General features: G+C 45.3%; 2 protein-coding genes across 5 annotated transcripts; one reads left to right on the forward strand and one right to left on the reverse strand.

The window, feature by feature from the left end:
* Positions 1-15,823: 15,823 nt before the first annotated feature.
* On the reverse strand, positions 15,824-103,396 carry LOC147703629 (uncharacterized). Its single transcript, XM_086931968.1, has 2 exons — positions 103,293-103,396; positions 15,824-22,563 (listed from the first exon to the last, which is right to left on the reverse strand). Exon 2 carries the CDS (start codon positions 22,538-22,540, stop codon positions 20,567-20,569), a length of 1,974 nt encoding a protein of 657 aa, XP_086788094.1. The 5' UTR covers positions 22,541-22,563; positions 103,293-103,396; the 3' UTR covers positions 15,824-20,566.
* Positions 103,397-103,427: 31 nt separating this feature from the next.
* LOC147703630 (uncharacterized) lies at positions 103,428-115,906 on the forward strand. 4 transcript variants are annotated; one of them, XR_015297590.1, is made up of 4 exons: positions 103,449-103,552; positions 109,384-109,585; positions 110,071-110,621; positions 114,500-115,906. XR_015297590.1 is itself a non-coding variant. In XM_086931969.1 (3 exons), the coding sequence occupies exons 1-3, from the start codon at positions 103,486-103,488 to the stop codon at positions 110,511-110,513; spliced, it is 642 nt and encodes a 213-aa protein (XP_086788095.1). In that variant the 5' UTR covers positions 103,428-103,485; the 3' UTR covers positions 110,514-115,906. The 4 variants fall into 4 exon arrangements, 3 of the variants coding, with proteins under 3 accessions (XP_086788095.1, XP_086788096.1, XP_086788097.1); XM_086931969.1 differs by having other exon boundaries at positions 103,428-103,552; positions 109,454-109,585; positions 110,071-115,906; XM_086931970.1 differs by having other exon boundaries at positions 103,435-103,552; positions 110,071-115,906.
* The last annotated feature ends 28,273 nt before the right edge of the window (positions 115,907-144,179 follow it).

Genomic DNA, 144,179 nt, shown 5'->3' on the forward strand with positions numbered 1-144,179 from the left:
GGGATTGTAGGCAGGAGACAGGAGACCCGGTGTTCAGGAAAGCACTCTCCCCACTCAGCGGCCGCGGGATTTCGCAAGCGGCGGCGGGGGGAGAGTGAAGCAGGGAGTCGCGGTGGACAAGGCGCCTCTGGTGAGACCTGCCGTCAAACTTGCTCCCAAGCAGTTCTCTAAGTTTACTAATTAAAACTGAACTAATTGCTATAAGGTCTATGATTTTGCAATAGCTTTTGGATGAGAAAGAGGGGGAGGGGTCTGTCACATGCTGAAGCTAACTCACTTCTGTCCATATATCCCAGACAAGAGTAGGAAAATAGAGGAGTTTGCAGGAAATATATCAAATTTGAGACTAGAACTGCAAGAATTGGAAATACAGAGTCTATATGAAAATTTCGGGAAAGGTTTAAATAAATTGACAACTGGTTCTCAACAGCTGGGATGAAATAATAATACCAATATTAATGCCGGGAAATGGCCTTAACGACGAATCCATAACAACGAGTGTGCTAAACAACAAATCCTCAACAATGACCTTTACCTGAACCACAACCTCATTAACCACTACTGTACACGAACAACGACCACCTTAACCACTACAGTCCATGAACCACAACTTCCTAAATCAGAGGTAAGAGTCAATAATTAAACAAATTAACCTTAAATGCAAGTGTAATTATATTTAAAAAATAGCAATTAGGAACGGGATGTAAAGTATTTAATTTTAATCACGCTGTTGATATATTAGACTTTGTTTTTATTTACCGTGATAGGCCAGTAGATTGCACTGTTGGTTTGTTTTTCACAGATGCAAAATTGATCTGTGCTTGATGTGACTGTTCTCTCTGGTTGTCACAGTTAAAACGGTTACAAAATGGTGGGTGGCCGTTTTTTAACGGTTTTTTTTAAGTCAATTCTTTTTGCAAATTAAAATATGTTCTGCAATCCGTGAAAAAAATGTGAGAACTTTTTTACGATTGTTTTAATTAGTGCATGTTGTGTTATTTTTATATTATTTAGTTAGCATTCTAGTCAAAATTGAAAAAAAGATAGACTTATATTATATTGTTTTTTAGCGTTCATTGGTGTCTTTTTGTAAGGTTTTCTGTATTTGTGATAAACGATTATATGATTGACAATTTAAAGATTATTTACTTAGAACTGCTTTATTTAAAAGTCTTGTTTAATATAATTACATTTTTTCTACGTGTTTCAAACATGCGCTAATGAGAACATATTGGTAGATTCAGGTAAAATGTAAATTGATTATCTACTATATGTCCTCCATTAAACCTGGGAATATATACTATGTAAGAGACATGGGGCCAGATGTATCAACATTGAATTTTGTGAGTCCATAATAGCGAATTTTAATGATTCGCTATTATGGATTCACAAAATGCAATGTAAGTAGGTTTCGCAAAAAAAATTGTGATTCCTACATATTCCTTAATATCAAATCGCAAATTGCGATTCGCGATTAAGGAATGCCCATAGGAATGAATGGGAAGACATTCGCAATTTGCGATTACCAAAAAAAGATTAAAAAAATTGGGGACCCCTCGTGCTGAGGAACTCACCGGTTGCTGCCGCCCGGAACGCCACTCTGCTTCCGCTTCCCAGTTGGACTCCCCGTATCCCTGGAGGGATTGACCGCCCCGCCGTGTGGTAACAGCTTGCAGCACCCGCTTCGCGGGTGCCTCTGCGCGGCGTGAGGCGTGGGGTCGAGGCCACTGGAGTGCGATCAGCTGCGGTTGGAGAAAGGAGGAGGAGGGAACATCTGAGTCAACTGAAGGCGCGAGCTGCAGGGACTACCAAGACCAGAAGTCCCTGCGCTGCACAGGTGTGCATGGCCGCGCACCCAGCAAGACACGCCCCCCGGCCGACCAGGATTCAAAAGAGGGAAGCCTCACCACAGGAAGCGGGACCCCTCATGCTGAGGAACTCACCGGTTGCTGCCGCCCGGAACGCCACTCTGCTTCCGCTTCCCAGTTGGACTCCCCGTATCCCTGGAGGGATTGACCGCCCGCCGTGTGGTAACAGCTTGCAGCACCCGCTTCGCGGGTGCCGCTGCGCGGCGTGAGGCGTGGGGTCGAGGCCACTGGAGTGCGATCAGCTGCGGTTGGAGAAAGGAGGAGGAGGGAAAATCTGAGTCAACTGAAGGCGCGAGCTGCAGGGACTACCAAGACCAGAAGTCCCTGCGCTGCACAGGTGTGCACGGCCGAGCCCCCAGCAAGACACGCCCCCCAGCCGCAACGCTCGGCACAAAATCAACTGGTAACCACTCAGCGGGACGCGAGCGGGACGCCGAGCGAAGCCCGAGCAAAGGGCGGGCAGTCTGTGGCAGTCAGGGGCTGACAGAGGCTGGGCTGGGCCACCCCCTTACATCTATTGCCTCGGGTCCAAGACCCCGGAGTTCACCTGCGGGACCGGTAGCCATCATGTCAACTCGCTCCGGCAAAGCTTTGAGGGGCGGTGGAGAAAGTGCCTCAGGGGGCTCCACGATGATTGGCACTATGGACAAATTCATCACCAGGGTGGCCGCCGTCATTGAAAAGGAGATTGCAATGACGGAACGCCGCCTCTCACTTGACCTCCTTCCATCTAAACGCTCTTCCCTGGGAGCTGCGGCACATGTTTTGTCCCCAACTTCCTCTATCCACACTGCACCTCCGCCTGGGTCCCTTTCTGGGGAGCAACATATTGTAGCGTTAGAGGCAGGAATAGACAGGATAGAAAGCCTGATATCAGTTTCTCCCCCCAGCAGTCCTTGCACTGCGGTTGTAGATTCCGGCCCCGCTCATTCTATAGCTAGCTCTCCCGGTAGTAGGTCTCAATCTGGTTCTATTTATTGTTCCCTCACCCGATCCAAAACCATTGCCCCAGATTAGACCTACCCGGTCCACAGGAAAAGGAAAAGGGGGACCAATATTCGGAAGGGAAGCTACTCCACGCTCTACAAGCGCCCTAGGACACAGCTTCAAAGGGGTTCTCCACACTCAGTCTCCGGAGGGCCTGAATCTCTCGGGAATCCCAGCCCCCCCCCAGCTTGCAGCCGATTCCCCGCTACCTCCCCCCTTGGTCCCGGCAATACTTTCTCCGCCAAACGAGGGACCCTCACTCGAGCCCCTCGAGAAACTGGTAAAGTCCCTGCTGATTCCACTGTTTGACCAAGTTAAGAACCTGGGGGATAGGCTTGACAAGTTTGAACAGGTCACCAGGGACAATTTTTTCTCCCTGAAAACCTTGTTGAAACTACAGCCAAAGCCTAGTGTGGCCAATACAGACAGGAATGCTAGTAAAGGGGTTCCAGTGATCCAACCATCTGGAGACCAGTCGACACTGCCAGCCAAGACACTGGCTACCGGGAAAGCACCAACTTTAGCTTCCCAGGCCAGTGCGAAGCAGGCAAGGCCGAGTGTTTCCATTCATGCAGCTCAAGTGCACGGTACTCCCCCCCCCCCCCAGCAGCGATAATACCTGCGCCTAATCCTGCCCATAAGAAACAACAGAAGGGAGGGGCTGGTCCAAACTTGCAACCCGCGGCTGCGGCGCTGGCTAAAACCAGCGGAGTAGCGATAACTTCTCAGGCTAAACCTACCACCTCTTCGCCTAAAAATCCCTCCCCAGTGGCCATCCCGCAGAATCCGACACGTAAGTGCCCCCCGGTTAATCTCCCACCCGAATGCCACCCGTATGTTGTTGTCCTCACCAAAGTTCCCCCCCTAAAAGGATACACAGAAGGAAACTCACCAGGCGCTAAAGAATAAGGTCATCCACTGGCTGAAAACCAATAGACCCCTTCCATTGGGCGTGGATGGCCTAATTCTTGGGGTGCGCAGGGTGGGCTGGATTGGACACGGGAAAAAACCTTTTGAGGGAGACTGCGTGGTGGTCAATTTTCAAGACATAAGAGCTGCCCATTCAATATTCTCCCAAGGGCGAACCGTGGCCGGTCCGGGAGTCGATGCATTTGATCTATCCTTCTTCTACCCGCGGCCGGCCCCGATTACCCCTTTTATCCATCCCGGGCCCCCTTTCCAAAACAACGTCCATGGCCAATTTTTCCCAGGAATTACCCTAGCGCAGTCCCATCCAGTCCCACCACTACCGAACTGGGGTTTCTGGGGCTGTTGACTCCGTGACGCTCCTGAGGAGGCTTTGGTGGCTTGGAGTCCCGATGTCGAGTCCTCCCCTTCTGCTAAAATTCATAGCCCTCCGACCACACCACAAGACCAGGTCATTGCTGAGACTGTAAGGGGACCAGGGGAGGCGAGGGCACCACTTGACCCCCCAGTTGGCTTTCCAACTGAGGGTGTTGTGGACTCACTTGCTTCTCCCGAGACCTGTAGCATTGCGGCTGTGACGGACCCATCCCTTAGGGTTTTCAGCTGGAATGTAGCAGGCCTCGAGAGAAAGCTGACAGTGCCCGACTGGAATTCGCTCGTGGAGCAATACTCCATATGCCTGTTCCAGGAAACCTGGAGTAAGGAGCCCCTACACAAGGCAGGATACTCCACCCACTATTTACCAGCTGTTCACGCAGGAACTGGTAGGGGTCGCCCTTCAGGCGGCCTCCTCATCTGGGTGGCCTCTGAACTTAACTGCAGGGTGGTGGAGCGGGATACTAAATGCCCGGACCTCCTCAACATTTCCCTGAAAAACCCTCAGGGTCGAGTCATCTTAAACATCTTTAACATTTATGCCCGAGGTACGAAGGGTGGTAGAGAATCCCCAGTCATAACTTGCCTAGAAGCCCTGCTCCGTTCGTCACCTTACAAGTATTGCACTCTGGTGGCTGGCGATTTTAATTGCACCTTTGAGCCCCTGGATTCCGAAATTTTACAAGATCAAGAGGAACATGACATCAGGTGGGGGATACCGTCCTTAGAACTCAGCCCTATCAAAAAGTGGACAGAAGTGGCCCTTCAGATTAACTCCATAACTATGGAGTTTGGTCTGAGGGCTGCTAATGGCAGGACTGGTTCTGATAAAGCAGGGGCCCATACTTACAACAGGCCTGGACACACGTCAAGAATTGATTATTTTCTTCTTGACGTAAACTTGTGGAGCATGGTAAAGGACATGGTGATCATACCATCTGTAGAGAGTGATCACAATCTCCTCTCGCTCTCCTTGTCCCATAGGTGGCTATCTAGCACTACGAACCGAACCACTCGTAATCCCGCCCCGGACTTGACAGCAGTTTCCAACTGTGGACGTCGGTTAAAGTGGGCGAAGCTGTCCCTCTCAGAGGAGAAAACCTCTGTCATCAGGCAGCTTCTTACCTCAGCTCTAGATAACCTTGACCCCTGTGAGGATGGGTTGTTGGAGGTGACCATTAGGTTCTGCACCATAACCCAGGCCATCAGTGACCTTTTTGTAGTCCCAGCTAGTACTAACAGGAGGAAACCCCGTACACGGGCTAGACAGGGCTGTAGGGAGGCGAAGTCGCTTCTTATTGAAGCGGTTAAGTCTAAAATACCCTCCAGGACTAGGGTGGCCAGGAGGCACTATTCACTCTGCCAAAAAAATGCCAAGAAGGAGTGGGAGGATAATTACTGGCAGGACCTCTTGGCTGCCAGTCGTGGATAAGACGCCAAAGGCTTTTGGGACTTGGTGGGAAACAGGAACCGTCCCGATGACACACTGAGGACCTGTAGCATCAATGCTCAGACATGGTTTTCCCACTTTCAAACACTCTATTCCGCCATTGAAGGCCCACTTAATGATCCCTTCATCCTCCCGCCTTACACCTTAGACCGAGACCTGGACTTGTTTTCCGTACTGGATGTCACAAAGCAGATCAAAACTTTGGTGCCATTAAAAGCAGCTGGCCCGGACGGTCTCCCTGGAGACATCCTCCGAGCCTATCCTGAAGAATGGGGGGTATTGATCTCGGCCCTTCTTAACGCAATCATCGAGGGAGGATCTGTGCCAGACTCCTGGAAAGGAGCAGAGGTAGTCCCTATTTTCAAAAAGGGCTGCCGGGACTTACCTGGGAACTATAGGCCCATAAGCCTAATAGACTCGAGTCAGAAACTGGCGGGGAAAGCCATTTTGGGGAGGATTTTACAATGGGTGGACGACAATTACATTCTGTCTGATATGCAAGCCGGGTTCCGTTCAGGTACCGGAACTATCGAACAAGTGTTCAGGCTCCTGTTATTGTACTGGAAGGTGGTGGAGCTAGGCAAAGGCAGTCTCTACCTGGCCTTTATCGACCTGAAGACTGCCTTTGACCTGGTTCCTAGGGAGGAACTCTGGAGGGTGTTACATGGCCTAGGGATGCCTCCGTACATCCTAAACCTCCTCATCAAACTGCATAACAACACCTATGCCCAGGTTAGATGGGGCTTGAATGGGGAAAAGACCGATAAGATCAGGGTCGAGAGGGGAGTGCGGCAGGGTTGCGTCCTGGCTCCCACCCTATTCTCCCTCTACATTAATGGGGTGGTAGAGCACCTGCTCGGCAAACCAGCAGACGCTCCCACTTTGGGAGGCGTAAAAATCCCAACTTTGCTGTTCGCCGATGACACCCTCCTCATTTCGAAAACCCCCCAAGGTCTCCAGAAACTCCTGAACCACTTCCAGGACTTCTGCACTATCAGAGGACTAGTCATCAATGTGGACAAAACCAAGTATTTAGTCATGCACCCACCTCGTAAACTTGGCCGTCCCCCTATCTTGAACTCCACCCCCCTTGAAAGAGTGGCAGAATTCGATTACCTGGGAATCCGTTTAAGTGATGCGATGAGCTGGACCGCCCACATCAATAAAATGACAATTGGTCACAAAAGGGTGGGGGGGGGCCCTCCTCAAGGAGTACAATAATTCAACCAAGCAATGTGTTGCCCCTTTAATAGACATTTATAAAGTCCGAGCTGTATCTGCGTCACTTTACGGAGCTGAACTGTGGGGCCTAGGTAAAGTGGATTCACTGAGCAAGGCTGAGAACAAATTCATTAAAGACCTCCTTGCCATCCCGATGAGTAGCCCGACACTCCCAGTCCTAATGGATGTAGGCTGTAAAGCAATTGGGGACCAGGCACGCCTCCGACCTTCTTGCTTTGGGCTCGCCTGTGGAGGGTTCCGGAGCTAAAATCCTACGCTGACGGACTAGCAGAGGTGATGCGCTCCGACGGTTGGCACAAGATCAAATGGCTCCGGGAAATTAAACATCTTTTAGGGGATCTAGGTCTGGACTCCTGTTGGCTTAGCCACTCAGCCCCCCCAAAGAAGTCCCTAAAAAAACTCTACTGGGAATGGGTCTTCGCGAAGCGCATCAGCAATCAGCAGCACTGCAAAGCCACCGCAGCCTTCTTGCTAATAAAAGATGTTGTTGCCTTCGAGCCCTACATGGACTTAATTACCATCGCCATGGACCGGTCTTTGTACATTAAATTCCGGTTAGGAACCCTACCCCTTGCCGACCTATGCTCCAGGTGGAACAATTCCCAGCCCGCATCACGCCATTGTGCCCTTTGTCCTGACAAACCAGAGACGGTGCCACACTTTCTTTTTGAATGTCCGGACTATGGGCGCCCCAGATCACGATGGCTTAAACCAATTTGCAGAGAATTGGGCACTCGCCAGCATTCGGTCGCCCTCCGGATCCTTTTAACTAATACAGCCCCTCCCATTGTCTGTGCCGTTTCCAAGTTTTTAAAATGGGCTTGGTTGATTCGACTTAAAAGACTGTCCATATCAATTTAATTCTGTCTTAGTTAATTTATGCTGATCAAATGTGTTTTTATTCTTTTTATTCTCAATGTACAGTCACATTTTTCGACATGCTGCTTTTACTCTTTGTACTGCTTTTATGATATATGCATATCGAAATAAAGCAATCAACCAACCAACCAACCAAATTGGTAATTGCAAATTGCGAATGCAATTACAGGGGTGAGGCCAAAAGACCACCCTGATGCACCCCCAAAAAAAGGTAAGCGTGCACATGTGGCGCACATACATGCCCTAAGGGCATGTGTGTGCATGACATGGCACTTAGAAAAATGCAAAAATGTGCGTTTGTCTAAGAATTTGCAAATTACCATCAACTTGAAGTTGGTAGTAATTTGCGATTCCTTAAAGCAAGGTCGCAATTTTTACCTGTTTCCTGTACTGCATCTATGACATCGCAAATTGCAATTCCCTAAATGCATTCGCAAAATAGGTAATCACAAAAATTGCAATTCCCTAGTTTGCAAACGGGCCGATTCTGTGGATTGGCCCGTTTGCGACCAGTAAAAGGCTTGATACAACTGCCCCTGATGCTTACAGACATGGATCTAGTGGAAATAATGAATGACGACTACATGAACACACTATAACAACACACAAGAGGGGTGAAGAGAAAGAGATTGGATATATTGCAAGGCGAAACTACATTTTTCGTTTTGGTTGTGAGGGTGAAAACAACAATTATTGTGATGATATACATCATTAAAAAGGGGGGAGTTTGAGAGAAATGACCACATATTTAGAAGCGGACACATTTTAGCCTATTAGAAATGCAATTTAGAATGTTTAAATACAAATTAAATGGATGTTTTAGAAATGACTCACAAATTGTGGGAATACCTTTAGTAAAAAAAAATAAGTAAAAATGTAATATATTGTAGAGTGACATATGTAGACACAAAAAACATTCGAAATGTTTCATTTATAATTGCAAGTTTTCAAAAACTTTGCACCAAGTAACTATACTTTAGCCTGTGCAGCGACTAGGCTCGCAGCTTTCTCTTCGACCTTTGCTCATGATAAAGTATTCTGTACAACAGCCTAGCATTGATATCATCCTAGAGATGTGCTGACTTTAGTATTATGTCCATTTAGATTCTCTCGCCCCATGTTAGATCATTTCCACTAGGAATAATAGATTTATTGAAACTGTAAAAAAATAAATGGTGATGTACACTTATAAATGTTGCTTCACATTAACTTGATATGTTTTCATATTTGTTGACTAGCCTTTGTTTCTGTGCTGAAGCTCATAATGTGTCTTTAGCTTCGGTAAGAGGGTTTCCATGGGAACCTTCCCTAATGTAACCATCATGTTAGATACTGTATCAATCCAGATGACAAGAGTGCAGATTGTTGGAATCGGAAGAAGATGCATTGTATGACTGACAACACCACCTTACGCGCTGTTCTGATAGGACGTCGAGTGAAGGTGTCTTCAAAGATTTGATACATGTGATGAAAGGTTAAGTGTTTCTAGCTAGTTGGACACCACACCTCAACTGTGCTTTTGCCTGTCCAGTAGTCTTGCAGCTGGATTTCTCCTCTGCCCAAGACTTTTCTTCATGGAGAGTTGATGTCTTGTTAGATATATTCAGGTGATTCCTTTATTAATTTGGGGCCAATGCTATTGCATAGATCGCTATTATAAAACAGTTGCTACTGCAATTGTGGGAAACTTGGCAGAGTTTTCCTAGAACTCTTCCTGAGAAGTTCTATCATCATTTGCCATTCTTTTCCAACTGAACTCTTTATGGGTTCTTATTTAGAATAGGCCCCTTAGCTAGCTTATTGTGTTTCTTTATGGAACAAGGCTTGATTGCTGATTTCTTATCTTTCTTTTATTATTTCTGTAAATTATTAAACAGAATAAAGATATGAGATTCTTACCTTAAAGATAAAATAAAGCCTTTAAAACTATCTTAACCTCTCGTCGTTGCCACGTCGTAAAATAAAGGACCATGATATTTTGATGACTTTATTTTGCAGGAAACTCTAATCCTGAGAGCGTGGAAAAGGTCCATCGACCTATCCGGTGCCTGGAGTTCCCCACTGTGTCATTTTTAAGTGAGATTATGTAACGGTATGAACCATCGATGAGAGCCCTTTTGAGCCAAAGCTGCCTCATGCCCAGTTTCTCATGTAACCAGGAGGGTCTGTCTATCCCTGTTTATTTTTACCTAATTCCTCGCACATGCTGCAAGCCACCCTTGCCCCTAAACTCCTCTTGACTTTTCTGAACATTATGTAATATGATATCACTATACCACAGTCTTGCATCTCACTGCATCAAATCTATGCAATAGCAATAGATTGATTGGGCAAATCCCGCTGCCTGCTTTGCGATACTGCTCGGCAAACTATGCGCATTTGCACACATTAACGCTTAAGTCTGTATTTGGCGAATGTCTCTTGAACTATAATTTTTCCACCTTACCTCTCTCTATAGTGTCAAACGTGTGTGGATATCTGATCTTAAGTTTTTCATCAATGGCCTCATTTGTAAGAAGATTACTGAAGCTTATCGTATTTTCCCTTGCTTTGCTTAAAAGTCACATCTCAGCACTTTTCTCAATGTCAAGGCCATCAATGCTGTTCTTGCAAAACACTAGTCAAGGTGCTGAGAGACCAATGGGTATAAAGAACTGCGAACTGCCCACCATACCCCAAAGAGCCCCCCCTGCTAATTCCCAGCAAACAGGCAGACTTCTTGAGATACAACAGCAGGGAAGAAGGGATTAATGGAGACCACAGCCTATATGGGGCCAGTCTTAGCCTTCAAAATCAGCCATATACACTTCTTCCATGTGCTACTGAGCAGCAGAGGTAGTGTGTTTGCTGGGCACGGGATATAAAACATTTGATGTGGTGTTCCTCTGGACATTCCTCCAACACCTTGGCTTTAAATTCAGCACAATTCAACAGCCCAAACCTTAGGCAAATCAATTATTTTTATTTGGCAAGGACACACAGCAGCCAAAATACGAAACATACAATGCATCATATAATTGTAATACTTCAAAACGTTTTGTACAAATTAAAATGCAGCCATCTAAACATCCTATTAAAATGCAACCACATCTACTGCTTAACTAGATGTTTGCAAAAACATGCACTCGACCCCTAAGCACAAAGTGCAGAGGACAGAAAATGACATACTGCAAATGACACATCCACAGACATTGAAGAGTACAAGAGCTAATATGCTGAAATAACATGATTCTCTAAAATTGGAATAGGACAACACTTCCTTGAATCAGCTTAAAATAGACAAAATAACCCAAACAAAAAGTGTGGTCACTGAGGTAAACACAAAACTGTGGGGCGTAGGGATTCAACTAGGCTCCCTCCAAAACAGTCAGCAGATTAGATAATCTTTCCTAGCCTGTAGAAAAACAACTGAATACTGAAACAACAGATGTCAAATAAATATGTTTATGGGGCTAACCTCTTTTAGGAAAGCACTGAAGATATATTTATTTTAACTCTGTTTCAGCGATCATAGTGGTCAATGGGTTTTCTAGAGCTATGATGCGCCGGCGAGTGAGAAAATATAAAGGTATGCTCCAAAGACCATATACTATACTTTGACCAAAGAGCACATATCGACTGTCATAAATACAAATTATGGTTGGCGGTGCTGCTCAGTGTTACGCTATCTATCTCTCTCTTATGCTTGAAGAATCCCTGAAGGGTTTTCTTTAGGGATGGTGCAACCATCATAGCCTAGCTGTGTTCGTTTCCGAAAAATTCTCATTTGGTCCAATAAGCTTTAGGGCCTCATTACGAGTCTGGAGGTCCATGGACTACCAGACCCGCAGGGGCGTGGTGGTGGCAGTCTTCGGAATGTCTTAATACGACCATGGCGACTGGGCCACACTGGGACCGCTGCAACCGTCAGCGATCAGAGATCACTGGCGGTGGCGGGCGGTCTTCAGGACGCAATATGCATGGTGAGGCCCCTGCGGCCCTGCCAAGCATATTACAAGTTTCCTCACCACCACACTTTTCATGACGGTGCATATGCCATGGAAAGTGTGGCGATGAGGAAGCAAAATGCCCTGCAGGCCCCCCTTGTGCTTCTGCACCATGAGGTGCATGCAGGGGTCACATGTTGTGCCCTTCTATCCGCATGCACCCAAGTTCCTGCAGGGTATGGACTTGGCAGTCCATGACCTGCAGGAACTGCCTTTGACACTCCCATTGCGGTGTCTTTTTCAAAGGCACCGCCGTGAGACTGCCAATGAACCTGAGCCTGCCAGAGACCTTAAATGTCGTACTCTGGTGGGTGGTTTTGATGCCTTCAATGTCTCAAAGCGGGGAGCGGCGTGGTGGACTCGCTCCGAGACCGCCAAAGTCATAATAAGGCCCTTAGAATTGTTCAAAGGCTCTGCATACTACAAATCGATCACCATGCTGTACAATAACGTCTTTTTGTCCAAATAAATGACTCACGTACCTTCCATTAATTAATCAAAAAAGAAAAGGCTGCTTTCATTTTTTCTTTCTAAACAAGCTGGTCAAAGTTCATCATGCATAATTTTAAATGTGTTACTAAATACTCTTATCATCTTGATCGCTTCAATTTACAAACTGTTTGGGTATCTTTCAGCTAGAAGGCAGACTGCTTTACAAGATGCTGCTGCTTCATGAAGTATTTTTCAACCAGCTGCACTCATGCTTTGCAAGGTGTGCCAGGCTCAGGCCCCTATATAACCGTCACCTTCAACTCACACATTATACCTATTATTCTACTTGGTTGTGGACAAGGGCACTTACTGCCCCTAAAACTACTGACCTCTTTTTATAGGGAAAATCACTTTACGTTTTGACAGGTGAGAGGGAAGACGATCTTTCTACAAATAGTTACCTTTACATTGTTAAACCATATTCCCCTGCCCAAGCATACGTCATACTTCACAGGTGTTAAGTCATGGATCATATGTGGGAGACAATTCGCGACAGCTGTCCCAGACTAGATTTTTTACACCTACCTCCAAAACCCCAGTCTGTGGGCTCCTTTCTGTGGTGCCACAGCATTCATCGGCAGCCCCTCCATGTCAGTCTCTCAGACAATGATGAGCATTCCAGTACGCAATGAACCACCAACTACATCTCCAGCAGAAAAAATAATGCAGTTTATGCTAAGAGCTGTACTGCTCAGGGTGTGGGACCATCATTGGCGCAATATAATGATCTCAGTTTCATGGTTCCAACTACCTTCACAGGGCCACCAGCCACCAATTCATTAAGAAAAGCCTCTGGACTCAATTTACGTGAAAGTACTTCAAGGGATGCAAGGCTGATACTCCTTTATTACTAGAACTCATTTTCAATCAAGATGTGTTTCTTTCTCAACTAAGAGAGTATCGAAACGTGGATAACGCACACTAAAGTTCAGGAAAATCACAGGGCTAATTAGGTCAATATTAAATCCCCAGATAAGGCTTCGTCTGGTTCTACAAAGTGATTTTTAGGAGGCCCAGAGCTTCTAACATATAGGTTGTGCCTGTGTACTACCATGATCTGAAAAGGATGAGAAGACTTGAAATCACCCCCCTAAAGCAATTTTGAAGTCTACAAAAATAAAAAATCTTTGGTTCATCATCCTTACACATCTATCCAGTACCAACTGTAGGTCCTCAACAACAAACCACCCAATAAAGATGAATTCCTGATTTCCAATAGTCCCTGGAAATTTTTGTTGGCCCCTCTTTGAAATGGAAGTTCCCACTTCCAGTATGCTTCAGGCACAGGAAAAAGTCATACTCCGAACACGCTATTCCTCAGGGTGTATGCAAAACCCCAAAAGTCAGATTGATTATTAATGGATAATTTCTACAGTTGGGAAGGAAATGACACAACCACCAGCTTCTTTGATTCTTAACAAAGAATTCATGGCATAGGACGGAAAAACGTTTGCAAAAATGGTGCTTAGCCTTCAGAAATGTCAATGCACCAACAGTGAAGGACGATTATAGCATTCATTTTAATTTGGATGCAAATTATCAATTGTCTTTTCCATCTGAATTACAAGAGCAATTTATATGGTTAAGGTCATAAGAAGCAATGGCACTCTTCAGCAACTACAAATTATTAATGATTTGGCTGCACTGTTACTAAATATATATTAGTTAGCACCACAGTACAAAGGCGCCCTTAATTAAGGTATTTGATCTATACATCAGGAAGTTCAGGGTACTGTGAGTTAGACCCACCATTTATTGACAAACCACAATTATACAGCCCTCATTGATACTCAAAGCCCAACAATTGTCTATATTTCTCCTCCTCTTGAAACCAGGACTTTTCAAACAATTCAGATTTTGTTGTGGAAAGGTCTACCCTTTCACAATGTCTACTTAAGGATTGCAACAACAGCCGGCATAAGGGTGCCTTCACTTAACAATTGGTGGACAGGTCATTCAGGATCCATGGGATCTGAAAATGATTAAAGAAGGCCCTTCCATTTCCAATGTGTTCACAGAATGAACAAATAACTTCTATACGAAATCTGAAATTTGCTAAAGTTAAGAGCTAAAGAAATCACAGCGGATTAACAAAGGTATAAACTTTTCTACTGTCATTATTTTTTTTTGTTCGTAAGAATGCAGGTGGCCTTCATCACTTTCTGGATATCTGCGATCCACATCAGTTTCTTAATATAAAGCCCTGCCAGATGATAAATTGTATACAGACCTTGCAGATGACTTAACAAAAAATGTAATATAAGGGACTGGCGTTATGATGCCTAGATTCATATATCGATCAGGCAGATTTTCTCGGATGTCTCACATGAGATGCTTAATTATACAAACAACTCTATTTCAGCCTACATTGAGCTCCGATAGTCTTCACCAAGTATTTGTCCCCTGTGGTAGCCTAACTTTGTCTTCAAGGTCACCACCTTTATCCGTTCCTAGGCTGCTGATTAGTTAAGGTTCCAACTTAATATGCAAAGCGATACAAAAGGGGATGATGGACGGAGCGTTTGATCAAATCAAACACTCACCCCCAGTCAACTGATCTGGGTTTAATCCATCACCATTCTTTAGCTCACTCAGCCACCCTAGTTCAGACATGGCCATGTGCAAATCTGTCTGACCCTGTGCCTCATGGGAACAGTCCAGCCCGAACTGCCAAGCCATGTCTTCCCTGGACCAGAAACAAGCATCCTGGGACCGGTTTTGGATTCATAATCCTCATCAGCCAGGCTATTTTGAATCCAGTGGCCAAGTGAGCAAGGGACTCACGTCTGAGCATACCCTGCTAACTTAGGGCGAACAAAGCGATACAAAAGGGGATGATGGACGGAGCGTTTGATCAAATCAAACACTCACCCCCAGTCAACTGATCTGGGTTTATTCCATCACCATTCTTTAGCTCACTCAGCCACCCCGGTTCAGACATGGCCATATGCAAATCAGTCTGACCCTGTGCCTCATGGGAACAGTCCAGCCCCAACTGCCAAGCCATGTCTTCCCTGGACCGGAAACAAGCATCCTGGGACCGGTTTCGGATTCATAATCCTCTTCAGCCAGGCTATTTTGAATCCAGTGGCCAAGTGAGCAAGGGACTCACCTCTGAGCATACCCTGCCAACTTAGGGCGAACAAAGCGATACAATGCCAGAAACCGGTCCTCGGTAGCTTGTTTCCGGTCCAGGGAATGCATGGCTTGGCAGTTCGGGCTGGACTGTTCCCATGAGGCATAGGGTCAGACTGATTTGCATATGGCCATGTCTGAACTGGGGTGGCAGAGTGGGCTAAAGAACGGTGATGGATTAAACCCAGATCAGTTGACTGGGGGTGAGTGCTTGTATTGTCAATGCTCCGTCCATCATTTCCTTTGTTTTTTCTTTGTTAGCCATAAGTTGGCAGGGTATGCTCAGACGTGAGTCCCTTGCTCACTTTGCCACTGGATTCAAGCAAACCGGGCTGAAGACGGCTGGAATGCCAGAAACCGGTCCTCTGTAGCTTGTTTCCGGTCCAGGGAAGGCATGGCTTGGCAGTTCGGGCTGGACTGTTCCCATGAGGCACAGGGTCAGACTGATTTGCATATGGCCATGTCTGAACTGGGGTGGCAGAGTGGGCTAAAGAACGTTGATGGATTAAACCCAGATCAGTTGACTGGCGGTGATTGCTTGTATTGTCAACGCTCCGTCCATCATTTCCTTTGGTTTAACTTAATATGCAAGGCAATATATATCATCAAGGTTCTTCCCTTTTAAGTATTACTGAGAATGTTTTATGCAGTCCAACTTGGCCCGCTGAGCTGACAGGGCAGATAAAACAGGTACTCTTTCAAGTTTCTAAGTAGGATTTCGATTTCTGCATTCATGAAATGATCAGGTATTCATCTTGACAAACCTAGCAAATGAATAATTAAAGCTGAGGAATGTATGCTGTTTTTCAACGTCTTCAGCAACACTTTTGATATTACATCTGACAGGTGTCACAAATGATCTCTAAGTTGCCTTGGCTTTGGTGCACACAGAGACTTAGCTGCAATTACAACAGTAATGCAGTAAATAAGACAAAAAGGAAACAGCCTTTACCACGCAGCATTTCTTTACCACACATGCCTTTACCATGCAGTGTAAGTATATAAGGTAAATGCGTGTCTGTAAATATAAGGCTCAATTTAGGGTCTAAGGACGGGTAGTGGTAAATAATGGTAAATGTAATTATATGGTCTATAGGTGGGCAGTGGTACGGGTAAACTTAAGGTTTAGGAGTGGGTAGTCGTATAGGGTAGTAAGGGTCATTTTAGGGTTCATGGGTGTGGAGTGGTAACCGGTGCTAAGGGTAATTTTAGGGTTTGGGATAGGCAGAGTTACTGCATGATTAGGTTAATTTTAGTATTTAGGAATGGGTAGTGGTAAATAATGGTAAGGATAATTAGGATCTAGTGGGGCAGTGATAAAGGGAAGTCATTGTAAATTTAGGGTTTAGGGGTGGCTAGTGGCACAGAGTGATAAGGGAATTTTAGGGTTTAGGGGTGGGTAGTGGGGTAGAGGTAAAGGGTGGTAAAGCTAGTTTTAGGGTTACGAGGTGGGTAGTGGTAACGGGTGGTAAATGACATTTTTAAAATTAAATGTAAACATAATTAAAACATATTATATAAATATACATATGTATGAGTATCAGTGTGTGATACTTACCTTAAATGTACTTACCATGTATAGCAAAGGCATTTGTATCTTAAAGGCATGCATGGTAAAGTTTGCGTTGTAAAGGCATGTGTGATAATATCAGACAAGTATTCTGCTGTTGAACGTCTTGAAACAGGGTTAACCCAATTCATGTTCATAAAACATCTTCTACGATATTACAACTGGAAGGCCCATTCATCCAGGAATTAAAGAATAATGTTGCAAACCCATTACTCTCATTGAAAATATGATGCAGCAGTTACAGCTGACCATGGTTTTAAATTATACATCGCAGTAACGGCTGGACTATTCATGAAAATATGTACTTTCGATTGTTTCAAAGCCAACTATACGCAGCAAATGAAGAGGATAGCTTTTAACAATAATGAGCTATTATACCATTTTAAATTATAAGCCTGTTTCTAAAGTGTGATTTGCTGGTGCATATATTGGTATCAAGGTATTTGGCAACCATGGTTGCCATTAATTTTTTTGACACATAGACAGAAAATGAGTTCCACTGCTTACAGCATACCAGTAAAATTGTATTAAGCAATTATTACAGGGGAATGGATTGGGCCAGGGCGTTGATACATAATTCTTTGTTGCAGAAGGTAGGACGATGGCCAGAAGAGCTAAATCAGCTGCAACTGATATAATACGACAAGTTGGACTTGTGGTTGCAACAATGCTAGTTAAAACTATCTTTATATATACGGCTATCCGTGTAGCCGGGCTGACTCCATCAGCTCAGGCCTTTAATGAGCAATTCAGTTTGAACTCTGACATGTGCAAACTCGAAAGCTCAAGAAATGTGCTTGAATTTCCAAATATTAGGAGGGGTTTTTTCCCTTTTGGACCAAAGTGCATTAAGTTCTTTTTGCATGCCACATGTTTTGCTCTCACAAAGTGTGCCTCATTACTAACATTAAATTCTTAATTTTAAATCATTTTTCAGAGATTGTGTACAGTATTATTTCACCCAGGTGCCTAATACAGAGGCATGTGGCAACAAATGATGAATGGAATACTGAATGAATTAAACATTCACCCCTAGTCAAGAGATCTGGGTTCGATCCATGGTTCTTTTACTCACTACACCACCCCAGTTTGGACCCAGCCATATGCAAATAGTCTTGACCCTGTTGCTCCAGGGAACAGTCCAGCCTGAACTGCCAAACCGGATACATTAGCCACTACTTATGCATCTTTCAGAATGCTCCATTGACCTTTTTCATGGTAACCCTCCTCATCAGCCAGGCTAACTTAAATCCAGTGGCACAGCTAGCAAGGGACCCAAGTTTGGGCATACCCATCCCACTTAGGGTGAAAAGTGCTGTGGCAACAAATGATAGATGGAATGCTGAATGAATCAAACATTCACCCCCAGTTAAAAGACCTGGGTTAAATCCATTGTTCTTTTGCTCATTACGCCACCCCAGTTAGAACCAGCCATGTGCAAATTAGTCTTGACCCTGTTCCTCATGGAACAGTCCAGCCTCAACTGCCAAGTTGGCTACATTGGCCACTACTTATGCATCTTTGAGAATTTGCTCCATGGACCGGTTTCTTGGTAACACCCCTCATCAGCCAGACTAACTTAACCAGTGGCACAGCGAGCAAGGGACCCACGTTTGGGCATACCCACCCCACTTAGGGTGAAAAGTGCTGTGGCAACAAATGATGGACAGAATGTTGAATGAATCAAACATTCACCCCCAGTCAAGATATCTGGGTTGAATCCATCTTTCTATTGCTCATTATGCCACGCCAGTTGGAACCAGCCATTTGCAAATTAGTCTTGGCCCTGTTCCTCATGGAACAGTCCAGCCCGCACTGTCAAATCGGCTACATTGGCCACTACTTATGCATCTTCCAGATTTTTCTCCATGGATGCTTCCACAAGAAGTCATGCTTCATTAGACAATAAGATGTGTAGTTATATGTTTGCTAATTTCTCTGGGTAATCATCTGTTATGTTGCTCTCATAAAATGCCACGTCTGTGAAATGACTCCCAACGAGATGAAGTTGCAGGATAGCAAGACAACAAAAATAATGAAAAGAATACCTTCATGGTCATTCAGGCTTCTTAGATCTGGATCTGTTTCATTCACAGAAACCACCCTGTGCCTCTGATACCTTCATGGTCATTTAATTAGGTGTTTTTGACTTCACTCTTCTCCCTTTACAATCCCACTGAACCTCTGTACTGTGATGGTTTGAAACAACGCTCATACTGTTGTCCAGAGCTTAGCTGTCAGAGGTATGCAGGAGTGGAAGGGGAGGGGGGAATTTTAAAAACAGTAATTTCTAGCTAGCCTTTAGGCAGCAGGATTCTTAAAAGAAGGGACGGGGCAAGAATTAGGAGAATCTTTGCTCAAACGTTCTCCCACAATACTCAGAACATTCATTATGTGTGACTCTTCTTAAGCCGTAAAGGTTTGTTCCAAGCATTTCTGAGTGGGAAACTGATTAAAAAAAGCACAGTGTGCTCCGGCACTGAGCTGCCCATTGTCCAAAGTCAAGGTCCATGATGTTATTTATTTTTCAATTGTATTTTCTTGAGAAGGTCGTGTTTATCCCTTCCTGGTTGAAATCTCCAGATGGTCCTGCATTTGCAGCTCATGCAAACATTCCCATTTTATAATGAAACTTTATAAGGCTAATCAGATCTGCTCAAATCTATACCATGTAATTGAATTCCTCTGAGGTTCTTAGTAGAACGATGTTGGTGAAAAGGATCTCGATTCCTCCATGTGAGCCAGAAGTATTGCATCCCCTGCAAGAAATGAACTGGCAGTACATTCAGTCTGGTGTGTGGGGCTTCTCTGCAGCTCATCAGAAGAAATGCTTTTACATTTCACATGAATAGATCAAAACCTCAGTGAAGGATATAACTCTGATGAAACATGTTTGTTAATTATCAAAGTCTACGAGTTTTAGTGCCCTCCTGATAGATGTTTACCTGAACTGAGATATCTGAAGGCAGTCTAATAATCAAAGACACAAAGCAACTCCAATACTGATAAAGTTTGTGCCACAACCTCCCCGAAGTAGCTAAATGAACACCAACCAGTCCTCCTCTTGTGTGTCTCATTCCACACTGCGAGAGTCTGGGTGTTTTCGGAAGCACCCTAAGCTCCTAAGAAGACATTTTCCATAGTGCCCAGATGATGGAAAATCCCTATACACCCAATGTTAAGCACCATATAGACACCTACAACGATAGGCTGATAAGTATTTAAGACTTCTTTCACAGAACGTCACACTAAACAGAGGTTGAAAACAGCTAGCCTTGGGCCAGTCTACAAGAAAAACATATTGTCTTCTGGATACAATGAGCTGATGCAAATTATGGCTCAGCCTAATGCCCAGAGAATCAAAAAGCACCATTCTTCATGGAAATATTGCACTACACTATAGGAACATCTACTGCTCTTCACAATGTTGAGAGGCATTCCTGTCACATAAAACTAGAAATAGCCAGCAGAAACAGAGTTTTCGAACACTGTCTTATTTTGAAGTTCATAGAACATTTTGGGAAAGCAACCATGATAATTCTTTTTCCAGTTTCCTTGTGAACAAACATGGGTGTTTCCTAATATGAGGCTTATGTTGCTAAACTAGGTATTTAAATGAGGTGTACCTTACAAGTGAACCTTTAGTAAAAAGCGCTCATGAGGTGAAAACGTTGCTGTCTTTTTTTGTTTCCAATGAGCCATTTTTTACCACAGCTGCTTTGGAGTCTGAATCTGGCTGCGGCAGGGCCAGAGGCACTGATGGTGGTGGAAGAGACCAAAATGTAGGTGTAGGGGTAGGGTTTTTAGTGGTCTCTTCACTCACTGTTGTTGCAGGAGCTGGGGTGGATGTCTTGGCTGCCTCGTCTACTTCAGTTGCTGATGGTGGTGCTGACGGAGTGGCGGTGCTAAGGGATTTGAAGATGAATGTTGCAGCCTTTAGAACCACAGGACGGGAACTGACAGTTGGTGCCTCCTGTATCTCTTTCTCTGCTTGTTTTTTGAGATTTTTATTTTCTGCTTGCATTTCAGCGTAAATACTGCCCCACATGGGATGCATTTTTGTCCTCCGGTCCCAGTTAATATTTTTCTCTTTTTCTAAGTATTGATGATGCCTTTCATTCAGTTTGTCAACTTTTTCCTGGGAGATGAGTGGAGGCTTCCTCTGCAAGTTGCCTACAAAGCTTCTTCCACTCTCAGGGTCATTTTCTTCAGCATGGCCAAGGCATCTCTGATTGATCTGGTGCTTCCGAAGCTGTGACTTCTGACTAAACCTCCTTCCACAGTTCGTGCAGGAAAAAGGCCTTGTGTGGACATTCAAGTGAGCTTGAAGAACTCTTTTTAGACCAAAGCTCTTTCCACATTGGGGGCATGTGAATGGTTTTTCGTTTAGTTTCCGGTAGCTCTCGTGGTTACTGCCTCTGTGTAGCCTCTGGTGGCTTAGAAGATTTGACTTTAGACTAAAGCTCTTATCACACTGCTTGCAGGAAAATGGCGTCTTGGTTAAGGTCCGGTCACTGTCTGGGTTAGGTGATCTGTGTATCCTCTGGTGACTTAGAAGACATATCTTTATAGTAAAGCTCTTCTCACACTGCGAGCAAGGATATTGTCTCTTGGGTAGCGTGTGATTGCTGTCAGGTTTATTTAAACTATGTATTCTCTCGTGACTTAGAAGATCCGATTTTTGACTAAAGCTTTTATCGCACTGCGTGCAGGAAAACATTGTCTGGGGTAGTGTCTGTTTGCTCTCAGGATTATTATCTAAACTGTGTAGTCTCTGGTGACTGAGAAGATTAATTTTTACACTGAATCTTTTGTCACACTGGGGACACGCAAACGGCCTTGGGATAAGCGAACGGTCACTCTCAGCGCTTGCTAAGAAATGGAATCTCTGGTGACTTAAGAGATTTGATTTAAGACTGAAGCTCTTATCACACTGTGTGCAGGAAAATGGTTTCCGTGTTAGTGGCCGCTCACTTTCAAAGGTAGTTGATCTGTGAAGTCTCTGGTGACTGAGAAGGTTTGACTTCAGATTAAAGCGCTTATCACACTGCAAGCAGGAATAGCGTCTCTGAGGAAGTGTCTTCAGGCCACTCTTGGCATTAGCAAATCGGTGGAGTCTCTGGTGACTTAGAAGCTTTGACTTCAGGCTAAAGCTCTTATCGCACTGTGTGCAGGAAAATCGCCTCTCTCTTCTGGGGTTGTCGTCATGGATTCTCTGATGTCTTTGAAGATTTCCCTTCTGACTGAAGCTCTTATCACACTGAGAGCATGCAAAAGGCCGCTCTCCGGTATGAATTCTCTGGTGGATCTTTAGATGGTACTTCTGAGTGAAGCCCTTTTCACACTCAATACAGTAAAATGGCATCTCTTGGGTGTGAATTCTCTGGTGCTTTAGCAGGGTTTCCTTCATTCCGAAGTTCATATGACACTCTGTACAGGAAAATGGTCTCAGCCGCTTGTGTATTCGTTGGTGACTTACAAGAGTTGCCTTCATGTGGAAACTTTTGGTACATTGTGTGCAGGAATATGGTCCCTGGCTAGGAGGGTTTTTCTGGCTTGTCACACAATTTTCTGTTTGAGCAAGGCTCTTCTCACCATCTGCACACGGATCAGCATCGTTCTCCTTCATCTTTAAAATCTACTGTTGTGTTACTGCAAAAATGAAATAAATAGGTAAATATTAAATGGTGCATCGCTGCCAGGTAAGACATTTTTCCATTGCAAATTAGGAAAGAAATTCAATTTCAAATGCTGCTCATAAAAGACTGACAGTGACATGGAGCACTACTGCACATGGCACATAGACCACAATACGTACAAAAAGTAGACAGTCAAAAAGGGAGAAAGGATTTTAGGGAGGAGGAAAGGGCTAGCACTTTTGGATAGTGGCTGCATGGGTTTCAGAACGCCAAGACTCTTTCCCTATATCACCCCTTGACTCCTGACCTCAGGCCAATCGTACTTTCATTACAACAAAAAGAGCTAGAAAGACACATTCTATCTTCTTATTACAAAGACCACTAAGACATGGTAATAAAAAAAATTCTTCTCAGTAGCTCTTAACAAGTGAAGTGCTTAAGTTTGTAGAAACATGCAAAAAAACATATGAGCAGATAAAACACTCCACCGATGCCCTGTTCCTTCGCATGGGCCGGCCGAGGCTCTTTGGAACTGAGAGATGGGGCTGCAGTTAAGACGTTGGGATAAGAGAAATTTAAGGAACACTAGGACTTGTTTGAACCAGGCAGGAATGAAAATAGCAGGACAAGAGATGTCAGGCATGCTCAGTATTGAGGGTTAGACCTTGATGCTCTAACTCATGTTTCTTAACTGGACAGAAACAGTAGGTACCCTTTGTATCCTGATCACTGCATCAGGTTCCATTTTGAACATTCAAGTTACGGGCTCACAGCAAGCTGATTCCCCTCCTACACGGCTACAGCAAGCGTGTATTCATTCGCACCTATCCTAGTGATTCACTACTGCATTCGCTGGATGAGGTTATCTAGCCACTTCAGTGTGATTTGAAGCATGCCATAGACGCACCATCATGTCCGAAAGAGAGGTAACAGGAGTAGTGCTATCAATCCAGTATTATATTAAAATAATCCAGAAACTGGGATCTTTCGCTACATTATCTTTTCATGGATCTTACTACTAAGTGATTCATATGAAAGCTGTGGCTTACCCATGGCTGGTTAATTTGCTTAGGGCCAGAGCCTCTGGAATTATGTGGCAGGAGATCACCAAATTATGTGGCATGGTTAACTAAATTATGCGGCAAGAACAGGCACATTATGTTGCATGATAAGGCACATTTTCTTATAGTATTGCTTCATTATTTTGTCTTTCTACATATGAAAATATAGTCTAGGAACCGATTTCACCTCATTAGTACCAGTTTAACACCCAAATAAAGAAATTAGAAACTGGAAGATGACCAGCTAAGTTTTGCGAAAAGAGCCTTCCACTGCACAAGAACAGATGTTGCTACATTTTTGGTAACTTTTAATCTGTTGGTGCTAGAAAAAATGTTGGGTTAAAATGTGCAGATTATGCAGCAGATTACGGACTTTGTAACAAATCTATAACTATGCGAAAAAAGCTGAAGCTGCAGAATTGTGTGACTCCAGTAGCCCTGCTTATAGTCATTTACATAATTACACAGAAGCAAATAATAGGTTGCCTTTGTAAAGGATTTTCTCCGAAATCATAGACTTCTCTAATCGTAGCCCTCTTCTCTTAATCAATGCTAGACTGCACTAACCAGAAACTTAGTGATACTCCCCTCTGCCTCTATACTGCTTCATATTCACTGAAGGGGCTACTATCGTACTACATAAATGAGGCTTCACTCTACATTAGAAGATCACTAGCCTCGAAGGCCTCAGGATTCCAGTACTTGAAATCCAAGTCAAAAGACAAAAGCAGTTCCGATAGCTAGGGTATGAAGTGACTTGTGCCCAAGAGTGACAGACATGCCTGGATTTGGGATTTTGCGTCCTGAGATATTACAATATTTCGGGGCTGATTCACAAAGGTAAACGCACACTTTATTGTAAGTTTACGATTTTTTTGCTATTCACAAACACATTTTACACCTAGTGGGTTTACAACTGCTGAGTCTCTGCATTCATGGCAGAGACACCTCACATAGACAGATATGACAGGCTTATCTTTTTATGTGTGAAGACTCTGCATACATAAAAATACTAGTCGTAAAATGTGTTTGTGGATAGAACAAATCATACACTTAAACTTGAGTGTAAGTATACTGTTGTGAACCAGGCCCTGAGTCTTAATGACGAGAAGAAACTTTAGGAGAACATTACTCTTGCCTTTTTAGATACACGAAGATCGTCCAGGTTTAGCCAACCTGAGGTTTAGGATTTATTTCATTTAAACAGTAAGTCTATCCACTGACGCAATGATTAATCATTGTCACTCAAGTCAATGAAACTTATCATTTAAAGGAAGAAAAGAAGTCTATGAAACTTATCATTTAAAGGAAGGAAAGAAAGAGGTCTATGAAACTTATCATTGGAAGGAAACGTTTGTATTGATCTGCCCCCAACCTTGACGAAGCTCTTGCTCAGTTCTACAATCAATCACCCCAAGCATGCTGTTGTGAATCCTCCACCTCCTCTCCTGTTGGTCTATTGTGTCTGTTCATTTGAACATACTTGGTTTACTGAAAAGTGCCCTGCTACCAATTAAGTGCTGTTTGCAATACGTTAATAATTATATACATTCCAGGCCCAAGCTTAAATCAAATAAACCAGAGTAACAGTCAAAGACAGAAGAAACTAACAGCAGCATAGGGTGACATACCAATAACTACAAGGGAATAAATGTACACACTTTCAAAACACACGAGACCTGAGAATCTAGTGCAATGTTGAAATTAATTTGGGGAATTGATCTTGAGGAGAAACGTATGTGAAAATGTTGCCGGGTGAAATTGGGTGTTGAAATAAAGTAATTAACGTAGCGGAAGAAATCCTGTAAAAGATTTGTTGCCTTCTTCAGCTGCATGGTTCAACTGCTACACAGTGACCAGGTACGGATGTATTCTGTTGTTTGAGCTAATCACAAACAAGGAACCAAATGCATGATAAACAATCGATTCCTATTTGGAACTGAATTCATCACAAGGCAGTCCTCACAAATGCACAGATGTGAATTAACCAACCTATCACTGCATGAGGGGGAGAACCGAGAGAAATGCGATGCTGCAGCCTAGATTAACTTTAAGGAACAGAGAGACGTTTGCTAACTCAGGGCATTGTTTTTATAGCGGGTGGTCAGACCGTCGCCCGCTATCACAGCAGTCAGGAGACTGCCCAACAAACAGGTGGCGGTCGTACCGCCCAATTATGATGCGACCGCCGAGCTGAGGGACTCAAAATGCTTATTTTCACTGCTGCTTGAGCTGCGGCCCTGGAAAAGTGTTGCGGCACAATCTGCCATGAACAGGAGCCCTTCCTGCACACGCATGGACCCTGTGCCATGCACCATGTGGAGCATGGCACATGGTGCAAGGATGTGAGTGGGGCACTACATGTGCCCCCAGAGCAACTTTGCAGTGGCCCATGAGGGACGGGAGCCATGTTTGGGGCCCCCAAAGTCAGTTTCCGACAGCCTGTACATGGCAGTGTTCCTGCCATGAACAGGCTGTCTGAAAGGGCTATCGTAATCCCGACAGCGGTGCCAGGATAGGCACCACCTCCATTCGGGACTACAATTCTGACCACTGCCCAGTCGGGATCTAAGAGTCTCTAAAGCCGACAGAATAGGGTCCAACAACTAGCACTGTGATACATAGTAGCAGCTTCTACCGAACGGGGTTGCTGGCGGGGGAAAGGAATGAAAAAAAATATAGCACCTGATGTGATGACCACGACTGACCACGACAGACACAGGGCATTAGGACCCTGTGGGTCACAGGGCGGTGACCAGGTCACCGGACACCACTTCCTGTGGACGGACAGGAAGGGGCATTATGCAGCAGGACGAGGACAAGGACGGACGTGCCCAGACCGACTGACACAACAACAAAATAAAGGAGTACCTCTGTATGAGATCTGGCGTCCTGTATTTCTTCTGCTGACCGTGCACCACACTACGCGACATCTGGCGACGAAGGTGGTCGGGAAACAGCGACACCAACGCGACCGAAGAAGTGCACGGGACAGGATCACGAAGGTCAACGCAGACGCAAGGAGCTACACGGGAGCCCACCCCGATAAGCGTCCTACAAAAGCTGCAAACTGCGGTAAGAGGAGCCCCCGGGAGCAGCGCCTGTGAAAGAAGAAGCGCGAGGCGATCGCGCTCGAAAATCAAGCGCGAAGTCTCGCGAGAACGGGCACATCTCGGCGGCCATTTTGAGAACAGGCGGCGGAGGCCAATAGAAACACAGCAATAACGAGTCGGCCATTTTAAGGTCAGGCAAAAAGCGAGATTTCGATCGCGAAATCTCGCGGGAAAACGGGCGGACATTTTGTAGAAGACAAGTGAAACAAAGTGCATGAGAAGTGAAGGGCGGCCATTAGAAAGGCAGGCAGTAAAGCGCTCTGATATCTGCAAAGATCTTGTTCGCGCTATATAAAACTTTCAAAATAAAAATAAATAATAAATAAATAAAACAAAGGAAAAAGCAAAAAACGAAAACACAAAAGGAGCAACCCTGTCACTATAGGATAGAAGCATCAAAAAAAAAAAAAAAGAATAATAATACCTAAGAAAGAAGAAAGGAGCATTAGAAAAGAGAAATAAAAGAGGAAAGACATAAGAAATAGAAAATAGAAACAAAAGAAGTACAAAAGAACTAGAGGAAAAAGAGATAAAGGTGCAAAGAGAAGTAAAGAAGAGAAAATGCCAGAAACAAAGCAAAGTGCACAATACCGCAGACCGATGCCTTTCAATGTATCAGAGCCACAAGGGGGCATACGGTGGGAAAAGTGGATCATAAAGTTTGAACGATACATGGCGGCAACCGATGTGGTGGAAGAAAAAAAACTAGGGCTATTCCTAAACCTAGTGGGAGACGAGGTGGATGACCTCCTCATAACACTGCCAAAGAGTGAAACAGAAACCTATGAGAAATTGATAAAATGTCTAACGACCAAGTTCGACCCCCAAAGAAACGTCGACTTCGAGAGATATTGCTTTAACATGGCATATCAGCAGCCAGAGGAATCAATGGATGACTTTGCAACAAGGCTGAGAAAGCTAGTAGCACACTGCGAATTTGAAAAATACGACAATGAACAGGCTCTTCGCCTAAAACTGATAGAAGGCTGCCGAGACACAGAATTTCGAACAAGACTACTAAAAGAACCTATCGCACTAGAAAAGATCCTAGATCTAGCGAGAGCAGAAGCAAGAGCAATGATGCAAGCGAAACAGATGGACCGAAAGGGAGAACAAATACACAGAATGTCGTACGCAGGCAAGAAAGGGAGCTGGAAAGGAGGCCACAAGGAAAAAGCGGCAAAAAAACAAGGCTCACAATGTTACAGGTGCGGTCTGGAGTTCCCACACAGAGGAGCATGCCCGGCATTTGGTCAAACATGCAGAAAATGCAACAGAAGCAACCATTTTGCCACCATGTGCCAAGGGGGGCAATTCAAAAATGAACGAGGTAGGCCCGGGAGGCCAAGAACAGCAACAACAAGACATGTACGGCATATGGAAGCGACTGAGAGGAGCTCGTCTGGGGAATCAGGAGAAGAAGAAGAAGAGGAAGAAACAACAAGGAAAGTAGAACGCCTGTACCTCATGACCACAGACGAAGGGCATGAAGAAGAGCACATTAGGCTAATAGACAGGAAGTCAATAAAGAAGACGGACTGGGTGACCATTGAAGTGGGGCCCCACCAAACAGAATTTGTACTGGACAGCGGAGCCACGTGCAACATCATGTGTGCTACAGAATATGATAAAATGAAGAGGAAGCCACCGCTACAACCATCAAGCATAAGAGTATTTACATGGGGTGCACAAAATCCTGTGACGAACATGGGAAAATTCACGGACACCATGACGCACAAGGGCAAGACGGTCACAGAAGAAATACATGTATTACGAGGGGACATTCCCGCACGGTGTCTATTAAGCAATGTAACAGCAAAAATAATGGGCCTACTAAAAATGACGTACCACATGTCGGAAAAGGAGAACATACTACAGGAATTCCCAAAACTAACGGAAGGACTAGGGAAGCTGAAAGGAAGACAGATAACGCTGCACATAAATGAAGCTGTCAGACCAGTGGCCCAACATCACCGAAGGGTACCAATACATCTACAACCTCAAGTGGAAGAAGAAATAAAGGCACTACTAGCCCAAGACATCATTGAGCCAGCAGAAGGGCCAACGCCATGGGTGTCCCCGATAGTGGCTGTACCAAAAAAAGACACCACACAGATAAGAATCTGTGTGGACATGAGAACACCGAACACAGCCATCGAAAGAGAACGACATCCAGGGCCACATCTAGATGACATGATAAGCTGCCTGACAGGAATGAGAAAATTTTCCAAGCTCGACCTATGCAAGGGATACCATCAACTGGAGCTGGACGAGCAGTCCAGATACATAACGACATTCTCAACGCACCTAGGATTATTTCGGTACAAGAGACTCAGTTTTGGAATATCGTCAGCAGCAGAAATATTTCAAGAAACGATTAGGCAGATAATAAGACCAATCAAGAACAGTCTAAATTACAGCGATGATATTTTGGTCTTTGGGAAGTCAGATGAAGAACACAACAAGGCACTAAGGGAAGTGTGCTCACGGCTAGTAGAGGTGGGTCTGACAGTAAATGAGAAGAAATGTGAACTGGGAAGAGAAGAGCTAGTGTTCTTCGGACACATATTCTCAAGGAAAGGAATGAGGCCAGACTGGAGCAAGATAGACACACTTGAAAAAACAACTGAACCAAAAGACGTCGCTGACGTGCGCTCATTTCTTGGCCTTGCCAGCTACTGCGCGAGGTATATAAAAGACTTTGCGACGGTGAGCACGCCATTGAGAGAACTAACAAAACAGGGCCACAAATTTGAATGGACCACAGAGTGTCAAAAGGCGTTTGAAGAAATAAGAGCGTCAGTGACGGCAGTAGACCACCTAGCATATTTCGACCCGAACTTATGCACTGAACTGACAGTAGACGCCAGCCCGGTAGGTCTTGGCGCGATACTAGCACAACACAAACCTGGGAAAGATTCACCCCGACAGATAGTAGCATACGGAAGCAAGAGTCTGTCGGACGTTGAGAGGGCATACTCTCAACCAGAAAAAGAGAGCTTGGCAGTAGTATGGGCATGTGAGCACTATCACATGTTCATATATGGAAAACCATTCACGATAGTGACGGACCACCAAGCATTAGTGACTATCTACGGAAACCCAAACGCTAAAATACCACCAAGAATTGAAAGGTGGGGGATCAGGCTGATGGACTATAATTTCAAAATAGTACACAAACCTGGCAAAGACCAAAACCCAGCTGACTACATGTCACGACACCCGCTTCCCCATCGGAAAGGTGGCACCACGATGGCAGAAGAATATCTGAACTTCATTGTGAGACAAAACACTCCAGCATCGATAACAAGTGAAGAACTGGAGCGCGAGACAAAAAGAGACCCGACAATGAAGGCAATAGGAACGATAGTGAGGCTACAGAGATGGAGACACATCAACAGCAACACCGCCACAGAAGAAGGGGTTAATAAAGAAGAACTGCTAGCCTTCAAAAAGATAAGCAAAGAGCTGTCTGAGACAGAGAAAGGAGTCCTGATGAGAGGCTCGAGGATTGTAATACCACATCGACTAAGGAAGAGAACAGTTGAGCTAGCTCATGAGTCACATAGAGGAATCGTAGCGACAAAGAAGATGCTGAGAGAAAAAGTGTGGTTCCCAGGACTGGACAGCATGGTGGAGGAAGAGGTATCACACTGTCATACCTGCCAAGTAACAGGATCATCTAGTAAGCCCACACCATTGAAGATGTCGGAACTGCCACTGGCAGTATGGACTGAACTGGCAGCAGATTTTTATGGGCCACTGGAGAATGGAAAGTACTTGCTAGTAGTGATCGACGAATTTTCAAGATTCCCGATAGTGAGAGAAGTGTCATCGACATCGGCAAGCGCCACCCTACCGGTGTTAGACGACATATTTGCCGCCTGGGGCTCACCACAAACACTGAAAACGGACAATGGTCCTCCATTCTCGGGGGAAGAATTCCGCAGGTTCATGGAATACCTGGGGATCAAGCACAGGAAAATAACCCCTCTGTGGCCACAAGCCAACGGAATGGCGGAACGATTCATGGGGATCATCAAGAAAGCCATCCAGCGAGCAAAATTGACACAGATCTCCATTGGACAAGCACTTTGTCAAGTGCTACGAGACTATAGGAATACCCCTCACAGCACCACTGGCAGGTGTCCAGCGGAACTGGTGTTAGGAAGAGCCAGCAAGACAAGGCTACCACAAATAGAGGCCGCAGCAGGCACAAACAGAAGAGAAATTGCAGAAAGAGATCAACAAGCGAAAAAGATAATGAAAGAATATGCTGACAAAAGGAGAAATGCAGCTGAACACCAGTTAGATGAAGGAGATCTGGTAATAGTGAAACAACAACAGCAAATGAAATCTGACAGTCCAGCAGCACGAAAAAAAAAGGCTCCCAGCCTGCCCTAGCCAATCACAACGCTGCTGACAACAGCAGAGTGGTGTTTGGTCTGAGTGGCCTCGTTCAGCGACCAGACAGGAAGTGTGAGCCTGTGTATGTTCTCCACCCGGCTGTGCAAAATAGCTGGGTGGAGAAATGCTAAGAGGGCATTAACTGTTTGGCTGGCCCAAGACGGCCGGCTAAACCACCATGCACACGTAGAATGTCCCCACTACTCCTCCCCCTGCTCTGGCCAGGCCAGTCTAACCCCGCACCTAGAATGTAAACCAACTGAGTCAGTGTGGAAAAATAAAATGATAAGAACATTGCGCTATCATTTTAGTTTTCCTTTTTGAACTGTTCAGTGTTTTGAACGTCAGAGAGCAGTGGGGCGGTGATCCTCTTCTCTTAGTGGAGGAGCCGCAGCTGGTAATGCGGCGGTCGGACTGAAGGGCTGTTAACGGCAAGTCCGCCACCAACATCCTGTAGGTGGCAGTCCCAACGCCATAGTAATGAGGCCCTCGGTGTGATCGATTTATCACTGATGAAATGTGCAGGCATGCTTGCAAAATATAATGATAAATTCACTATGTTATCTATGGGGGCTGAAAGGCTGTTTTTTATCCAACATGAAATTGCTAGGGTTTGCCAAGCACAAAATAATGAATGTATTTGGTTGTCACTTACTCTTGTTCTATAATTGGTTGCCTCGCAGTGCTTTATCTTAGCATTTCTGAATTAGCATGAGGTGAATGTGGCCTGCGTATCTAAAGCCTTTTCAATAACTTACTACCAAAAGATATTCCGTATTCCTTATGAAAAACCACATTTTAGTGGTTTTTTTGTGTGCAGTTTTTGTTTTATACATATATAGCACAAACTTGACCCAAGGGCATTGGAGCGTTTTACATGAGCACCAGTTACATTAAACAAGGACAGGTTCATATTTTTTTTAGAGACATGAAGATTAAGAGATTCGCCCAGAATCACAAGATGTTGAGAAGACGCCGAGACTCGAACCTGGCTCCCCAGTTCTAAAGCCAAGCGCTTCTGAAATGCTTTGAATGATGGAAATCATTTTAGAAAATTCAGGGCAATGGAAAGTCATAGGACAAGATCTTTTTAACATCACCAGCTTGCAGATGTTATACTGAAAGGAACAAGAATGGAAATTGACCCTTTGTGCCTCTGTAAACAAAACAAATTGTTGATTTCAAAATAACATGCAGATGTGCTTGATTTGAAATCTTTTTAAATGAATGCTAAATATGTGTCTAAAGCTTAACGGGTCTTTACTACTGGTTTAGAAAGGTCTATAACTAGTGGATATACTACATGAACCTAAATGGATAGATACATCTATATTTTATAGCCCACTACACAAAAACTTTTCACCAACTACATAAATAGGTTTGTCAGTTTTATTATTCAAATATTTTTTATATAGCAGTGTTTTTTGGATATAAATATAAACTTTATAGATACAAGCTGATATATTTCCTAATAAATTTGTATTTTTGTGAAATTCTTTACTACTGTTCATGCCAATGCAGCTTTGACCACCGCCACCTTTCATCCTTTTGACCGGCCTCGATTGTAGCCTGTAAAGTTATTGTTAAATCAATTCACTTTTTATTGTAAAGCATGTTCAGCATCAGCCTTTCATACCACAAGAATACAATCCAGCTGATATATTCAAGAAGTAAAAGCAGACTTATCAGGGAGCAGATACAATGTTAAGAATTTGGGCAATCAAAGCAACGGAATGTTTAAAGTGCTGCTGTTTCTTGACCCATGCCTCGTCCTGCCTACTTAAAGTGTTATGTTAATGGACTTATAAAGTGCATTGTTACAGAGAGAAGGGTGACCTGACTCTGACCGTCATAAGAGAAAAAAAAACATATAAAAACACACTGAATCTTCTTTAAAGATTGGAAAGAAAATGGTCAATACATCCCAGTATTTTTCATAACAATGTTAACAACTTTCTGGTGGACCTATGCACGTTGACTTGCTAAAGCCCATTTTCAACCAAACAGAGTAACTCATTCTGACCACAATACAAGTGTGGCTAAAGTGTCTTTGCTGTTTGCTCCAATTAGGAAAACTAGGGTTCTGACTCCAGCTCCCACTTTTGTGGTCTCCAATGACCATGCTCGCCCTATCAACCGGCTGCTTTCACAGTAATACCTCCCAGCTCAACACTCAAAAGGTACAGGGGTATTTCCTCCCTTGCTCTTATGTCTGATTCCCTCGTGGAGTGAAACAGATGCATTTCTGTCAAGTTTTATATCTAGGTCACAGAAGAACAGCTATTTCAGTGTTTCTGCAACCCTCAGCCAGGATGGACCTTGATGTTTTTTTTCTTTAATCAAAACTTCTTATTGATTTTTAAAACAGTAACATGCATGTATTAAGTGCATCAGTGTAGTAAAATGATAACACAAATGTGTATTTCACTGCATTAAACCCTGGTCTCAGAGGAGATTCAGACTAATTATTTAAGAAGATTACCAAGTAGAAATGTGGAAGAGGTTCCACCATGGACCCAAAATCCTTTCATGTCTAAGGGGGGAGCTTTGGGTCTGGCACACTAGCTCCTCCATTCATGAGCACTTGTCAATATTGTTTAGCCATTCCTCCTTGGGATAGGAGATCTTCCATTGCCAGTATTTATCAATGTCCCGTTTAACAAGGAGAGCATCTATTCCCACCAGGACCCGCTCTCCTCAGGAGCCCACAATGTGTTTTATGAAGCCAGATGCAGCAATTTGGCAGAAAGATCAATGGGTCTACTCAATACCAGGTCTGCACGATTTACACCAGTACTCACAGATAACTGGACAGCTCTATATCTGTCTCCGCATTGCACAAAGTACTCCCACAAGAGCGGTCTCAGCCCTTCAGCAGGAGTCTCTCAGAGGTATAGTAGATTTTGTATAGCTAGTTAAGTTGGATGAAACGCAGTCTGAAAGCGATGGCCACGCTTGGGGGTGAGGAGGACTCAGGAAGTCTGCAGTACTCTGGCATTAATGATTCCTCCTAATGTCGAATCATTTTTTGCAGGCACCACTGTGTGTAATTGTTTCTCACTAGATTGAAAAGCCAATAGTCTTCTTTAGAGGTTTAATTTAGGAGATATGATTGAAGCTGTCAGAAATATGTCCTTCCAAGAGTCCATCACTTGATGTCACAGTTTGTTTTTCTCGTTTTTTTCCAAGTTGTTTTTAAATTAATTGTCTAATTAATGTCCTGATGAAAACCTCCATTATAATGTTTTTTCCTACGGCTGAAACATGTCGAAATATTAGGTAGCTATAGTATCAACCATGCTTACACATCATTTTACTAATGTACATTCAATACATGAAAAACAGTCACATTCCTGATCTGATCTCATTTCTTCTTTTTTTCCAATACTTGTGCAAAGGTATGTCTTTGGAGCATACATTCTTAGAAATATTTTGATTGTTGCATGAGAAATTCAGGATTTGTTTGTCTTAACTTCGTGTAATAAAATTCCCTTTTGTATTTTAAAAACAGATGCCGTTTGTCTTTTCATAAATCTGTTGAATGGGCATTAACTGACTTCACAACACATTGGACAATCAACATTATTATTATTATATTTTCATTACCAAGAGCAATATCAGTGCTATGCATACCATTAGCCTAAACATGTTTCTACCTTACTGGTTACACCATAAAGCAGGCGTACATGCACAAACCTGTTTTAACTCAACGCACTGAAATCTTTATGTTCAGCCCCTGTCCTCCCTTATAACCTCTCACGGTTTCCAACTCTTCACAAATGTAGAAGATGCTCAAATTCGTTTAGGTTTGGACAGCCATCCAAGCATGACCTGACTTTGCCTCACTACATGCTAGATGTAAAGGATTTGATGGAAAGACCCTGGTTAAAAGTCAACCAAGCCAAGAATGAGGGCCTTACAATTGAGTCCCAGCTCTTTGAGGGTGTAAAGAGGCTTGGAGTGAATACTAATGTCAAACATCAATTAGCTAATGAGGTCTCTTTAGTTGTTTCTTCACGCCATCTCCATCTAAGTTGGGTTCACCAGATCCCTGGCTGCCTTTCTTTTTTACTGATGTGCAGTTATCACAGCCTTGATGAGTTCCAAAGATTTACACTGCAATACCTTCTACCTCGGTATCAAATGCTCTTATTTCCATTTGCACACATTATTCACATTCCAGCAGCCCAGCTTCCCACCTCAGCCCTCGACTGCCTTTGCATTCCAGACTTTCATTCAAAGATCTGTGTCTAATTCTTTAATACATTTTTGGCTCCACGCCTTTGTTTCTTTCTGCTTCAAAACTCAAGAATTGGTGGACAATTATTTTCCCCGCTGGCACCAAGGTTTAAGAAATAATGCCAGCAGAGGTTTTCAAGTTTTGGAAGTGCTGCTCGGACCTGGATGATGAGCACTATGCACTAAACAATCCAAGCCATAATGTAAAATTGTACTTGGTTTTTGTGCGTAGGTCACTCACTGTACTTACCACTACTTGCTGCCTGGTTCTTTGTACTGTGTTATAAAATGGAAAAATAAAGGTTTTAAAAAAAAAAACTAAAAAAACAATCCAAGCCATGAAGGGAAAGTGCTGTTAGCAGCCCCCAGGGGATCCTTGCTGCCGCAGCTCTCACACTAGAATCGCCCAGGCCACTCTTCACTGTCAGGCTCCAGAGCGCCTGCCAGTCTCCAAGTCTAATGTTAACAGGCAACTCCATGCTGCAAATGACACAGAACTGTGGGATTTGCAGACAGGGGCAGATCCTATATTGAGACAAGGGGCATTGCCCTCCCGCATACGCACGAACTAGCCACCAAATGTAAGGCACCTGGTAAATTAATGTTAATGCTTACCCCCTGGCTTTCGTGTGATCGGTCGTCTTTCTAGGGCAGGGCGGGGCGGGCGAATCTGACTGATTGTCAGGCAGCATGAATGAAGGAAGTGCGCATGTAAGGTAGAACAGATGCCTTACTCTGACCAGCCCGACATGCGTACTTCAGGCTTCTTGAACCCGCGCTGTGTTGAGGAGCCAAGGGGAAAACAGCACAGCCCTTCTGGTCTCCAGTGGAGAGCTGAGTTCATCTGACCAAACTAATCCTTGTGTTGCTAACATGAGTTTTACCACCATAAAAAGCATGAGAGCAAATCAAGGACTGGTTGCCGTCACAATGCTTTAGTTTGGCCTGTCCTCACAGAAGTAAGCGGTGCCCTCCATCTACCCAGGGCCCCTCTCTCACATTTGGTTTCTTCGGTAGCGCTACCTATGAGAAGGTAGGGTGTTGAAGCGCTTTGCATTGCACACACGCTTGTTGTGCAGAGACTGTGAACCACTCAACAGTATGAGTCTGTGTATGGGAAACATTGTCTGGGACAATGGGGGCCAATAGCACATCATCACACTAGTTATTATTGCATGTGGATAGATCCTGTTCTGGGAAAACCCAGATCACGATTTGTGACAGTACAGCATGGCTGGGGTGGTCTGTACCAGTGGACATTTATTAGTACCCAGCCAGGGGGAACCCTTCTAGCAACCTTGAAATAGGGAAGGATTGAGAAAGAAAGACAAACAATATCTTTTGAACCAGTCCCTTGCAGTTAGCATGCAGCACTTTGATTCAAGTTCACGGCTCATTGAGCTACATTTGAAGGGTTGTGACTAGGAAATGCTAGTAACAGAAGGATTTAGGTCTGTGGCAGGAATGGTGACTCACTGAGCTGTTTACTCAGAATACAGATTTGTAATCTGCAGGTTACATGTTGTGCATAGCAGCAGGCATGTTGACCCTCAGTACTGTTTTGTGATGGGTCGGAACTGCATTTGGAAGTAATATTAATCACTCAAGAGGGTCTGATGGCCACCAGAGTTGTCTTGCCATGGTTTTTTACATCGTCATGGTTGCTGGGCACACGGAGATCTCTGGGGCAGGTACCTTTGGCATTATTATGATTCCCACTTATAAAGCGCACAGTTACCCAATGGGAATCCTGGCGCTACGCATAGGTAGGAGTGTCGCTTGGCCCCAAGTGAAAAAATGTAAATAACCACGTTTTAAGGTGCTTGCGAAATAGAAGCAGAGAGGTACAGTGTCTTAAGAATTGTGGAAGGGCGTTCCAAAGTTTAGGCCAAGGTATGCGTAGGACTGACCTCCTATGGGTGCCAGGCGAATTCTGAGCAAGCTGCATAAAGCCTGATTTTCAGATCTCAGTCTCCAGCTGGGTTGATAAGGAGAAACCAGGTCCTGTACAAAGCAAGGACCAAGTCCATCTCTAGTTTTAAACATAAAGCATATCGTTTTAAATTGCAATCTTTCCAATTGGTAGCCAGTGCAGTTCACGAAGAATAGAAGAAGCCGGACATATCTTGCAGCGGAGTTCTGCACAACCTGCAGACGGCGAATACAGGCCTTGCCAATTCCCAGCTAGAGAACATTACCGTAAACCGTCAGAGTATCAGGGCCGGAATCAGTGTTCTTTGTGCCAATTGAGGAATAACCCAAATAATTTTCTTCACCCACTTCATCACGGCGAACAGTCTGTAGGACATAATAACTGCAGCGTCCCCCACACTTAGCTGCTAGTGTAGCGGAACTGGCCATGCCACCCTAAGCAGGTACTAGTTACGTCTCTTGCACTGTTTCAGTCTCTGGCTAATGCTAATGCCATTAGTGAGTTATGGCAAGTCATTTGTCAATTACAGCCAATATTTGACCAAGATACATGTTCTAAATGGAAAAACGTTGTTATCTAAAACATTAAACACAAGAGGTTATTGTACAGCCTGAACTTCCATATTTAAAGGTGCTCGCATATGTGATAATGAAAAGAAAGAAGGCTCTCTGAAATAAAATATTTGCCTAGAATCATACCATGTGGTCAAGTGGGGGAGGAAGGGATCGGCACTAGATTTTCTGTTTTCACACTGTGCAATTCAGCCACTGCGTATCTTTTCCATTTTATATCAAAGGTTAGTTAATGCTCGGTCTTTAATTGTTTGCACATGAGGTTAGAATGTGGGTGGTAAGCAGACTCTACATGAAGGCATGGGTTCATTTTGACCACAAACTCAGCCATAGCCAGGTATCTGGCCCACGCCTTCAGTCCCTTGCTCATCTCAATTTTATCGTGGTATGCTTGAAGTGTAATTTTTCAGGCTATGGGACACTCTTTCAGGTTTTAAAATATTCAAGACTACACCGTCATTATTGCTTTTTCACCATATTGTTTATTTAAATTAGCACTCAAAATTCCCTCCCCCTTAAACTCTTCAACGACAGTCTGATTCACTCACTTTGCTCACTAACATAAACCCGCACCAAATTTTACGTCCCATCACTTCCAAATGTCACTAGCTGGCATTGATTGCAGATGATGCAGCTGTGCTAACACACCTGAAAACAATGATTTGAAAAGAAAATTCCCAGATCTGGAATACTGTTGACAAGGGATGGAACCCTGCTCATTGGGAGCATTTAATCGTCAATACCACGCTGATCCATATTAACGGTATTGTACCTTTCAAATGTGGTGCCATCTAGAGCAGGTCGCCCGAGTAGAGGTTTGGTCACACTAATAGGCAGCACAGCTAGGATCAAAGTAATATCATTTTTAAACAATTCTCCTTATTATCACATTCTATTAAGAAAAGGACAAAGGAGCGACTGGCTTTTAATTAACTTCTATAATAATAAACTTGCAGGAAGTATGGCCTTGTTATAGAACTAATTGAGAAGGACATTGGCCAACTAATAAAAACCCACTGTAGATCTCTAGATATTATATGGCTGGGCAACTTTAACGCCCATAGCTGCAGTAGAGCAGACTCTGGGATGTGTGGCCTGGTTGATGACTCAGGGGACGCGCTGAACCATTTCTGCCATAAATAACAATCCATATGGTCACACACTGCTCCTCCTACCAGCGAGTTGGCCCCTGGGCATTATGGTAAATGCAGTTCGTTCCAGCGGGTGCGCTTCTGAAAAAATGTTGAGTATATCCACCGTTGTGCTGGCCATCCATGGACAGGTGTTTCGAGGTCGTTATCTCTCATCAGCAGGGAATAGGCAATGATTATGGCAACGCATTAAAAAGACAACTTTGGTCAATAACCTTGTGGTAACAAATTCAATTGACACCAATTTGGGCCAATTATAACATACATTCTCCTCCCGGACTCACAATTCAACTACTGATTACATCTTGGCCTCTGAACCCATTAGAACTCAGATATCCCATACTGAGACCAATTTCTATGCATTCAGTGATCATGCTGCTAAGATGTCCAAGGAAATGTTTTGCTGCCTAGAGCCCCTTTCACTGATTGATGAAATTATGCAAGCATTCAAACGAATTCTACCTGAAATCCATGAAGATTTATACCGTACATGTGCTACCAAGGCACCAGGAGTAGTTCGCTGGTTTGATGATGCCTGTTCTAAGCCACTCAAGAACCTCAATTCTGCTCTAAGAGAAAAACCAACAGACGTGGCCCTGGTAAAAGTGCTGCAAGTTTCGTATTAAGCAGCGAGAACTAATTGATTGAGGGCTCTAAAAGAGGAGGCTTGGGATCAACTTTCCCAGGTGGCAGTCATGAAGAATAGTAGAGACTTTTGAAACATAATCAACACCCCATTCCTCAAAGATAACTCAGAAACTACCATTGACTCACATGTCACTGAGGAGGCCTAGGTGACCAATTTTGTAGAGGTCTTTGAGCAGACAGGCAAGGCCGCATCATTGTCATCTGGCCCATTGGCGACTGTATTGGAAGAATATCTATGCTTCCGTTTGGACAAAGCGAAAAATGCCCAGAACCAATGCAGACCATCAAGAGCACCTGGCCCCGTTGGGGTACCAATAGTTAAATAACTAAGAATTATGGGCCCCACTCCTGACTTACATTTTTAATGTCATACCCCAACAGGTGGTCCTTCCTCCTGGAAAAAGACAGTTATTATACCAATTTTTAGAAAGGGGGGGAAAAGCATTACCAAACAATTACAGGCCAATATCGCTACTAGATGGCACGCCAAATGAATGGTCCGTTTGCTCTTTAACAGGCTAGAGGTTTGGGCTCAAGAAAGGAACATTTTATCATGTACCCAGTATTGCTTCAGAAACAAAAAAAAGGGACGATTGATCAGTGACTACCTAATCTATTAACTGCCAAATATACTGTGGTCAAGGGAGGCCAACTCTACATGGCTTTTACGGACTTGTCAGCCGCCTTCAACTGTGTGGCCCATGAGAAATTATGATCTATGATGGAAGGCATGGGCATAGAGACACCCATAATTTACTTTATTTGCGAGATGTATTTTGGGCATAGAGACACCCATAATTGACTTTATTTGCGAGATGTATTTTGGTGCCTACGGCTAGTGTTCATTACGGAAGAGAGGGCGAAAGTACTCCTTTGGAATTACCTGTGGCCTTAGGCAAGGGTGTGTACTCCCCCCTTTCCTATTTTCACTATATGCAAACACTGTGAAAGCTGCACTGGCCGCGCCTGCCACTGATGTACCTATTATAAATTCCACTCCAGTGCCCACACTTCCCTATGCAGATGATGCGGTCTTGCTGGTTCCGACTGGCAATGCACTCCACATTCTGATAGAAATGTATACTAGGTTTATGAAAAACCTAGATCTTATAGTAAATGTAGTGAAGTCCTTCGTGCTCGTGGAAGGAGAGAGACCAAAAAAATCCCTAGATAGACTATAGAAGGGAGGAAATTGGAGATGGTGTATTCTTTTTGTTCCCTAGGAATACTATTTGATTACAAAAACACATGGCAAAATATGGTGGCTAATAGAGGGATATCGATGAAAGGAAGCAAAGGGGCTTTAACTAGGTTCATAAAAAGGCATGGGTCAAAACCAATTGATGTAATTAAAAAGATAAAACGACAGCTGTTGCTACCTATGGGTCTGCTGTGTGGGGAACCAATAGTATATCTGTTTTACAACAAATTGAGGATCGCTTTTGGAAGCGTTTGGTAGGCGTTCCTAAAACTTGTTCCTGCTACAATTGTCACCTCAAACTGGACGTTCCTTTTATTACAGACCAGATACCAGATCCGTTCTGCTCCATCCCTTTTGTGGCACTCAGTGTGGAGAAGTGAAAAGCTGAAGCTCACACAGGAAATCTTGAGAGATTCCCTAAAGCTAGACGGTTTATCTAAAGTAAACTGGCTTCAATTTGTTTAGAATAGTTTTTATATCATTGGTCAGACCATACTTTTTGACTATCCGACCACAAGCAGGTCCATCGCAAGGACTGAATTGAAAGAACTACTGCTGGTAAAGCAGAAGAGAGAAAGATGGGAGTCAAATTTTACTAAGTCCAGGGTTAAACTATACCTCTTAGCACCAAGAATAAACTCAATTTACCCCACATACTTAACCTTTGTGACGAATCCCAAGCATAGATATCTTCTAACAAGGTTTTGGTTGAACTACATTCCCCTCATGCTTGGTTATCCCCTAACGCACATTCCAAGGATGGCCTTACTGTTTGTCCATGCGATTCCCGTTCTTTCTTTTGTCATCTACATCTCCTATTCTTCTGCAGTTTGTATAGGGAGAAAAGGAAGATGTTTATTTCTCCGCAAATGTGTAGTCTTAAATGTAGACAATCTCACCCACCCTTATACTTTTTAAAGCTACTAGCTGATCTGTTTACTTGTTATTGTTTGCCATCTTTCCTTCAGTGCGCTTTACAAAGGAGGAAACAGAACCCATAATGTGTGATAATATGAGCAAGATTTTAATTTCTTTTACATGTCTAACTGTTTGATTTTATATGCACTTCATTATGAAGTTCTAAGTGGGACTCATTTATTTTTAACTTTATTTCTATGTAATTTTACGATTGGTATTTTTAACCTTATTGTACATAGTATACTTGTTATGCCGTTCTTTTTTGTATTGGCGAAATAAAGGGATTATAAAGTGATTATGGTCAATGCAACATTGAAAGCAAGGGAAGTCCCCCTGCCTAAGAGATAGATATTGGACTTCCCCATGGAGGGACACAAAGGTGAAAATGTATTTAGGGAAACACAATCTTCAAGAGCTACTGGATAACTTGCAATGGAGGACTTGTGAGCCACGGCGCACAGTTTCGGAACCACTGCCCTATGGTGTGGGGAACCACAGGGATCGGTTTTGAGCCCTTTACTCTTTAACATATCTGGCTCCCCTATTCTCGCTCATTGCCAAATGGGAAATAAAAGCTATTTCCTATGCGGACGACACCCAGTTGGTATTCTCCTTCAAGGACCACTCAGTTAACTCCTTCTCCAGATTCAGGGAAAGTCCGAAGGACATCTCCAGCTGGCTGAACAATAATAAATTAAAGCTTAACGCAGAGAAAACTGAGGTGCTGCTTTTTGGCAAGGCAGCCCCCCCATCCGCCCCCCCACTCCCCCATCAGCCGGACTGTAGTGGACAGAGGAAATGGGACTTAAAATGGGAACCAGACCTGACGTTCACAACCCAAGTACGGTACATTGCATACTCTTGCTTCAGTATACTGAGAAGCCTGAGAACATTTCTACACTTATTACCGAAGAGCTGCCGCAGAACCATTGTTCACGCGTCACTGACATCGAGGTTGGACTATGCGAATAGTCTTTACCTGAGGCTGCCTGCATATCTGATTGAGAGATTGCAGATGGTGCAAAATGCGGCTGCGAGATTGATCAGAAGTGTACCTTTTAGACAACACATCTCTCCGCATATTAAACAGCTCCACTGTCTACCTGTTGCAAAACAGATAGAATTCAAGGCCCTGACTGTAGCCTTCAGGGCTCTGACAGGCAACTGCCCCTGCTACACTAGGAAACTAATCTGTCCCTATCAAAAAAAACGCTCATTAAGATCGAACTCCCAGAATTTGCTCTGCGTACCGCGATATGCAAAGGCATGCATTGGGGGTAGATCTTTTACGGTAGTTATGACCAGATTATGGAACTCTCTTCCGGGTAAACTACGCCTAATCCAATCGAAATTGGAGTTCAGGAAAGTGCTGAAGACCTGGCTATTCAGCCAGAGCTAGACACCCGGCAAACTTTCTCTCCTGCTTGCCTGCTATAGCGCCTGGACACCTCTGTTTGAGGTAGCTGTTGCACTTTAAAAAATGTTGTTATTAATATTTTATTATAAAGACTGACTGAATATGATGAAGTAAGTGGGATTATATTTTTAAGAATGTGAGTTTTTTTGTGTGTTATCTTAAAATCGCATGCCATGAATAAATTATTTGAAACATTCACTACACTGCTGCCTCTGTTTAATAGGGATGGGTTATATGTTTTAATTCTAACAAAAATGGATTATCAGTAAGAATGATTTGCCAATAATAATACTGCTGATTAGTGTTGTATTGTTTTAAAGGTAACAATGTTAAGTGGCCCCTAGAGGAAGTGAACGAAGCTGGCTGAAAAACACTACGACTCCCTGTCCCTTTCTTTAGAGAGAAATATACTAAAGCCCACTCTATCATCAGTACCCATCTGACGACGAAATTAACATCGACTGGTACCCCAAGTGCCTATCCCGGTGCAAAGAGAACTCAGCGCACCCACTGCAGCCCTTTTCAAGCTAGGCATAATGGAGAGAATCATAATACCAAAAGGTGACTTATACTCTGATATGCCTTTGTTGCCTCGAATATTTGGGCTTCATGATAAGGAAAATGAAAGATGGCATTCTGGAACTTATAAGGGTGATGCATTAAAAAAACACAGGAGCAATCTGTTGCAGTGTAAAACGCACACAAAAACGATATTCGGTATTAATTCGGTCAGAGTACTGAACTATTCATTGTTCTCACATTTGAGAAAAATTGAATAGTTTCTATAACACAGTAACCGCTCCATGAAATAAAATACGCCAATAGGAGACGTTTTTGGATAGCGTCAGAGAAACAATGTGAAAAGTCAAACGCAGTAAAGAAAACATCCAGCAGATGGTGGTAGACCACTATGTATACACTTCGAATGGCAGGATTTGACCAACAGAATTTAACTAATGCTACGATTGGTTAAACGGTTTTATCAATGTCTATAAGGAATTGTATTGTATCTTAGTAACAGAAGACCGTTATTAGTCAATTTGTATCCTAGAATTCAAGAACTGCTCATTGCATTTTGAAAACCATTAAATGACGTTAATATATGCACATAAAAGTGATCCACTGTGGTCGACTCTAGGAAATATACACCTTAATGTGAATACTCTGCATACATTGCTAAATACGTGGGCCACGAAAAGCGACAGGGTTATTCTGGTTTTGGTATGTAAGGAAAAGAGGAGATTAATTAAATCGTGGTACCTTAAAGACCTGTGATTCTCGCCATATTGATGGCACCCCTCCTTGTAAGATGGGCCTGCCGCTGCTCCTCCCCTCCCTGCTGCCCCTGGCCCTCTCTCCTTTGACGCGTCTGCCGGTTGGCCGCTGCTCTCCTCTGGATCAAACCATCCCTTTAAGGACGGCGAGGAAGGGCGACTTCCAATGGCAACTTCCCAGTTAGGCCTTGGACCAGACAAGGGCTGGACTGAGAAATCAAAAAAAGCCCCGGCAAAAACATTCAGAGCAGCCGCGCTGCCTTCCTCTCCTCGCTCTTTCTCTCTCTTCCCATTCATCCACTTTCTTTCTTTTCACTCCGACACCTCGTTCTCTCTCGACCCCTCACTTTATCTCAGGGGCGGCTGGTGACATTTGAAAGTGGTGCGGCGTAAACTAATTTGCATATTGCACCGCAGCGATCGAGCGCAGCGAGCGAGCCCGAACCACCTTGCATCCATCAATACATCATTCATGCATCCACCCATCTATCCACCCACCCACCCTGCATCCATATATCATTCATGCATCCACCCATCCATCCATCATGCATCCACCCATCATGCATGCATGCATCCATACATCATTCATACATCCACCCATACATCCACCCACCCATTCTGCATCCATACATCATTCATTCATGCACCCACCCATCCACCCATCCATCCATCATGCATGCATCCATGCATCCACCCATCCATCCACCCACCCACCCTGCATACATCATTCATTCATGCATCCACCCATCCATCCATCATGCATCCGCCCATCATGCATGCATGCATCCATACATCATTCATGCATCCACCCATCCATCCACCCAACCATCCTGCATCCATACATCATTCATTCATGCACCCACCCATTCATCCATCCACCCATCCATCCATCATGCATCCACCCATCATGCATGCATCTATCCATACATCATTCATGCATCCACCCATCCATCCACCCACCCATCCTGCATCCATACATCATTCATTCATGCACACACCCATCCATCCATCCACCCATCCATCCATCCATCATGCATCCACCCATCATGCAAGCATCCATCCATACATCATTCATGCATCCATCCATCCACCCATCCATCCATCATTCATGCACCCACCCATCCATCCATCATGCATCCACCCATCATGCATGCATCCATGCATCAATCCATACATCCATACATCATTCATGCATCCACCCATCCATCCACCTACCCACCCTGCATCCATACATCATTTATTCATGCATCCACCCATCCATCCATCATGCATCCACCCATCATGCATGCATCCATCCATACATCATTCATGCATCCACCCATCCATCCACCCACCCATCCTGCATCCACACATCATTCATTCATGCACCCACCCATCCATCCATCCATCCATCATGCATCCACCCATCATGCAAGCATCCATCCATACATCATTCATGCATCCATCCACCCATCCATCCATCCATCATGCATCCACCCATCATGCAAGCATCCATCCATACACCATTCATGCATCCATCCATCCATCCACCCATCCATCCATCATTCATGCACCCACCCATCCACCTATCCATCCATCATGCATGCATCCATACATCCATACATCATTCATGCATCCACCCATCCATCCACTCACCCACCCTGCATCCATACATCATTCATTCATGCATCCACCCATCATGCATCCACCCATCATGCATGCATCCATCCATACATCATTCATGCATCCATCCATCCATCCACCCAACCATCCTGCATCCATACATCATTCATTCATGCACCCACCCATCCATTCATCCACCCATCCATCCATCATGCATCCACCCATCATGCATGCATCCATCCATACATCATTCATGCATCCACCCATCCATCCACCCACCCATCCTGCATCCATACATCATTCATTCATGCACCCACCCATCCATCCATCCATCATGCATCCACCCATCATGCATGCATCCATGCATCCATCCATCCACCCACCCATCCATCCATCCATCATGCATCCAACCATCATGCATGCATCCACCCATCCATCCACCCATCCTGCATCCATACATCATTCATTCATGCATCCACCCATCCATCCTGCATCCATCATTCATGCATCCATCCACCCATCATGCATGCATCCATCCATGCACCCATCCACCCACCCATCCACCGAACAATCATTAATGCACCCACCCTGCATCCATCCATCATTCATGTATTTTTATGACCATATAAAAATAAATTATGGACTCTAACAAGCCTTTAGGATCGATGTTGAAGGATGTGCCAGTTTACATATTACATCACCCCTACCTTTTTATGCTGGAAACCTTCTACCGCCCATGTATTTGCCATCCTGTAAGCCCTAGGTATGTACTATACAAATTCACATACAAACATACACCAACATGCATGCAATAATAAATACATATATCATGCTATTCCGCCTCTACCGTTTGTTAACATTTTGAAATTTTATAACCTTAGTTCAAAGAGTACATTATATTTGTGGTGACAGTTGTTAACTCATTTTCTGGAAAATGTTTATAAAATGAAATCTGTTGAAGGCTGTTGTTGCAACTATCAAAAAAGAAATTCTGAGAATTTTTACATTTCCAAAACCCCATGCCGTGAAATAAACGGGTGACCTGGAATAGACGCACACATTTCTGCAGCAGATGCTTTAACACACTGAACTATCTCAAGTCATTTGTGCAAGCTAGTTTACTGGAACACCGAACAACACACACTCTTACCTTGCTGCCGGTCCCGCACACGTCACAGGCTCACAGCGCCCCTGGCCAATCCTGGCGCCAGGGGCACAGGTACCCTCTCGCCCGCAGCACGCCCATTAGGGCTCCTGATGGGCATGCGCAACGCCGCCAAAACACAAGTGCGCATGCGTGGGCACGGGTTAAAATTCACCCTCCGTCCCCACGCATGCGTACTTGTGTTGCCGTCTGTACAATCATGTCAATGAATCAACATGACGCCCGCCCGGCGGTCTGACGTCATGTTGATTCATTGACATGATTGTCATGAGGGAGCTGCGGGCGGCGTCGGGCAGGGGCGCTACGCCCCCACGCCCCAATGGACGAACCGCGCCTGCTTTATCTGTCTTGAAGACTCTGTGGCCTCTGCAATTATTGTCAGGGAGCTAAGGAAAGCGACAGAGGCACCAGCAGCGTCCATGGGCTTGCAAAACCGGGCTCAAGGGGCGCCAACCGTCCAGGGAAATGCCGGATGAAACAAGCATTCGCAATGCAATAAGTCTCGCATTTGCGAGAGTTTGAACTATTGGCATTGTAAATGACAATGCCTTTCATTTATGCGTTTGAAAACCTGCAAGCTGTGCGTAAACAAGCACTTTGTACTTATAGTCCTTGCTTATGAGAAGCAAGGCTGGCAGTCTCTTTTACTGCCAGCCTTGCTTCTCGTAAGCAAGGACTATACGTACAAAGTGCGTGTGTATGCACCGCTTGAAGGTTTTAAAAAAAAATAATAAAATGCAGTCATTGACAATGCCAATAGCACAAACTGAAATGCGAGACCTATTGCATTGCAGTAAAAGAGACTGCCAGCCTTGCTTCTCATAAGCAAGGACTATAAGTACAAAGTCCTTGTTTACGCACAGCTTGCAGGTTTTCAAATTCATAAATAAAAGGCATTGTATTTACAATGCCAATAGTTCAAACTCATGCAAATGCGAGACCTATTGCATTGCAAATGCTTGTTACAGCCTGAGGCAGGACCGACAGTGTCACAATAATGACACGTTTCCTTGTCCACGCCCAACCAGAAGCCCCCTCCCACCTGAGGGCTCGGTTTTCATATTCTTTTCGCCCATGAAATGATAGAGCGCTGCTAATACCCTGCGTATCTGGTGGGATTTCACCGTTCACTGCTTATGAGGTCGTGACTGGGTGTGCACGTTATGCTCTAGTGACAGATAATGCAGCTTGTGTGCATTGCACCTTGGTTACAACAAATCTTTCCAGGGCTCCCTTGGTAATTTTCAAAGGATGGAAGGAGGAGCTGCTCACAGTGTGGAAAGTGACCCTCGCAGGGGTGTCTTCCCTAGTGCTAGTGCCTGAGTGAAAGGCTTGGTCGGGAATCGGGGGTAGCTACAGCTACCCCAGACGTGCCTTTAGCTACCCCCTGCACGTGCTTTATTCCCACACTGCTCCTGGCACTTGGGTGAACTGATACCATTAATGGAGATAACTTCAGTGCATGTGAGGTGGGCGGGGCTCGCAGCACATGGCCCCGCCCAACTCTTCACCTACTCACACTGGTATGAGGCGGAGAGGATTCTTAAATGCATGCCTAATCTACAAGCAGCAGCTGAGAATCGCGCACAGTTAAAGTCTAGGCGCTAGTGTTCTTCCTGCCCGGAAACTGGGGTGGCAGAGAGCGCCGACTCTCGTGTTTTGTGAGTTTATGTGAGCATGTAATATTACAAAATTAATATACGTTTATATAGAACCTTATGGTTGTTTATTTACATATATATTTTGCTTGGTTGGCAAAAGAGGCAAATGAACAAAAGCATGCCGGCTAGTTGAAGAAATGCCTTTATTGTATTAAAAAATATTATATAAATAAATAAAAATGAAAAAAATATTAAAGCAAGGTACTTATTATTGTGCTCAAGATTTTTGTATGTTTTATACCATAAATGTATGATTTCATTCATGTCTGGTAGTTGGCTGATTGAAAAAAACTTTAATTAAAAAAACAAAGTTTTATCCAGATTGCACACGTTTTTGTTTTTTTACCAAAGTTTTTGTTGCATGTGCGAGTGTTTGTATGTAGGAATGTTTGTGTGTCTGCACAATTTGTGCACAACACACCAGAAAGCATTGGGTCTCGCTCCTCTGCGAGGTGCGTAATTAACAAATAAAAGTGTGTGTACGCGTGTTTGTGTGTGTGTTTGTGTGTGTGTGCGTGCGTGAGAGACCACGTGAAACATTAGTTTGATCGACCTGTGTTCACATGGGTGTTGTGTGAGACAGCCTGGAAGAGAAGAAAACCAAAAGTGAAAGCAAGGAGAGAAATTGGAATGCATGGGAGGGGAGAGAGAGAGAGTGAAAGAAAGAAAGTGAAAGCGAAACAAAGTGGACAAAACGATAGGAAGAGGGAGCGCTAAATAAAGAAATAAGAGACATAAGGCAATGAAAAAGGGAGAAGAAAGAAAGAAACGTACACGTCTATGAGCAAGTGAGGTATAGATGGAAGGAAAGGTCTACGAGACAGGAGAGGGAGAGAGGAGATGAAAGAGAATATGAAATGGGAGAGAAAAGGAAATTGAAATAACAACAAGAGATGATAAAGGAGGATAGAGGAAGCGAAAGAAGGGAGGAATGTGTGTGTATGAGTGTGCGCACGTGAGGGAGGGTGAAATGATTGTGGACTCACGGGAGTGTCAGTTTCAGCGTGCACAGACAGCCCGAAGTGCACTTGATCCTCCGCCATAAACCAGTGCAGCGTTTCCCTTGTCTACTTCCAGTCGTGTTCTCAGCCACTGAATCACTCCAGATCTAATAAGGACTGGTACTGCTCCCATCCCGCTGGGATAGAAACAAGCACTGGTCTGTGCCAAACTTACCCGTAGTGTTAGCGGTGGTGGGACACAACGCAATCCTCTCAGAGAAGGGGGGCTTGAGCGTGAGGCAAGGACACAAGGGACCAACCTCAAGTGCCAACACGCCCAGCGCCTCGTGAGAAGGGAGAAGTGAAGAAATGTAGCGCACATGACGAGCAACGGGCGACAAGTAAAGTCCCGGTGGGCGGGGTCTAGGGGAAACAGGGCAGTCACCAACCCCACTTCTAAAAGCAACCCGACGACAACACATCTCACAGAGCGAGCAGCGCATTTGCTGCGACGGTAGGCGAGACCTAATAACAAGCATTAGCAATGAAATAGGTCTCGCATTAGGAAAGTGTGAGCTATTTGTATTGTAAATGACAATTTTTTTAAATATGTGTTGGCTTTGAAAATATATAAATTAATAGCAATTATATTCACAAAGCCAATAGCTTACACTTTCCTAATGCGAGTCCTATTGGCTATGGCAATACTTGTTGGTAGCAAGCAAGGACAGTGCAGATGTGGTGCTGAGTGATGATGCGGTTGGGCTGCGTGATGTGGTGGTGTATTAGAGTGATGTGGTGGTGTCCCAGAGTGATGTGGCGGTGTCCCAGAGTGATGTGGTGGTGTATTAGAATGATGTGGTGGTGTCCCCGAGTGATGTGCTGGAGTCCCCGAGTGATGTGGTGGTGTCCCCGAGTGATGTGGTGGTGTCCCCGAGTGATGTGGTGGTGTCCCCGAGTGATGTGGTGGTGTCCCTGAGTGAAGTGATGTGGTGGTGTCCCTGAGTGAAGTGATGTGGTGGTGTCCCAGAGTGATGTGGTGGTGTCCCCGAGTGATGTGCTGGTGTCCTTGAGTGATGTGGTGGTGTTCCTGAGTGATGTGGTGGTGTCCCCGAGTGATGTGGTGGTGTCCCTGAGTGATGTGGTGGGGTTCCTGAGTGATGTGGTGGTGTATTAAAGTGATGTTGTGGTGTATTAGAATGATGTGGTGGTGTCCCCGAGTGATGTGGTGGAGTCCCCGAGTGATGTGGTGGAGTCCCCGAGTGATGTGGTGGTGTCCCAGAGTGATGTGGTGGTGTCCCAGAGTGATGTGGTGGTGTCCCTGAGTGAAGTGATGTGGTGGTGTCCCTGAGTGAAGTGATGTGGTGGTGTCCCAGAGTGATGTGGTGGTGTCCCAGAGTGATGTGGTGGTGTCCCCGAGTGATGTGCTGGTGTCCTTGAGTGATGTGGTGGTGTTCCAGAGTGATGTGGTGGTGTCCCCGAGTGATGTGGTGGTGTCCCTGAGTGATGTGGTGGTGTCCCTGAGTGATGTGGTGGTGTCCCTGAGTGATGTGGTGGTGCCCCTGATTGATGTGGTGGTGCAGCTGAGTGATGTGGTGGTGTCCCTGAGTGATGTGGTGGTGTCCCAGAGTGATGTGGTGGTGTCCCCGAGTGATGCGGTGGTGTCCCTGAGTGATGCGGTGGTGTTCCTGAGTGATGTGGTGGTGTCCCTGAGTGATGTGGTGGTGTCCCAGAGTGATGTGGTGGTGTCCCCGAGTGATGTGCTGGTGTCCTTGAGTTATGTGGTGGTGTCCCTGAGTGATGTGGTGGTGTCTCGGAGTGATGTGGTGGAGCCCCTGAGTGGTGCCCCTGATTGATGTGGTGGTGCCCCTGAGTGATGTGGTGGTGTCCCTGAGTGATGTGGTGGGGCCCCTGAGTGATGTGGTGGTGCCCCTGAGTGATGTGGTGTTGTCCCAGAGTGATGTGGAGGTGCCCCTGAGTGGTGCCCCTGATTGATGTGGTGGTGCCCCTGAGTGATGTGGTGGTGTCCCTGAGTGATGTGGTGGGGCCCCTGAGTGATGCGGTGGTGTCCCTGAGTGATGTGGTGGTGCCCCTGAGTGGTGCCCCTGATTGATGTGGTGGTGCCCCTGAGTGATGTGGTGATGTCCCTGAGTTATGTGGTGGTGCCCCTGAGTGATGTGGTGGTGCCCCTGAGTGATGTGGTGGTGCCCCTGAGTGATGTGGTGGTGTCCCTGAGTGATGTGGTGGTGCCACTGAGTGATGTGGTGGTGTCCCTGAGTGATGTGGTGGTGCCCCTGAGTGATGTGGTGGTGCCCCCGAGTGATGTGGTGGTGCCCCCGAGTGATGTGGTGGTGTCCCTGAGTGATGTGGTGGTCTCCCTGAGTGATGTGGTGGTGCCCGTGAGTGATGTGGTGGGGTTCCTGGGGTATGTGGTGGTGTATTAGAGTGATGTGGTGGTGTATTAGAGTGATGTGGTGGTGTCCCCGAGTGATGTGGTGGTGTACCCCAGTGATGTGGTGGTGTCCCTGAGTGATGTGGTGGTGTCCCAGAGTGATGTGGTGGTGTCCCAGAGTGATGTGGTGGTGTCCCCGAGTGATGAGGTGGTGTTCCCGAGTGATGAGGTGGTGTTCCCGAGTGATGTGGTGGTGTCCCTGAGTGATGTGGTGGTGTCCCTGAGTGATGTGGTGGTGTTCCAGAGTGATGTGGTGGTGTCCCCGAGTGATGTGGTGGTGTCCCTGAGTGATGTGGTGGTGTCCCTGAGTGATGTGGTGGTGTCCCAGAGTGATGTGGTAGTGTCCCCGAGTGATGTGCTGGTGTCCTTGAGTTATGTGGTGGTGTCCCTGAGTGATGTGGTGGTGTCCCGGAGTGATGTGGTGGAGCCCCTGAGTGGTGCCCCTGATTGATGTGGTGGTGCCCCTGAGTGATGTGGTGGTGTCCCTGAGTGATGTGGTGGGGCCCCTGAGTGATGTGGTGGTGTCCCTGAGTGATGTGGTGTTGTCCCAGAGTGATGTGGAGGTGCCCCTGAGTGGTGCCCCTGATTAATGTGGTGGTGCCCCCGAGTGATGTGGTGGTGTCCCTGAGTGATGTGGTGGGGCCCCTGAGTGATGTGGTGGTGTCCCTGAGTGATGTGGTGGTGTCCCTGAGTGATGTGGTGGTGCCCCTGATTGATGTGGTGGTGCCCCTGAGTGATGTGGTGATGTCCCTGAGTTATGTGGTGGTGCCCCTGAGTGATGTGGTGGTGCCCCTGAGTGATGTGGTGGTGCCCCTGAGTGGTGCCCCTGATTGATGTGGTGGTGCCCCTGAGTGATGTGGTGGTGTCCCTGAGTGATGTAGTGGTGCCACTGAGTGATGTGGTGGTGTCCCTGAGTGATGTGGTGGTGCCCCTGAGTGATGTGGTGGTGCCCCCGAGTGATGTGGTGGTGTCCCTGAGTGATGTGGTGGTCTCCCTGAGTGATGTGGTGGTGCCCGTGAGTGATGTGGTGGGGTTCCTGGGGTATGTGGTGGTGTATTAGAGTGATGTGGTGGTGTATTAGAGTGATGTGGTGGTGTCTCCGAGTGATGTGGTGGTGTCCCCGAGTGATGTGGTGGTGTCCCAGAGTGATGTGGTGGTGTCCCAGAGTGATGTGGTGGTGTCCCAGAGTGATGTGGTGGTGTCCCTGAGTGATGAGGTGGTGTTCCCGAGTGATGAGGTGGTGTCCCTGAGTGATGTGGTGGTGTCCCTGAGTGATGTGGTGGTCTCCCTGAGTGATGTGGTGGTGCCCCTGAGTGATGTGGTGGGGTTCCTGAGTGATGTGGTGGTGTCCCCGAGTGATGTGGTGGTGTCCCCGAGTGATGTGGTGGTGTCCCTGAGTGATGTCGTGGTGCCCCTGAGTGATGTGGTGGTGCCCCTGAGTGATGTGGTGGGGTTCCTGAGTGATGTCGTGGTGCCCCTGAGTGATGTGGTGGTGCCCCTGAGTGATGTGGTGGGGTTCCTGAGTGATGTTTTGGGGTTCCTGAGTGATGTGGTGGTGTATAAGAGTGATGTGATGGTGTCCCCGAGTGATGTGGTGGTCTCCCTGAGTGATGTGGTGGTGCCCGTGAGTGATGTGGTGGGGTTCCTGGGGTATGTGGTGGTGTATTAGAGTGATGTGGTGGTGTCCCCGAGTGATGTGGTGGTGTACCCCAGTGATGTGGTGGTGTCCCTGAGTGATGTGGTGGTGTCCCAGAGTGATGTGGTGGTGTCCCCGAGTGATGAGGTGGTGTTCCCGAGTGATGAGGTGGTGTTCCCGAGTGATGTGGTGGTGTCCCTGAGTGATGTGGTGGTGTCCCTGAGTGATGTGGTAGTGTCCCCGAGTGATGTGCTGGTGTCCTTGAGTTATGTGGTGGTGTCCCTGAGTGATGTGGTGGTGTCCCGGAGTGATGTGGTGGAGCCCCTGAGTGGTGCCCCTGATTGATGTGGTGGTGCCCCTGAGTGATGTGGTGGTGTCCCTGAGTGATGTGGTGGGGCCCCTGAGTGATGTGGTGGTGTCCCTGAGTGATGTGGTGTTGTCCCAGAGTGATGTGGAGGTGCCCCTGAGTGGTGCCCCTGATTGATGTGGTGGTGCCCCCGAGTGATGTGGTGGTGTCCCTGAGTGATGTGGTGGGGCCCCTGAGTGATGTGGTGGTGTCCCTGAGTGATGTGGTGGTGTCCCTGAGTGATGTGGTGGTGCCCCTGAGTGGTGCCCCTGATTGATGTGGTGGTGCCCCTGAGTGATGTGGTGATGTCCCTGAGTTATGTGGTGGTGCCCCTGAGTGATGTGGTGGTGCCCCTGAGTGATGTGGTGGTGCCCCTGAGTGGTGCCCCTGATTGATGTGGTGGTGCCCCTGAGTGATGTGGTGGTGTCCCTGAGTGATGTAGTGGTGCCACTGAGTGATGTGGTGGTGTCCCTGAGTGATGTGGTGGTGCCCCTGAGTGATGTGGTGGTGCCCCCGAGTGATGTGGTGGTGTCCCTGAGTGATGTGGTGGTCTCCCTGAGTGATGTGGTGGTGCCCGTGAGTGATGTGGTGGGGTTCCTGGGGTATGTGGTGGTGTATTAGAGTGATGTGGTGGTGTATTAGAGTGATGTGGTGGTGTCTCCGAGTGATGTGGTGGTGTCCCCGAGTGATGTGGTGGTGTCCCTGAGTGATGTGGTGGTGTCCCAGAGTGATGTGGTGGTGTCCCAGAGTGATGTGGTGGTGTCCCTGAGTGATGAGGTGGTGTTCCCGAGTGATGAGGTGGTGTCCCTGAGTGATGTGGTGGTGTCCCTGAGTGATGTGGTGGTCTCCCTGAGTGATGTGGTGGTGCCCCTGAGTGATGTGGTGGGGTTCCTGAGTGATGTGGTGGTGTCCCCGAGTGATGTGGTGGTGTCCCCGAGTGATGTGGTGGTGTCCCTGAGTGATGTCGTGGTGCCCCTGAGTGATGTGGTGGTGCCCCTGAGTGATGTGGTGGGGTTCCTGAGTGATGTCGTGGTGCCCCTGAGTGATGTGGTGGTGCCCCTGAGTGATGTGGTGGGGTTCCTGAGTGATGTTTTGGGGTTCCTGAGTGATGTGGTGGTGTATAAGAGTGATGTGATGGTGTCCCCGAGTGATGTGGTGGTCTCCCTGAGTGATGTGGTGGTGCCCGTGAGTGATGTGGTGGGGTTCCTGGGGTATGTGGTGGTGTATTAGAGTGATGTGGTGGTGTATTAGAGTGATGTGGTGGTGTCTCCGAGTGATGTGGTGGTGTCCCCGAGTGATGTGGTGGTGTCCCAGAGTGATGTGGTGGTGTCCCAGAGTGATGTGGTGGTGTTCCTGAGTGATGTGGTGGGGTTACAGAGTGATGTGGTGGTGTCCCGGAGTGATGTGGTGGTGTCCCAGAGTGATGTGGTGGTGTCCCTGAGTGATGTGGTGGTGTCCCAGAGTGATGTGGTGGGGTTCCAGAGTGATGTGGTGGTGTCCCTGAGTGATGTGGTGGTGTCCCTGAGTGATATGGTGGTGTCCCAGAGTGATGTGGTGGTGTCCCTGAGTGATGTGGTGGTGTCCCTGAGTGATGTGGTGGTGTCCCAGAGTGATGTGGTGGTGTCCCAGAGTGATGTGGTGGTGTCCCAGAGTGATGTGGTGGTGTCCCCGAGTGATGTGCTGGTGTCCTTGAGTGATGTGGTGGTGTCCCTGAGTGATGTGGTGGTGTCCCGGAGTGATGTGGTGGAGCCCCTGAGTGGTGCCCCTGATTGATGTGGTGGTGCCCCTGAGTGATGTGGTGGTGTCCCTGAGTGATGTGGTGGGGCCCCTGAGTGATGTGGTGGTGTCCCTGAGTGATGTGGTGTTGTCCCAGAGTGATGTGGAGGTGCCCCTGAGTGGTGCTCCTGATTGATGTGGTGGTGCCCCTGAGTGATGTGGTGGTGTCCCTGAGTGATGTGGTGGGGCCCCTGAGTGATGTGGTGGTGTCCCTGAGTGATGTGGTGGTGTCCCCGAGCGATGTGGTGGTGTCCCCGAGCGATGTGGTGGTGTCCCCGAGTGATGTGGTGGTGTCCCCGAGTGATGTGGTGGTGTCCCCGAGTGATGTGGTTTTGTCCCTGAGTGATGTGGTGGTGTTCCTGAGTGATGTGGTGGTGTTCCTGAGTGATGTGGTGGTGTCCCCGAGTGATGTGGTGGTGTCCCTGAGAGATGTGGTGGTGTCCCTGAGAGATGTGGTGGTGCCCCTGAGTGATGTGGGGGTGTCCCCGAGTGATGTGGGGGTGTTCCTGAGTGATGTGGTGGTGTCCCCGAGTTGTGTTGGCTTTTAAAACATATAAATTAATAGCATTGTTATTCACAAAGCCAATAGCTTAAACTTTCCTAATGCAAGACCTATTGGCTATGCCAATGCTTGTTGGTAGCAAGCAAGGACAGTGCTGTTGTGGTGCTGAGTGATGATGTGGTTGGGCTGAGTGATGTGGTGGTGTATTGGAGTGATGTGGTGGTGTTCCCGAGTGATGTGGTGGTGTCCCTGAGTGATGTGGTGGTATCCCAGAGTGATGTGGTGGTGCCCCTGAGTGATGTGTTGGGGTTCCTGAGTGATGTGTTGGTGTCCCCGAATGATGTGTTGGTGTCCCCGAGTGATGTGGTGGTGTCCCCGAGTGATGTGGTGGTGTTCTTGATTGATGTTGTGGTGTCCCTGAGTGATGTGGTGGTGCCCCTTAGTGATGTGGTGGTGTCCCAGAGTGATATGGTGGTGTCCCAGAGTGATGAGGTGGTGCCCCTGAGTGGTGCCCCTGAGTGATGTGGTGGTGTCCCTGAGTGATGTGGTGGTGTCCCTGAGTGATGTGGTGGTGTTCCTGAGTGATGTGGTGGTGTCCCAGAGTGATGGGGTGGTGTCCGCGAGTGATGTGGTGGTGTCCCTGAGTGATGTGGTGGTGTCCCTGAGTGATGTGGTGGTGTTCCTGAGTGATGTGGTGGTGTCCTATAGTGATGTGGTGGTGTCCCAGAGTGATGTGGTGGTGTCCCCGAGTGATGTGGCGTGGTCCCGGAGTGATGTGGTGGTGCCACTGAGTGATGTGGTGGTGTCCCTGAGTTATGTGGTGGTGTCCCAGAGTGATGTGGTGGTGTCCCAGAGTGATGTGGTAGTGTCCCCGAGTGATGTGGGGTTGTTCCCGAGTGATGTGGCGGTGTCCCCTAGTGATGTGGTGGTGTCCCCGAGTGATGTGGTGGTGTCCCCGAATGATGTGGTAGTGTCCCCGAGTGATGTGGTGGTGTCCCCGAGTAATATGGTGGTGTCCCCGAGTGATGTGATGGTGCCCCTGAGTGGTGCCCCTTTGTGATGTGGTGGTGTCCCTGAGTGTTGTGGTGGTGTACCTGAGTGATGTGGTGGTGCCCTGAGTGGTGCCCCTAAGTGATGTGGTGGTGTCCCTGATTGATGTGGTGGTGTTCCTGAGTGATGTCGTGTGTGAGGGTGAGGGTGTGTGGGGGTGTGAGGGGGCGAGGGTGAGTACTGGTGAGAGGGTTGTGAGGGTGAGGAGTGTGAGGTTGTGAGGGTGTGTGAGGGTGAGGGGGGTGACGGAGGGTTAGGTGACGGGGTTGAGGGTGGTGAGGGTGTGCGAGGGTGAGGGTGAAAGGGTGTGTGAGGGTGAGGGTCCGAAGTAAATGGTGGCAGGGCAGACATCATAAGACAGAGAGAAGAGACTGTGTGGTGACTGCGTTGGTCAGTTTTAGAATCAGGAGGGGCAGAGTCAGCACAGTCTGCGAGGGATCAACGTGTCTAGAGGCAAAGCATAGCGGATGTAGCATTGCAGCTAGCAAGTCGAGTGTTTTCAAGCCGTGTCCCTAGAGAGATGGCAACACAGCAACAGTATTTGAGGAGCAAGGCTACTGTAAACAAGCACGGTAGGCTTTCACTTTCTTCCAGAAACAAGCTCTCGGCATTGCTGTGGCCGGGGAAGGGGGGTGCCGGGGGAGCGGCAGCCTTTGAAGTCTGATGCCGAGGCACAGACAAATGGTGGTGTGTGATGTGCATGCGGGGGGCGGGGGAGCGTCAGACTTTGAAGTCTGATGCCGAGGCACAGACAAATGGTGGTGTGTTATGTGGGTGGCATTATGTGTGCACGCGCATAGATCACATGAACTGTATGCGATCCGCAGCTGTTTTGGTAGACTGTTCTTTTCCGCTTACTATAATCTCGCCGGAGCCATGCGCAAGCGCATTGGCTCAGGCGAGACCTAAAAAGGCCAGTTCGGCAATGGCCAGAACAACTGTTTTTTACAAGATACTCTGGTTCTTGATACCACTTACAGGGATAACTGAAAATATTCAAAAGTTAATAACAGCCTCATCCTGAGGATAAATGGAAGTAAGTCTGGCACAGCTTTTCAGCAAACAGAATATTAATCTTCTAGTTCATTTAAACTGATGAGTGGGAGAAAAGGTGCGATTATCTCCTCAACCAATTCCTTTCTTTATTTTTAATTATTGTTTTTTGTCCCAGATCACAATGAAATCCATCTTTTAACAATCACGATATTTAAAAATTAAATGACATCATAGAATGAGCAGTGACCCCCATTCAGCTGTACTTGAGCAACGCATCCGATGTGAAAGAAAGGAGAACAAAACAAAAATGGTAAAAAGGAAGAGGGGAGGTTGTCTTATATCGTATCCAAAATCTGACGTATAAACTGATACTGAAGAGAATTCCTGTTCAAATAACATTTAATTAGGTTTGCATATTTTATGATAGAAATCAAGTCTAGTTCTTGCAAATTAAGTTACCCTTTAAACTGTACCTAAAATGTTTAAGCAAAACCTAGTAACTGAAGTAAAATGTGACCAAAGGACATAAAGCAGCAGACAAGGTCAAGCACAATGGTTCTATGTATTCTTGATATTAGTTGGTGCAATCACTTCCAACATCCGCTGCTTAAGGATGTACAAATCACCACAGTATAAAAAAACAAAAAGGAAGGTGCACTCAAATGAAGTCAATAGAGAAAAGTAATTTATAAATATCTTCTTCTTTATTCAGAGTATTGTTTTCTGTAAGCAAAGGCACAGCCAACGCGTTTCGTTCCCTTTTTTGCCTTGGGAACTTCGTCAGGGCTGTAAAAATTACAAACATATATATGTATATAAATATACAAAAAATAAGAAATTGCGAAAACAAAATAGAAATACTTATCACATACTAACCAAAAAAGTCACAACACTGAAATTAACTGACCCAAAGAACAACAAACTAAAAATACATAAATCTACATGCCACAAAAGTTATATTTACTGAAACACACCATAAATACAATATTATTCACATGTAACACAAATAAACAGATCTAAAAATTCACAACATGAGAATCATAATAGATAAATATATCTATAAAATCGTATTGAATATCCCTGAGATGAAAATACAGGATATTTTCAAATGAGAACACAATAAAATAGTGAAAGTACAGAAGAAAAAGCTAATAAATATTAAGTTTATATAGCAAATTTCAATGCATCTAAATCAGTGTTTCTTAGAAAACTGCAAATAGCAAAAAAGCGAGAAAGAACCTTAAAAATGGAAAAGAGAGAAGAAGAAAGATGCAGAGACGAAAGAATATATGTGCAAAAATACAGAGAAGAAAGAATATATATTTTAATCACAGAAGTGAATATTCGTTAGCCCAGTGCAAGGAATATCAGGAAGAAAGAACCAGGAGTTTTGAAACACCGGAACCCAAGGTTTAAAGGAATCAATGGGCGGCCTCTAAAAGCAAGAAAAGCCCATAGTAAGGTACATTTATGCCTTACCAAAATAGTAATATCAGGAAACGGCAATCATAAACCGACACAAGTACATGAACCGGGATAAGGACGTTCTGGCTTGACCAATTGAGGCCTCCTGGGGGAAACGAGAGGTAAGATTGATAGGATTACTGTTTGACTTGAGAGCAAGTTGGCATACGATAATGCGAGAGAAGTTCAGTGGCATAAATTACGAGAATAAACGTCCCAATATTTAGAATCAGTTATAGGTCAATGGACCTCATATAACGACATAGAGGCTATTTTATAGAATAATGTTATACAATGGGTCATAGCAGGGATACGTATGGACTAAAATAGGAGTTCCTAAACATCATAATCAATGGTATACCTTGGCTTGGATTGTGACGGCCCTAGTCGAAATATAATACAAACTCCAGTCAGTGAGGTAGAATCGTTTGTAGTCCGAGTGCTATAAAAGAAATAAAAAACAGCAGGTAATAACTGGAAAATTTGGGTATTTAAAAGTACCAACAACAAGGCACAATATGCCAGACTAATCTAGAATATCCTATATCCTATAATGTAGGCAGAATAGGGGACCAGACCGCTGAGTACTGGTAAATCCCAGCCAAGGATTGTTGAACCAATGTTAGCTAAATCGGTCTCGTTGTAACTTACAATGACATAGCCCCCATATCCTATGATATAGGCAGAATTGGAGACCAGACCGCAGAGTACAGGTAAAGCCTTAGCCAAGTATTGTTGAGTAAAATGTTAGCTAAATCGGTCTCGTTGTGAAATGCAATGACATAGCCCCCATACTGTTATCCTAGAGTCAACTTCTTACCTATTCAGATCCCCAAGATAAGAGGCGTAAAGAATGAATAGGGATGGGCAAATACGCCTTCACAATAGTCTCTACAATCAAAATGGGAGGCGAAAGTTAGGCACATCACTGTTTGCATTTCTGTTGACAAAGTAATCACACTGTAATTTTATACATTAAGCCATTGGGTACCCACATGCACCGTGCCAAAAAAAGAGAAAAAAAAAGAGAGAATATTCTCGTTTGAATTTAAGCGTCTTAAACAGTATCACCGTCGTGCCCCCTTCTATTAAGAGATGTACATACTAGTAATCGGTTGTGCATTTTTACCGAGAACCTTTTGGTATTATGACACATACCTCGCTTTAATACGGCGATCTTGTAACAATTAACCCCCAGTCCGTTTCCCCGGTATCGTAAATGCAGCAGGTCAAATTATGACCAATACCAAACATAAACAGAAAGTGCCGCGCCTATGTAAACAGAGAAGTAAGTATCGTCGTTAGTTCATGAAAAACGGCCTTGCAGCAAGATTTTACTGAAGTAAAATGGTTCAAAGGAAAAAAGTATTTAACACTAGGAATTCAAAGTTAGAGTAGCCATAAAATACAGATTTAAAACAGATACTGTTCTACAATCGGTTACACAGTAGAATGTGCTTGTTGCTTAACATGGCCATTCTAACATTTTCCACTAACTATGGTATGTTCACAAAAAAAAACTAAATCTATAGTTTGTTGTGTTATGACGACTAAACTGAACCAAAGGAACCCCAAAATCCCAATTTCTGTGCAATTTAAAGGTACAGGTTATGATACTGGTGTTTTTGTAGCGTACAATCTGCCATCAGTGTGGCACTACAGTTGTTTGGGTACTAGCGGTGCGACTTTCCAATAGTTTGAAGAGTACATAGTAGATGAGAGTCAGTTCTGGCTCGGGTGGACGTGCCGTCAGTAATGCAAGTAGGTATACTCCTCTGTGTACTTAGTGACATGAGTGGGTGAGTCTCTAAGTCTACTACAAGTTCCTCAGTAAACTGTAAGAAGAGTAGCGAATGAGTACCTCTGTGTGTTGTGTAACTTCTCTGCGTGCGCTCAGTAACATGGGTGAGCAAGATCCTTTGAGTACTGAGAGTCAGTACTGGCTCGTGTGGACGTGCTGTCAGTAATTCATGTGGGTAAACTCCTCTGTGTACTCCGTGACATGTGTGGGTGAGTCTCTCAGTGTACTACAAGTTCAATCAATCAATCAGAACATTTGTAAAGCGCACTACATACACGTGAGGGTCTCAAGGCACTGGGGTGGGGGAGAGATGCTGCTACTGCTTGAAAAGCCAGGTCTTAAGGAGTTTTCTGAAGGTAAGCAGGTCCTGGGTCTGCCGTAGGAGGATGGAGGGAGTGTTCCAGGTCTTGGCGGTGAGGTGGGAGAACGATCTGCCACCGGAGGTAGCTCTTCAGATGCGAGGGACTGTGGCGGGGGCGAGGTCAGTGAAGTGGAGCTGGCGGTTGAGGGTGTAGAAGCTGAGTCGTCTGTTGAGGTATGCTTAGGTATGTTGTGGAGTGCCTTGTGTGCGTGAGTGAGAAGCTTGAAGGTGATCCTCTTGTGGACAGGGAGCCAGTCCAGGTCTCTCAGGTGGGGTGTGATGTGGCTGTGGCGAGGGATGTTGAGGATCAAGCATGCAGAGAAGTTTTGGATGCGTTGAAGTCGTTTCAGGAGTTTGGCCGAGGCTCCTGCGTAGAGGGCGATTCCGTAGTCCAACCTGCTGCTGACAAGGGCCTGGGTGACCGTTCTTCTTGTTTCGGTGGGGATCCACCTGTAGATCTTGAGAAGCATGCGGAGAGTGTTGAAGCAGGAGGACGAGATGGTATTGACCTGCTTTGTCATGGCGAGAGTGAAGTCTAGGATGAACCCTAGGTTGCGTGCATGGTCGGTGGGTGTGGGAGCTGTTCCCAGTATGGTCGGCCACCAGGAGTCGTGCCAGGCCGAGGGGGTGGATCCGAGGATGAGGACTTCTGTCTTGTCCGAGTTTATCTTCAGTCGGCTGTTCTTCATCCACTCGGTGACGGCTTTCATTCCTTCGTGGAGGTTGGTTTTGGCGGTGAGGGGGTCCTTGGTGAGGGAGAGGATCAGATGTCATCGGCGTAAGAGATAATGTTGAGGTCGTGCAGTCGGTCGACGAGGGCGAGCGGTGCCATGTAGAGGTTGAACAATGTCGGGCTGACGGTGAGCCCTGGGGTACGCTGCAGATGATCTCAGTGGCTTCGGAGCGGAAAGGGGGAGGCAGCGCTTTGGGTTCTGCTGGAGAGGAAGGAGGTGGTCCAGTCCAGAGCCTTGTCTTGGATCCCAGCGTCATGGCGATGTGTGCGTAGGGTACGGTGGCAGACGGTGTCCAAGGCGGTTGACCGGTCCAGGAGGATGAAGGCCACGGTTTCTCCGTTGTCCAGCAGGGCGCTGATGTCATCGGTGGTGGCGATGAGGACAGTTTCAGTGCTGTGGTTAATGCGGAAACCAGACTGGGACGGGTCCAGGATGCTGTTCTCCTCGAGGTAGCGGGTCAGTTGTCTGTTGGCGGTCTTCTCGATGACCTTCGCCGGGAACGGGAGCAGGGAGATGGGACGGAAGTTCTTGAGGTCCTTGGGGTCAGCCTTGGTTTTTTTTCAGTAAGGTGTTGATCTCGGCGTGCTTCCAGTTCTCTGGGAAGGTAGCGGTCTCAAAGGAGATATTGATGGCTTTCCGGAGGTGGGGTGCGATGGTGGTGCTGGCTTTGTTGAACTGAATCGGAGCGACATTCCGCCCCGCGCCTGGTGCACAACTATGTTCATAGCATTCCACAAATGCCAACACCATTACTTATTTTTCTTCCAATTCTTTATTTTTTGTCCATTATTTCAGTTTTCCATCATTTGCAATCCAAACTGTAACATAGTTTCATTCCTTTTGCGCAAGTCACAGGAAAGACTCTTTACGTTTTCACCATATTCTAAACGATACAGAAGTGTTTATCCAAACTTTATCCTGCACCCCGAAGGTGATCTTAAATCCTTAAGCATAACTTTAGTTTACCCAATGCATTTCGGACCCTCCATTCGGTCCTTCGTCAGGGCTTAATGTATCTACAATATACAAAAACATGGTTCAGACTCTTTTTCAATCCCCCTTTCAGTTTAAAAGCGCACCCCCACCCTTATTCCACATATCACAATCAACGTCTTCCCGCAATAAAAACATCCATTTTCACCCCACTCATTGTCTTTTAGTGCTTTCATAGCTATTCTTCTGCGTTACCCTCCTGCATGACATATCTCCTCTCCCCCATAATCCCTTTCTAAGTACCCTCCCCAACCTTTCAACTCCATACCTTTCAACTCACTCATGCTTGCCTCGATCCCATCATCTCACACGGAGACTGACAACAGCTTCCGGTTACTCGACCCTGCCTTCTGACCTCCTCTTTCTAGTTCAAAAAACTATCTCCTCCCCTCTTCCACACCTGTGTTCCATCTGCCCCTCCCCCATACATCATACTCCTATACTTGAACTCAGCAAGTACCTTAAAAACCCACAATGCACTAAAACTCTTTATTCAATTCAAAGACTCCAGTTTTCCATTTGTATTATTGCCCCGCCCACCCTTTGATGTCAAACCTGACGTGGATCGTTCTATGTATCGTTTTTAAAAAACATGCCAGGCGTATCTGCTCTATTAAACTCATGCCCAATTCTAAACAGCAAAAAGTTCTTCAACACTCGTTTAAAAAGTTCGTCATCTTTAATGTTCAATATTCGTGATGAAATATTATGCTCAGTTGTTGTTTAGTGAAATCTATCCTGTGACGGATTGTCTCTTATGCCATTTTTGAGTTTTATTCCATGTTATTTAATCTCCTCTGGTGGGTGCTCCGTGACCGGTAGGCCGTATAAGTAAACTGCACTGTGAGAGTGGCACGGTGCACACCTTTTTCATACTTTTCTTTATATGTATCGTATTTTACATTTTTTATTGATTGCGTGCTCCCCGGAAATCGTGGACGGCCCAAAACCACGCGGTTAATCAATGTTGCACTGAATCGGAGCGACATTCCGCCCCACGCCGGGTGCACAACTATGTTCATAGCATTCCACAAATGCCAACACCATTACTTATTTTTCTTCCAATTTTTTATTTTTTGTCCATTATTTCAGTGTTCCATCATTTGCAATCCAAACTGTAACATAGTTTCATTCCTTTTGCGCAAGTCACAGGAAAGACTCTTTACGTTTTCACCATATTCTAAACGATACAGAAGTGTTTATCCAAACTTTATCCTGCACCCCGAAGGTGATCGTAAATCCTTAAGCATAACTTTAGTTTACCCAATGCATTTTCGGACCCTCCATTCGGTCCTTCGTCAGGGGTTAATGTATCTACAATATACAAAAACATGGTTCAGACCCTTTTTCAATCCCCCTCTTTCAGTTTAAAAGCGCACCCCCGCCCTTATGCCACATATTACAATCAACGTCTTCCCGCAATAAAAACATCCATTTTTACCCCACTGAAGTTTTGGTGAGGGCATGGGTCTGACGGAGATCCGGAGTGGATGGTGTTCACAATTTTGATGGTGTTGTGTATGTTTATGTTAGTCCAGGAGAGCAAGGGGTCGGTGAGGATGGTGGCCATGGGGACGGAGGTCTCAGTGGTTGTTGAGACGGACATGGAGTTTCTCAGTATACTGTAAGAAGTGTGAGCGATGAGTTCCTCTGTCTGTTCTGTAACTTCTCTGCGTGCGCTCAGTAACATTGGTGAGCAAGAGCCTCTGTTTACTGTCGATAATGTGAATGGGTGAGTTCCTCAGCATGCTGTGAGTAATGCAAGTGGGTAAACTCCTTTGTGTACTCTCAGTGACATAAGTGGGTGAGTCCCTCAGTGTACTACGAGTTCTTTAGTGTACTGTAAGTAGTGTGAGTGGGCAAGTTCCTCTGTGTATTGTATAACTTCCTCTGTGTGTGCTCAGTAACACAGTGAGTAAGATCCTCTGTGCACTGTCAATAACATGTGTGAGCGAGATCCTCAGTGTACTGTCTGTAACCTGAATGGGCGAGTTCCTCAGCATGCTGTGAGTAATGTGGGCAGGTGAGGTCCTCTTTGTGTTGTCAGTAATGCAAGTGTGCAAATTACTCTGTGTTCACTCTTTAGCACAGTGGGAGAGTTTTTCAGTGTCCTGTCATGTAGGTGAGCGGGTGAGCTCCTCTTTGTGTTGTCAGTAACGTGAGGGCTATAAATTCCTCTGTGTGCTATCAGTAACATGGTGGGCGAGTTCCTCAGAGCCCTGTCATGAAGGTGAGCTCCTCTTTGTGTTGTCAGTAATGCGAGGGCTATAAATTCCTTTGTGTGCTATCAGTAACATGGTGGGCGAGTTCCTCAGTGCGCTGTCATGAAGGTGAGCTACTCTTTGTGTTATCAGTAATGTGAGAGTGTAAATCCCTCGGTTTTTACTCCTTCACATGGTGGGTGAACTTCTCAGTGTGCTGTCATAAATGAGAGCGGGTGAGTTCCTTGTTGTGCTGTCAGTAGTGTGAGTGTGTACATTCTTCTGTGTGCACTCCTTCATATGGTGGGTGATCTCCTCGGTGTGCTGTCATAAAGGAGAGCAGACGAGCTCCTCTTTCTGCCGTCAGTCATGTAGTCAAGTCAAGTCAGAGAATTTGTATAGCGCACTACATACCCAGAGGGTCTCAAGGCGCTTGAGGGGGGGTGGGGAATTACTTGTTGAATATCCACGTTTTAAGTTGCTTTCTGAATGCTAGGTGGTTCTGGGTAAGGCGAAGGTAAGTGGGAAGTGAGTTCCAGGTTTTAGCTGCCAGGTAGGAGAAGGATCTACCTCCCATGGTGGTTTTGTTGATGCGAGGTACAGTGGCAAGGGCTTGGTTGGATGATCGTAGCTGGCGGGAGGGGGTGTAGAAGGACAGTCGTGTGTTGAGGCATTCTGGTCCGATTTCGTAGAGTGCTTTGTGTGCGTGGGTTAGGAGCCGGAAAGTGATCCTCTTATTGACGGGAAGCCAGTGGAGGTTTTTCAGGTGACCAGAGATATGTTCTTTACGCGGGATGTCTAATATGAGCCTGGCTGAGGCGTTTTGGATTCGTTGGAGTTTTCTCTGGAGTTTAGCGGTAGTACCGGCGTAGAGGGTGTTTCCATAGTCCAGTCGGCTCGTGACCAGAGCGTGGGTGACCGTTTTCCTAGTTTCGGTGGGGATCCAACAAAATGTTTTTTTGAGCATGCGAAGAATGTTGAAGCAGGATGAGGAGACGGCGTTGACTTGTCTGTTCATTGAAAGTGAGGAATCCAGGATGACGCCCAGGTTCCGTGCGTGGTCTGTCGGGATGGGTGCTTTTCCAAGGGCTTCTGGCCACCAAGAGTCGTCCCATGCGGAGGGGGAGGTACCTAAGATGAGGACTTCTGTTTTATCTGAGTTCAGTTTCAGACGGCTGTGTTTCATCCATTCGGCTACTTCTTTCATTCCTTCGTGTAGGTTAGTTTTGGCGGTGCTAGGGTCATTGGTGAGTGATAGGATCAGTTGAGTGTCATCCGCGTAGGAGATGATGTTGAGGTTGTGTTGGCGGGCGATGGCCGCGAGGGGGCTCATGTATACGTTGAAGAGGGTGGGGCTGAGTGAAGATCCTTGTGGTACGCCGCAGATGACTTCAGTGGCCTCTGACTTGAATGGTGGAAGGCGGACTCTCTGGGTTCTTCCGGTGAGGAACGAGGTGATCCATTCTAGTGCTTTTCCTTGGATTCCGATGTTTCTGAGGCGCTGTAGAAGGGTGCTATGGCAGACTGTGTCGAAGGCTGCGGAGAGGTCGAGGAGGATGAGGGCGACTGTGTCTCCATTGTCCAGTAGAGTTCGAATGTCGTCTGTTGCTGCGATGAGGGCGGTCTCAGTGCTGTGTTTTGCTCGGAAGCCGGACTGTGAGGAGTCGAGGGATTTGTTGGCTTCGAGGAAGGCGGCGAGCTGGTTGTTGACAGCTTTTTCGATGACTTTGGCCGGGAATGGAAGGAGCGAGATGGGGCGGTAATTTTTGAGTTCGGTGGGGTCCGCTTTGGGTTTTTTCAGAAGGGCGCTGAGTTCAGCGTGTTTCCAGCTTTCCGGGAAGGTGGCGGAGTAGAAGGAGCAGTTGATGACGTCTCGGAGGTGCGGTGCTATGATGGAGTCTGCTTTGTTGAAGATGTGGTGAGGGCATGGGTCTGTGGGGGATCCTGAGTGGATGGAGTTCATCAGGCGGATGGTGTCCTCAGTGGAGATTGGGTTCCAGTCATTAAGGATGTTCGAGGGGGGTGAAGGTCCAGCAGATGGTTGGGTGGGTTGGTCTCCGGGTTGGTTGTCGAAGCTGTTGTGGATGTCTGCAATTTTGTTGTGGAAGAATGAAGCTAGGGAGTCGCAGAGGGCTTGAGAGGGGGTGATGTCGTTAGAGTTGGCCGAGGGATTGGTAAATTCCTTGACGATGTTGAAAAGTTCCTTGCTGTTGTGGGCGTTGTTATCTAGTCGGTCCTTGAAGGCGGTTTTCTTGGCCTTTCGGATCAGTTGGTGGTGTATGCGGGTGGCGTTTTTGAAGGCGTCCTTGGTGCTGGTGGTTGGGTCTTTTTTCCAGGCCTTCTCAAGGGAGCGGCAGAGTTTCTTGGATTTCTTAAGATCATCGTTGAACCATGAGGCCTTCTTGCTGCCAAGTTTGCTTTGTCATTTTTTCAGTGGTGCTAGGATGTCGGCGCTGTTGGATAACCATTGGGTGAGGTTGGTGGCTGCTTGGTCTGGGTTTGAGGAGTGGGCTGGGGGGTTTTGAAGAAGCGATGAGGAGATCTGGTCGATGGTGATTTTGTTCCAGTTTCTTTGCAGAGTTGGTAGGGGGTGGTTGTTGGGTTTGGGCTTGTTGTAGGTAAAGTGAACGCAGCTGTGGTCAGTCCAGAGGAGAGCCGTAGTGTGGCTGAAGGAGACATGATTGCTGGAGGTGAAGATAGGGTCGAGGGTGTGACCTGCGATGTGGGTGGGGGAAGTGACCAGTTGTTTAAGTCCGAGGTTGGCGAGGTTGTCCAAAAGGGTGGTGGAGTTGCGGTCGTTGTTCTTTTCAAGGTGAAAATTGAGGTCTCCCAGAAGGATGTAATCTTTGGAGGGGAGCACGTGTGGAGTGATGAAGTCCGTGATGTCCTCACTAAATTGTGCGCGGGGTCCTGGTGGCCTGTAAAGGAGGGTGCCTCTGAGTGTGGTCTTGGGGTCGATGTGGATCTGGAAGTGAAGGTGTTCAGAGTTGGCGAGATTGACGTCAGAGCTGGTTGAGATGTGGATGGATTTCTTATGGACGATAGCGATTCCTCCTCCTGTGTGGCCGGTACGGTCCTTGCGTATGATCTTATAATCTTCTGGGATGGCAATGGTGATGTCTGGGGCGGAGGAGGCGTTCATCCATGTTTCTGTTAGGAAGGCGACGTCCGGAGAGATGGTGTCTAGTAGATTCCATAGGTCAATGGCGTGCCTGTGGACCGATCGGGTGTTGAGCAAGATGCATTGTAGGTGGTTGGGGTCGGGAATCTGTGGTGTGGTCGTAGCGGAGTTGTTGTCGGTGCCGATGAATTTGCAGGAGTAGCATGAGAAAAGTCCATGGGTGTGTCCAGGAGCGGCTTGGACGCAGTTGGGGGAGCGGCCGGGGTTAAGGGCTAGGAGGGTGGTGGCATCGTAGGTAATGCGGGAGGGCTGGGCGCGGTCCAGGCGCGGACGGGCGTAGACGGGCTTACCTTTGGCGCACCTTCGGCGTGTCCGTAGCGCGTGGACGCCGCGCGTGGGTGCATCTGTCCATAAATGGATAGTGGGGGGGCGGAGCGTGGGAGGGTCAGCTTGGGAGGCGGGAGCGGGGAGGAGACACTGGGGCAGGTAAACAAACAACAACAGCAAAATGGCGGTGGGGTAGCGCGATTTCAGCAGTCCCCGCGCTAAAGTTGCCAGATATCAGGAGCACTGATCAGAACAACAATATAAATTATAGCGCAGGAAAAACGCTAATTAGTTAAAAGTTAACTACAATTCTTGACAGAAAGAAAAACGAAAAACGATACCAAGCGCTATACAGGAGCGCTATGCAGGGGAGAAGGCAGGCGCTGTGCAGCAGTACACTCTCTGTGGGGTAGGGCTCGAGGAGGAGCGAGTGGGAGCGACCTCTGAGAGCGAGAGTCAGACGGTCACAGGGCAGAGGGGGACGGGGTCTGCAGGTCGATACTAGTGTGTGGGAGGGTCAGCTTGGGAGGCGGGAGCGGGGAGGAGACACTGGGGCAGGTAAACAAACAACAACAGCAAAATGGCGGTGGGGTAGCGCGATTTCAGCAGTCCCCGCGCTAAAGTTGCCAGATATCAGGAGCACTGATCAGAACAACAATATAAATTATAGCGCAGGAAAAACGCTAATTAGTTAAAAGTTAACTACAATTCTTGACAGAAAGAAAAACGAAAAACGATACCAAGCGCTATACAGGAGCGCTATGCAGGGGAGAAGGCAGGCGCTGTGCAGCAGTACACTCTCTGTGGGGTAGGGCTCGAGGAGGAGCGAGTGGACTTCTGTGTACTTCTTAGCCTGGCAGGTGAGTTCCTCAGTGTGCTGTCATGAAGGTGAGCGGGTGAGTTCCTCTTTGTGTTGTCAGTAGCGTGAGTGTGTAAGTTCATCTGTGTGCACTCCTTAACATGGTGAGTGAGCTCAGAGTGCTGTCATGAAGGAGGGCGGATGAGTTCCTCTTTGTGCTGTCAGTCATGTGTGTAAATTCTTCTGTGTGCACTCCTTCACATGGTTTTGGTGTGCTGTCATTAAAGAGGGCGGATGAGTTCCTCTTTGTGCTTTAAGTCATGTATGAACATTCCTCTGTGTGCACTCCTTAACCTGGTGGGTTAGTTCCTCCGTGTGCTGTCATGAATGTGAGTGGTGGGTTCCTCTTTTAATGTATTAGTTTCAATGAACGGTGCTTCTGTGTTCTTGGTGTGCAGAGGCACCCATTCAAATTCACTCGGTGGTTCATGCATCCTCTTAGGCGGCAGGAGTGCCATGCATGCTGCTAAGTGTACATGACTGTGGGGAACTCTCACGGCCATCAGTTAGGGTCGTGCTGGTACATCTGGTTTACGCCTTGTTAGACCCAACATAGGGTCCAGGCTGCAGATGTTGGAAAGCAATGCAATACTCAGACATTAAGGAGGGTTCTCTGATCTTGAATTTTCTGTAGCCTGCTGGAGACAGGGACATTTGTATGTTACAATACATGAAACAAAATTATGCCATTCTGCAACTTGGAAATGACACCGTTTGTGACCTGGGGACTCAGACTCTTTGCAGCCTGTGCATTAAGGCGCAAAAAACTATATAGCAAAAAGTTACAAGCTTCAAACTAATTAATTTATTGCTGCTGATAGAGAGAGCCTGGCGAAGAGGCATCTCTATGCGTGTGGCTTTGCTTAGGTACCTGATGGAAAAGGAAACTAGAGCAGAGGCCAGAGAGAGACTACAGGAGAAACAGAATGAACATACGACAGGTGTGAAGAGTGATAGGTGTGACACAGGTAAAAGGGGTAACAGAGGCACACACACACTTGCAAGGGGCAGATGAGAAACAGAAAGGCGAGACAGGTGTGAGGCGATGGAGGCAAACAGATGAGAAAGAGTTGGTAAGCAAGAGAAAGGCAGGAGAAAACCAGAGAAATGGGATTAAGGGGCAGGTTAGAAAGAGAGAGGGGTTCATAGGTTTTTTTTACTGCCCTGTGGTCAAAACTCTTTGGTCCCGTATTTGGTCTACACTTAATATTATTTTGTCCACTGATATCCCCTTTGAGATCACATACGTATTTCTGGGTGGTTCTTCCCCTATTTGGAATGTTCAAACCAATGTTCATAAATTTATTGACCTTTTCATAGCAATCTATTTTCAAATGATCACGAACTGGAAAGATACATCAAAAATTGTATATAATGCTTGGTGGACCCTGTTATGTCATCACCAAAGACTTGATCGTGCTTATGCTACAAATGTACCATTATTAATCAAAAGAGATCTGTTATGGTTACCTTTAACCACATATCTCTCTAGAGGCACCCTTTGATTTGTACCATTATTCATTGTATTTCTTTTTCTTTTTGTTATTGAATACGTATTGGTATAGAATTTGAACTTATTGGTGCCTCCTTTCCCTCTTCTTTCTTTTTCTTTCCCTCCTTACCCCCATTAAAACTATCCATAAAAAGCTAAGTTTATTGGTATAGTTATATACCCCTCTTTTGGGGTTAGCAGTTTAATCATTAGTGTTTTTCAGATTTCCCCTGTATCTCTATAATACTTACTTCTGTAATGATGTTTTACATGCTTTTATCTTTGCTCAATAAAGCTTTCTAAACTCAAAAAAGAAAGAGAGAGGGGTGAGAAAGAGACAGCTGTGAAAGAGTGAGCAGAAGAAGGGTTAGAGGCAAGTGACAAAGGCAATTCAGGCAATCAGGGAAAGACAGATCAGAGAGGTGGCAACGAGATAGACTGGAGGGAGACAACTCAGAAAGACCAATGATAACGAAGGAGACAGTTGGGAGAGAGAGACAGCTCAGAAAGACCAATGATAACGAAGGAAACAGGTGGGAGATAGAGGAAGGGAAGGAGGACAAGTGAGTAATTAAGAGGTGATTCAGAAAGATATGATAAAACAATAGGTGAGGTAGGGAGACTGAGAGGTGAATAACAGTTAAGAAAGAGTAGAGAGAGACAGATAAGAAGGACAACTGGGAGAACAGTAGAGACGCCAGAGAAAGTTGATTAAAAGACAGACACGTAATAAAGAGTGAGGGTAAAGAGAGAGGTGATAAAAAAACAGAAAAAGGGCGTGCAGAATGAGCATGTGCGGAATGCAGGTGTACATCTAATGTTGCAATGCAAGGAGGAAGAGTGCTGAGAGAAAGTGTGCTGTAAATGTACACTGAGTAAGTGTGCCTGCACAGGTATGTTACATTGAGGACCCTGGGTTCCATTTTGGGAAGCCCAGGCCAGCCTGATGAAGACATGAGGAGGAGAGGAATCCTCCCAAACATATTTGTGCAGTGCTGCATTCCTGTGAGCTGGGTGGGGACACACTGGGGGGGAAATGGAAAAGAATACCTTCACATTTAAAAAAGCTGCTCTTTGATTCAGTGACCACCTCCCAGACAGAATTTAGTGTATTTGGGCAGCCAATCAGTCTGCATGTGGTGTCCCCAAGCAAAGTCCAGTTCAAACCAGTACTGAGAACCGTTGGCTCCCGCTCTGGAGTGAAATTGGACAAAGAACAAGAGTGTAACCTACCCCAGTCCAGAACCTCCCCTGAATCAACCCAACCCTTTCCTTAGGGTACTTAAGGGCTTACCTGTGGGTGGGTCCCTAGATTCATCGAAAGATAAGATTCAGATCAGACACCACATCTTCTTCTACCGTCTGGGCACTCTGTACTTTGCTGGATCGTCTGTGCCTGTGCACAATACAGGAACCTTCCAAGGACTGTGGGCATCAAAGACACCTGAAGGAATCTCCCTTGGAGGGAAGGAGTCACTCACCTGCATTTGCAGGCACCGCAATTAAGCCGCCGGTCTGCTGATCCTGAGCTCCTCCAGACTCAGAAAGGTTTTGCAACGCAGGTGGTGGTTTTTCACAGCTCCCGAGGCCTGCACTGCCCTCTCAACAAGTTTGAGACCATTCTCCCTCGCAGGGGTGCAATAACCTAATCCCTGTGCACCGCGTCAACTTCCAGTTGCAAAAGCTTGTTGGCTTCCTTCCAAGAAGATCTTCGGGCTCCAAGTAGCCCCAACATCGAGCATCTCCTGTAACCAGAATCTTCAGCACACCGTATTGTGTGCATTGTGGCCTGCATCTTTTGGTGAACTGCTTGAGGTCCTCTCGCTCATCCAGTGCCTCCAGCCTGTGGGTCTATTTGAGGGTCACCTTTGCGTCTCTTGGGCTCCCCTGATTGCTCAGGGCCTGCCCTGACTCCCCTGGTTGTGGTGAGTCCCCTGGACCTTGCTGGTCCCGATGTTGCTCCTTTTTTAGCTCCTGCGTTGGGTAGATTTGCCAAGGCTTGTTTGTGCTGCCGCCGGACATCAACCCCTCAACACTCTAAATCCTTCATTTAAAAAAAATATATTTATTTTATTGATTTTTATGCAATTAAACATACAGTTTCACATATGTCATACATTGTGGGAGTGATGGTATTACAATCCTGTAAATACAGAAATGGAAGCTCCTATCATTAGAGTGCAACCGTACATACAATAATGGCACGTGTGCCTTCATACATGTACAGATTATTACTTTCTTCGTCTCCATGCGCGTATTGTTACCTCCATTGACTAACTGTGTTTACATCCTCTATGTGCATATACCTGTCAACTATTGCAAGTTTTCGAATGTTTCCGTTGACGTGTAAGCGCTGTTTACATATATGATACATGCCGGAGCATTGCTAGCATTGACGTATACTTGTTATTCATGAATACTGTATAAATTAGAAGATATTTTATTTTAATTCGAAATCCAAGAACTAGGGGAAAAATAAGAAAGAACAAAAGTAATAGCAATAAAGGAAATATTATGGAGGCTGCCGTCTAGAGTGTCTGCAGCTGAGTCATATTGTGCATACTTGGTATGAGCTGCATCTCATGCTTTGTTTTTGACCAGGTGGATGTTAGAGTGGATTTTGTCAAATCTGTTGTCGTGGAATGTTTCTTCGGCATGCAGATGTGGATCTTATCCTAACAGATAAACTTCATGGGACAGCTCGTGCATGGCTCCTGGTCCTCCTCAGCATTGCCCGGTCCTCACAGCTGCAGAGTCAAGGTCCTCGTCAACTCTCCTGCAACTCCCGACATCGGTGTGCATTCATCTTCCAGATCTTTTGGTCACTCCTGAGTGACATAGACTCTGTCCCCACTGCTTGCAGGTACCTCTCAACAAGAATCCACCTTCGGATTCCAATGGACACTTTCTCCTTCTTCAGCAGCGGCACTTTCCTGAAGTCTCTATTGGGTTCGACAGCGGTTTCTGACACCACTACACACCTATGCACTGGGCTTCCCTGGTGAAAGTAACGTGGGTACTAGGGTATCCAAGGCTTGGGTGGGTCTCCAACCTTCTGTCTTCCACAGGGTTTCTTCAGGGTCACTGGGAAGGGCCCTTAATCCTTAAAAATCCAACCGCGACTTACACGTAGACTTGTACGGAGTGTGCGGTTGTGTTCTCACACTGCACAGGCTCTCCATGGGGTTCCTAGTCACTAACCTTGGGGGGTTCCTTGGGTCCCCCCACACGTCTACGTCTTCTCAACATTGTCTTTCTCTGAGTCGTGGTTCTTATACCAATTTCTTAGTATATGGTTTGGCCCCCCTTCCTGGGGCCACTGTGTACTATGTACTATTTACTGTGTTTCTTTGCAAAGTATTGTGTGCACTGTGCATTACTCCGGGTAGGAGATATTTGTATGTGTTAGAGATTATTATATCAAATACATATTTTTATAAATACCTTGTTTCATTATTTTTCACTTATAAGATTACATTCTGGTAAAACAAGCTGCTTTACACTCCTTTAGGGAGAAGCCTGAAGGCTGCTCTCCCACAGCTACCACTTAGAGAGCTTTCTAAGGTTGTCAAATACCTCTTAAATCACCATAAGGGTTGTCTGGACTGCTGCAGGAGATTCTGAACAGGAGAAGCAGCTGCCCAGCCCCCACCCCCAGGCCAGCAGACCAATGGCTATTCAGCTACCAGGCAAGTCTGAGCCCTCCTCTCACACCTGCCCAGGCCCCTTAAGTCCTTGCTGGGTGCACCCCAAATCATTCTCCTCCATCTTGTGAGTTGCAACCTCCCTGTGCCCCAGATTGCAGTGAGCAGAGTCCAGGAAGTGGTAAGGAGACAGACTACAGCGGTCTCTTCCCAAAACAAAAGTTGTTTAAAAAACGAGTTTCCCTTTTTGTGATTAATGTCTTTGCATGTGGTTGTTACAGTTTAAAATTGCGGTTTTGACCTGCCTGTGATTGGATCTTTTATATCACCTGTTTTAAACTTGTGGTTTTCCCTGCCCAGGAGTGCTTGCATTTAACCTGTTGAATTGTGGGATTTGCAGTCCAACCTCTGTAGTTTGTCTCTCTCATTCCTTGGTGCAAAATCTGTTTTCCCTCCAAATTGTGCTAAGACCTGTGTGTTAAAAGAGTGCACCCCCAGCCACCATGTTGTGTTCACAAGCCAGTAAGGCCAGCCCCTCTGCCCCCCCCTCCCAGCAACAGGGATATTCTACATCAGAGGGTGCTTCTGTGAGCTGTTTAAACTGTATTTACTGGGGCCTGTGCACTTCGTTTTTTGGCCAGCAGGGTGAGTAAAGTTCTTTCAAACAATATTTGTTAGATTTAGAGTTAGTGAAGCCTTTACCTGCAGAAGTCCAAAGTGTGTATTGAGCCTGGCTGTCTCCTGTGAGATTCTGAACATGAGAAGCAGCTTCCAACTGCCTGGCCAGCAAACCTTGTCTGAGGTCACTGGGACCTTATATGGTCCGCCAGAAGTTGGCACATGTGTACACTGATTGGTGGTTGTATCTGGTGTTTCTATTGGGTTAGGGTTAATGTCCTCATTGGTTGGGTATTTGAGGGATCTGATTGGTTTCTGGGTCTGTGATTCAATCATTGTAGGGTTGGGACTAGGGCTAGGGTTAGGATTTCTTTGGAAGTAGGGACTAGGGCTTCCTATGTTATTGGTTGTTGGGAGTAGGGTGGGACTAGGGCTAGGGTTAGACCTTTAATTGGAAGTAGCTATTTAGGGCTTCTGGTGTGATTGGTTGTTGGACTAGTTGTGGGACTAAGATAGGGTTAGGCTTTCTATTGGAAGTAGTGACTAGGGCTACCTGTACCATTGGCTGCTTAGACTTGGGTTGGGGCTACTGGTAGGGCTAAGGCCTTTACTGAGATCAGGGTTTTTGAGCTGATTGGGTTCTTGGACTAGGGCTAAGATTGGCTGTAAGGTCCTGGTCTTCTATTGGCTCTAGATTTTAGGGCTAGTGTTGTGATTGGATAGTGTTAGGGATAGGGTTCCCATTGGCTGAAGGGGTCACCTGATTACTAGGGCTAAAAAAGGCCAGAGTTAGGGCGTCTCAACCCGGGCATCGAGGATAATGGTGGAGAGGACAAGGATAGTTGCCTGTTTGAGCCTGTTCGAGACTAACCAGGACCAGGGCCAGAAATGCTGCCCTTTATCTCATTTAGCAATACCCAGCCCACACCATCCACATCCACAAACAGAGCAACACACTTACTCCAAATGTACACCACTCACAACACTATGCACAGATTAATGTACCAGCATGCACCACCAACCCAACCAAACCACATCTACACACCCTACTATCCCAACTACCACAAATATACACCATCACCCACAAACAGTACATCTACGTACCTTCCATGTACTTGGATCTGTGTGTCTGCTACTTTTCTCCTAAAAAAGCATATCCAATGCACTACCCTATTTCTCATCCTGTGCCTCTATCAATATATTTAATCTAAATATACTTACTTCCTTTATGCATCTATATACTTTCAATGTACTTATGGATCTATATATTTATCACTTTCTTCTAATTTAGCATTTCCAATAGACTAGCCTATTTCTCAGCCTATACTTCGCTCAATATATCTTCTAGCCCAACCTTCTGACTCATCTCAAACTTCTTTCTACTACTCCTTCCAAAGCACTACCCTAGCTCTCACCCTATACATCTATCAATATATCCTCTACAGCCACACTCTCATTTATCCCAAACCCCATACCACTACTATGATCGCCAAAATAACCCTTTCTAGACTCTCTCCTGCTCTACCCCTCCTTGCATCATCTGACACCTCTTTTTACTACACCGATCCCCTAAAACAAACCTTTCTAAACTCTCTTTCTGACTCTTCCCCTCCAAAACTCCTTTTTACTCACCCAAAAGCCTCTTCCTACTGCTAAGACCTAACAAATAAAAAAAATAAAAAATCCTTTACTCTTTTATCCCTCCACTATCCTTTTCAATCAAAATTAACAGACTAACATGTTCACTATTCAAATTCCATATTCAACTATACTAATATACTGCCCAAATAACTGAATAACAGATCTACTACTTACATTATTTCATATTTGTACTATACTAATTTTCAACACTAATCCTTAATAGGTTCCGGAGTGGCGTGCTATTCGCCAGAAAAGCGCTTCAACACCCATCAGGGGTAACAAGTGCTATACGAATGCAAATCTTTCTTCCCCTTTTATCCCTCCGCTATCCTTCTCACTCAAAGCAACAGACTAATATCCACCACTGCAATTACCTCATATTTCACCACATTAATTCACCACTAATCCTTTATAGGCTTCCTGAATAGCGTGCTTCAACAAGCGATAAATAAATACAAACCTTTGTCCTCCTCTATCCTTCTGCTATCTTTCCATATCCAAATAACTGACTAACCTATCCACCACTTAAAATGTACTTGCATGTTTCACTATACTAATTCAACACTAATCCTCTATGGGTCCCGGAGTAGCGTGCTACCAGGCGAAAAAGCGCTTCGACGCCTCATCAGGGGTAGTAAGCGCTATATAAATGAAATTACAATACAATACAATATACCAGGCCAGCTTCTCACAGGGAGAAACCCCATACAACCGCAACGTCCTTAGGCAGTGTTTCAACTGCTCCGGTTGGTTAAATACAGACTAAAAGCATGCTGACCCGGAAGTAGTGTGACAACATCTTCTCATTTACTGGTTGTCTTGAATCTTAGGAAGATTATGCCATGAATGCTGCCCTCTACGCTATCCAACCCTCACTAACCTTCCACCTCTAATTGCCTTGCTTGAAATATACACTAAAGTGTAAAGTTCCCATCTTGACTACCACTGTCTTCTACAAATTATGTAACAAACTATACGGTAATTACCAGCCATGCCAGAAAGATGTGTATTGTTTTAAGGGTCTGGGTCCTAGTTTGTCGGTGGAAAAGGTACTATTTAGGTGCACCTGATTAATACATAGTGTATGGAACAGTATTTTTATTTATGTGATAAATAACACATAGTTTAAGGGGAATAACATGCAGATGTTGGTGTTTAACACCCCCGTTAAATTATTTTAGGTTTGATCAGCCGAAATTTAAGGGGTGAAGTACTTAACAAACCTGATAATAACCGGGTGTGGTAAATACCACATAACCTGGCATTCCAAACCCTGTGGAAACAGTGGTTTGAGCAGGGTTCAGAAAACTGACTAACTCGGAATCAGGGCCCAACTGTCAGTTAGCCACAGTGTACCTGCTGTCCTGACAGATTAAGGCAGGCCACATTAAGAGGGGGCACATCATTTTACCCCATAATTGATATGGGAATTGCTGAGCATGTTAAAGTGTCTCATAGGGGCATAAAAGAAAGGGCAAATCTTTCAGTATTCGACATGTCCGTAGAAAAGTGGCCTGGGGAAGGATGGTGCATAGACAGGGCAAAGGGCACTTCGTAAGGGAATGAAGGTCATTGTGGCATTCACCACTCCTTTTATTTTGATTTAAAGTCTAAATTAACAATGCCAGACTAGACAAAGAAACATTGCCCACGTGCAAGCCTTTGCTTCTGCATAAAGTAACAAGCACTGACCACCGCAACAGGTCTGGCATTAATGTGCTAGCAGCATGTGCAAGCATAGACAAGCACATGTGCACATCTGCTAATGCCTTTCTTTAGCTGCCTTAGAACAATAATGCCAAGCTAGAACTATTGGATTTGCTAGAATTAATGACTGGTATTAACTTAATGAGTCAAAAGAGTGTGTATTTCACCTGAAAGGCTGCTACAGGCGCAGAGCCCTTACATTCTCAGGGCTCAATTCTCAGAACTAACTTAAGACAAAATCTTAAACTTACTACCATTTTGGTATTCACAGAAGGCACTTACTCATTTCGGTATTCACAGAAGTCAGTTAGGAGTCCTAACGTTAGGAGTCCTAACTTTACTACTCCTAAACTGAGAGAAATCCTAACTTTAAGACTTTCGGTATTCACAGAAGGCATTTAGGAGTCCAAAAGTTAGGACTCCTAACTTTAGGAATCCTAAATGCCTTCTGTGAATACCGAAAGTCTTAAAGTTAGGATTTTTCTCAGTTTAGGAGTCCTAAAGTTAGGACTCCTAACTTTAGGACTCCTAAATGCCTTCTGTAAATACTGAAAGTCTTAAAGTTAGGATTTTTCTCAGTTTAGGAGTAGTAAAGTTAGGAGTCCTAACTTTAGGACTCCTAAATGCCTTCTGTGAATGCTGAAAGTCTTAAAGTTAGGAATTTTCTCAGTTAAGGAGTAGTAAAGTTAGGACTCCTAACTTTAGGACTACTAAATGACTTCTGTGAATACCGAAATGAGTAAGTGCCTTCTGTGAATACCAAAATGAGTAAGTGCCTTCTGTGAATACCAAAATGGTGGTAAATTTAGGATTTTGTCTTAAGTTAGTTCTGTGAATCGGGCCCTCAGTATATTTGTGCTGATGGTTAGAGGGAAGGAGTTCTTAAGTGTGATAAGTTAACTACCCCAAAGATGATGTAATCCTGCAAGCCCAAACTTCAAACTCCAAAAAACATGGATTAAAGTTTGTGTCAGTACATCTGTATATACTGCTGCAACATAGTAGCCTATACCACTGGGCTGTTTAAACATTATGAATGTGCTGCCTACTATTTTTGACATAGTTGTGGGGAAATGAGCTCCAAAAAGCCTCAAGCAACCAGCACATCCCATAGACGCAATTCTTGATTATGGTGTTCTCCAGTCATATGTGTGGACTTGACACTTTTAATGCAATGGAGATTAAAGCCTTTATGGAAGCTGCAGATGGTGAGCAAGCCTTTGCTGAAAAACTAGTGTCCATAAGCAGGTTTCTGCACAGGAGAGCACACACTGCATGTAAAGATTCATGTTTACATAGTTGTTTACAGTGTGTGAGAAGCATGTGCACCTCCTCTACCAATGGTGTTCAACATGACCTTCAAGGAAGAAAAACAAAACCTCACCCTTAGCTCTAGTTGTGGAAAAAGCATCAGCCTCTTGTCATGACAGGTTTTGCAGCCAGAAACACAGAATCCATGCAAACCCTACTCTGTATCTGGATGCCCCGTGCCACCTTCCCAAGCGTGGACCCAGCGCCCTCAGCTGCTGTAAATGCCACCGCCCTGACTCCACTGCTTAACTGACAGTGGCACAGAGCTGGAAGTCTTCAGAGAGCCTCCACAGCCAGAGCACCTCTCCCACCAGAGGGAGGTGGGCAAGATGTGGCAGGCTGGGAGTCACTGTCATGCTTCACCATGTCCGGCAGGTAGGCGATAGAATATCTCAAGCTCTTCACCAGGAACACTGATGGCTCAGACATGGCAGCGTCATCCTCCTACTGTGCTGAAAATACAGCCTTCATTGTGGATCCCATGTGAGATCTGCTCAACTGCAGGGTGATCCTGTTCCACGCAGTCCAGGCATAGACGATTTATCGATGGCACATACAAGCACCGCTGAGAAATGGCCTTGTCGGAGCAAGGAAACAGCAGTGCTAATTATCATAATATTTGTATTGTTTTATAGGTACATTTATTTAAATTGAAGAATTGAGATTGGTTTAAAAATGTCCAGCATATTGTGCATTGATTTTGTATGGTTGTTGTACCTCGCGAGTGTGTAATAAAAGTGTCATGGAAAAACATCTAGGGTGACTAAGACTTCCATTGTCTAGTAGCATGACGAAGAAGACTGTGTTCAAGACATCTAATCTGACTTTGAGAAGTGTGGAATTACCTACTTATTAATGTCACCTTTTCCCATAAAACGTACAGAGCTGTGTGCCTCAGATTTGTGCATCAAGCAGTGCTTCACCGACACACAGCACTCAGTGCTCTAGTGTATCAATGACGCACATCATCGAATGCGCCTGTGAGGACTATCCCCCATTACTTACCCGGGGTGCTAGCTTAGTACTCCAGTGGAGACCATGTCCACAGTATCAACCATGTCAACCATGCCCCTGTAATACACATATTGCTACATCTAACAAAGACACCATTGCAAACATAAACTGTCCCTGCCCGTTGAGTGTGTAACATCATAAAAATAACAATGGGACTGATGTTCATTTCAAAGTTATCACACATTTTTTATTTGAAATGCAAACAGCATCCTCAATATTCACTTAAAAAAAAGAAGAAAAGAAAAAGCATCAGCAAGCAAACAGTACAGGGAAATAGAAGGAGCCATTTTCAGTACGATGCTGCTTGGGCAAAACAACAGAGAACCTGTGTCACTAAGAAATGTTGATTCTGATCTTTGCCGACGTGCATAACTATGAACTAAAGAATAAGAAAAGCAAAACTTGCTAGAAAAAACTAAAAGAAAGACAAAGGAGCAACTTTACATCTGAGAGAGAAATTTCCACAATTTGCTGCACCTTAGTAGTACTGTGAATATAAAAAATGTAATGTTCCATGGAATGCACCTCACAGAAAGTAACTAATTTCTGCAATCTTCAATGGGTGTAAGTCTACAAAATCGATGAACGAGTAAGTATAGACCGGCCCCCGATAACTTCAAAAGGTATTGGCTAGAATGAAAACGGCCCATGCAAAACATACAGCAGCAGCTCCTCCGCTAAGGCGGGGGAGCGCCGCCACACTCCTCTTTGAGCTGTGCAAAAAGGAAAAATAAAATGATAATAAACACAATGTTAGCATAATTTTTTTTTCTCGTACTGAGGCAGTTCTACGGGGTGGGGCTGGGCTGTCGTCACAGCTAGCAGGGGAGGAGTGGTTGGTGCACTTAAGTGCGCATGACGGCTTGGCCTGCCGTCTTGGGCCGGCCATACAGTCATGCGCACTTAGCATGTTCTCCACCTGGCTTTCTTGCACAGCCTGGATGGAGAACATGCACAGCCTCCCACTCCCTGCCTAAGTGCCAAACAAGTGTCAAACTGTCATGCGCACTTAACTGCACCAATCACTTCTCCCCCTGTTGGCTGTGACGACCGCCCTGTAAAACTGCCTCAGTACGAGAAAATAAAATGATAATAACATTGTGTTATTATCGTTTTATTTTTCCTTTTTGCACTGCTCAAAGAGCAAATACTAGCAGACAATAAGTACCCATGAACATGCAGAAATCTGTGCAAACAAGCCACATGCAGACACCCATATTTAGATTGTCAAAATTTGAGCACATATTAACTCTCGGTTATGCCACGTATGTACCTGGAAAACGTTCCCCTTTTGCTTCATAGAAATGAAAATGGCCTTCCATAAAACAGAGAACCATTTAAAGTATTTTTAGTCTGTTAACGCAACATTGCTCTGCAGAAGCATTACAGTTTTTAAAAGAAGCACAGCAAGAAAAGGTCTATGGACTTTGGTATTAAATATCTACTTTGTGTTTTATGGCCTAACTATGTTTATATGAAAGGTAACTGAGGTAATCCAATGACAAACCAACAAAGCTTTCAAGAATTAGAAGGCATGAAGACACCGTGTTCAAAAATAAACAATTTATTTTATCAGAAACCACTTGATAGAGAAGTACTATGTTGGGCATCTAGTGCTGGAAAAAAAAGAGAAAGTAGCGCAGCAGTGTACAACAAAGTAAACATCGCAGCACAAGCATGGAAAGCTTCCAGTGTGTTGCTCATTCCCCTAAGGAGGCAACACAGTGAGCATGGGTTCGCATCCTCATACCCCTTATGAATCTTCTCCACCTCAGGAAACCCCCCAATTTTACAATCTACATTTCTTCCCTCTCGTCCCTGACCTTTTCAAGGAAGCTCCTACCAGATTTTAACATGGTGAAGGACAATACCTAACCTCAAAACTTCACCTTCAACTTCAACAGTTCGGTGAAGGAAGCTTCTTGACTGGAGACCAGACATAACGTATCGCAAGTTGCAAGTGGCTGGTGGAGGAGGAGGAGGCTTGGTTGCGGTAGCATGAGGTATGCTGCGAGCAAAGCTCCTGTCCTTGGACCAGAGGCTGCCCAAAGGCCCATCACGGAGAGGTCCTGAGACGAGTTTGTCAACCCCGGCCAACCCCGCTAGCCGGAGCAGAGCACCGCGAGGGCGCCATGCTCAACAGTGCTAAAACGGCCAGGAAAGGTCGGGTGCCACGGGGGGCACAGAGCCAAAAAGGCAGCCGGCCAGGCTCAGCCTAGGACCATGAAGAGACAGAGCGTGGCCCAGAGGAACACCACAAAGACCAGGGTCCAGGTGCCAGGAAGAACATAGCCGGAGGGAGCCTGGGGACAGCGCCGGTGTGCACCGGTGTCGGCTGTCCCACAGATGCCTGGCAGAGCCCACTTATGGACCCTACGGCCAACGCCGAGAGTCACTGTGAGCAGTGAGAAGTGCACCAAGCCAAGAGTTGAGCAGCAAGTATGTGAGGGTTCATGAGGAGAGCTGTGGTTAGTGTTGCAGCCCGGGCGTGCCTCCATAGACACAGAAGCGGCCCCACCTAGGATCAGGTGCGGTTTGTGGCTCTGGGATAAAAAGAAGAGTAGAGACGGCATCTGGGGGATCGGAGCAGCAGAGGTAACGCCCCCTCCACCTCACCTCACCTGGCCAAAGGCAGAGTGTAGACATAGAAGGAAACGCAGAGGAGGCACAGGCAGCACCCGATCTAGGTGGATCAGGGGTAAAGGGTAAAAAAAATACAAAGAGCAGCAAGAAGCACAAGTTTCTAAATAAGTAAAGGCAAGCAGTAAGGCGGAAAGGCATAAACAACTGATAACCCAGAATAAAAGGCGGAGAAGTGTCAGAACAAGAGCTAGACTTGGAGTACGATCCACAGGATTACTTCACCTTATCTACCCCTCTTCAAAAACCTGCCAGATAGCCATAAAGCCATAAGCCTCAAGCTGCAAGATTTCAAAAAGACATAAGCATAACAAGCCCCAGTCCTAACCGGCCAGCAAAAAGGCTAAAAAGGCTTGGTCAGCTGTAGTTGTGTTTCCAGGCCAAAGGCTAAAGGTCAGAGATCAGTGAGACTGGTGTTCATGTGCTCAGGAAAAAATAGTATAAGCATGCAAACCACCCAGTGGGAAAGTAAATGGAGAGACAGCCTATTGGAGACACCAAGGCCAAATAGTGTCATGAAGATGATGTCGGGAGAAATCGAGGAGGAGGCTGAGGTTAGCCCCACGATAGCCATGACAGCCATAACAGCCACGACGGCCACGGATGGTGTCTGCAAGCAAGCCCAGGGTGAGACGAGCAATAATCGCAACTGTATCACAGAGACAAGGAATACAGACCAAAGCCACAAGTATTCTGATTTTTTCAGTAGAGGAAGTGCATGTGGAACAGGAAAGAGCTGCTGGTCCTTCTGAATACAAGGCAGAATACCCAGTGGACAGTGCGACTGACCCTCCACACTACACCCGCTGCCGGATTTAATTAACTCTAAACTATTATCTATTTGGGACACTCCCTGTCGAAAAAATCGCTGTTACCCAGAACCTACCATGACTAAAACTAACTCTATATAGCGTGGACCTGATTTATTGAGTTGAATTGCCCCCCACCCTGTGATATAAATTTTCCTGCCCTGATGAAGGTGCGGCCCTGCCGGGCCATACACCGAAACGCGCGTTGCCGTTGCAAGTGTGGGCTATAGGATTGTGTGTCACCTGTACAGTCCTATCAATTCTCTTGAGTCCCCTGTTGTACATCTATGACAATTCTATTCCAACAGTTGTCTATTCATCGTGCGGCTTGTATATGCTTGTGTGGTTGAACATGAATGTGCAATATGAGGTATGTCTGGGATTTGAATGTATGAGTATGACTGGTTAAAAGATATTTGGAGTGTTGTGGGATTCGCGATTATGCACTGGGAATATAAATCTGTGCACTTGTCTTGATTATTGAATTTTTATCTATTTGTGTAACAGATATATATATGTATTTTTCTTATATATTTAAAAAAACTAAATAATGTGAATAAAATATACAAACCAATACATCTATACATTGTCAGGTTGGATGTCATTTCTCTCTCTGGATGGTTGCTCCGAATTGTTGCCTATATTCTAGGATCCTAGCATAGGACCTTTGTATAAATCAAGGTGGCAGGTTTTAATTGTTTTCTTTAGTAACGCTTCTTCCCCTCTGACCTCTGATTGGGGGTCCCCTTCTTTCTAGCCTACCACAATGGAGGCCAAGCAAGGGGAAACAGGAGATGAGCATCAAGAGTTTGGAGAGCACTGGGAAATGGGTGCGCCCTTCCAGCACCAACTGCTGTTTTGACCGGTCCTGGGCAAAGAAGGTCAGCTATAGGCCGAGAATGACCCTAGTGGCGGCACTAAAGATACTGTCATAAAAAGGAAGGAAGAGGCAGTACCTACTCCCACAAACAGGAGATCGGCACAGAACAGTAACACCCCTGGCAGGCTGGGAGGCCTAACAAATGAAACAGACAGTACAGAAAGGAGGAAGATCAGTCCCCAGCAGGACTATGCCTCTGACCCTGGTCCAGCCCAAGAATGGCGCCGGACCACTAACTATGGATGATATGAGAATAAACTGTAGTTCTAAGTCAATCTGCAGCCTGTGTGAAGGATACCCAGAACTGAAGATGGCGCACCATGTGACAAATGTAATCACTCATGGGGGTGGTACACGAGAACAGAATACAATTCCATCTAGAAATATTTCAGAGAGCATTGGGGCTTCTGCTGCCTACTCAGAAACATAAGCAAGCTTACTGTGGATCTCAGAATACAGAACCAGAGGCCCTTATGATATCCTAAATTACACAAACATATTAAAGCTAATAAAGGGCTTGTCGGGCCTGGCAGAAGTCGAATCCCATGACATCCTTTCCATGAAATTCTTGGCACCCAGCAAAAAGCAAGTATCTGAACCCACACTTGTTATGTTCAATTGCCCGCAGATCTGATTCAAAGTCATGGCCTGTAAGGAGATGCTAGAGAGCTGGGGCATAAAAATAGTACACATCCGGAGGGGTGCTATCCGGCCCTGCTCCGGTCTTAAAATCAACCAACCAACAAGGGACACTGGATACCACGTCACCCCCTTTGAGACAACACAAAGGTTGGACCCAACAGGTACCCACAGTTCTGAAAGGTGCAGTGGGTTGGTCCGTGTCCACGGGGGTCTCGGTTGAAGATTCAAGCAGCAGATTTGCAAACAGGGGAAGGCTTTGGGTCTGAACAAGACTCCAAACATAGTGTACCAGACAAATGGAGCTGGTTACCATTGGTTCTAAATGGGGAGGGCTGTGAAGACTGAAACGGGAATCTTTTGAGGCATCATACAAAAAACACACAACAAGCTGAATATCTGTGCCTGGAATCTGGAGGGACACGCCACTAAAATCGAACATGCTACAATGATGGAATATCTTGAGAAGTATGACATGATTTCAGTGCAGGAGACTTGGGCGCAAATCAGCATTCCGTTAATTGGGGTAATTGAATTCAACAGATGGGCACTTGAAAGTAGCACCCACGGAAGGGCAAAAGGCAGGTTAACAACCTATGTGAACTCAAAACTATCCATAAAGGCTACACCACTAGATATAGAAGAACCCTGGCTACTGGATCTACGTTTGGAGGGATGGGACAAGCAGTCTGCAACTTCATTGGTCCTGATTAATATTTATATTAATCTAAGAGAAAAACATAAAAAATAGTGGAGAAGATACAGGGGGGTGTGGCTAGCGACCGCCTGGAATGGTCTCTCTCTGAAGCGGCTCCGTAACCCTCGCCCAAAAATCCGTCATTATCATCACATGCTTGGAGGTAGATTCCCCTTTGAGGTCGGGACTCTCCTCCTAACCCGTTCCACAACTAGCGCACTGTTCATATTTCCAGCAACACCATCGCGGACGCTACAATCAGAGGGTGATTCAGAAAGTTCAGAATCCTCAAGATGGCGGCCTGAAGAAATACCATAGCCGACTGTGGCTGCAGTATCGGTGGAGGAGACCTAGAAGCAGCGGAACACGCCTAATCAAACTGCGGACTCGTCGGGAACCTCCGGGTACGGCTTGAGGAGACCGAAGGTTCATGCGCGACCGAGCACAGAGGTGATCACTCACTACAGTGACCCAAGAGTGGCGGGGACGGAGTCGACTAGCGCACGGGGAGAGGTCCGCAGTGCCGCGGTCTGCCCGAGCCGTCGTCGAGTCCTCCATAGATCCGGATTGTCCCTCGGGGGCCAACTGACACCGCAGGTGAGGAGGGAAGACGCGGCGCCAGGGGGGAAATAGATGTGCCCTGGGGCCACCTCGGTCCGCTGCAACGAGCTGTGAGGTGCTGCGTGGAAGGACGAAAATTGAGGCAGCAGTGAAATGATCACCCCCCCCCTCCTTACTGTGTGTTCCGGGCAGGCACCTGAAGCCCGGGGGGGGCGACATACCCAGTGTTGTAACCCTGGTGCCCTCCGCATTGCATGACCATAATCCTCAGTGAGACGCTTGTGTGGGAGGCGCGCTGACTTCTGGTGACCCCGGAGATTAAGACCCCTGCTTCGTGGCCTACATACATTTACGCCACATCATCCCAATTCTACACTACTACAGGGGGAAAACTCTGCAACCGGATGCCAGCCTCTCTTCCCATCTATTGAACTGTGGCCACAGCGGCATTGCTAGGGGGAACAGAGGCGACTTTCTGACCCCTGCATGGGGCACCCCAGGAAATTGACACCATATCCAGAGAGGAGCTCTACGCCCTGAATTGACAGACCTCGCCACACACCAAGGCTGAAACTATAGAGGCTCCCTCCGGCGCGGCCGAATGGGGAAGTGTCCTGCTCACTACCTGCTGTACGGACTGCCACCCATCGCGACATACAGGCCCCAGACATAGTGCTCACAGAGGGGGGCTGCATCCTCCTGCTGCCGGGAATTGAGACTAATCCGTCCCCCTTGGAGGGCTCATCTAGAACACCGACAGGCCGGCGGAGGATAAATTCTTTTCTCCGTGCAGGTGGTGGCAACTACCGGTGAGTCCCCACATATCCTCACACCCCACTAAACTCCTGCAAGCTCAAGATGGCAATGAATAGAGGTCTAAAATCCCAAACACAGAAGCAGCTGGCGAAGATCGCCTGGTCCAACAGGTTGAAGACCCAGATGCAACGTCAGGAGAAGACAAAACTTCACAACCTCGCCCCCGGTCAAGACTCTTACTCTAGAAGATGTCATGGAGGCAATAGCAGGTGTTCGGACCTCGCTGGAGCCCCGAACAGACTTGGAGAACATAGAGGTGACCCTCCTAAGAGCGGACCTCAAGAAAATGGACTTCAGAGTCAAGAACGTAGAAACCACAATGAAAGCTCTTGTGTCCGACACCTCCACTCTGCAACAACAAGTAACTCAGTTACAAGACAATCAGAAAGGGATGGAGGAGCTCCAGGACGATTACGAAGGGAAGACACAGCGGAACAACTTCCATATCCTGGGCGTACCTGAAAGATCGGAGGGGCAAGCCGTGGACCTCTTTGTAGAGGACCTGGTCACCAACAAACTCCAACCTAAATGCCTCTCTAGCTACTTTCCATCGCAAGGGTCCACAGAGTTCCTGGGGGGCACAAGACCCCCCAGACCTATAATAGCTAGAGTCTTTAACTTCCGAGACCGGGGCGTAATCTTGCAGACGGCGCGGGCTGGCCCAACGGTAACTGTGGATAACACAAATATCACCTTCTTCCCGTACTTTACTATTAAGGTCCAAGCGCAGAGACGCAGCTTTACGGCGGTCAAAAAATCCCTACGTGATAAAGACATCAAATACTCCATGATGTTCCTGCCAAACTTCAAGTGGAATCCGATGGGAAAATATGTTTTTTTCCGTCCCCGGAAGAAGCATGGGAATGGCTGGAGGGCTGGCGTCGAGTGGGAAAGCAGCCAGATGCCCACAACAATAAAGGACAAAACACCAACCAACGAGCTGATGTCCCCTATCCCCCCTGTTATTCGCGCTGACTCTCGAGCCCTTAGCGCACTGGGTAAGACGAGATGTCTCGATACGTGGACAGCGCTGGAGCAAAGATACGGAAGATAAAATCTCACTATATGCTGACAAAATTTTGATCTATTTGGCATCCCCGCGGACATCAATGAACAGTCTGCTTCAGGTCATTACAAATTTTGGTAAATATTCCGGGTATACCATCAACTGGTCTAAGTCGGTACTGTACTTATTGCACGGCCAACCACCTCGCCTACCCCGTGGATATGCGATTGAGATTGCCATTGGGGGCTTCAAATATTTGGGGATCTACATCACAACCGGCTCGAACGTATTTTACGATGAAAATCTTCTGGGCACCCTTAGACGGCTACAAGAGGATGTCAAACATTGGAGGTCACTGCCTCTGTCTCTCCTGGGCAGGGCTGCCCTCTTTAAAATGCTTTTACTCCCTCGATTCTTATATGTGCTCCAGAACTGTCCATTCCCAGTCGCCAACTCCTACCTTACTGCCATTGAAGGGGAGTTCCATGCCTTGTTGTGGGATGGGGGTGCACCTCACATTGCTCTCCAGAAACTGACAAACGGATGGTATGATGGGGAAATTGCCCTCCCAGATTTGCGCCTATATCACTGGGCCACACAATGATTAGCCACTAACCAATGGATTCATGGCTCCCCATCTAACCTGGCATTTCATTTAAAACGCTATCAAACAGGACAGGAGGGTTACTTAGGAGGCCTCTATTGTAAGGCCCGAAAAGGCCGCTACCTGGGGCCTATGTCGCAAACAGTAACTGTATGGTACCAGGCCACCAAGCGCCTGGGATGGAAGGGCAGATTCACTAAAGCACACCCCTCTGGCCTCTCAACGATTGGGTCTACTTTGTCACCATGAAGGCTTTGATAAATGGAATACCATTGGTATTACTAATATAGGAGACTTATTACACAAGGGCAAACTTCTCACCTTCAAGGAACTGCAATCCAAACACACACTTGCACCGGGTGAAATTTTTAGATATTTACAAATTAGACACCCCCTTCTCACAAACATACTGGATGTATTCTCCCTGCCAGACTCTTCCCCTTTAGAGGACCGACTACTTTCAGAACCACTTCCAACAAACGCAATCTCCTACACATATCGAATATGCAACAACATACCCGACTCCTTTCAGATGCTTTGGGAAAAATGGCAAAAAGATGTAGGGCTACTAGACCAAGATGCCTGGTAGACCGCATCAATGTCCGCCAGAGAAACAGTGATAAACCACTGCTTCCGCCTTATCCAATTAAAAATCCTACACAGGACCTATCTCTCAGGGATTCTGCTGGCTAGAATAGGCAACCGAGCAGATGCACTCTGCCTTAGACGGTGTGGGCAGAATGGCACCTTTTATCAAATTTTGTGGGACAGTCCAGAGGTTCGCCGTATATGGAATAACGCGGCCCAAAAAATAAAGGATACACTGGGCAAACAGCTGCAATTGTCGCCACAGTTAGGAATATTGAATATATGGGAACCTACTGACTTGACAGATATCGAGCAACAATGGGTGGCATTAAGGTACTTGTTGGTTAAGAGGGCCATAGCTACGATCTGGGGATCAGATAAATGACCCTCGATGATTGGATGGGTGGCGGAGATGGATGGATGCGTGATTGCGGAAAAGGAGGTCTAAAAATTGCGGGGCTGTCCCAAGAAGTCGGACAAAAAGTGGGGGGTGGAACGCCTTCAGGGGGAGATATGTACGTCATCGACAGAAGATATGGTGATGTGCAGACGAGCTGAAAAATATTCCTCCAAATGTTTACTTTATGCAACACATGCCTATCGATGTATTATTATTTACCATGTTTTGAAGTGTAATATGATATTGCCAGGATGACTCTGTACTCTCAAGTTAATAAAATTGTTAGTAAAAAAAAAAATGTAATAGTGGAGAAGCTGATCTAAATGCTCCTGGAATTGAACAGAGATAAACAGATGGCAAAAATGACAATTACCGGAAATTTTAACCTGAACCTTTTTCAAGACACTCATGCAGGAGGCAATGAGTAGTTATGGGTGCTGCCTGCATAGACACCATGACAACCTTGGGAAAAGATTACTAAAGGCTTGTGAAGCAGCTGATCTGGTAATACTTAATGGACGCCTCCCGGGGTACATTCGAACCTGCCTGTACAAAGGCACTCCTTCAAAATGATCTCCTACCTTGATTACACGATGGTGAGCACTAGTCTGTATGGTGCACTAGTTGATTTTAAAATTGAGCACAGACTGGAGAGTGACCATCACCTGCAAAACTTTGGACAGTGCAGGTTGAAGCTCAATCTGCCTCAAATGGAACCCAGATAATATTGAAGGCTTGGCAAGCGAGGCGGAGGGAATCCTGAAGGAAATATTATCCAGAAGGGAGGACCCAATAAAGTGATAAAGAGCCTCTCAGAGACCCTAGCAGTAAGATACCTGGCCAACAATCAGGAGAAGATTAAAACCATCTCTCAAAAAAGTTTAATCAACCAGCCAAAACCAGTTCGTCTTAACAGGTGAAGGATTAACAAAGTGCTCTGTCAAATGATGTGCTCACCACAGGACTCAGTATTACTAGAGTGCCTATGAAGGGAGCATAAGAGACTACAAAAGGCAATATGGCTGCTAAAGAAATAGATCAGAAGCATTGTGGGCAAAGCTACTTTACTTCTCCAAACGGAACGATCATGGAAGCATCTGGAAACTACTCAACGAGCTTGATAAGGGCCCCCGGGCAGCAAACAATGCTAATATAAGCAAGGAAGAACTGATTAAATACCTACAAACACATTATAAGGCAAGTAAAGATGATCATTCTGTCCCCAGACCAGGTCTGATCCCACATGAAAAAGAACACAGCACAAGCCCACACAAGCTGGTGACCCTGAAAACAAACAGCAATGGTGCCACTCTAGACTACTCAACGAACCCTTAGATCATTAAATGGGGTCCTTGGTAAAAAATAATTGAGAACTCACGCTCCAACTGTGTACATGGTCCTAATCGCATACCTACTCCAATCCTAAAGCACAATGCTACCACCTGGGCTGGTTTCCTGAGTTCGATGTTCAAGCAAATACTGCTGACGGAAAGCATTCCAGAAAGCTGGAGGCTCAGTGATCCACCCAAACTTCAAAGGCAGGGTAGCCACATCCCTAAGCAACTACAGGTTAATATCTTTGTTCGATGTCGACCTCCATTTTTTCTCAGCACTGCTACTGCAAAATCTACAGGAGTGGGCAAAATAGGCAAAACGGCTGGCAATGAACCTAACGTGGTTCACTAAAAAGCAAGGACACACCACCAACTTAATGGCTGTGGGGCTCATAATAAAAAGAGTGTGTGACACCCGGACACTGCTATTTATGTGTTTCGTGGACTTAAAAGCGGTCTTTGACTGCATCCCTCAAGGTCTCCTCTGGGAAAAACTATTACCCAGGGAAATTACACAAAAATGTTTAAGAGCCATCCAGCTGTAATACACAAAACCTGGGTAAAGATCAAGGTGGGAACAGACACCAATTGTCCAGAAAGATTAACACCTCCATTGGCTTGAAACCGGAATGTGTATTGGGACCGCTGTTGTTCAATCTTTTTGTATGGGATCTCTCATCCTCCCTGGCAGAAGTGGTGTTGCATGCACCAAGCCTCGGGTCTCAACAGCTGAGTAACAACATCCTGTAATCAGACGATCTGCTATTGTTAAGCAATACTCGTATGGGCCTTCAGAGGCTGATCAACAGGCGTGTTGAGTACTCAGTAAATAACCAGTTGGAACTCAACCTCCAAAAACACTAAAGTTATACCGCTGAAACGAAGAATAGCAAAAAATGGGAAATGACGATGAACGCATCCAACATAGACGAAGTTACAACATACATGTACCTAGGGTTGAAATTGGACTCGCAAAATTCCTTTGCTGCACAACAAAGGCTATCATTGCAAAAACTGAGCCCCTAAACTTTGTCTTCTCAAACCTGAGGAAAAGTCTGTGGGGCCAATCTAAAGGCACTGATAACAATGATCAAATCAAAACTGATTCCAACGTTATCATATGGAGGCGAAATAATGCTGGGGGAAGAAGCGGACCTGTTGGAGAAGCTTGCAATACAACCGTATAAATGAGCGTTTCAGAGTCCAAAGTCAGCCTCCCCCACCCAAGTAAGATTGGAATTTGCCTTGGTAAAACAATCGGTTTCCAGGCAAGGGGCCTTCATGAAGTGCTGTCATCGACTGGGGAGTGCCCAGGGGGATCACTGGCTAAACTTGTTGTGCAGAGATAAACCTGACAAGGGGGAAAGGTAAGTTTACCAAATAACTACAGGAAAGTATACCGAATCTTGGCATCCTAGACTTATGGAAACTGAATAAGAGTGACTATACGTGGCCGGCTCCAGATGGTTCGACACCCACTGCTCTAAAGCAGCTAGGAGGCTTAGGGAAGTTCTGGCATTTAAACCAAGAGTGTAAGCCGATGTTATAGCTTGCCGTAGGGAATATAAGTTGGCCCTCACAGTACAAAAGGGTACATTGATGGAGGAAGCATGGAGGGAGTTGCTGGATCCTGGCACTCTCAGAAGCAGTTCGAAGGTTTGGAGTGTGATCAACAAACCACTGTTTGATCAGGACGGGGGGGCTCGATTGTCACATAGCTGAGGAAGAGTGAGAATCATATTTTGAACTCATGTTTGACTGCCTGCCTGAGCACAAGCAAGGAACTCCTCATGGTATTCAGGAGGCAGCTCTAACATTTGAGAGGGGTGAGATTCAGGAAGGCATAATAGGTCTAACTGCTGGAAAAGCACACGGTCCTGACGGGATCCCCCCAGATCTTTTAAGGCAGACCCCTCCTTTTGGGCACAGATATTGGAGTCCGTTTTTAATGCAGCGGCTCAGTACTGATGTCCTCCGTCCTGGGCAACCTCTACAATAGTCCCTGTTTTTAAAAAAGGTGATAGAGGCAGCCCTAACTGTTAAAGACCCATTTCACTTATAGAGTCAGTGGTAAAAGTGGTGGGTAGGGTCCTCCTTCAAAGAGTATCATCCTGGGCAGAGGATAAGAGGATACTGTCGGAAGCTCAGTATGGGTTTCGACAGGGATGGTCTACAGTTGCCCAATGTTTTAACCTTTACCTAATACGGAGTAAATACACCATCGCTCGCCCTGGGACTATTCACCTTGCCTTCATGGACTTGTCATCAGATTCTGATTGTGTCAATAGGAATAAGCTTTGGCAGTCCATGAGGGCAATGGGCGTGGAGACCAGTATTGTACATTTTTTGGAGGACTTACATAAGTCAACCAAAGCCAATGTTAGGTTCTCACAAGACCTGCGTGTTACGAGGGATTTTAACATAAATAAGGGAGTCCGGCAAGGCTGTACACTGGCTCCTTTTTTATTTTAATTTTATATTAATGAATTGGATAACGTTTTACATGCATCTGGGGCTGACAGTCCAAGGGTAGGAAGGCGAGGGATCCCCGTCATGTTACATGAGGATAACGCGGTCCTCATATCCAGGACCAAAAGGGGTTTACAATTACTGCTAACCGCCTTCGCAGGATTTATGTCTGACAGGCATCTGGCAATTAATAATGCCAAATCCTACGTTATGCAAGTGGGGAAGCCGGCAAAGAAGAATTTTCAAATTAGAGTGGGAGACTCAAAAATTCCCCACACAAATGTGTTCTCATATTTAGGGGTCCTCTTCAACAACAAGCTTAATTGGGGCCCACTAGTATGGAAAAAAAGGGGATGTTGTCAGGGCGAATGCAGCAGTCTTCAATTTTGCTTCCAAATTAGGGAAGAAACCCACCGGAGCTATGCTTCAAGTGTACCAGGCTAAAAGCCTGGCCATAGCTTCATATGGCAGCAAAATTTGGGGATACAATGTGGGAGAATCCCTCTAAATAGAGGAAAACGATTTCCTGAAACGGCTTTTGTGTGTTCCACGAGGTACATCCAATCTAGCGGTTCACGAGGAATTGGGGGTCCCGTATGTAAATGATGCATTTTCCCTACGTCCACTGATTTTTTGGTTAAAGTGTTGGCTGAACCCAGACCTCCCGCTGACTAACTTGATTATAAAAGATTGCATGTTACTTGACAACTCAGCTCGTATTCCGTGGCTGAGGTATGGCAAGGAAAAGCTTGATAGGTTAGGGCGGGGGTTTTATTCTCTAACCCGGAAAACATTACTAAGAGAGATGTGGAGGAAATTAAAACCGCCTTCTTGACAGGTAGAAACCTGGATAGAGAAGCAAAGGAGGTACAGAAACCAAGGGTGCGGGCATACATAATGCTCAAAACAAGCCCGTGAGCTGAGCCTTATCTTATGGGGTCATTGTCCACGCACGAAAAATTCCTTTTAACCAGGTTTCGATTGAACCTATTTTACCTCCTGCTTGCCAGACCTAAATGTTTTACTACAGGTACAGTGGCAGCTCCCTGCGGCTGCGACAGAAAGTCTCCTCAGGACATGCTGCATTTTATGTTTTTATGTCAACTGTATGAATTCCCTTGCAAAAGCTACCCTGTTCCTCTTTTAAAAAGATTGAACTTCAGGCAGATTCGACTTGCATTGGTGTAACTCCAATTATTGAAAGAGGACTGTATATTTTTTATTGTGGGTTTTTTAAAAGCAACTGTCAACTGTAGACATTATATGGACCAGTAATGAGTGTCTCCCAGGTTTTTTAATTATTTATTCACGTGTTTTTGCTGTTCTGGATATCTTTTTAACAATGCACTGTCACTTATATTGTATTTTTGTTGCGTAACTTTTATGGTTTACACTTTTAAACCGAATAAAGTTTATTGAATTGACTATACTTTAAAGAAATGTGTGAACAAATGCATTCAGCAGAAAAGCAGCTGGGAAGAAAAAGCGACACTGACAAAACGATTGCATAGGTGGTTCGTAATAAACTCATATAACATAAGCAAGGATCAGTCCTGTTTCGAGGCAGCACTCTCATTGACAATTAAGAGGGAACTGATAAAGATGTGACTTGGACCCCTTCCAACACTCGATTTTGTCCCAAAGTGGGAAGAAGAAGGCCCAAACGCAAGATGCATTGTGCCTCTTGTGTCATCAGGCAAAATGTACATGTACTGGGTGTGTGCCCTAATCTGCTAGTACACCGGCGGTCATTACTGTATAAGGAGTTCTTAGCTTTAGATGCTCGAACCTGCTGGATTGCGGCCGAAGAGGCTTTAAATCCACAGAATGCTATGCTGAACATTCAACTAGTGCAGTTTTTTGCAATTTTGACAAACAGATTACAATCCTAACATGAATGTTGTCCATGGGTTAGAAAGTGTTTTATAGAACACTTTTAATTCATGAGGGGTTGCTAGGGATAGAAAAAGAGAATTATTGATCCCTACCCTGGAGTCGCTATCAATCACCAATTAAACGATCGGTCAGGTAACAATCATGAGGCATGGCCTCATTTCTGCTTACCACTGGATGCTCTGATTCCACAGTAAATGCTACCTTTACACAGCTGCATCAATATTTGCACCACGCAACCAAGCCGACGAGGCTGAAATGAGTGTGGTACAAGTTTGCCTTTTTGCACAGTCCTGTCAATGCTTCTGCCAAACACTTTGACAATGCTTTTTTGCACAGCTGCACTATGTATGCTGTACAACTGCTCCAAGCTCATAGCACTAGGCCCTTTTGATAAAGCATTGTGCAGATAAACTTTCACACGGCAGGTGGGAGGAAGCTTTTTAATAGGTTCAAACTGCCTAAGCCTCATTGCACAATTGTGTTAATGCACCCTTTAAGCATCCTGATAATGCCTTTTTGCTCAGTAGTGTTGATGTTTGCATTAAACATTTTGACAATGTTTTGTGAGCTCACCCTTGGCAGAGGACGCAAGATGAGGTAACATCTCAAAAATATTTACTCCGTTTTTGCCCCCTTGCACATTAAGCCTTGGATATTTGCATGTTCTCCAGCCAGTACGATTCTTTGTGATCACATACTTATTTCCGTATTTTATAATGTACTTTCTGTGATTTCCCTGGCCCCACTTACACAATATAGGAAGGCCAATGGTTTTAAATTAGTCAAAATCTCCACATTTTTAAACTGTTGTTTGAACAATGAGACAAATTGATTGCTAGCTTATTTGTCTGTGTATGGCATGTATTTAGGTCTGGCTCTATGCGCTTGTGATGGGCACATTGGTGCTTAAAAGGCCTGAAGTACAGAATTATTGATTTTATATGCATTATATTGGTTTTACATGTGTGGTTTTTATCAACCAATAAATTAAATGTCTGATTGATAGGTTGATTTGGTAAGGGACGCTTGCAACTTAAGATCATTGAAATCCCTCTTGATGGACATAGACCCTCTAATGAGGAATGATGCAGATTAGGAGACAAGAAAACATTCTGGCAGCAGAAAGAGATCTGTTTCTATTTTATTGCCCCTCCCACCCCACGTCAGCAGTCCATAAATTATTTTTTACTATTATTAGAGTCCGGAGCTAGAATGCACCTAGGAGCTCTCAAATAATGTGTGGCAACTAGAACATGATGTATTGACGCTGTAAAGTTTTTAGATAAGGTTCTTTAAAGTACCAATTACCCTGTTTCATACATAGAAATTCTGTGAGGAATGTGAAATATTATCCTTACAGAAGAGTATTTCCTCCAAACTTAGACTTCCACGCAGAAAATGTGCATGGGTGGTGATCTTGTCACTTTACACTTTTCCTTGTGAAACACATTGTCATAGATTTCTAAATGTTTGTGTGTGTGTTAAGAAGCTTCCAAAGCAGGCTGCATGTGTTCATGCCCTTTAGGAAAGAATATAAGACAGAGAAGCTCCACAGGTTTGGTTGCAGGGTTGGAGAAGCACCCCATGTGTTTGCGTCCATACTAGAGTACACAGGTTATAGGCCAAGAAGCTATCCAAGCCCCGCACCACCACCAACCCCAGGCCTGGCTATGTGGTTGAAAAGCATTTCCCAGGACTGACAGTAGGGTTGGGAAGCTACCCATACCCACGCTTTGTTGCAGTGTTAGACCACATCAGGGTCAGATGTGATTTATAAGCTTTCCCAGAACTGTGACGACTATAGATCATATCCGGGCCTGATGAGCTTTAACATCGCAGCAAAGTGTACAAAAAAGTGATGGGTGGAATGCTTGAATTAATCTCAGCTACTGGTAATTACTTGGGCCGCATCCCAATCCACTGTTACTTTGCACACAGTGTCACCTCAGTTTAGACCTAGCTATATACAAAACTGTCGAACCTGCTCAAATTGGAACAGTCCAGCCCGAACTGCTGAGCAGGTCCTCCCTCAACCGGAACACAATCAACCAAGGACCGGTTTCGCCCTATTTATTTATGGGCTCATCAGTTAGGTACAGCTTTATTCCAAACTGAGGTGGCATAGTAGGCAAAAAAAGATACTTTGGGATGCGGCCCAAGCAATTACCAGAAATTAATTCAAGAATTTCATCCATCACCTTATTGTTTTTGCATTTAAAACCGTGGCAAGGTATATTCCAGCTACGCACTCAGAAACGTATTATATACTTTTTTACTTTGTCTTATCACATGCACATTGTTAATGTTTTTCTCTATGAGGCTACTCTACTGTAAGGCTATCTACCTGAACTGTCATTAAAAGTTCACTAAAAAATTAAAAATGGTTCAAAAGGTGGCAGCCATGCCAATTTTAAATCCAAAAAGGAAGGATTCCATCTCTGTCTTTGTGAACATTACATTTCTATATTGGCATTGAGCTAAACAAAAAAAATGTGTTTAAGGCCCTCTTCTTCACACACAAACCCTTATATGACTCAAAACAGAACCTCATTATCTAAGAGATTTATGCACTATTCCCTAGGTGCAGAATACGATACGAGGGGGCTACCCTGGTCAAGGAACCTAAGCATTGCTGCTCATATGTTGGGGACCAGCATTCAACTTTAAAAACACAATCTGCCATACTGCAATCCTCAAATATAGGAGAATGCTTTAACCGTGGTTTTCACGAAAGTTAATTTAGTGACGCTGTTGGACAGATTTTCATGCCCTGGCCCGTTAATATTTTCATTCATATGAGACTGTTCCTATAGAGCATGGTATAGTCACTTGAACGCTTCTCACATTACAAGTTCCAATTAAAAAACTCCCATACTTCAGGTGTGTGTCGCACATCCAGTGCAGGGTTTTTCTTTGCATTTGTAACCTTGCAACTATAAAAGAGGTAAGCAAACAAGACTACAAGTACAAGAAGGCACAGAAAAAATACTGCATAAGCTTCTCACACATGACATAATAAAACTTGACTGCTATACCCAGCCGTGGTACCAGGGTTGGGTAGTTTACAAAACTGCAGAGGGTCAGGAAGCAAACTAGGCCTGGTTAGGTATGTTAGGAAGCTCCCAGAGCCAAAAGGTATGTGTGTGTGAAGCAGCCAATGCCAGCCTGCAGAGTAATGAAGCTCTTTAGATCTATACCTTAAGAAACTCCCAAACCTAGCTGCAGAATTCGTCAGTTTCGGATGGCCGAGAGGTTAGGAAACTCTTCAAATGTGGTATGGGCCTTAACCCATTACCCAGGTCAAACAGGATTACTTTAGAAGCCATCCCGGAGTCATTGGATGATCATCTAACTACCTTAGAAGTCATTTACACGTCATCAGACATCATCAAACTCTTGAAGTCATCAGCCAGCTGCAGAAGCTCAGCCTGATGATTTGAGGATGACTATATAATTATTCGTGATGATTCAAGGATGGCTTGAAAAGGAGTACCTGATGACTTTAGTAGGTGTCATTATTCGTGATGATTTAAGGATGACTTGAAAATTAGTATCTGCTGACTTCAGAAGGTGTCATTATTCCTGATGATCTGAGGATGACTTTTTAAATGACTCTCCGATAACTTTACAAGATGACATTGTTCCTGATGACTTTGGGTGATTTGAAAATAAGCATCTGAATATTTCAAAGGTACTATTGTGTTTTCAATAAGATGTTTTTGCGTCTGGTGATTTTAACAGGAATTGCTTGTCTATTTAAAGAGCACGTCCACCACTTTGGTTTCAGTTTTCCAGAAAAATGCTAACTGTTGGATAATTGCACAATGAATTGCAGATAAACGTCTGACCTCCTGCAGCTGGGAGCCCCAAAATCCAAACACACCCTGAACCCCCAAATTAACCCTTGCACCCCAAAACCCAAACACACCCTGAACCCCAATATTAACCCTTGCAGCCCAAAACCCAAACACACCCTAAACCTTAAAATTAACCCTGGCACCCCAAAACCCAAACACGCCCTGAACCCCCAAATTAACCCTTGCACCCCAAAACCCAAACACACCCTGAACCCCAATATTAACCCTTGCACCCCAAAACCCAAACTTACCCTAAACCCTAAAATTAACCCTGGCACCCCAAAACCCAAACACACCCTGAACCCCCAAATTAACCCTTGCACCCCAAAACCCAAACACACCCTAAACCCTAAAATTAACCCTGACACCCCATAACCCAAACATACCCTGAACCCTAAAATTAACCCTGGCACCCCAAAACCCAAACACACCCTGAACCCCCAAATTAACTCTTCCACCCCAAACACACACTAAACCCTAAAATTAACCCTGGCACCCTAAAACCCAAACACTCCCTGAACCCCCAATTAACCCTTGCACCCCAAAACCCAAAAACACCTTGAACCCCCAAATTAACCCTTGCACCCCAACCCCAAACACACCCTAAACCCTAAAACTAACCCTGGCACCCCAAAACCCAAACACACCCTGAACCCCCAAATTAAACCTTGCACCCCAAAACTCAAACGCACCCTGAACCCCAATATTAACACTTGCACCCCAAAACCCAAACACACCCTAAACCCTAAAATTAACCCTGGCACCCCAAAACCCAAACACACCCTGAACTCCCAAATTAACCCTTGCACCCCAAAACCCAAACACATCCTGTTCCCCAATATAAAATTAACCTTGGCACCCCAAAACCCAAACACACCCTGAACCCCCAAATTAACTCTTGCACCCCAAACACACACTAAAGCCTAAAATTAACCCTGGCACCCCAAAGCCCAAACTCACCCTGAAATCCCAAATTAACCCTTGCACCCCAAAACCCAAACACACCCTGAACCCCCAAATTAACCCTTGCACCCCAAACCTAAACACACCCTAAACCCTCAAATTAAACCTGGCACCCCAAAACCCAAACACACCCTGAACCCCCAAATTAACCCTTTCACCCCAAAACTCAAACACACCCTGAACCCCAATATTAACCCTTGCACCCCAAAACCCAAACACACCCTAAACCCTAAAATTAACCCTGGCACCCCAAAACCCAAACACACCCTGAACCCCCAAATTAACCCTTGCACCCCAAAACCCAAACACACCCTGATCCCCAATATAAAATTAAACCTGGCACCACAAAACCCAAACACACCCTGAACCCCCAAATTAACCCTTGCACCTCAAACCCAAACACACCCTAAACCCTAAAATTAACCCTGGCACCCCAAAACCCAAACACACCCTGAACCCCCAAAATAACCCTTTCACCCCAAACACATCCTAAACCCTAAAATTAATCCTGGCACCCCAAAACCCACACACCCTCAACCCCCAAATTAAACCTTGCACACCAAACCCAAACACACCCTAAACCCTAATATTAACCCTTGTACCCTAAAACCCAAACACACCCTAAACCTTAAAACCAACCCTGGCACCCCAAAACCCAAACACACCCTGAACCCCCAAATTAACCCTTGCACCCCAAAACCCAAAACACCCTGAACCCCCAAATTAACCCTTGCACACCAAACACACCCTAAACCCCAATATTAACCCGTCTACCCTAAAACCCAAACACACCCTAAACCCTAAAATTAACCCTCGCATCCCAAACCCAAACATGCTCTAAACCCTTAAATTACACCTGGCCCCCCAGAACACAAACCCACCCTCAACCCTAAAATGACCATGTACGCCCTAAAATTCAAAAGCCCTACAAACCCCCAAACTGATTATGAATGCGGAATGCCGGGAGGCGCTGCTGTGATTGCAAATGATACTTTCTGTACCCCCAGGCTGCACATCCTTCATAGAGTATTTCCATAAACACATAGTTTAGTGGAATCCGATTGTTAGACTCAATAAACAACTGCGGACAGACCTGCTCATGGCCCGAGGAATAGGTCTTGCAAAGGAAAACAAGCTTTGTCGTCATGGTGACTGCCGAATTCACTCCATCACAAAACTAAAATACATTTTTAAAAAGCACAGCTGTCTCGAACACAATGCCAAAATCACCTACTGTAAACCATCAGTCTGCCGGCTGGCTGGGACTCGAACCGCAGGTCCTGAATGGAGAGCACCTTTGCATATACCTGAAGCCGGAGGATTCCTCTTGCAAAAGCCTACGCACATCCGGGAGCGCCGGAAGTAACGTCATTGCTCTGCGGCCAGAACGAAGACCGCCGTGAGTGCAATGGCCATGAAAGGGTCAGATGGATTGGAATCGGTCTTTTTATTTTTCCAACTCCACTTCCTTCATCGATTCCAGCGTATACCCAGGTAAATGCTGCAGCTGCTACCAGGGGGTAGATGTTAGTCCATCAGGGCAAGCTCCACGCTACATCTGCTCGCACCCATCTTGGGTCAGAGCCCACATTCATAGCGCTGCCTTTCTTAAAAAAAAGAGCAGCATCGATCTCGATCCTCCGCTCGCGGTCCCAGCTGCTCAAATTCCGTCCCATACCAGCTTCCTCATTTTTCGGAAAGCACGAGTTTTCATTAAGGGGCCAAATTCAGACGCAGCTCCCTGAATGTGTGTGCTTCGTACGTGTTATAATGAATGCCTGCGTTGCAATGTGTGTGCATTATGTGTGTTTGATGTTTGTCTGTATCAGCCTGCCTGCTTGTTTAATATGCACCTTTTGTGTTTGAGCATGTGTATTTTTGTGTATGTGTGACGTAGCGCGTGCCTGTGTAAGTTGTGGAAAAATGCAAAAAGCCTAAAAAAATTGTTTTACAGCAAGTTCTTCGCCGTAAGGAAAAATACATTACTGCCCGTGTATTGTAGGTCTCATGTTGGTTCCAAGTGCACCTGCATGTAATTCTCGACCAAATGGAAGTTTTCGATCCACTGAAAAGTTGTCAATCAAAGAAGGCTAAACACATTTATTTATGTGAATACTGTATATTGCTGAGCATTACTTGGGTCCTTGCAACTTGTAGTGAGCTTTCATTACTAAATGAATGTGTGCTCTATTGTTGAATCCTGGTCACGTTCCCCAAGCTGTGTAGTGTGCAGAGCAGCACATCTTCTAAAACACTGGCAGTTTTCATGGATGCGTTTCAAAGCATAAGGATAAATGCTTCAAATAACTTAGCCGTTGTAATGCTGGTTCCTTATTTGGTTTGCTATTTGTGTAATTGAAAGGGCTGGTTGCCTGTGGCGATTGAGGTTTACGCCCTATATAGGAAACCTAGTCCGATGCATTCCAACATCTTGCAATATCTACTTTCGCAAAACTGGCTATCATTCTGGTTTCGTTCCATGTGCATGCAATGTATTTAACTCGTTTGTATATATTATTGAGACAGGGCCTATTACGTATTCCCCTTTTGCGCTAATTTACCTTGACCGCTAAGATCTCTGTAAAAATGAAGCCGGTCTTGTTACATCTGCCACTATCGATCCCAGCCATATATTATCCAGTTACAACCTGATCTACTGCTAAAGTATTGAGGCAGAGGGATCGAGCCCTGAGATAAATCACATTAATATTTCCTATTAATTCCAGCCGATTGGGTTTCAATCATGGCCAAGCGACACTCTGCCCCAGGAGCCTACGTGTCCTGGTGGCGGTGTTTACACAGCGGCTGGTACGCGGTAAATCCATCTACCTGCCTTAATGAAGGATTATGTATCACCTCGAGCTGGGGTCTCGACCGGAGCTGCGCAGGCAACATTTCCAACAAAGCAACCTGGCCCAATGCTTCTCTCGCTCCTGCTCTCTCTCGCGCTCTCTCTCTCCTTATTTATTTATTTTTTATTTTGACAGTTTTGTATAGCGCGAACAAGACCTTGCGGTTATTGGAGTGCTTTACAGGCACATAAAGGTGATTGACAAATACATAAGAATATAAAGAATTAAGCAAATGCATTCCTGCTAAAAAGTTAGCAAATAGTACATATCCACAAGTGTATATATAAGAAAGTTCAGGTGAATCTAGATAAGAGGATCGCTTTCACTTCTTTTTTTGAAGAGAGCAGCAGACGGATTCAGTCTTGTTTCTGTGGGTAAGGCGTTCCAAATTCTGGGAGCCATTCCTGAGAATGTACGATTATACGTTTTTTTCTTCGAGAAACGTTGTGGTTTAAGAAGAAGATTGCCAGAACTCCTAGTTCTGCTACCACCCGATAGTAGTAGTTTCTCCGCAAGGTATCTCTGTGTTTTTTGGTGCAATGCCTTATGAGTAATACAGACGATTTTCAAATGGATTCTGGCCCCAAAAGGTAACCAGTTGAGGGCACGAAGGTCGGGGGAAATGTGGTCTCTCTTTCTCTCTCTCTCTTTCTCTCTCTTTCTCTTTCTCTCCCCATTGATTGAGATCTTATAAGAGGTTTCCCCATGCCCTCTTCTCGTTTGAACTGCGGGTACTGCATGTGTCAACGAGTTATGGGATCCCTTTATGTTAAATTTCATCTCTTGTGAACAACAAAGAGGGACCTAAAAAGGACGTTATTTCAAGGGGTCCAGTGTACCTGTCCTAAGAACCTGAAACAAAGTGATGTACAAAGTTCCCCAAATGATAGAGTAGCTTAGTAGTCTCTCTCTCTCTGAATAGGTGTGAGATCCAATAATCAGGGAACCTAAGGGATCCTTTGTCGGAACTTAGGATGCCCCTTTAAACCCTGGAGAGGGTCCCCACAGCCGGCTGTTCTGCGTGATTCACCACGCCGAAGTGTGGGGGTAGGTGCCTAGATGCAAGGGCCTCGCGCTTACTGGGTATTTACTTAGAAGCAGAGGTCCCACAAGAACAGTCTGTGGGGACCTTCTCCAGGGTTTAAAGGGGCTGATCTCCACACAGGAACCCCCGCCTGTCTTGGTTCCTGACCCTTCAGGTGGTATATTACATACATTGCAGCCCATGTTGGGCACTCTATGAGTTTATGAGCATTTATTAGGTCCTGAAGAATTGCCTATATGGCATGAAACATGTTGACCGACCACAGGTGAGGGTTGAACGAGACCAAACTATATTATCTTTGAGTCCCGGTACCCCTCCCTTCACCATTTTAACAAGGCAGTTAGCCACATGAATAAAGTGTCTTAGTGGACTAAACTAACCTTTTTTTTTAATGCACTTGTTCACGCTCACTACTTCACCTCCTTAGGCCCCTCACACACACTCAACAAACGGCAAGGAACAAAAGAACTCCACAAAAGTGTAGCATCTAGTGCTACCCGTCAGGCATTGCAGCGCCGGCCTGACGTTGGAGCAGGAAGCCGATGATGAGTCAAGACAACCATCATGCGGGATGGAAATATTCATCCAGCTAATTAGTTGTGTGAGGCATCCTAAGTTCCGACAAGGGATCCCTTAGGTTCCCTGATTATTGGATCTCACACCTATTCAGAGAGAGAGAGACTACTTGTTAGACCTGTCTGGCTTTTTGACGTAGTCCCTCCTCATTATTATTTATTTTGTCCCCTTTTTGCCCCTCATACCCTTAATAATTTTTGTCTACTGACTTTTTGAAGGTGTTGGCCAGGGGAATAGGTGTTCTTTCTCCCCCTCATAATCTTTTACCTCAGGCCCAGAGGCCTGTTCTGACAGGAAAGTTGGCACCACCTAAAATGGTGGCCACCAACTGCCCTAACTGTCACACACAGAACTTGGCCATAGCCTAGCATAGGGTATTCCAGAACCTTCTGGTCCATTCTGGACCACTGAGAGGGCAGCCTATATAAGGCGGAATGCTGGACAGCCATTTTGTCTGTCAGTGAGGAGCAGCTAGAGTGAAGGTTGAGGTCTGGCAGGGGTAGGATCCTGAAGGGTGGTTTCCTCTACAAGAGTAGCCCTCTGTCTAGGTTTCTTTCCCTCCCATTTCCTGTTGTCCTAGCCAAGCTAGCCCATCCTGCTGATCCTGGGCGGATAGGTGAAGGGGTTTATTCTGATGGTTTTGGAAGCTAAGAAGAACCCTGCCCTGGGAGCTGAATTAAGAGTTCCCCTGAGCCCTAGTCTGTCCAGTAAGGAGGAATAGGGGGTTAGCGCTAAGAAAGTAGATTCTGGCTTTATCCTGAAGGAGCCCCCCTTCCTCCTCGTTTTAGTGAAGAAAGGAAATATCTTCTCTGAACAACTGTAGTATTTCCTCACCATTGACTGGTCCTGTGGTGTGTGGTAAGCCCCTCTGCCTGTGGGGTGGAAAGCGTGAAGTGATCTGGGAGTGGGACCTCTGAAACACCACTGAGCCTGAGAAGCCTAGCGAGGCTTCCCTTTGAGAGCGGGACCCCGGGGGCGCCATCCGCGCTTTAGTCGCGGTGTCTGAAGTGTCCCCAGTTGAAGGGAGAGTGTGAGCGCCTTCGCGCATGCCCCGTCAGTTGCGGATGTCCCCGGAAGGAGGGGCAACGAGGTGAGCAGGCCCGGAGCAGTGTCCGTCTTTGGAGAGAGCCGGGAGAGGCGGAAACGACAGGAGCGCTACTGCGCATGCCCGCCGGAGGAGTGTCTCCCAAGCGCAGCGCTGAGGAGAGGCGCCGGAGGCTTCTGCAGCTGGCCGGGTAATCAGGTTGCTTCCTCCTGCTCGAGCGCCGCGCTGAGGAGCCGGCCTGAGCAGGGAGGGAGAGTTGAAGAGGCCCGGCAGAGGTGAGGGGGTTTTGTGTCTGCCCTGAGTAATTTTTAGCGCGAGAGCAGCGCGGAAGAGCAGGCTCGAGCCGAGGAGTCTGGTGAGGCGTGGGAGCCTCTTTAGCCTTGTTTCCCCAGCCCCTCACGCCGGATAATCCTTGTCCTCTGGCGCAGAACTATCTAAACATCAGCCACAAGTAAGGAGGTAGCTACGTGGGGGATTGTCTTCCACAGGTTTAATTGGTTGTGAATTGAGACTCTGACTCTGGGAGTACAGCGTCTATGAGGAGTCCCTGACAGGGTTTCATTTAAAGCTGACTTAAGTGGTGTTTAAACAATTCCTTCCTGAACAGGATTAGAAAGAGGACTGTAATGTTATCCCTGTAAAGGAAAATGTTGTTCTAATCTGTTTTGAGTGCTGATCTTGCCAAATATAAAGTAATACTGTGATAAGAAATGATATACAGTAAACAGAGTACAGTAGATGCCTAACTGAGCTAAAACAAGTGTCAGAGTTACCTACCAGTTTTGGTTAAGTGATCTATCTATTCTATAAATGCTGGTGGTTAATATGATTTAGAATTGAGAAGTATTCCTGCTATATTCCACACAAACTGAAGTGTAATTTAATTGTGAATCCTAAAAGTAAAAATACAAAGAAATTATTTTTATAAACCAGTACGTATTTTTACAACAATTTGGTGTAGTGTCCTTTTTAAGTGCTATTGCGTGGATTTACTTTTGGGTGGTCTGCAACCTTCACACTGTGCCTCTAGAATTGCTTGTCTTACCCCTAGGCCAGGCTACCCTAGGTGACCTGGCATCTCAGGTTCTAACACTACTCAGCTACACTATCATTTGGGGAACTTTGTACATCACTTTGTTTCAAATGTCATCTCTTACCAAACTTCCAAACACCTCTGGCAAAACACTTATAAAGTCCCAGAGGGGAGACCTATTGGCTATGCCAATGCTCTTGCTTTATGTATTTGCCACTGTAATGCCTTTTTTTCATTTATAAAGCCATTACATATTGCACAATTAACGTACAATACTACTAGCAAAGCTAATATCTTTAGCTTAATAAAAGGTGAAACCTATTGCATTTTTAACGCTTGTTCATTCATGTTGGGGGTGCCGGTGGGCAGAGGGTAGCAGGCATCTGACTCTCTATGCATCTGTGGGGATAGGTAACTTGATTTCCCGTCACAAACCCCAGTGTGAAAGTTCACTTATCAATAGTTCTTCTATTTCTCTCATAATGCCTCTACTTTGCTATTACTATTTGTCCTGAGCAGCAAGACCTAAGCATACACTCTGGCTCTCCAAAAATAAAGATGATTATTAGGTAATTTCCTCAATGGCCTTCAGTGCATGCCCAAACACTTCTTTGTAGTCCAAAATCAAGGCATATTAGATAGAAATTGCACCAGGTCAGTGTACTTTTTGGGGTGCTTTTCTCCAATTAAATCTGTTAATCAGTTTGATATGCTTTGTATTTTACATCTGAAACTTAAACCACACACAAACTAATTCCTAATTTTTATATCTAGCAGGACATAATCATGGTTTCATTCAACGTCCTGTTTTTCACTTGCGATCATTCTGTGTGTGTTCGAATAGATGGTGACTTCCTGCTTTTGGAAAATCCCGGGGAAGTTCTTTGTAAATGGCTGGTCGAAAATCTAGATGAAGCTGGTCGGCCAATCCACGAAGAGAGAGATTTTAAAGCTATGATTCTGTTCCAATCATCTGGTAAGCACAATAAGTAAAACTTTATAATAAGTTTGCAACTGCAGGATAACTGTACACATTACCAACCTGTTTCAGTAAAAACCTACATTTGTGATTAATTAATCTAATAATGGACAGTAAAAATGAACATGCATGTCCCCACATATGCCTTGGATTGCTCTCCAGAGACAAATGTAACACTTATGAAAAGGACTGAAACGTTTAGCTTGTGGCACTACTATAAGGCAGCCATTTTTGGATAAACTATTTTATTTAGGCAACTTTTTTCAGGAGGTTCAAGTTCAGACTTACAATGTGTACTGTCTATTAAGGAAAACCTACTTACTTGGTTATGGATAGATTGTATATTTGTCCTTTATTATCAATACCTCTTTATTTATATATTATGGCTAGAGCGGGAAGATATATTGCAAGTGGTCAATGTGTTTTTATCTGTTTTGAAGTTTATATGTAAATATATATTTTTTTCTCTTGCTTTTTTTTAGTGAAGAAACAGTGTCTAATGATTCAGGATATTTTTCAAGAGATAATTGCAAGCTATTCTGGCACAACAGAGGGTCTAAAACAGGTGTTACTTCTAAGGGCACTGGAGGAAAAGCAGATGTTAATGGACTGTGGCAATCGGGGAAGCGCTGGTAGACTTAAGAGGGGGTTACGCGAACTACAAGAGGAAGAAATTGCAGAGAAAATATGCAAGGACAAAAAAGCCAAGCAGAGTGGACTGGATTATATAAGAGTTGGTAACAAAGCTCATGCTGAAAGCACAACTTCTCAGCCTGGTGATGCAAGTTCGCGGATGAGTTTGCAGAAACTTGAAAACCTGGCCCTTTTAGCAGGGATGGCTCGTGTCCTTCATCAAAAATCAGTCCAAAACAGAAGAGTATCTAAAACTATAGTACATACAAAGCTCAAAAAGGAGAAACGGTAAGACGACCCGTCCACCACCCTTAAGTGCCTTATATCAGAGAGTGAACTGTGTCAAAAGGATAGTGAATTCCCAGTGTGGAAAAGAGGAACCCTCAGGCACCCACACATGGTAGGTAGCCGTGTTTCTTCATCAGGTTTCTGTAGTTAGTATGTGTAAGGGTATAATACAGGGATGTGGGATTTATTAAAATATCTACTTGTCCATGGGGCAGGTTGCTTCATAAATCTACTTGTCCTGTAATAAAATCCACTTGTCTCTTTGGTGCCATGTTGTGCGGAGACAAATTATGGCAGCAATCTCATTATATAAGAGCTCTTATATAGCCTATCTGATTATGCCAGGGCTCATACCATAGTAGTGTTTGAATACTAGCAATCCCTTTATGTTGCTACGTTTCCGCAGATCTACATACTGGAATGAAGGTAGTGGTAAACAATAGTTCCAGGGTTGGAATGTCCTTTTGAATTTGTGCAAACCTACTAACTTGAATGTTATAAGGGTTTTCAACAACTCTTCTCTAATCTTTTCCAATACTGAGAAATGTTGGAAATTTACTCCTGACAGTGGCAGATGTAAACCTTCTTCTAGAGTTAGGAAAAAAGTGGTTGGAGGGAAAAATAAACTTGCAAACACTCAGGTGTTCGCATGAGCAAATCTACACATGCATATTTCTCATGCTAAAATGCAGTTCACAAATATTTTCTAGGAGTACTATTTCTTGCCCTACTGCTGTAAATTCTTGTGAAATCACGAAAGCCATATAGCTGCCCTTAATGCAAGGACATATACCAAGGGTGCACTTTTAAGACTCTTTAATAATTGGGCCCTTAATTTGGCCTGCCGTTAACCATGACCTTTGGTGTTTATTAAAATTATCGCTCTGCATCGGCTGGCTTCACGGTGAATGACCGCATTCTGCTCTTTCACAGGGAGCATATAGGCACACAGGGTAGTTTTGTTCAGTGCCAGTAACTAATGTGACAGTGTGTGCTTTTTTTGAGACCAAAAACATTTTTGCTTTTGCCAATGTTTGTTATATTAGTGAGGGTCCGGCAGCTCTCACATCAATAAGGTTTTACAAAAACCATGCCAAAACAAGTAACGCATTGCCAAAACTAAAAAGCTGACTACCATTTCAGACCTACTGGCTTTGCCAATGCTTATTAATTTTTGTTTCCCAAAATCTTATTGAAACTGGTTACACTGATTTTCTAATATGAATATTGTGGGGAAATACTAGCATGCATCAACACATTTTATAAAATGATGCTGAAGAAGCGGTTACTGAAATTTTACAGTAGTTTAGCAAAAAAATGTTTCTCCTACTTTCATTTTTTAGGAACATTTTATATTGTAAGCAAAGAATCATTAATCTTTCTTTCAAGCTTCTGCAAATATTTGCATCTAATCAGAGAGCATTCTGGGAGCATTATGCCTATGTCCTGGGCGTCGGGCTATAGGAATTCCACATCCCTGATAATAAACCAAACAGGTGCAAATTAAAAAGGGTGTAGACCACTCCCTTGACCAACACTTTTAATAGAGGGGGGATTCGAACTCAATTAAAAACAGTGTGAATGTACGGACAACAAAGGGTTAAGTAAATTTGAACCCCCTGTCCTAAAAATCGGTCGACATGTTTCAGCTTTAGGGTCCTGTTCGACCCAGCATTCCTCAGGACCAGTGGTAAATTGTCTCCCAACGGGGCAGGACCAACCCTAAGTAGCCTACTCACATTGGAAGGAAGATAATCAGCTATACGTATGTGTTTTTACCTACTTGTAATCGCTGTACTGATAAAAATTCAGGTGCACAACCTCTGTTCTATGAGGGATATGGAATCTGAATCTGAAATGAGACCAAAAACAATACAAAATAAATCAAAATGTTTTAAAAAAAATATCTTCAATTCCAGATATATATTAGTTATGATTATGAACTACCCATCACACACCCAGTGACACAGAAAAAGATATGCATTCATTTAGATAAAAACATATACCCCTATCCATTATAAGGGCAAACTCAAACTTATGCTACTGACTAACATTCTTGTGGTAGTGCTCTCATTATTGCGTTACATATAATCTCGCGCAAAATCCGGGGGTCTTGTGTGTGCCCCGTATACAAAGATTATGGCTTATCTTTCTTTTCCAAAATCTGTATTATATAGAAAAATTAAAAAACAGTATTCCTTCGAAAAATTACTAGGGGGCCAGGTGTATTAAGCTTCCCTCTCAGTAATAATTTATTTATATCACGCTTTAGAATCAGGGAGACTCTGGTACATGCATTCAATATTTTAATTTAACTCACTCAGTATATTTTCCGACTGTTTCCTAAACACAGGTAAAGGCAAATTTTTGCCTCAGGATCTATTTGGAAAAACAGACCTAAAATCAATTTCTTTATCGGTATTGTCACAATGTAGATAATGTTGTTTCAACCTAAACATCGCAACTGCAGCTTATTATGAGTAATGTCTGACGAATTAAAATCGTGTTATTGTGGTTGGCTTACTCAGATGATCCTAAATGTAAGGCTTCATGAGTCCGTGGTGGGGGAATTCTTCACGTCCGCATCTATCAAAATTAGTATGAAATTAGAGTTTATTCCCATTGACCCGGTATGTATGATTCTCCTTATCAGTATCATTATTTATAAATTTAAGTCGTTTATTTCCGTGTCAAAACGAAAAACGCTCGTCCGTGCTTAAGATGCCCCATTAATTATTCAGACACATAGCCGTCCTTCTCAAAACACGGAACAGAGCTAACCACTTAAGTTTGCACACTGATATCGTCGCGTTTAGATAATATCTGGCGACTTGGTGATATCTTAATAATTGAGTTTTCGGAAGTCGCTCGCAAAATGCAAACAAAGATTTATGGTTAAAACTGTAATCATTTTGCACGCATTTACTTTTGTGCCGATTAGTGATTGGCGTTGCACGGTAAACGCTCCGTGTGAGTCAAAGGTCTAGAAAAATATGAAAAAACATTTTCCACTTACTCGCTAGCTGGCGACTCCCCGCATAGAACCTATTCCGGTCACTTCCACGGCTTGAAAACAACTCGAGCCGCGGAAGTGACATACTTTTAACCTCCCATGACCCAGCGTGGTGCCCACGTGATCAGATAGATCGCGTTGTTTACAAGAATATTTAAAGTCCCAGTACCACTATTTAGCAGGGAATCGACAATAGCGGTGTCTTTGGCCAGTTATTTTGGAGCATTATGACCCAGTGTTTTAAAAAGGGCAAATGATGCTTTAATATTTAAATTACTCCATGGATGGGCCCTTATATACATAAGATGGAATTCTGTATTTAGCAACCGAACTCCCTTAATAATTATGGGAAAAAGGGGGTGAAACTATCCTCAATAAAGGAAGTACTCAAATTGTGCAACAATACCAAATGAAATCCCTATATGTCTGCCTTTTGGGATATGAATGTAAATCTCATTACAAAATGCAAAACTTTAACCAAGGTTAAGTCATGCTTAATACTGTCAGTTCAATCCACAACTAAAAATGACGCATCAGACCGTGAAAATGAACTTGTCTTGGAGTCCCCGCTTAAATCCAAATATCAAGGACAAAAACATGCCTCCCTTTCACCACGTCATCCTAGAGTAATCAACACTCATTCTAACAATATAATGGGGCCATTCTGATGTAATCAATAGCCATTCTGAAGCTGTCATAGGATCATCCAGGAATAATCCGCACTCATCCAGAAATTGTCATGGGATCTTTCCAGAGTAATCCTTATAGGATCACCCTGTAATAATTGACAGTCATCCTTAAATTAGCTAGAACCCATCCTTGAGTAATTGTCACTCATCCTGAAGTTGTCAATTAGTATTCGTGGAGTTGTAAACGGTAATCACTCCCTGCCAGTAGAAGTAATCAGAAAACCATCCTACTGTAGTTTTTGTGATGAGTCTAGGTTTGTCATCACATTTATATTTTTCGCCCTACAGGCATACTTCAGGATGACTTCCCCAGATAATTGCAGTAATAGCCTGACTGTAATCATCAGATGATTCCAGGATGAACTTCCTTTTTGACATGGGTAATGTCCTTACAATCACCGTCGACCGACAAACAAACCTAAAACTCCTATAGGTTTCAAGGGAGCCTCTCTCCCAAAAATCTGACGCCATGACTGGTTGGGAGACGCGCTCTGGTTCCGAGAGGTCCTCGTCATGTCTGCACAGATTAAAGATGCTGAGGATGCTCGAGTAAAGCTCCCATCACAAACACGCCCCTCCCTCTTCTGTGAGCTCGAACCTGGGCAAACCGCACTGAAAACAGCGACGCTCCTCCCTAAAAGACCATTAAATAAGCACAGTGAACAGACCTTGCTCTGGTTACAGATTGCTGCGGCGCTCAACCCAGGGAGAAAGCGAGCAGCCCGGAGTCTGAAATCTGCTGCTCACAGCATCAAAATAGCGACACTCAGCCTGGAATCTGCGGACACAGACTGTAAACTAGGAGCCTGCGCTGACATCACAGAGGAGCTGGAATGCGGAGACCCTGTGGCCGCAGTGCGGCCATCCTGGAAGGGTCTGCGGATGAGCCACTAGGCTTCATCATGCGAACTGCGGGTGTCCCTGCAGATGTTATATTCAAAATATTTCAGAGATTCCGCGTTCAGTGCTTGTGTTTTCAAGCTTTCCACTGTCTGTTGCATTCTGGTACTTGCAGTTCTGCATACACCGTGGTTATGTGCGAAAGATACAAGTGCTAGATAACAATAAAACAAAACGGACTAGGGTTACATCTGACTTCTATACATTTACGGAGTATGGCTACTTCCGAGTCTTCTAAAGCACAAATGCAACATGTAAAACCGTGATCTGTAAACGTGAAGTCACTTAGTAGCGTAAAGGGGGCTGAAACATAAGGTGCGGCAGTGAACTTAACATTTTTTGTTAACTCTGCCCCCCAAATTAATTGGATATTAGACAAAAAATGCCCTCGTAAATTAGTTCTAGCTAGCATGTAGTCTGCTATTCTGAGGTAAAGATCATTTCGGTATTACTATTCTAATCCTTTTGTTTTTGCAAAGTACGTTCCTAAACTTCTGGGCACTCTTGGCTGCAATATACTACTTAATTACAGCATAGAATTCCAACATCCCTGTAATGTCTTGTTTTTTCTTCAACTGAGCATCCCTGTGGTTCTAGGCGTGTGAACGGGAGTCTACTTGTGTACATTAAATACACAAAGCGATTGGTTTGGGCCACAGTGCAAATTGGCTCTTCAGGTGGACAGGTCAGCTTAGGCGTGTCTCCGCTGCCTGTCCTTGGATTGCCCGTAAATTGACCCACCATGTTGGCATATTTCAGTGTGCAAATAAACCTGCAGCAATGTTTCTCCACTAACAATGTGTCTGGTGTGTTTATTTATTTGGGAAGATTGTTGTATGTATGGGGGGAATGTCTTTCCAATATTGGCACTAGGGTCCCAGTTCACCTAAGTCAGGCATCACTATTTGGAGTGAGATTGAAGGCAGAAAGGTTAACTCCACGCATGATTTTAATGGCTGCTTAGCACATAATCTATCTCCCAACCTAAAAACGGATTGCAAGAAAAAATAATGTTAGTAAAATACTTTTTTTGTATTCAACGTTTTATCGATGATCAAAAGCTAGTTTCGAAACAGGTCAGGGCTTATGGGAAAATGAGGACTCGACCTTCAGTTGTTCGTGTCTTCTAGTGTTATTCCGAATATGTTAAGAATGTATAGAGGGGCTCGAATTCAATCTCTGGACTGACCTGTTTCTTTGCTGTGGTTCCTGGCTCCCTGCTGATAGCGCCACGCACCTTGCCCCGAACGCTGGTCTCCCCCCGCCGCCGCAGCCTCTTGAAAATCTCGGCGCGGCCGCAGGGAGGGGGGGGGGAGGACTACATTACCCAGTGTCCCCAGTGGCAGGAAGCCGCACACGCCTGTTCCGCGCCCTGAGGCGCATAAAAATCCAGGAGAGCCCCCGCGTCGCGGGCTAAGCCCGGGCAAAGGGCGGGCCGTCCGAGGTCAGGAGAGGCCGGGCTGGGCCACCCCCCTTGGCCGCCTCCCGAGGACTGAACTATTACCAATATAGGGTATGGCGTGCATGTTTTGACTGCTCTGTATTCACCTTAACTCGTTTTTATAACCCTTGACACGGGCAATTAGGTGCTTGGGTCGCAGAGGACATTTGCTTAAGTGGTAGTGAAATGATTTTAATGTCTTGGTTACAAAGTGTCCTTTGAAGTGCGTCCACTTTAATGTTGAAAGTCTCAATTGACTGTAGTTAGAGGATTGTTAACGGAAACATTTATTGAGTGTTGTAGAGCGGGCCCTCGCTTTTGCCAACAAATATTGGAAGACTTTTCATATAGCTCGGACTAAATAATAGGTGGGTGTTTGCACAACCTAGAATCGTGAGTAAGCAAAAATATATAACTGGAACTTTAGATAATTTCATATTACGAGTAGAATCTATTATATCCCACGAAATTGCTCTTGCAGAACGACGGTTATCGTTAGACCCATCTAAACTCCCTACATACCAGCAACTTGTTGAGCAAAACCCTATGGGGTCATTACAAGTATCAATGATTAATCAGACAACCCCTGAGTCACCCACATTAGTCCATAATTCTGCTCCCGGTATTCCTACTACTAATGTGCAGCCTACTGAGGGTGAGCAAACACCATCTATAGCAACAAGATTGTGTGGGCTAAGACAAGGGGGCTCGGTGGTAAATAAAAAAAAATAAAAAAACCTTACCCCAAGGGAAACGTAACACAAAAAAACCTGGGGATATTAGTCAAGCAAGGGCCCAAAAAAAAGGGACTATTGATGTTGCAGAATGTATGAGAGCACGCTATAAATCGTTTGGCACTCAAACTGAATTTGACAATCTTACAAACTTGAGTAAAACAGATGGTATGACTGAGAATCTAGAAGATATTCATGTAGACATTCTCAAAAATACGGTAAACTCTGTCGAATCTCGCATAAACGATTGTCTGTCTATTAAACTAAAGGACTGGATGATAAAATTGATGAAATTATCCAGGTCATGTGTAGGCTTGATAATATGATTGAGGAGAGAAGAACTAATAATTTAGAAGGGGCTAAATTATTTCAAGAGTACAGGGACTGCATAACTACTAACGAGGCAAGCACCTATGGGATAACAGCAGCCCATCCAATACCAGACTCTAGGACAGATGATGGCGGAGTAGAAGGTAGACCGCACTTAAGAAGAGAAGATTAACCCAGAATGAATACTACTGGCCCAGATATAAGAGGGGTAGGGCACGACCCTAAAAGAGTAGACTACCCTGAAGTTTGTAATATTAGGAGAGTAACATCTAGTGTAAGCGACATGGAATTGTCTCCTAATAACAATATATTACATTTACCCCCAGCTGCATGTCCATACATCTTAATACTAACAGGCATCCCAGTTCTAAAAAACAATCAAATAAAAACATGGGATAACATGAGGAACAAAGTGGTGGACTGGCTCCAGAGGTATAAAAAATTCAGCACATACCAAACGAATGAAATAATAATGGTGCGCAGGGTGGGTTGGGTAGGGTCATATAGGAAAGACTGTGATGACTGTATAGTCGTTAACTTCAGACGTCCCCATATAGTCCGTTATCTCTTAAGAGTACAGGAAGAGATCCCTATGCAGAAAACTAACATCCAAGCGCTTCCATTGGTGTTCTTTTACAGACCGAAAGGAGTAGAATTATTCAATCGATGTGATAACCCCTTTCACCTCCAAACTTCGAATAGGTTTCAAGCCCTATCATCCTTAAAAGCAGTTGGTTGACTGGACTTGACATCATTAGGAAAGAGGGGGACAGAGGTGGGTTTGGATACTGTACCGTTGAACCAAGAGCCAATGGACATCAGTTTAGAAATTATTGTAAATAGCCAGCCTACTCTAACAACTGCCTTAAGTAAAGGTGCTATAGCAACTCTGATAGATGAAAATCCGAGCAGTATCAGTCACTTGCCAGTTGATTCTCCTACCACAATGCATAGTACTAACTGCCAGGGAATAAGGCTCATTTCATGGAACATAGCGGGTTTTAGGAAAAATACTAGTGATCCTGAATGGAATGAGTTCATTGAAAAGAGCGATGTTTGTTACAAGAAACCTGCGCGCTAAAAACTCCACACAGAGTTGAATATAAAACATTCCAAGTGGACGCAATCCCCTCTATTAGAGGTAGACCTTCAGGAGGACTTGTACTATGGGCAAAGGTAACCCTTGACATTAAAATAACAGTCCTAAATATTGACTCACCCAATATACTCTGGGTACGGATAAACACTAGGGAAGGAAAGGTCATACATTTATTCAATGTGTATAATAGACCAGGCCCTTCATCTAAAGAATCACCTACAATTGAAATACTGGACTCAATCCTAAATTCCCTGGATGAGAGCCCAAGTATATTATTAGGTGGCGACTCCATCTGCAATTTCGAGCCTATTATAGGGCTGAATGATATTTTTGAGGCAGAAGATAGTGCCTATAGTATTCCCTTGGTCAATACTGAAAATCTGGTCCCTTGTTCTGTGTTAGCAGTCCAGATCCTGCGGCTAACAGCTAGCCATGGTTTGAGGGCAGGAAATTGAAGACAGCCCTCTGACTTATTAAAGGCCCCCACATTCAATAATAGAGATTGCCACAGTAGAATTGATTTCTTTCTGGCCTCTCTTGATATCTGGAGCTACGTACAAGACCTAAAGATCATACCTAGGATTGAGAGCGATCACTATCAGATTGAATTTCTGGTTTCGCAAGGCTTATTGTCCAATTCAGGCATGGATGGTAATGAAGTAAGTGCCCGAGGTAATATAAGTAATGACAAATAACCGTCGCTCATTAAAATGGGCCCACATCTTGGAACATGGTGAAGTGCTAGCTGAAATCTATAGATTGATGGCTGACACTTTTGCTAGTGATCCGAACGTACCACCTGATGGGAACAAGTTTTTAGACCTACATAATGTGTTTTTGAATTTATTAGCGCCACTGTTAACTAAGATGCCGAGGAAAATAAGCGAAAATCCTAAAATATTGGCAAATAGGAAACCCTGGTATGATAAGGGGTGCCGAAACGGCAAGTCCAGACTTCTTATGGCAATCAAACGGGGAGATTTTACTGAGATTAGGGCAGCCAGAAGACATTACAAAGTAGTTCAAGAGAAGGCAAGGAAAAACTGGGACGAGGATAGTTGGACAAATCTGCTCATCGCAGCAAAAAATAAGGACCAGGAAGGATTTTGGAGACTGGTGGCAAAGGGTAATTGAACAGGAGGAATTGTCAGGGATGTCTTCCTTGATGAAATGACCTGGGTAGATCATTTCACTCAATTATATAGTGCTCCGGACACAATCGGAACTCCAGACATGGATATACCACTGTCACTTGACAGTACTCGAACTCTGGAGTTTGACCTGGAAGAGACAGTGTCTGCCATTAATGTAGTTAAAAATGGAAAAGCACCTGGTCTCGATAAGATCCCAGGTGATCTTTATAAACATGAAATTAAAGTCTGGGCACCTTATATAAATCGCTTATTTAATGCCTTGGCGGCGGGCGCGGAACTACCAGATGGCTGGAGAGGGGCAGAAATCATACTTATTTTTAAGAAGGGTGATAGGTATAATCCAGGGAACTAACGCCCAATTAGTTTAATGGGTATCTTACAAAAAATGTATGCAAGGCATATTTTAGCTCGTATGAATACATGGATTGACCAAAATTCTATTCTCACTATGTTCCAGGCTGGTTTTAGAACAAGAATAAGTACTGTAGATCAGGTATTTAGATTCTGCTGTCTTTGTTGGAAATGTTACTCTAAAGAAGGGACATCTGTATGTGGCATTCGTGGATCTTGGGGCCGCTTTTGACCTTGTACCGAGAGAGCTACTATAGAAGTCATTACAGTCCTTTGGACTTCCGGATGGTCTTCTGCATCAAATCATAAGGCTCCACGATAATAACTTTGCCAGAGTGAGATGGGGGCCATACTGACAATACGTTTTTTACGTTAAAAATGGTCTGGTCACTATAATGAAATTGTGCTGCAAGGACAAATACTGGTATAGAAATTTATGTCCGTATGTACTGGATCTGATTAAAAATCTTTCCGCTCCTATTGTGTTTTCAATTTCTGAGATCGATATGTATTCAACAATATGAATTTACTTAATTATTTTTATCCGTAGAATTCTACATGTTTTAACTATGTGCCTTTTTAGATTATTTATACATGTTTTTAATGTTACGATTCCTAAAAACCCTCCAGTTTTATCTGTAAGAGTGTAATTATCTCCTGTATTGATTGTATTGTGTGTGTCTTTTTAATGCATCTTTTATGGCTCAATGGGCCGAAATAAAGATTGGATTGAATTGTATAGTATTTGAGCCAACCAAATGAACTTATTGTGTTTCATAGGGAGATAGTAGGGTATGGACTCTAATATAGGATGTACATGGCTTGGTAAAATTTGTATTGCACTATACTTCTGATTTCTAGAGCTTGAAAGGCTGTATTTTAGCTATTCTACCCCTTCAATGAAAGTTAATGTGAACATCAAATTACCCTTATGTTTTTTCAGTTCTCATTAAGGGCCATATCTGGAAAAAAAATTCCCATAGCATTAGAGGAACATTGCAAAATCCAGAAAGGGGGAAGGGAAAAGGGAGGGAAGGAAGGAAGCAAGGAGGGGGGAAGAGAATACAACGAAGGGGTAACACTTCCTTTGTTAATCTTTACTACCAGGGGCGGCTGGTGAACTTTGAAAGTAGCAGGGCCCAGAATGTACCACATAGTCAGTATGAACGTTACTGTAGGCAACATGCATACCCAGCTTGCCCTCCCTCACCTATCAATTGGAGGGATCATGGAAACTTTTTTTTTTTTAAATGGTCAAACAGTGCAGTGCATTTTCTATCACGTGTTCCAGTGGAACAGGCCGATTTCTAGTTTTTGCTGAGGACCCTGACCCTTCGGTGGTCACCAAGCACTGAGACATGGCAGAGTGCAAAGAGTAATAAGGGGAAAACATGGCGAAGAGAGGTCAGAGAGTAAGTTATGCAAAACAAGAAGAGATCGGAGACTGGAAGAAAACAGCAGTGTGAGACCCATCCGTAAGAGAATGGCAAACTGGAGAGTGTCACAGAGAGGAAGTCGAGGTGGAACACAGGAAACTGAAAGTAAGATGCAGCGTATAGAAGTGAGGGCAGAATGTGACAAGTTGATAACAGTTGCGGCTTACATGGGGGGGTCGCGGCTCGGGGGGGCGTGGCTCAGGGGGGGGGCAGGCCATTAAATATAAAACTAAACACTTACCTGACCGCCGATCCGCACCGCCTCTGCTCCCCTTGGCTCCTTCACAATGGCACTGGAGTGGACTGGCAGCCCCTCTCAGCCAATCCTGGCACTGCCATCAGGGCACGTCTACTCTTCGCCCGTCCAACGCCCATTATGAGACCGAGGGGCTCCTAATGGGCATGCGCAAACCAGTTCAAACACAAGTGTGCATGACTGGGCACGGCCAAAAAATTTGCCCTCTGTCCCCACTCATGCGCACTTGTGTTGTGCTGCTGCCTGTTGCCCCCCACTGGTTGACAATCATGTCAGTCAACATGATGCCAGACCGCCTACCCCCTTCAGACTCTGAAGGGGTAGGCGGTCCGACGTCATGCTGACTGACATGATTGTCTGTTCTCCCTCGGCGTCTTTGAACTTAAGTAAACTGAGTCAGTTTACTTAAGTTCAGAATCGCCGATGGAGCTGCGGGCGGGGGGGCTACGCCCCCACACCCCAATGGACGCACTGTGCCTGTTTACTACTCTAATTGGGCTGAGGAGTTTGATTTTACCTTTTTTTTACACTCCTAAGATTGCAAATTCTAAGTCACTTACCTTGATGTCTGAACTTTTGACCTTATGGGAATCATTATAATAGCCTTTGGATTTACGTTGATGTTTTTCTACCCTGAAACGAGAACTGTGTGTAATCTGTGGCCGCTCCCTTACTGTAAAATGGGTATTTGTTTTGAAGCCACCATGAACAAATGGCAGAGGTGGGCTTCCTCCCCTTCAATAATAGAAATGAGGAAAGGTCAGTAACAGAATGTGGTATGTCCACAAATGTATCCTAATGACCAAGGGTAGGGACATTTTACTGACAGTGGCCAGAAGAATACTATCACTGAGATACTTATTAAATCTCTCTACCTCCGCGCAGGTGATGATAACTGCCTGAAAAAAAGAAGAAAGGAAGATGAAATGGAGCAATCAAGTTACAAGAGAGACCCCACTCTGGGAAGGAGGGAGACACTGAGAATTTGTAAAATTGAAAGGGTTTAAAAAATTGGATTTGCAGGGCATCTCTAGAACCAAAGACATATTAGACCACAAGGAACTTGCCACCTTTTCACATCTCTGAAAGGAATATGACCTGCACCAGAAGCAACATTACAAATGCATAGAGTTGGCTCCTGCTTGAAGGGCACAAAGAATTGACATAGAGAGACTCCCTGAGTGTGCCCCACTCAAGGAAAGACTCTTAATGGGGAAAATTAGCGAGGAAAGCTGTCTCTTGGACGTACCAGACTTTAATCAATAGTAAGCCAGACACTCATGAAACTAAGGGCAAAGTGGGAATTAGAACGGGGAGCCATGGACAACCTTGATTGGGAGACTGCATTGATGCGCCCACGAGAAGTGGCTGTTAAGTCACAACTCCGCCTCATCCAGTTTAAGATTTTAAATAGGATTTACTATTGAATTTGAATTTATTTTATGGAATATGTTTTGGAACTCCGTGGAGATCCACATATTATACAATTACAAAACACAGTGTGAAATTTTGACCGTATAAAACAACTCATACAGACAGTAATTATACAAAAGCAATTTACCATCCTACTAATAAAGTTCTAAGAAACATTTAAAAAAATAAAAAAAATTGTTGCAAAAAATTCCATTTGGGGGGCTAAGAATAGCATCCAACAGAGCTGTTGCAGAAGAAATACCAAACTGAATACAAGCCGGTTTTATCCAGAGGCGCCGGTAGGTCAATAATGCAGGACAAACTAGCAGGGCATGTTTGGAGTCTTGAATTGCTAGGTTACAGAAATTACATACGTTGGATATTCCGTACCATTTGGCCAACAACTTGTTCAGGGGGAGCAAGTCCTGCCTGAGAAGCAGCCAAAAACGGCGTAAGCCGTGCGGGATGTTCCATGACAGGTAGGGTTGTATCTGTCTGATTAGATAGGAATCAACAACTTGTGTGACCCCCTTTTTTTGTGTTATTAAATTCCGATCCCTCTCGTAACTTAGCTTCCATGTAGCTTGTTTTAGTTGTAATTTCAATTGGGTCATGGAAAGTTCTAAGATGGATGCTTCCTCCAACTCCAAAAGAGTGATAGCTTTCCTATAGTTCTTTATTAGGATCGAGTATGCATTTAGGGGGCCCATCAACTCTTTTGTAATAAGAGATCTGAGAGTAGATGGCTTTCCTTTAATCAGACTAATAACCCAACGAATCACTCCTGCAAGTCCCTGAGCCCAGCTACTCCTAAGGCCAAGTTCAAGACGCAGGGTTGCAGAGCTACAACTATTATTAACCGAGGTTAAATTTCTCAGTAGGGAGCCCTCCACTGTGTCTAAAAAGCCCCATTCCGCTAGGTCAATTAATTCTACCCCGTAAAGCAGAGTCGGGGGAACTTTTGCCCGAAAGGCCTCCAACAGATGAACGAAGTGTCTCTGACCTGTTGATTTGTACAGTGTTCTTAGGCCTTTACCCTGTGACTTTGCTTTTCGGGAACTGCTTTCAATGTGTAATTTATTACTTAAATTACTAGTGACTACCATACCTAGAAAGACGTACGATTTTACTCTTTCTAATTTCTGACCTCCCAATTCCCAACTAATGTGGTCCAGTTTTAGTTTGTTTCGTCCCTCCAAGCACATTATCTTACTTTTAGAAATATTTATTTTCAAAAAGTGCTCTTCAGAGAAGGTGTGTAGTGCATGCAGACGGTTATTAAGACCCTTAGGGGAGAGGTCTAATATTAAAATGTCGTCTGCATACATTAAGCAGGGGATGTGTCTTTCGCCTAAGCGTGGGGCAATTCCTACACATGTTGATAAAGTAAGGGGAAGGTCACTAACATAAAGGGAAAATAGGAGGGGAGCTAGTAGGCAGCCCTGTTTGAGGCCATTTGCAGATGGAATGAGCCGAGAGAGACCTCTTTCTCCTCCCAACAGGACCTTGCACCATGTATCATCATGCAGATCCTGGACCAAGCGTAAGAGGCTATGTGGCATTCCTAAGATGTGTAGCTTTCTCCACAATACCTGACGGTCGACCTTATCAAAGGCCGTGGAGAAATCTATGAAAGCCACATAGACTCTCCCCTTCCTCGCTCTTATGTACTTATCAACTATTACCTGGAGGGCAGTTAAATTATCCATGGTCCCGTGGTTTTTTCTAAAGCCTGTCTGTTCAAGTGGAAGGATATTTGCAGATTCAACCCAAGCATTTATCCTTTTGAGCAGGCATCTAGTAAAAACTTTGCCGATTGCATCGAGCAATGCAATCTGGCGATAATTCTGGGGGAGGAGACGATCACCCTTTTTGTACAATGGGACCAGGATACTTCCCTTCCAGGAAGGTAGGACCTTTCCGCTTAATATGCAGGAATTAAAGATAGGGCATAAGAGCTTGCTCCATTTGACCCTGTTCTGCTTTAACACATTAATTGGGACTTCATCGGGGCCCATAGCCCCTGAGCGTCTCATTTCCCCAATGGCGAGTTCTATGTCTTTTTCTGAAAAAGACTCTGTCGGTGGGCTAATGTCTAAAAACCGAACTTGGGGAGAAACTGAATGGTTGCTGGCATAGAGGTTTGAGACGAAATCCCTCCATATGTGTTCCTCGATAGGGATAGGCAGCGGAATGGTTCTCGTTTCGCACCCTTCACCTATAAGGGACCAGAATTGTCTCAATTCTCCATTAGTTGCAGCTTCCCTTATTTTTACCCAGATGGTATCCTCTTTTTCTTTTCGAAGAGCATATAAGAGTCGCCTCCTTCTCCTTTTTAGTGTTGTTATTTGTCGGGATTTATCCTCAGTTCTATTTAAGTATTGGGCCCTTATAAGTTTATTCAGGTCTACGTTGAGCAATTTCAGAGGACAATGGGTTATTTTGGTGGATTTTTTCTTGTTCTGTTTTTGAGCCCCTGTTATTATTGAATTCAAAAATAGGGAAAAAAGCTCATTTTCGCGACCATACCAAGAGGGGAGCTCGGAGATTGCTATATCTAGCATATCCTCCAGGTAACGATGAGCCCTTGCATTCCAATAACACCTTCCCGAACTGTTACCAAAATTTATTTGGTTACTGTTCAAGGACCATTGATCACATTTAGGGGGATGTACGTTCATTGAGATGGAAATGATTTTATGATCGCTGAAAATGGTATCGATTACAGCGATATCCTTTAATAACTCAAATGAATGAGACCCTATTATAACATAATCAAGAATCGATTCCCCTTGATACGATCTATGGGTAAAGTTTGCTGGAGAGTCCGAGGGGAGACGCCCATTTGCGATTATCCCATCGATTTCTGCCAACTCGTTTAGTAATAGTTTACCCCGTTTATTTGTTAATATATTTTCAGGGAATGTTGCCCGAGGAATATGGAGTGTTTCTTCTCTTATTTTGTCAGAAAATAGATTTAAACTAAAGTTGGAGATTTTACAATTCAAGTCCCCAGTTAAGATAATAACCGTTCCAGGATCTTTCTCCTTAATGCTCTGTATATGGAGGAAGATTTTATTTAAAATTGTATTAAAACCCGTTTCAGGAGGGATATAGGCATTTATCAAGGCCAGGCGGGTTCCAGCTAAAAAGTTGCCTGACCCAAACAAGGTAACTACCTGGAAAAGTTTACTCGGGTCCAGGAAGTGGTTGTAGTCCCAGTTTATACGGTTGGATAGTAGGCAGGCTATGCCCCCACTGGCGTGGCCTTTTTTGTTCGCAGTAGCACTGCCTTCTAGAACAATATAGCCCTTCCCTATTTGGATACTTTCATTGCACTATGTCTCCTGGAGGCATATGATATTTGCCTCTAGGGATAGGAGAAATTGTATTTTCTCCGTATTATTTTTTAGGCCTGCTGAATTCCACGATATTATGGATAAATCCGTGCTAAAGGAACTGATTAGATAATGGTTTTCCCGAGGATTTGTCGGCTAATACTTTGGGCAGCCAATTCCAGTGATCCTTTTCCTCTCTGAGGGTAGTATGAGTTAAAAAAGAGGGTTGAGCATATGATACCACTCGAGAATCACTGGACTTGCTTATTTTTAATTCTTTGATTTCACCCAAGTTATTTATATTGCCTGCTGCTGCTAGCAGCAGGGAAGAGGGGGGATTCCGTTGGTTTACCGTTTTAACGGCGTTATTCCGACTGGAGGGCAATAATACAGGAATTACATCTATTCCCCTACTCTGGAGGTCTTCAGCCCGTTGGAGGATGAGGTTAGCTACCAGTTTAGAGTGAAACTTCACCCTCGTGACCGTCCCCACTTCAGACTTTCGTTGCAGAACTATATCTAGGTCGGCTGATTGAATAAGTTTCAGATTGGCAGATTCTTGAAAGTATTTCAACAAGAGGGATCTATTCAGAATGCAGTCAGGTTCAAAAAGGGGAAAGAAATCTACCCATACAGTATCTATGTTATTTTCTATGCATTCTTTGCCCGTGGAAACCTTTGCAGGAGCTTCCATGGGAGCAATTACAAAAGGATTGAAAGAGGACATTTTTTGGGCGGGATGATTATGCTCTTGCCCTAATGGAGTTGGTTTATCTGCTTCTTGGTTCATAGAGCCTTGGGGAGGAGCACCCTGAGCTGTTACACCCTGATAGGCAGGTGCGAAGGGATTAAGTGGCATGGTTGCTTGGGTAAGTGGCTTTAGAACCTGACCTGGGGAGGTCGATTTGTGTGCCACTTTTATATCCCTAGTATTATTACTTTGTTGGCCAAAGGTAAATATGTTAGTAATTGCTGACAAGGGGGATGTATGGGTAGGTAAGAAGGGTAATTTTGCCTTGGATGTTAAGGAAGTATTTTCTTTGGCTGACATATTGACAGGGTTTTTGTTATTTCCCACTGCCATCTGTGCTTGAGGTGACGCTTCCAGTAGGGGAGAGTTTAAGTGTTTCCTGAATAAAATTTTCCTCCGCCTATTTTTATCTATCCGTCTTAACAGTTTCCTCTTGTGCTTTCTGTTCTTTTTTATAGGCACAATTTTCCCTCTATTATCAGTTTCCCCCTGAATAGCTTCCTCCTCTGTTTCCCCGTCCCCCTTCTGTTTCTTAAAAATTGGGAATAGGTTATTTCCAGTATTTAGCGGGGTTTCCCCATGAGGTTTTATTACAAAATCATGATTTACTGAGCCATTTAAGTTGGATAATGGTTGGGAAGCACCTGTTTTCTCTTGTACTATTTTTAAAGTAGTTGTAGCTACTGGGGGTTGCCCATTTATATCAATTTGATCTGGGGCCGTGGGAGGGGAGGAGGGCCCCTTCCCGTCCGCTTCCCTCTCTTTTTGGGACCTCAGCAGAACTTTTAGAATTTGGGTCACTGTATCCAACACACAATCAGATCCCCCCACAAATTTTTCCAATAAATGTAAGATAGAGGCCAATAAATGTTCTAAGATGTGGAGGGAGTCAGAAAGCGGTTTACCGGGCCCCTTACATTGGAAGGAATTTATTCCGGTCAAATTTAGATTTGGACTAGAGGAAAAGTGAGAGTGTGAGGTTTTGGAAGGGGTACTGCTGTAAAGTTGTAGGCCGGCATGGTTTAACATTAGCGGGGTGTTCTGGGGTAACTCAACTATTGTGGGATCAGATTCTAAATACCGTTGACAAAGGACTTCATCTAGAATCATTGGGGACAAACCGTTGTGAAATGACGTTTTGGTTGGAGAACTGTTTGCAGGCTGAGTTGCTTCATCGACGGGAATTGCCATGAAGTTTAAATTATCTTGCTCTATGTCTTTTTTTGTTTTTATGATTACCTCTGGTGCTAGGTCAATATTGTTTTTCAAAGTAGAAAACAAGGGGGGTGAGAACTCGCTCTTGGGGGGGGATTGTAGCGTCCTAGCTGGACTTGAATCTGCCTTTGCTTTTTTAATTTCGGGGTTTTCTGGAACATCATTTAGGGCAGAGTCTAAATGGATAACTCCAAGATCTTTTGGGTCCGTTACTTTATTGTCCAACCCTAAGGCTTTGTTTTTACCCTTTTCCCAAAAGTTGAAAAGCTGGCAGGTACTTTTCATGTTGGTCGATTGGCTATGTTTGTTTCGAAGGGGATTTGATTTAGTTTTGGAGCTGGATCTTCCTACTATTATTTTACCGGATCTTAGTTTCTTTGTCATCTTGACTGGGGAACACTATCGTGAATGCGCTGTGAAGGAGCGTGTTCTATGTCGATAGGGGACTCTGGTATTATTCTGTGGGTAAATGTTTCTAACGAAAGGAGCGTAAATGCCTACCCGGTTGCAGACTAGCTTTAGGAGCAGTCTCACAGGTAGTTTGAAATAAGGTATGACGTACCGGGGCTAAGGGAGTGGGCCTAGCCTGGCCTACTCGTGCCTCTGAGGGCCTCAGAGGGCCCGCCCTTGTCCCGGGCTTCTCCCGGGCGCTACCCGCGCGCTACCGCGCAGCGGAGTACAGAAACTCTGTTTATTGACTGACCTTAGGAGGGGGCGTGGCCTTGAGGGAGAGCGTCACCAGGTGGGATCGGTGAGGCAGCTGCTGGGACTCTTGGGAGTTGGAGTCCAGCAGTCTGCCCGCTCGCAGCCCTGAGTGCCTCAAGCCCCTAGTCCTGAGATGTCAGTTACAGCAAGGCGCTGCTCCGGTGAAGCGGGACCCGCGGAGCGGGTCCGGCGAAAAGCAGCGCTTACAAATGCGCTTCAGCAGGAACACAGAGCGCTGTGTCAGTCCTCCAGCGCTTAACACGGGTGCAGTTCAACAGGCAAAGGTGCAGAAAGGTATCCGCTGTTGGTGGAAATCCGGCGCCTTTCGCAGGAAAGAAGGGGGCGTGGCCTTGAGGGAGAGCGTCACCAGGTGGGATCGGTGAGGCAGCTGCTGGGACTCTTGGGAGTTGGAGTCCAGCAGTCTGCCCGCTCGCAGCCCTGAGTGCCTCAAGCCCTTAGTCCTGAGATGTCAGTTACAGCAAGGCGCTGCTCCGGCGAAAAGTAGCGCTTACAAATGCGCTTCAGCAGGAACACAGAGCGCTGTGTCAGTCCTCCAGCGCTTAACACGGGTGCAGTTCAACAGGCAAAGGTGCAGAAAGGTATCCGCTGTTGGTGGAAATCCGGCGCCTTTTGCAGGAAAGAAGGGGGCGCGGCCCTGAGGGAGAGCATCACCAGTTGGGACCGGTGAGGCAGCCGCTGGGACTCCCGGGAGCCGGAGTCCAGCAGTCTGCCCGCTCGCAGCCCCGAGCGCCCCAAGCCCCTAGTCCTGAGATGTCAGTTACAGCAAGGCGCTGCTCCGGTGAAGCGGGACCCGCGGAGCGGGTCCGGCGAAAAGTAGCGCTTACAAATGCGCTTCAGCAGGAACACAGAGCGCTGTGTCAGTCCTCCAGCGCTTAACACGGGTGCAGTTCAACAGGCAAAGGTGCAGAAAGGTATCCGCTGTTGGTGGAAATCCGGCGCCTTTTGCAGGAAAGAAGGGGGTGTGGCCTTGAGGGAGAGCGTCACCAGGTGGGATCGGTGAGGCAGCCGCTGGGACTCTTGGGATTAGGATTAGGATTTACTATGAAAGATCTCGTCTACACAAAATGGGAAGGGCTGATACGCCTAACTACCTTGGATGTACCCACGAGACAGGCATATACATTCACACGATCTGGAAATGCCAAGAGATACAGGGATTCTGGGGAACATTAAGGGCAGAGTTAGAGGATATACTAGGAGAAAAAATACCTATGTACCCCAAATTTGTTCTATTAGGTATATCTACGGAAGTTGCTCTCCCCAGGAATAAGTTAATATTGGTTAAACTGGGCCTGGTTGTCGCCAAGCAAGATCTGGCACGCAAGTGGGGGATGGCACAGCGGCCCACACTGTGTGAGTGGAAAAGAGGAGTGGACTTATACATGTCAAGGGAAACAAGTATTTGCAATGCAGTAGGTCTCGCGTTTAACGGAGTTTAAGGTATTGGCATTGTAAATGACAATGCCTTTTATTTATGTTTTTAAAACGGAAAACAAAAATAAAAAGCATTATTTCCAATGTCAATAGCTCAGACTCACGTAAATGCGAGACCTATTGCATTGCAAATGCTAGTTATGCCAGGGGTTAGTCTTTCCATCATCTTCAAGGAATACTGGCCAGTTTAATAATGTGCACGTTGCGAACATCTGGAGCAGAGGCACAGCATGTCTGTTGTACAGTGCAGAACACTGACTAGATTTAGGATTGGTCTGAGGAATATTCAACATCTAGGGCCCAGGTGTCAGAGACTTACTTCTGTAGATTACCTCTTCTTACCTTTACTGTGAAATTAAATGATGCCACAGTTATAAGATCTGGAAGCGGTGCGCGCTGCTGACTCGAGTCACGGGTGGGGTATATGGCCCCCTCAAGTATCAATGCAGCCATGCTCTCCTGCAGAGAAAACTTAAGCGATGCCTCGTATAAGCACGGAGCCAGAGCCCTGGTGACAATTAACAATGCACTCCAGGCCACAAGGACCTGGGCTAGAGGCGTCAGATTCCAGTTTGCTATGGACCTATTATGATCCACAAACAGCACCTTGTGATTACAAGCAGGACCCAGGGTTAGCTACACGTACCAGGCGGGACCCGCTGCTTCTGTTACCGCTCTCCCTCCGCTGCAGCACCTTCAACACCTTCGTTGCTGCCGCCGAGTGGGGGAGAGCGAGGGGGCCGCTGAACTCCAACTCCCAAGAGCCCCTGCAACCGGAGGCCGCAAAACAGGAGATAGCGCCAGGCGGCGCATTTAAATCGCACACTAATCCCGGTGGAGCGGGGATCTACAAACAGCACCTTGTGATTACAAGCAGGACCCAAGTAAAGTCAAGTCAGAAATTTGTATAGCGCGCTACTCACCCAGAGGGTCTCAAGGCGCTTAAGGGAAAGGGGATCGTTACTGATCGAATAACCAGGTCTTGAGTTGCTTCCTGAAGGAGAGGTGGTTCTGGGTAAGACGGAGGTGAGAGGGGAGGGAATTCCAGGTCTTGGCCACCAGGTAAGAGAAGGATCTTCCTCTCCTGGTGGCTTTTCGGATGCGTGGGATCACGGCGAGGGCTAGGTTGGACGAGCGCAGTTGGCGGGTGGGGGTGTAAAAGGATAGGCGATTGTTGAGGTAGCTGGGTCCTAGGTTGTGGAGGGCCTTGTGTGCGTGAGTGAGGAGACGGAACGTAATTCTCTTGCTGATGGGGATTCAGTGCAGGTCTTTCAGCTGTTCTGATATGTGGCTGTGTCGAGGTATGTCCAGGATGAGTTAGGCGGAGGCGTTCTGAATGCGTTGAAGTCTTTTCTGCAATTTGGCTGTGGTTCCGGTGTAGAGGGTGTTTCCGTAGTCTAGTCGGCTGGTGACAAGTGCTTGGGTGACCATTTTCCTAGTTTCGGTGGGGATCCATCGGAAGATCTTTCGGAGCATGCGTAGGATGTTAAAACATGATGATGAGACGGCGTTGACTTGTTTGGTCATGGAGAGGGAGGAGTCCAGGATGAATCCTAAGTTGCGAGCATGGTCCGTGGGTTTGGGTGCTCTGCCTAGGGACGGGGGCCACCATGAGTCGTGCCAGGCAGAGGGGGATGTTCCTAGGATGAGGACTTCCGTCTTGTCCGATTTTAGTTTTAGGCGGCTGTTCTTCATCCATTCGGCTACGTCTTTCATCCCTCCGTGTAGGTTGGTTTTGGTGGCGGTTGGGTCTTTGAATATCCCTGACCCGTTCATCTTTAGGGCATTGCCTTTGGAGAGCTGGTGTGGGAACCTGGAGGTGAAGCATTGGCATGTTGAGTTTTGTCCTGTGGCGAACAGGTCTATATGGGAAAATCCCCATTGCTAAAGGTAGGGGAGAAAAACCGGAGGATGAAGTTCCCACTCATGGATTTGATGCTTTTGTCTGCTGAGAAGGTCAGCTATCTGATTGGTTACTCCTGGAAGACGCCCTGCCAGGAGATAAGTTTTGTAGTGTATAGCCCATTTCCACATGTCTTGTGCTAGGCGTGACAGTGAGCTAAAAAACGGTGATGGATCAAGCCCGGATGTGTTGACTGGGTAGGAGTGTTCTGTTTAATTCAGATACTCTGTCCATCACCACACCCTTTTCTGAATCAGTTGGAGAGTGTGTCCCCTCCTGTTTTTGTATATAGTACATTGCTGTCATGTTGTTTGTGGGAAATAAGACAGCTTTGCCTATGAAGTGAATTTGAAAGGTTTCGAGCGCTAGAAACACTGCTAGTAGTTCTAGGTGTATTATATGTAGACTTTTGTGCTTTAGACTCCACAATCCTTGGATTGTGCAAGTGAGCACCCCAGCCAGTGAGCAAAGCATCTGTTAGCACCGTCTGTGGAACAGGGTCGATGAAGGGTCACCCTTTGTATACATTTTGTGGCTTCCACCACTGCAGAGAGCGATGAGTGCGGCCACCTACCAACACTAGATCAATCAATTGACCCTGCCACTGGTTCCACTGACTTGCTAAGCATTCTTGAAGGGGACGCATATGACATCTTGCATGGGGAACAATCACAATGCAAGAAGCCATAATCCCTAGAAGTTGCATGAAAACTCCTGCTGGTAATGATTGGTTGGGCTTAAACTGAGTTAGAAGAGACTTAATACTGAGAATTCTGGCTGCATTGGGAGAGGCTAGAGCTCTTTGAGTGTCTATTGTGGCTCCCAGATAAGTTTGTGTGTTGGAAGGCTGCAAATGGGTCACATTCACTGTTAACCCTAGTTGGTCTAGCAAGTGAATTGTGTGTTGGAGACACTTCTGGTAAGTGCTGGCTTTGATGAGCCAGTCGTCCAGGTATGGGAAGACATGGATGTGCTGTCTTCTCAGATGAGCTGTGTCTACTGCCAAGCATTTGCTAAATACTCTGTGAGCAGTGGTGACTCCAAATGGTAGTACTTCGAATTGGTAATGTTGACCGGCTATCACAAATCTGAGATATTTGCGATGAGCGGGGTGTATTGCAATGTGGAAATATGCGTCCTTTAAATCTAGAGTAGTTATAAAGTCGCCCTGCTGTAGAAGTGGGAGAACTTGTTTGAGTGTTTAGTTTCCAGATGCCCAGAATAGGTCTTAAGGAACGTCGTTTTTGGGAATTTGAAAATACAGGGAGTACATGCCTGACTCTTGATATTGTAACGGTACAGGCTCTGTGGCTCCTTCCATCAATAGAGACTGGTTTTCCTGTTTGAGCAGGTGTAAAAGGTCCGGTGATATTTTGTGAGAATGAGGTGGAATGTTTGGAGGATTGGTGGTAAACTCCAGGCAATAACCATGTTGGATAATTCGCAACACCCATTTGTCTGTAGTTATGGATTGCCAAATGGGGATGAATTGTAGAAGCAGTTGCCCAACAGGTGTTAAATGATTGAGGGAAGGATAGGTAAGTCACTGCTTGTTAGAGGAAGGCGAATTATGTGGTGTAGAACCCTTGCCTCTACCTTTGCCATTGTTCCCTCTGTATCCTCCTCTAAAGAAGCCTCTTGCGGAGGAAGATCGATTGTTGCCTTTGTACGAGGCAGTATTATTGTCTGAGGATGTGGTGTTGGACCCCCCACGGTAAAAGGAGCAATGAAAGGAGCCACGATTTTGAAGGAGACTGCAAGACTCCCATTGATTCAGCTACCTAAGTGTCTTTGTTTCATTTTCTCCAATGCCTGATCTACTTCGAGCCTGAAGAGATGCTTTTTGTCAAATGGGGTATTTAAGATGGAATGTTGGACTTCTGTTTTAAAATCGAAAATCCTTAACCAGCCTCCTGAGTAACACACTAGTGTTAATCTCTCAAGCTGCGGTGTCAGCAGCATCTAGAGCACATCTAATAGAGGAATTGGAGATGAGCTTTCTTTCTTGTACTAAATCCTAAGCTTTAGCTTTGTGTTCACATGGGAGATATTGGAGCAATTGCTCCATTTCCTCCCATCGACCTCTATCACAGCAGGCTAATAGGGCCTGAGTTTTAGCAATGCACCAATGATTCGCTGTCTGGGCACCTACTCGTTTACCAGAAGAGTCTAATAAATGTGACTCTTTGTCCCAGGGTGTGGGGGTTTCCATCACTGAGGTTTGTGAATTGGGCCGTTTACGTGCATTAGAGACAACCAGCGAGTGTAGTGTAGTGTTAACTGCCCCTTAATGAAGACTGGATCCAACGGAGCAGGCTAATATGTTGCCTATTCTGGGAGTGAGAACACGTGCACGAACAGGGTCTTTGAATATATCATCGGCATGTCTCATGCCTTTGAGCATAGGGAGAGTCTGACTGGATCTATGTGTAGTACTTAAGGAGCTTCAAACAAGAAATCTTCTACGGATTCTTTGTGCAGGGTAAAGGCCTGGGTCATTGTCAGGAGGTGAATCAGTATTATAGTCTCTCCATGGATCTACTGGTGAGTATATCCATCATCCTTATCAACAGTCTGTGGTGGTGGAGAGTTTGTTGGTGTGATAAGTAAATGTTCTAATGCTGGAGAAGGTGGTGAATGTGTAGGGGAATGTGGTAGAGGAAGAGGAGGAGAAGGGTTAGTACCAATATTTTTCCTCTTTCAAGGAATCGTATAATGTATGTCCTCTGCCACAGGTTTGCGCTTCTGAGGCAGTTTTGTAAGATGTCCTGTATCAGGATTAATGTAAAGTTCCTTTTGTTTTGGGTCCGATTTGGGAGGTGGGACGTCGAAAATCGGATCCTGCAGCTTTGAATGATAATTTTTTGGTTTCGGTTCCGAGGACTACGGTGCCGGGGTGGAATGACTTTTCGGCGCGGAAGGTTTGGGTTCTTAAGCCGTTTTTGATTTCGGTGTAGACTGTTCGAGCCTGGAGGTTTCGGCTCAGTGCCTTACTTTGGCCGACTCGATCCTGAACCGGAAGGCTTAACGAGGTATTTCAGTGCCGAGCCAGGAGGCGGGGCATTAGAAGAATCTTCTCGGTGTCGACCGTTTCCAGAGGTGGAACCGAAGTCTTTTTCTGAATTGGATTTCAGGGTATGGGGTGTTCGGTACTCACCGGATGTTGACCTTGTGGGTTGTCGTCTTCCAGCTAGGAGTCCGAATCTGGAATAGATACAGGTTCTTCCTGCTCCGCTTGGCCCCATGTGCATCTAATTCTTCTTGCTCGGATCCTTACTGAAGTCTGGCGGGTTTTCGATGTTCTGGCTTTTCATTTCACGTCGTCGTCGAGTCAGACGATTGCGGAGAGTTTTCCTCGGTCAAAACTATTTACACCGGTCACAGTCCTGTTCGTTGTGCTCTGGAGATAAGCACAAGTTGCACACTTTGTGTGAGTTGGTGCCCGGATACTTTGCGCGGAACCGAGAACAGAATTTGAATGGAGTCCTTTCCATCAACTGCGAGCTGGACCGATGCTGTGAGGCCCGATGGCCTTCCACGAGTCTTTCTGATAGAAATGGAATTTTTCTTCAACCAATACGATACATGGAGAAGTAGGATACGAGTATGAAACAACACCGACATGGTAGTGTGGATTGCGCACTGAGGGGAACCTAAAGAATGGTTTCGAACCAGAGCGCAACAATGCACGTCTGAACCGGATGGTGGAAAGAAACAATCTAATAATGGAGTTGATGCCCATGCACACTATCACCGAAAGGAGGAGTCAACTCACCTCGTGACTGGAAAGACCTCACTGAAGAAAAACAACCTGCAAACATCCGGACCCATCAATGGATGGCAGGAGTATGGAAAGCATGTGATCTACAGCTCACATTCCTCGAACATGTTATTTTGATATTTTATTTTTAGAACAAAGCCAAGCCTGGTGCAGGCAAGTGAAATAAATGCATTGCAAATTCTTATGCAATGTTTTAAGTTAAATGCAGGTTCAAATGCAGTTGACTGAATTACAGGTAAGTCAATGTTTCGAAATAACTTTTTAGTTACTTTACAGATCACTTTGTACGTTACTTTTTAGATTACTTTAAAGTTACTTTTTCCACTCAGTGAGATATGCCTAGATATCACACTGGCACATTTCCTGGAGGAATGGTAAGTAAATCAGTTTTTGTACATTTGCAGTTTTTCAGTGTTTCATGCAAAACCAACTCCACACTTAGAACAATTTTCAAGAAAAAGAAGTCAATGTATTCCTATGCAGAAAAATTAAGTCAACGTTTTGCAGGTAATTACAAGTTTGTGAGAGTTGGTGTCCCAGGGTTAGAACCAAGTTTCCCCGGGGTCAAAGAAGGACACCTGAAACATCTCATCTGCACTAGGACACTGAGTGCTGAGGCCCAATGTTATACAATAGAGGATAGGGGGCCTCCAGTTGGTGGCTGCTCACAAAATGGCGACACAGTTGTGGGAGCAAAGCTCCTGGTGTTAGGCTCAGGGCAAAGTGGGGGATCAGATTTAGTACCCAAAGTACACCCACAGCGGCGGCTGTATGCAGGGTTCTGTTTTGGCGTTGGGTGCCCTGTTTTCAATGGGGATTCTCCAGTTGCAAGCTGAGGTGACCACTGGTTGAAGAGGTAAGTTGGGATGGCTGGGGATGCTGGGACACCGTTGGTTGGGCCACCTAAGGCCATGGGACATCGGGTGCAGGGGTGTCTTTAGGCGTCTGGTTTTCTTACCAGCTCCGGTCGCGGTCAGGGGGATCCTCCAGAAAGGTGCTGCAGGCTTTGCTTGGAAGTTCGAGGCAGGTCAGAGATCACCAGATCTCAGGTCAGGATAGTCGGGAAACCTCCTCGTGGTGTTGGCCACTCTTACTCGAACCGTAGGCCTAGATTGGAGACTCAGTTTGCCCAAGTGCTCCAAGACTGGAGAAAAACACCATACACTATTTTTTTCTCTAGGACTGAAATCACAGGGTTGGGGTGTTCCTCCTTGTACATTATACAGCATATATTCATATCCAGTTCCGTTTCTTTTGTATTTATAGATACCCCTGAAGAAGGGATTCCCTATCCCGAAATGCATTGGGCATCTCCATCATCAGAATGTTTATCGAATTTGTGTTTTTAAGAATATTAAAAGAAACTTTGTTCACCATCCTTTGAGAGAAATTGGATGTTGATGTATTCATATGTATCCACTCTTTGTTTAAGTGATAAAAACAACAAAGTTTAATCCTTAATTGAATAAATAAAATGATATTTGTTATTTCTACATTGTGCAATGCAATATAATTTATGATTAGACGTTGAATTGCATTTATGGTTGTGCGGCTGGCATCAAGTAAAGTGCCCTTGTTCAGGTTTCATGACACAGGGATGTGTGCCATGTCGGCTCTTCAATTTTAGCTCTTCAAGGTTAGCTACACGTACCAGGCGGGACCCGCTGCTTCTGTTACCGCTCTCCCTCCGCTGCAGCACCTTCAACACCTTCGTTGCTGCCGCCGAGTGGGGGAGAGCGAGAGGGGGCCGCTGGACTCCAACTCCCAAGAGCCCCTGCGACCGGAAGTCGCACAACAGGAGATAGCGCCAGGCGGCGCATTTAAATCGCACACTAATCCCGGTGGAGCGGGGATCCACAAACAGCACCTTGTGATTACAAGCAAGACCCAGGGTCAGCTACACGTACCAGGCGGGACCCGCTACTTCTGTTACCGCTCTCCCTCCGCTGCAGCACCTTCAACCCCTTCGTTGCTGCCGCCGAGTGGGGGAGAGCGAGAGGGGGCCGCTGAACTCCAACTCCCAAGAGCCCCTGCGACCGGAAGTCGCACAACAGGAGATAGCAACAGGCGGCGCATTTAAATCGCGCACTAATCCCCGCGTCGCGGGACGCCGGGCAAAGGGTGGGCCCTCTACGGCCGGATAAGGCTGGGCTGGGCCACCCCACTAATTTCAGGTCGGAAGCTACAAGACTCGGCACTTACAAAGGTACTGTATCCCAACCCCTAGACCCTGTTTTCTCCTTTCAATATTCAATCCGTGACCTTGGCAGCGACCGCTACTGCTTAGGGGGATACCTGCCAACAGTCAAAGAGGTATAGACTGTCCAAGTTTGAGGAAAGCGGCCAAGACGAGCAGGATGCCCACTTTAAGGTCCAATACAAGACAGAAAGCTGGTACATCACAGCCAGTACCATCTCTAACTGCAATTGATAAGATGCTGCAGCAAACTATAGGGGCAGTGGCGTCCGCTATTGTTAATACCGAAAGACGACTTTCAATAGTACCAACAATAGCGATCCAGGACTCAGAGGATGGCCCTGTGGTGGTAATACCAGACGAACCAGACACTAGCTTTTCCCTAACCTCCTCATACGTACAGATACCGTGTGCACAGGCAGTTATAAATACACCTAGAGACCCACAGATACATCAAGACGTGTCCCCCTCCCCTAATCTAGAAAAGTCAAACCCAGGCAATCCTACTATGAGAAGGAGGAAAGATACCCATGGAAACAAGCCCAATAAAAACGGGGGGGGGGGGGGAGTCCACCATAAAACTAATCACAACTTGGTGACACCAATAGCCAACACCTCGCCCGGCATACCCTGTTGGATAGCTAACATGGTAGCAGATCTCAAGGCAGGCTTGGAAGAGTCTATCATCACCCACATCAAACCTCTGATGTAAAAAATTGATAGACTTACCTCGCTAATAAATAGTAGAGGGACTGGATTAGCTAAGCCAGTGACCATCCCAGCCCCACATGCCCAGACAACGGGAAGACCAAACACATCAACTACCACACATATTGGTAAGGCAGCACAAGATACTAACCCACCCAAACAAAAGAATAGTGCAGTACCTCAAATAATTACTACCCCTAAACCAATAGTTTCCCCACAATCATGCCCCAGTACCAACACTTTGCAGACACAAGCAAGTCAAGGACAAGGAAAGGACAGTCTGATCGTACGCAAAGACACTACAGGCACTATCCAGGAGAATAGTACTAACCCAGCTAAGAATAGCCTCCCCAAAAACCCAGAAGTGAAAAAAGGCCCAATACGCTTTCATACAATTAATTTACCACCGCAGGCACTACCCTATGTAGCAGTTTTAACAGGGGTTCCCCGCTTAAGGAAGGCAAAAAAGAAAATGACACAGAGTTAATAAATAAATGCATGCAATGGTTAAGAATAAATAGACCCTTACCGCCTCACATCTCCGGGGAAATACTCTCTGTGAGAAGAGGGGAATGGATAGGGAAGGGAATAAAAACCATAGCTGGAGACATTATAGCTATACATTTTAGGGACACCTCAGCAGTGAACCATATCTGTAACGTCCCAATGCATGGTCCAACCTCCAACATCTATCCATTACATCTATCATTTTTTATCCCTCAGCACCACAGAGACCAATACACATAAACAGGGCCCAGATGAGTAGAGCCCCACATTTTGGGCTGCAAAACAGGCGGGAACAGTGGCAAGCACCGTGGCAGGCTTTCTCCTCATATGATCCAGCCATTGCAATGCACGCACATTGGAACAGGTTCTGTGCACTGGATGAGGAGGATTGACTCGCCCAGGATCAAAAAAGTCCATCTCAACCCGTTAGTGGTCCCTCAGAGAAAGGACACCCACAATCAGGGAGTTCCACACTTACTGTAGTAGTAGAGATTAGTAGCAATAGGGGTCTTCCCTCAAATTCTATAGCAACTGAACTGGTAGACATAACGGGGAAAGAAAACAGGGCAGAGCTAAAGGAAGGTAACATTCAGACCATAACTGATAGTCCTACAACACCGGGGAAGGCTAGGGGACCCAGTACACTAGGGGAGGGCGTAAATAGGCCTGGTAATCAGGATGGATTGAGAGTTATATCTTGGAATATAGCTGGGGTGGCGGCCAAATTTAAATGTAAGGAATGGAGGGACAACATAAATAGCTTTCAAATTATATGTCTCCAGGAGACCTGGGCAGTCGAGCCTGGCCAATACATACTGGATGGGTTTAAATTTTTCGCGGTCCCAGCTGTAGGGGTGGCATCAGGGAGAGCAACTGGCGGATAGCTTATTTACGTAGATCTCCGCATACAAGGGACATGGTCCAATTTAAAATGGGAATCAGTGAAAATGCAGGCGATAGGCTTCCGCAATAAGGGGCTAAACATTATGGTGATAAATTGGTACAATGCAGTGGGAACAAACATCAGAGCCAACACCATTAACCCCTTCGCTGCTGATGACGAGCTCAGCTCGTCATCAGCCACGGGTGGCGTGTGCTGATGACGAGCTGAGCTCGTCGTGTAACGCGGAAAACGGAAAACAGCCGCACAGCGCAAAAATCACCGCAGCAGCGATGCGGTTAAAGAACTGGATGGTCATCTACAGGCACAGCTAGTATCCAACAAGTCTGCCAGGAACCCATATATCATCCTTGCAGGAGACTTCAATTGTCATCTGTGCGAGAGGTTAAGACCAATTAACAAAGAATGGTCAAGATGTACAGTAGCAAACGGTCCACATTTTGTCCATTCTGTAGAAGGGCTGGAAATAGATAACCTTATTAATAAGCACAATCTGACACATGTAATGGATCTAATAAAGGTAGATAGTGCTGGGGAACCCAATCCAACATTTACAGGTAGAGGTTGTCATTCCTACATAGATTTCATCATGGTCTCCCCTACACTCAGAAAATGGATCGGCCACTTCAATATTGAACTCGGCCCCTTTAGCGACCACAATCCCCTGGTTGTGGACCTAAAATGTCTTAACTTTGAAAAACCAGAGGGCAGATCTGGCACTTTAGAAAAGGCCACAGACCAGGGGAGGAGATTAAGGTGGGCCAAGATAAACGGAGACGAATTCTACCGCAACCTCGTAATAAAAGGCCAAAAACAAATAAATGTTTGCCTCAATGAAAGCATGGTAGGAGAAAGTGTGGTCAGGACATTTGAAGAAATAGCCTGCCTTGTGGACGGACTATTAAAGTCAGCAAAAGGACCAAAAACAACCCAGACTCCACGATGGTTCGACCATGACTGCACTAGGGCACTTAAAGATCTAAAAAAAATGCCTCAGCCAGAGACCAAGGGATAATTCTAAAATAGCTTGTTGCAGATCTAATTACAAAAATGCCCTGAAATCTCGCAAACTAACCCTGCAAACTCAGGCATGGGAGGATCTAAGGGAGGCGGCAGTGAGGGGGGACATGGCTGCATTTTGGAAAGTCATCAATGATCCATGTTTTAGAGACTCGAGCGGGCCACAGGTGGTGAATACAATATTACCCGAACAATGGTATACCCATTACTATAGCCTCTATAGTCACACGGGAGCGCCACAGCAGGAGGACGGAGTAAGACCTTCAGTCCCCGTTAGCTTAGACCTCTCCCTGACAGAAGTGAAACTTGCAATCTCAGGGCTATCACAAAACAAAGCACCAGGCCATGATGGTATACCACCGGACCTCTACTTGAGCAACACCGATCTGTGGGCCCCCATTCTCACGAGGGTCTTGAATGAGGCAGTAGTGGCAGGACTGCCCCGTTCCTGGTCCACGGCAACCATCGTGCCCATCTACAAAAAGTGGAATCAGGATGACCCACAATGTTACCGTCCCATATCGTTAATCGACGTGACGGCCAAGGTCCTGGGGCGTGTCATCCTAAGCTGCTTACAATCTTGGGCAGAGGACAATGACTTACTAACTGACATGCAATACGGGTTTAGAGAAGGGAGATCAACAACAGACCAATGTCTAAACTTATACCTTCTGACGGCTAAGTACACCATTGCCAGCAAAGGGGTTATCCACATGGGGTTCATGGACCTCTCGGCGGCCTTTGATCGCGTCAATAGACAAAAACTATGGGCCTTGATGACAAGTCTAGGGGTGGATCAGGGGCTAGTTGACACACTAAAAGCCCTACATTGGGAGACCACAGCCTCCGTGAGATACACGCAAGAAGGAATGAAGACCGAGCCATTCTCCTGCACCAGCGGGGTGCGCCAGGGCTGTATATTAGCCCCATTCCTATTCTCACTATATATCAACAATCTGGACAAAGAGCTAGTGAAGGTGGGCGTGGACTCCCCCCCCAAATAGGTCAGCGCCCGGTACCAGTCCTCTTATATGCGGACGACGCCGTGTTGTTGGCCCGCACCTCACTGGGACTCCAAAAACTGATTGATGGCTTTGTCAACTTCATGAACTCGCTTGACCTTGCAGCAAACTTGGAAAAATCTTAAGTAATGTCAATAGGCACAAGCACCAAAAGGGACTTTGCTCACAAGATAGGATCCCATAGGCTGGGAAGGGTGAAGTCCTTTTCCTACCTTGGAGTCCTTTTTGACGAGAAATTGGAATTCAAAGGTCTCATTGAAAAACATGCAGCATAACTGGTGGCATCAACGAGTGCCATAATGGCCTACGGGAGGAGACTTGGCATATGGTCGCCGGAGCAGATACTTAACCTGTATCGATCAATTGTTTGTTCCAAAGTATCCTATGGTGCTGAAGTATGGGGTTTTAAGACCAACCAGGTGTGCCAGATCCAAAAAGAGGAAAATAAGTTCTTCAAAAGGTTATTAAAGGTTCCGCAGAGCACCCCCCTCTTATATCACACACAATGAACTGGGGGAATCATACATTGAAGATAGAATAATGATTAGACCACTCCTGGCTTGGATCAAAATTTGGATCAACCCAGAGGCTAATTTTAGCCGACAAATTATTAAAGACTGCATGAGCCGGGACAGGGGGGGACAGATCCCGTGGTTAAAGTATGTAAAAGACTCTTTGGAATCAATTGGCTGCAAGAATTCCTTTTTGGACCCCGAGTCCATGACTAACCAGAATAGGACTCAGGTTAAAAAACTTTTTTCTGACTGGATGTCTTCGAAAAGGTCCTTCAAGGAAAAGGGGAAATCGTCTGTCATGGCGCATTGCCTGCTGAAAAAATCATGCAGAATGGAACCATACCTGGCGATGATGTATAATGCGCAGGAAAGATTTTACATGACTCGCTTCAGACTAAATCTCCTACACCATCTACTCGCCGTCCGCTCGGGTTTTACAAGATCAGTGGAGTTGAAGGGTACCTGCGGCTGCGACACTAGGTCTCCGCAGGATACCCTTCATTTTGTTTTATGATGCCCCTTTTATTCAGTCCCCAGGCGTACGTTTTTAGTAGGGATCCTGAAAAAAAAGAAGCTGGGACAGGCGAAAGCAGCTTTACTTTTTTTGCAAGAAGCCTCAGATCCCCACACCTTATTATGTATAATAAGCTTCATCAAGATGGCAATGAGACTTAGAAACACACGAGAAGCAGTGGATTTTAATAACCTGTAAACCTAGCCCCAGCCTCTAGTAAACCCCATTAATGAACGTGTCGTCCCATTTTAGGATATTTTATCTCCTTTTTAACTTGTCTTTTTTAAATAATGTTTTTAAAGAATGTATGTTTATCTTTTAT

The sequence above is a fragment of the Lissotriton vulgaris genome, chromosome 7 (genome assembly GCF_964263255.1).
Source record: "Lissotriton vulgaris chromosome 7, aLisVul1.2, whole genome shotgun sequence".
NCBI lineage: Eukaryota > Metazoa > Chordata > Amphibia > Caudata > Salamandridae > Lissotriton > Lissotriton vulgaris.

Excerpts from the sequence above, each read along its gene's own strand:
- LOC147703630 (XM_086931969.1), top strand. The coding sequence starts at position 103,486 with ATGGATTGGAATCGGTCTTTTTATTTTTCCAACTCCACTTCCTTCATC. Across the intron at positions 103,553-109,453 it reads CGATTCCAGCGTATACCCAG|ATGGTGACTTCCTGCTTTTG; the intron begins GTAAATGCTGCA and ends GTGTTCGAATAG. Across the intron at positions 109,586-110,070 it reads GATTCTGTTCCAATCATCTG|TGAAGAAACAGTGTCTAATG; the intron begins GTAAGCACAATA and ends GCTTTTTTTTAG.
- LOC147703629 (XM_086931968.1), bottom strand. The coding sequence starts at position 22,540 with ATGAAGGAGAACGATGCTGATCCGTGTGCAGATGGTGAGAAGAGCCTT.